Source organism: Nesoenas mayeri (assembly GCF_963082525.1).
Source record: "Nesoenas mayeri genome assembly, chromosome: 1".
NCBI classification, from domain to species: Eukaryota; Metazoa; Chordata; class Aves; order Columbiformes; family Columbidae; genus Nesoenas; species Nesoenas mayeri.
The window spans coordinates 63,553,832-63,675,727 of NC_137541.1; the positions used below are offsets into that span (position 1 = coordinate 63,553,832).

Consider the following 121,896-nt stretch of genomic DNA (forward strand, 5'->3'; position numbering starts at 1 on the left):
TTCAAGAACAGGCAGAAAAGAGTACACATCACTCATCCACAACAAATGTGAAGAATTTTAAAGAGAATTGTAGAAATATGAGGCACAAACACCTTGAATGCTGTATGAATGCTGTAGCAACTTGGCTCATCCCATTTCCAAAGCAAAAGAAGTAAACTAGAAAAGCTTTTAGCTCAGAGAAGGGCAAAACTCAAGTCAGAGGTCCAGAAAAACTCATATATGAGGAGAAACTGGATAAACTATATCTCTTTACCTAAAAAAGAAATAAGGGAGACAGAGGTTGGAGGAATATGATACAATTCCACAAAGTCACAAAGAAACTATTAGCCATTTCTCACACCCCAGCATTTAGTGACACACAACTACAGGATCTAACAGAAGGTTTGAAATAAAAGAGATATTTTTTTTCCACAGAATGTGCAACTACATTATGGAAGTCTATGCCACAAGATGCTATGATGGCAAAAGAAAGCACATGAACTAGGTAAAATAGCTGGTTACAGGCAAAAGCCTGGACAAGTACTTTAAAAACATTATTCTATATTCAGACTGTTTCTTATACTCTTTTGCTAGACATCTAGTACCTGACATTGTCATAAAGAAGATACCAGACTAAATGGGCCTTTTATTTTATGTAGTGTGGTTGTCACTATGCTCTTGCGTTTTCATATACATTAAGGGTTAAATTCTGAATAATGTCTTCACCTAGGAGTTTTGCCAAGAACACAAATTTGGGCATTTTGCCTGTTAAACACTGTGGCAGGAATTAGTTAAATCCAACTTTGTAACAGACACGGTGCTTAAAACCTTCACTGCTGTCCTCAAGGCTGCTCTCCTTGGGTGCAAGACTGTCATCAGCAGTCACTTTTCCCCTCAGTCTTTGGTCTTGAGGTATAACACTAACTGAAGAATTCACCCTCACTCTTCCACCGTATCTCCTCTTGTTACTTATCAGCAAATCTGGAAACTTTGCTCAATAATAGCGTTCAGGTTTTAGCTTGATAGAACTATCAATGGAAAAAGCCTGCATTGCATTGATCCTGAATTAACAATAGTACACCCAAGTGCAAATTACAGCTGCTTTGCTATTCTGTTTTTGTAGAAATTGTATTTTAAAAAGCTCAAATGCTGAGAATGTAGAAAGGCAAATCACACAGAGGGGAACATGAAAATTTAAGGTTGATAATATACATTGCTTTGTGGTAAGAATTTCCAGAAAGAGTCAGCTTTTTCAACCAGACTCAGATGCTATTTACTCACCTAAGTAACTATTAGGAGGTTTTCAAAGGAGTTCAGCACTCAGTGTGCTGAAATCTTTTGAAAACCTGGTCATAATAGTCACAATGGGAACTGAGATCGTTTGAAAAACCAGTCACAGCCAAGAGTGCCAGGCCAGCGAGAGCTGGATCTCAGGCAGAAAACTTGCATCATAACATCTCTTGAAATACTCAGTGGTGGCTGATGAGAAGAGATGACTATCTACTCTACCCTCCGATTGCAGCCTACACCAGATGAACAACTAATTGTGATTTTTCCACTATATTGATTTTCCAACAGGAAACTTGTTGGAAAAAAAAAAAGCTTTTCTGAGAGAAGATATAGGTTTTGAGGAATCAGTTTGATTTTCCCCCAGAACATCATTCGCATGCTCTGCAGATCTCAGGACCTCCGGGCAGCCTGTATTTCTCACCTTGTGGATCCACAGAAGCCAAACTAGTGAGCAAGAAGGAAATCTTAGAAACTGTGATTCTGTAGAATTTTGCCTATTGGGGGTTTGGAAAAGATATATCTGCGGTCATCCTAGGCCCAGCTCTCAGTAGTCTCATAAATTCCGCAGCTTTTCATGCTTTCAGTTTTCCAGTTCCTTTGTGTCTTTATGGCCCCAGGGTGTATTTTTAGTTGTCTAGGACAATTTTGGGTGCCTTGTGGTATCCCACATGGCTGCCAGGTGCTACTGCGGAAGGCCACAGCGCTCACTAGTCCCGAACATCCAAAGGCATCTAAAGAAGTACTAGATGCCTGCGTTTAGGCAGTTTAATTACTCAAAGCCTTTCTGCTCCTAAGCAAAGTTTGAGACAAGCTATGACACCAGGTGCCAGGTAGATGCTTTACCCAGCAAGCAAGGTAGAAAGAGGTGAACTTCATTGTTTTTTTTTTTCAGTAAAATTTATTCAACTAAACCTGATAATACTTACATCCTGAGTTGGAACAAAACGAAGTTATTCAAAATCAAAATATTTTCAACAAGAAAGAAAACTTTGCTTCTTGTAGATCCTTGTTAAACGCTGCAGAGGAAGTCTGTGAGATGGAGTTTTCTACCTGGTTTCTCTCAAACACAATTTCTAAGAGATATGAAGACTTATCTACCTACAATTAAAAAACAGAAAAATAAGAAGTTGCACTAGCAGAAAAGATTAAAAGTTTTCTAACCTCTCATTTACAAAGAAATAAAATTATTTTTTTTTAATTTGGGCTTTTTTTTGTTGTTTTTTGGTTTTGTTTGTTTAAATGTAATTCTTTCAAACATTCTCTTACTGTAGAATTACAATAAAATAAATTTTAAGAATTTACCATTTACCGTCTCTACACACTTCATAATACCTTTAGTCATTTTATCTCCTTTTAGTCTGCTTTCTAGTCCACACAGGCATTTATCCATTCTTATTTTTTTAATCATTGCCACTTTCATTCTCCATATCCTTCCAAATCCTTCTATATTCTTCACGAGATGGGATGATCAGAACTAGACACCACAGTCAGAAGAAGGCTGAAGAGAATTTCTGTCATTAAACTATTCAGGCCACATCTTTAATTATCTATTTGGTCTTCTAGAAAGCAGAGGTGTTTCTCTCCTGGAGGTCAAACCAGAAGCTAACACTTCATTCACCTTAGCATATTCATACTATTGACAAAGGTGAGGTTCGTGAGGTTATGTCACAGTGTTCTTCTGTAATGTTATTTCCCCGACTGATAGCTGAAGTTTTTATGCAATTTCACATCTGTGGGTTGAAATTTAAAAACAAACAAAAAAGCTGAAGATTGACTTGCATTGTGCTGCAGTGCTATTCCTTATCCCTAAATAACTATGCACATCCAGTCAACATCTATCATGTGCGTACTCTCACATTGTACAACTCATCGGGGCTGCAGGGATCTTGTGATTCTAGCTGGTCTAATGTCATTGATGATGCACAAAAAGAGGATGCTAAAGAGACTGTGAATGTGGAAGAGTCTGTCTTCACGCTGCTATAACATTGCTCATACGAAATGATATTAAAATACATTCTGCAATCACAGGGACAGAGGTATTGTGCTGGGTGAGAGTCTTGGAAGACTATGTGGCAGGACCAGGAAAATATAAATATGTAGTATCAGTGATGTATAGACAGCTCAATATAGATAAACAATGTCACTGGGGCCAAGTTGCTAACATTTCTGCTTAGAGTCTCATATCATCAGACCTTGTTTCTGCTGCTTATAACCCTGGTGGATTTGAAATAACTACATTAAACCTCCATTTACAGGTGGGTTTGTTCTGGTTTTTTTGTTGGTTTGTTGTTTTTTTTTTTAATTGTTGTTTTTTTAATATCAGTTAGTTGAATGAATCTCCAAAAGACTAAAAAAAAAAAAAAAAAAAAAAAAAAGAGAGAAAAAAAATGAAAACAAGTCAAGCACTCGAAAACTAGAAGGTTTCTCATTTTTAACCCCTACATAACCTATTTTTCCCTCTCTTCAGGTGAATACTTCATGTTACTGTTTCTAATTGTTAAACTGAACAATCCTCTTGAGAAGGGCATTTAATTTTGGACTCTTCATACCTCTAAATACTTGACTTCTCCACCAAAACTTTTGAAACTGTAGCTTTATATATATTGGAGATATCCAAAACTCATCTATGCTTGTAGATGAGGACTTTGCACAGTTCTTCACAAGTGCCTTCTGTAGAGAGCCTTGCTATGCACATGTGAGCCTTTGAAGATGTTTTTCTGCGTATGTGTGCTCAGCCTCATCTCATCACCAGTAACACTGGCTTTCCATTTTTATGCATATTTAGACTTGCCAGTGTGTTTAACACAAAGTATAGTCTTTTTACCATCCATATCCACTGTGTAACCAGAAAGAATCTTGTATGTTTATTTTGTTATAGTAAGAAAACAGCAAACTTTCTAATGAGGATTAGTCTTCAACATCGAAGGTGAGAAGCAGATTCTTTTATACAGAACCTCAGGAGAGGCTCCTGTGTATTTGAAATCACTCAAAATTTTTAGTCATAGTGTATATATGACTCAGTGGGAGTCAGGGGAAAGGGAACAGTTCGGGTTTTTTAAGATGCAGCGTATGTTTGCTGCCCTCCGGTGGTCCGATGAGGAGGGTCCGGGGTTCCGAGGCGGGAGGGTGGGGGAACTCCCGCCCTCGGCCCCCCCTCGGCGGTAGGACAGCCCCAGGACAGGGAAATCCAGATCCGAGGAAAGATTTGAGAAAAAAAAAAATGCATGCACTGAACTGAAGAGAGATGGAGGATGCAGGTGGAAAATGTGTGTTTTATTCTTGTATCAGAGCCATCCTCACCCCGGGTGCCACTTTTGGAGGCGCTGACACATGCCCATAGTGAAAGGCAGACAAGCTACAGAAGAGCAGAAAGGAGGGAAGACATAGCCAAGGCAGAAGGAAGAGCAGCTTGTCTGCCTCTCTAAGAAATGGAGTCAAAAACGCAGCCTGAGCTTCCTTACTCAAGCCCAGCTCTATTTCTCAGGGCAGTAGTTTGCAGCCTTTGCTGTCCTGCAGCCAGCTGACACACACTGGGCATTTGGCTCTTCCCAGTAATATCAGATGAAGCTGGTGAGGGGTCTGGAGCACAAGTCTGATGAGGAGCAGCTGAGGGAACTGGGGCTGTTTAGCCTGGAGAAAAGGAGGCTGAGGGGAGACCTTATCGCTGTCTGCAACTACCTGAAAGGAGGCTGTAGCATGGAGGGTGCTGGTCTCTTCTCCCAAGTAGTAAGTGATAGGACAAGAGGAAATGGCCTCAAGTTGTGCCAGGGAACGTTTAGATTGGATATTATCAAAAACTTCTTCAACAAAAGGGTTGTGAAGCACTGGAAGAGGCTGCCCAAGGAAGTGGTTGAGACACCATCCCTGGAGGTGTTTAAAAGACACAGAGATTAGATTCTTAAGAACATGGCTTAGTGGTGGACTTGGCAGTGTTAGGTTAATGCTTATACTCAATGATCTTAAAGGTCTTTTCCAAAGTAAATGATTCTATGATTCTATGTCCCTATGGGCAACTCGTTGAGCTTGGGTCATGGCTTAGGGATTACTGTGCTGCATACCCACACTGCGTTACCCATCTAGCACAACACGTAACAGGTCTCTGTAGCCTGATGTAAACAATGGCAAGTTTATATGTCATAAGGTTGAAGACAGTGAAAGATAATATTCTATTATTCTATTTGTGGAAATCATGCCATCTTGTCTTCTGCATGATTTTCTTAAACAAATTTTGAGATGGCTTTTTCTAGACAAGATAATTGGCTGAAATTAATTCACTATAGCCGTAAACACACACATTTGGATAATGTTATAAAGGCTGTATTTAAAAGAAAGAAAAAAAACACTGAGCAAATGTTGAATGTTCTACATCATTATCTGCAATTCAGTTCTATTACTAGTAAATTATTAACTATATTAAGCTAACTTTGTTTAAGTCTGACTAGTCAAAACAAAAGCATTACTATGAAAGCACACAAGCTCTACATAAGCCAAAATTACAGCGAACTCCTGCATTGTCTTGAGCAAGGAAGGAAGTCAGCAGCCAGTAACACCATGGTACTAACACAGCCTCTGCTGCTTTCCTGAGTGCAAAAGTTCCCTTACTTTGTGGTGCCAAATGTTTCCAAATATCCCCAGTCCTGACATGGCCAGCTGCTGAGATCTGAGATGTGTGTACTGCTCTCTGCTCTGCTTCTTTACCATGGGGCTGGAGACAAACGTACATTTACAGCACTAGAAATCCATGCTCCACATCTCTCTGGCCATGCCAAATCCTGGAATCTCAGGGCTTTCCTGATATTCTGGCCTCACACACTGCAACCTTAGCAGAACTGCAGAAGTACAAGACACACATAAAAACAACCCCAGTCTACTTCGTGCCTGAATGTTTACAAATGCAAAATAGGTTTGCTTGAGAATTGCCATCAAGATCCATTTGAGACACCTTCTCATCACATACAAGACCATTATTTGTTGCTGGTTTCCAATTTCCTTTGATCTTATCTTTAAGCTGAAGATTCTTACATGCTGACACTAACCAACAGGCAGATGTTAATTGAAACTACAAGTTTATTTTGGTGTATTTATCCAGCAGCTCATAACTGTGGTTCCTTTTATTCCAAATCTGTGTAATGAATATGTTTATATTTATACTCTACTAAATATGAGATTTAATGATTCTTAAGAGTATTATATCACCAAGAAGAGCCATGCTGTTCAAAAAAGCCAAGATTTTGCTGTACTTTCTGCATTTGTCATGCCAATAGCTCTCAGCCATGTGCGACCAGAGCCTATGCATGGTCTATCAAGAACTGCAATGCAGGAGATGCAGAGCAGAGACAGGGACACAAAGATGGTTTTAATATTCCTCTACATATCCAGCGCTTCCTAGTCCAGATTATTAAATTGTTCCCCTCACTCTCAAGGCATTGCCACCCAGGAGCCCTGTAGCTTCACCTCCCTGTACATCTTGGCCTGAATGTCACACAGCTGAACATGGGAAATGCTTCCCACAAATCGGGGACTTTTCAGTCCTGTATTGTGCTGAACCTACAGAACATGAGGCCCTACCCATGGCTTGAGTATGACATCCATTTTTTTAAGTGACACATTATTATAGCTTGAAAGGGTAGCAGAGGTACCTGCTACCTGCGAGCAGCCTCTGATTTTGTGGATCTTCCCTTCAGAGCATAGTGCTGATTATAAGCTCAGCCTTACAGCTCATCCACATAACACCCCCTTACACTTCGTAGTAAATAACATCGTCCAAGTTAGTGCCATGTACACTACTCTCCTCATGTCCCCCTAGCAAAGCCCTCTCTGCCATGGTCTCAGCTAGAATGCCTTTTGTTTACAATTTCACCAGGAGGAGAGGAGAGGAGAGGAGAGGAGAGAGGAGAGGAGAGGAGAGGAGAGGAGAGGAGAGGAGAGGAGGAGAGGAGAGGAGAGGAGAGGAGAGGAGAGGAGAGGAGAGGAGAGGAGAGGAGAGGAGAGGAGAGGAGAGGAGAGGAGAGGAGAGGAGAGGAGAGGAGAGGAGAGGAGAGGAGAGGAAAGCAAGAGAGGGAGAAAGAGAAGGAGAGAGGGGGAAAGGAAAGGAAAGGAAAGGAAAGGAAAGGAAAGGAAAGGAAAGGAAAGGAAAGGAAAGGAAAGGAAAGGAAAGGAAAGGAAAGGAAAGGAAAGGAAAGGAAAGGAAAGGAAAGGAAAGGAAGGAAGGAAGGAAGGAAGGAAGGAAGGAAGGAAGGAAAAGAAAGAAAGAAAGAAAGAAAGAAAGAAAGAAAGAAAGAAAGAAAGAAAGAGAAAGAAAGAAAGAAAGAAAGAAAGAAAGAAAGAAAGAAAGAAAGAAAGAAAGAAAGAAAGAAAGAAAGAAAGAGAAGAAAAGAAAAAGCTGAAGAGGCCACTATGAGGATCTAATCTATGGCTAAGACCACCCCATGACTGGCAGTCTGCATTGCCATCAGCTGTATGCATCATGAATGCATTCAGGTTTAGATCAGCTGTCTGTGCCTTCTCCCTCATTAACATTGATAAAAGCGATGGCCTCTGCCGGGCGTGCGGCATTCCTCAGCATGCCAGCTGCAGCTCTATCTTAATGCATCCTATGGGCTTGGAGAATTAATTAGTTCTGATAGTCACCGTGTTTCAAAATGATGGCTGTCATAACCCCGCAGATAAAATTACACACCCCTAAAGTTTTCCACATTGCCCATTCAGACTCTCCATAGGCCACCGTTGGCTTCCTCAGATGTATGGCACTGGAAAGATTTAACTTGCCAGACCTTTTTCTTTAAATCTCTTTGTTACGTTCCAATTAAGTCTTTGTTAATCAAAGGCAGTATTTCCCAAATATCCCCCCCGCTTCCTCGAGCCTCCTCCTAGGCAACTTGATGGTTTGTGCCCCCCTTTCTCCCACCTACAATTAGCATTCAGACATTTCTCTTGGCAGAGGCAAAGCCTCCCTCCCCCTAGGAAGCTTTCTTCTTCTGAGCACATTTTATCTTCTCCTACCCCTCTGCAAGGTGCTTTAGCCAGTTTCCAAACAAAGAGCAAAGTGACTTTCCTCAGACATGTGGAGCCTCAAACTGTATTCAGACACCCCCAGGACACTTTTCCTGCTGTGACCGGGTCTAAAACAGAAGCCACATACAGTAAAAAAACAGTAATGCATTTATTTTCTGCTGCTTACTTTCAAATTACTAAGAACATTAAATTTAGCTCAAGACTGCCCTCACCCTCAACAGTCTCTAAGACCTCACAAATGAAGCTGATTCCCTGGGAGAGGAGCTGAGCTGCAGGTAGTGTGAGACATGCCAGAAAAGAAGTACCAGTTTTATTATGCAGAGCTCATGAATGTCCAGGCTACAATGGCTGTTCTGCTTCAAAATGGTCATATTTCTTTTTTATTTCTTCCTCTAAAATGGTACTTTTGTCATATGATTTTTTCTGAAATGACTGAGCTTTGTATGAGTCTCTGAGAGCTTACCATATGCTGTTCAGGCATCTCTGGTTGAGAGCGCTTTGCATTCAGAAAGTTTAGGGGAACAATATACAATGCAGGTCCTGTATCCAATAATCAACATTTTTAAAAAAAGTTTATCAAAACTGTGTCGAGGACGGTGAGTGCTGCAGCCACCATGTCTGTATCTCCACAGCTTTTTATTCACTTTTTAGCTGACCTCATGCACCATATGCTTGGCTGTGAGAAAAAACAACTAGCTCATTGTTACACTGAAATAAGTTGCAGGCCAAACCATTGTTTTCAAAATCACCTACATAAACAAATCATCACATTTTCTCTCGTTGGTTGACCTTTTCAGCAGAGAAACAGAAGGAGAAACTTGGAGAGAAGCAGTAGGTGGATGAAGAAACCAAAAAGGCAGCTAGCTCACATCTGCTTAAAGGAGCATCCACTCCAGGAATGCAATAGCAGAGTGGAGGAGGAGGCTGTGACACCCTTGAGTGTATGACACAGCTCATGGTATTTGCGATATTACAGCACACACAATGACTCTTACTTATCGTTTTCATAGGGTTGTTTGCAACCTGAAAGTTTTCAGAGGCCTGAGGGTGGCTAACAGCTGAGACAGGGAGCATCTGAGTAACCAGGATATCCCCAGAGAGACTTGGCTGGGCTTCTCCATGTCAAACTGATCCCAGCTTTCAGGTGCATCTGTTCCCACAGTCACTGCTACTTCCACATTCCTTGTTCTCACTTCCCTCATCTGTATCAATACTATGAAAAAAAATCCAAGGAGACCAATTCAACAGACATATTTGTATCTCAATATTTGTCATCTAAGACTTCCAAAATTTTCACCTTCTTGTAGGAACCAAAGAGAACCAAGATGCCTCCATCACTTCAGCTGGACACAGAAAAAGGCAGAGCACAAAGCTAAAATTTTATATCCTGCTAAAGCCAGGAAAACGTAAGAATAGGAAATTAAAGAGCATGAAGGTCTCAGCTAAGCTGCATGAGCAGCAAGATAACAATAATGTGATAGTTTGTCACCACGACTCTTAAGGAGGACAGCCTCAGAAAAATACATGGGCTAGGTAGCCAGGACAGGATACAAATACCCCAAGGGCAGGAGCTGGAGGAGGACCAAGACAAAAATTGGCACAAACATGGCTATGTGCAGGGTACAACACTGCTGGGTGAAATCACCACTGGGGACCCCAGAGGTGTGCGGATCAATCAGCACTTTGTGACCCAGACACCAGCAGGGGAAGGGGAGCAAGGACATGGGTCCCAGCCTGCAGAATCATAGAATCAAACAATCATAGAATAGTTTGGGTTGGATGAGACCTTCAGATGTAATCTAGTCCAATCCCCCTGCAATGAGCAGGGACATCTTCAAATAGATCAGGTTGCTGGCAGTAGCCATCTCCCTGGCCAGTAGCAGGTACATTGCCATCAGCAGTGGTGCCATACTGCACAGGCTGTTTAGAGTGTTGGGGTGCCATCTTCCCACCTCCTAAATCCCCAGGGAGCCAGGTATGCCAGGTGACATATTAGCCTGTATTTCTGCTCAGCATTGGGCAGGAGCTGGCCAGGCAGAGGTATAGTTAGAGCATAGCACAGTGTGTACTCAACCCCTGGGGATGAGAACAGTCCCCATCACCAAGACAAGGAAAGGGTGGCTGAGCCCTCCAGAGCAGGGCAAGCAGTCATCGTGCTGGTTAGTGGAGAGGCCCCGCTCGGACACGAAGGGACAGGAAGGAAAGGGAAAAAGGGTTTACTTTACACAAATGCCTATACGGGAGGTAAGAGCAGATAACAAGAGAGTTGATGCATGTTTCTTTTTATCTCGATCTACAGGACAGGAAAGGGACGTGCTTGATTTACAGCTCTTTTCATCACTGGGCTGTCTGAAGTGGCAACAGGCAAGAAACCCAGCTGACCTCAGGCTGCTGCAGAATCTGTGAGCTCCTGCCATCACACACGCAGGGTCCAGGCAAATGTGTTTTGCGCAGACCCTGTCCAGATAGCCTCGCTGCCCATGCTCCAACAAGGCACAGCTGCAGAAAAGGGAGGATAAGTTTTACTTGCAAATGTGCCATGAAGAATGGGATGCAACCATGGGCTATCATCACAGGTGAGAGGAGACCCTCCAGGATTCTGCTCTTTTGGAGAAAAACCTGAGCCATTTCTTCCGCCAGGCCAGGTTATACACTGTATGCAAAACTGAAGTAGCGTGAAAGGCCTTGACCTCTAAAAAGAGAAGCAGCAACTCTCAGGGCCATATGTACCATCAGCATGTACGTCACGACCACTGGCTGCTATCTTGTCTGCATAAACAAGAAATGATTAACTTTCCTCATTGTATAGCAGAAAGGAACAGGATCTGATGAGCTTGCAGGAAACATCTTGCCCTGCCATCTCCTACCATCAATTTTTCAGCTTACAGTTAGAGCATAGAAGAACAGTAAATGAATTTGTGTATTATAAATGTATCACCACTAAGTTCTTTAAGAAAACAATGCAGAATTCAAGATAATAGGTTACAACTTCATCAAGCATCACATTTGTGGTCTAAAGGTGAATGCCATCATCTAGCAATGACTACAAATAGGAATGTGGGATTAAGCACTGTATTTTACCAGACTGTACTTCTGTGGATTCTTCAGTCAAAAGCGTACTATAGTTTTAAAATGCAACTTTGTATTAAGGCATGCTTATGGATTGCCTTAAAAAGATTGAAAATTCACATCAGGGGCACAAAGCAAAGCTTTGTGGAAGCAGTCAAACTCTTAGCTATTTAAGAAATGGGAGAAGTTGCCCTTACAAAACTGACCAGAGCAGCAGCAAAGAGCAGCACTAGAAAATAACTGAAGAACTCCAAGAAGAAAGAGAAACAATTTTGATTTAGACAACTTAAGATGTCTGTCTACGGATCCCTCCCAATCATATGCAGGCAACATAGCCAAGTTAGTGTTCCTTTGCTTTGCTCCAGGAAATCAGTCAAAATTATTTAGTAAAATATATATATATATTTTTTTTTTAAATCCCCTTTTTATTGGCTAACCAAAGCTAGAAGATGTTCTTTTGGCCTCCTATATAAAGTCAGTACTATTATATTTCTTCTAGAACCACATTCATGGGATCCATCCTTACGTTATTCGGGCTGACAAGCCAACTTCCAGAGACCCTTTGCTCTGCCTTAGGTCAGTTGAACAACTGTAACGATAACAAGCACCAGTCCCCTATCCATGCCCACCTAAAAGCAGAAAACATCTTCTGTCACAACAGTTCAGTGTCCTTGGTTTTGCACTGTCAACAGAGAGGGATAAATGCACAGAGCCCCATCAGGATATCCTGTCATTCAGTTCGGAACAGTTTATTCAGCTTTGCAGTGAAAACTTTCAGCAAAGACCCTGCATTTTGGAATTTATCCTGCCTGCAGGCAAGCTTCACATGGTGTATCCTTCACTCATTTTCCTTCAGGAAGACAAGAGTCCTGTTAAACTATTTGCCTAAGAATGCAAAAGAAATAGCAGCTCTAACAATCTCTTTACGTCAGAATTTTAGTTCTCATGTCTGGAGTGCTCTGAAGGAATAAAAAAAAATCAAATCCTTCACGATGGAAAACAATCCAGTTGTTTTATTATTTTTGGCATTTTTGGCTGCAGCGAAACTGTGTTCGACATCACAAGTCTCAGATGAGGTAAGCAGCAGCTTTCTATTTAAGTAATTATTATATGCCTGTATTACACTATAGGACTGGGGGTTGTTTTACTGTTATAAAGAGAATAGTTATCTTAGAGAAGTACCTTATAGAAAAAAAAACCACTTTAACAGTCACTGGTGTAGATGACACTGGATTATAAACTCAGAGCTCTGCAATTCTGTCCTCTGAAACAACAGAAATGCTTCTGTTTATTCCACAGGAGAATTTGGCTCAAAGGATATGCCATGAATACACTGAAAAAGTGTCTAAAAATGGCAAACCTGGCAATATACTGTAGCTGACACATTCATCAAAAGCAACAAAAGAAAACATTTAGCATTTCTGACAAGTTAGAAGCTGAAAGCAAAAAAATTTCCACAGTGAAAATTATCCATTCTACTAACCACAAGTAGGAAAAGCTATTTCAGATAGGTGGGAAAAAATCTAGGGAACTGAGCTATTGGAAGCTATTGTATGAAGTTATAAGTTGGAGATTTGTAGACTTTGGGGAAGTGGTACACTTGTCGTGTACAAATCCTATGGATCTGTGGAATATCACAAAATCTGTTTTCACCACCCTCGTAGAGAGGCAGAAAATGTTGGGTTACAAATCTGAACCAGGAGGTCAACAGTGAGACATTCACTTGTTTAAACTGTCTCACAATGGGAGGCTTTAAATTACTGTGTTCTGGAGAAAAAATACTTGTAAAATAGGAAACAAAAGGACAGGAAGAAATTGGGAGGGGTGGACAAAGCCACTCAGAGAGGTTACTTTGTTTGTTTGTTTGTTTTAAAAGGAAAAAAAATACTTTAAAGAGTACAAAGAGTACACTGGGAAATGTGTTAAACTGTTCTATCTCCAAAAAAAACCAACCACTAACAAAGTTGGTTACTATATGTTGGTTTTTAAAGACCATATTTGACATCAGATCTTTTCTCACCCTTTGTGAATTATGAACTTACTTCTGCAAACACTCAGAAAGAAGACAAAGCCAACATTAGCCAACCACTTTCCCTTCATTTTCCTAACAGCAAAAAGGGGAAATGAGGAAATGAAAGTGGAAATCATCCTACCAGTCTAAAACAAGCATTTTTTTATAGCTGATAGTAAGGAAAGTGTATAACCTCTTTTTATTTAGATTTTATATTTTCAAAATGTCTTTGAAATTTTCTTGTTCCAAAAATGAAATTTTGTGGGGTGTCATTTTGATGGCAAGTGCTGCAGTGAGATAATTTCAGCTGCTCCTACCAACAGCTTTTTCACTTCTGAATGTTAGTATCCTATAAGTGCAGCAGTTTATCCAGAGTCTTCATGGCTTAGCCCAAGCACCTGCAAGGAGCAGGCTTCAGTAGCATACTTGGTTAAAAACTCAGCAAAATCAGCCAACATTCTGAGTTTATGATTCTTTAACATTAACAGTACTGATTTGACTTGGTGGAAATTCTCAGAGGAATGAGATGTGCCCAGACTGCACATTTGTACTGTGCTGGTTCTTGCTCTGCTGCATGAGCCATCTCCCATTAAGGATGGGTTGTTAAGGTGGCTGCACTGGTGCTGAGCACCAGGGTTTTGAAAAGCCTGAAGTGTTCAAAACTTCCCTTGTGTTGGTGCCTCATAAGGTGGTTTGGGGTGAGAAGCAAGGTGCAGAGATGCTCTGGTTTGAGTTTTTGGTAGCTGCCTTGGTAATAAAGCTCAAAGCGCCAGGTCAGACCAGTGCCCACCAGCATCATGCTTTGCTGAGAGGGCAGGGAGGCTGCGCCCAGCAGGCCACTGCTCGCCACTGCTTTGCCAAGTGTCTGATAGAGCTGTATCCACATTATACCCTCATCTGGAAAATGGTCTCATTTTTATTTCAAAGACACCTGAAATGCATCTGCGCAACAGTAAGAGGTTTCACTACCCAGAGACTTGAATGTTACTCAGATTTCAACAGTATATTTATAAAGACCAAAATTTGACAACTAAATAGGTGTTGAAATGTACTTATAACTGGGTGATGAATATTAAGCTGAGTCCCTCAGAGCTCATGCAAGTTAATCTTCTTATCAGTGTCTGTGATACATCCTCACAATCTTCACTACTGAAATAAATATGCTATTGTCACAAACAGTGAAGAAAGAATAACTAACAAGGGGAGAAACCTCTGGGATGTGGGCTTCATGCAGGACTACCAGACTGTAACACACATAGAAATCCTGCCCAAGGTGCCAGTGTACCCACCCAGGCCAACTCTGAGCTTCTGCAATGAGGCTGCAACACCCCACGTGTGCCCCAGAAGGTCCAGTACTACCTGGACAGCACAGGATTGCATGTGCACATGTTTTGCTTGGGAATCCCTGGACAGAAATACTGGAAGATATCCATTGAGCAACACATGACAGCACTGCAACAGGCCCATCCTTTGGAGTGATGGCTTGGAATAGACAATATTTTCAAATGGATGATGCTGCTAGAACTGGCCCCTACATACATGCACGCACGCACACACAGTTGAGAGGTACAGTTTTTTGAGATAAACCTTAAGCATCTCCTCACATTGGCCTGGCAATGATTCAGAAGTTGCCTTAATTGACTACTTGGCTGCTTAATTAAAATCCCATTCAGAGAGTTCACTTCAATTCTATTGTGTCAGATAGGAAGCATGTCATGGTCGATATTGCTTGAGTAGGTTAAGACCACCTAAATGGGTCCATACTTAGAGCACAGTGGATAAAATATTATCTTGGAATAGAAAATGGAGCAATTTAGAGTACTTCCTCTCCAAGAATGATGATTTCATTCATTACTATATGTTGGTTTTTAAAGACCATATTTGACATCAGATCTTTTCTCACCCTTTGTGAATTATGAACTTACTTCTACAAACACTCAGAAAGAAGACAAAGCCAACATTAGATAGAGTTCAGCAAAGACTTTTTGCTTTAAAATACCTCAACTGTTTAAGTAGTAGGAAATAGGCACTATTTTTGCTATACAGTCATTTTCAAATCTATGATTTTACAACCAAAAAATACAATATCACTGCTGTAACAACACCTTAAACCTTTTCTCCCTTTTGCCACCTTCTCAAGGCATTTGTCAGATTTGCATTCTTGAAACTGGGACCTCCACAACAAGGGATACAAGCCCTTGGCAGTTGATCTGGAGGACTGTGGCCAGGTTTCCCAAGCCGGGCTGGTTCATTCTGTGGCTTTCCCTAGGTAAAAAAAGAAAGAAAGAAAGAAAAAAAGAAAAAGGAGCCTGCACTTCTCAGTGTGCTCTAGTGGGGTCAGGCCCTTAACTTCTGCCAGATTTCAATGCAAAACTAGACATCGTTCTTTTGTGTCAATTTAAAAATATCAGGTGTAGTCCTTTAGTTCGATACAGTGGTGCTGATAATATGAAACTTGCCTTTTGATACGACCAAAGACTTGAGCTGTGCTCTGTGTGCATGGAGGCACGAGCAACTTCACACCTTATGTTTAATTTTGCCATTGAATGGAGAAGGCACTTGCCAGCACTTCTTGTTCTCCATTCTTGCCTTGGGTTTGTGAAACAACTTCAGAACTAAAGGCTGATGCTTTCTTGATAGCCTGTCTGCACTTAGCATTTGTTGATACAATATTCCCAAAAAAGCTATGACACTTAGAAGCATTTATCCTGCAGTGGTTAGACATATTTTGTGCAAACAAGACTACTGCAAAGCCTTAAGATGTAGTCTATTACTTTGTTTACCTCTAGAGCTGGGAGCTCCTGCTGAACAGATAGCGCTTGTGTCTGTGAGTGAGAATAAAGACGAGTTAATTTTGTCACTTTCCAGCAATCACGCTGAGGGTGGAATTAAACCAATGCAGAGAATTTTTTCCTTCTTTTTAATTCATCTTTTCCTATTACAGATGAAGAAGCAGTGTGATCAAAAGCTGCTCCTTCGAATGAAAACTGAATGTGTACCTTGCTCTTTAAATCTCAAAACTCGGTGCCCGGCTGGTTACACCAAAATTACTAATGGGACTGGCATACCAGACTGCAGGTATCCCTTCTGTTTGTGCTTTTTACCATGAATATTGTTCTCCATGAAATACAAAATGTTCGTTCTTACTACAAATGTTCTATTAGAATTCAATTTTCTTAAGAAACATGGCTTCACTAACTCCAGAACTCAAGCTTCACTCAGAGGATTTAAGCTTAAAGTTAATGAGCAAACAATATGAGGGATATGAGGAAAATAAACATTGCTATCAATGGCCTAAAAGATTTTCTTTTGAGCAGTATCAGAAAATCACTTCCTTTTTTATTCTGCATACTTGATATTTATATATCATTCATATCATATATTATATATAAAACAGATGGGGGTGGGGAAAGGGCAGGAAAAAATATCTAAAAACAAATTTGAAGTCTTTCTTTCAGATTAGAAAAAGAAAAGCAGTATTTTAGGGAAAATGTAAATAACTATTTTAAGCTCACTTAGCATTTAAAGATCCTTGATATTAAATATTTCTTAAAATGCTATTTCAAATAAAAAATTAGAGAAAACTGCTGTGTTTAAGTTGCATAAATGAAAAAAAAACATATACTGTGCAAAAGAAACAGTCCCAAGGATCTTTATAGACATAAATGTGCAATGTATGTTTTAATGAAGAAAAAACAGATCAGTACAACTAAGCTTAAAGTGCTTTTATCTGACATCAGAAGGTTAAGAATTTCATTTTTCCCCATAGGAGACTTTTAAGTACTCTAAAGCAGCCCCAACTTCTTTTCCTCAGGTATTACCTAGAAATTAAAACACACACACTTTCTTTTCCTGGATGTCGGCACCATTGCATGAAGGAATTTGAACAACCTGAGTGCTGCCAGGGGCACTGGGGCCCAGACTGCATGGGTAAGCTCAGTTTTGTTTATTTGTTTGTTTTGACAGAGTTTGAGTCGAAGTAAAGCAGTGATTTTTCTTGTTCCCAAAACTATTTCCATGAGAAGTTTGTTCATCAGAGCTTATTACAGGAGTGGAAATAAACAGCAGTTTTCAGGTAAAACACAGAGGTTTTGGAGAAAAAAAAAAAAAAAAAGCATGTTCAAAGTTTCATTTAAAAAGAAAGAATAATAGAAAAACTCCTAAAACTCAGGGAACCCCCTTGGGTTTGAGATTTTCAAAACAAATCATTTTAGTGAATGTCTGCAAAATGACTTTTCACTTGGGAGGATCCCCACAATGGATTTTAAATTTAAAGTTTTCAAACCACAAGTTTCAGTGTTTCATTTTAGGTCAAAAATACCCTCACCTGAGCCTGAAATAATTTCCAAATCTCTTTAATTCTTTACTTTTTGATGCAAGGAGAGTCTTTTCTTTCAGCCCAAACTGAAAGAGTTTTTCCCTCCAAGTTATTTGAGCTGCCACTGAAAGCTAAACGCCTTTAGTGAAGCAGGGGCAATGAGGAGTGCCTCTCCTGCTGCCCCTTCCCCAGTAAAGACCTTTCAGCATCTTCACACAAATGCATCAAACCAGGCTGCTGAGGTGGGCATCAAGATCTGCAGAGGAACTTTTCCCGCCCAGACAGAGCATTTCCTCCTTTAGCTAATGGGGTCAAGGTCTGGTTCAATGTCTGTGAAATACTTTTCTGCACAAAACTAATTTGAAAAAAATAATGTTAACATGACCTGAACTATGATGTAGATACCAATCATTTATCTGCGAAAGCAAAATAGCCAAACTCCAACTCACAGATACTTCTATAGAAAAGACAGATGAATAGCTGAGTACATAGTGTGTGGTCCTGTCTTCTTCTGAAGATGACCATTTGTGTGGTGATTTACCACTTTTCCACCAAATGCAGCATCAGTGCCTAGTAGGAGGAAGGCAACATTACATGTGACTGTCATCCCATGCTTCAGGGTATTCTGGGAGGCCACAGAAGAGGCATTGGTGTTTGTGTTGGATACTAGGAAAAGGTTCTTCACCCAGAGGGTGGTGAAGCACTGAAACAAGCGCCCAAGGGAGGTGTCACGGCCCCAAGCCTGACAGTGTTCAAGAAGAGACTGGACAAGCCCTCAGACACATGGTGTGAATTTTGGAGTTGTCCAATGCAGGGACAGCAGTTAGACTCAATGATCCTTGTGAGTCCCTTCCAACTCAGGACATTCTGTGATTCTATGATAGAAGGGGACAGAGCTCGCTGCCCTTAAGCCAAGGCCCTGCCTGCACTGCTGCAGGCAGGAGGCTGCAGAGGTGAAGAAGCCATCTCTTCCTTTGGACAAACTTCCTGGCCCCAAAATGCAAAGGAATCAAGGTCTCAGCATTGTTTCTGCTGTAATTTGGAGGAAGAAAATAGCTCTTTGCATTATCTCAATCTCTCTAAGAACATACGATGTGCCTTGAAGTGTTTGGAGGAAAGCGGGTCCTTCCTGAGGCCAAAAAAACCCCTGAGTAGGGGTTACTCAACACTAAGCATCTGATAGTAATGACAAAATTAGGTCTTAAATAGCACTCTGACTTCCTTAAAAGATAGTGCATGCTGAAATACACAGTGTGAGTGGAAGATGTTTTGTCCCCTTCCCTCCCCATGAAGCACCCTGAGACAATGAGCTGCACGCCATCCTTCTGTAAAAGACATCAAGGAAAAAGGGAAAAGTACTGCATGGAAAAGGTCCAAGGGAAAAGAGCACAGCCTTTTAACACTGCCAGTATCATCCAGCCACAGATGTCAAAGCTGGTGGAGCTCAGATGCCCCAGATGTGTAACTGATGGGCATCAGTGGGAGCTACTCCCTACCCCAGCTCGGGCTTCCACTCTGGGCAAATATTTGGATGGCTCCAAAGAAAAGCCTGGGTACAAACTGAAAGGTGCATGGTATGAACAACTGAGTAGAAGGCGCTGTAAGAATAAAGGAAAAAGTAAAAACTGAACAAAAAGAAAAAAAAAGCCAATAATAGAGAGATAATAAGCATAATTCTATCAAATTATGTGGTCCAAAATACAGCTTTACAAGCTCTGCCCCCTGCTTCAGCCTGCAAGGTGTCAGGTGAAGAGAAGTAATCCAAGAGTCAGCATTTGAAAACATGTAGGAAGTGATGAATTAAACTCTATGAGCCAAAAAAAAAGCAGATAGACTTCAACTCTTTTTGCCTAGGTATAAAGATTTGGCCTTCAGTCTCTGACAGGTGTAGGAGCTAAGCAGAAACATCTCTTTCTTACTACTTCTCAAGAAAAACATCCTCAACAAAAGCAAAGGTCTCCCTTCTCCGCAGCACCGGGCTCGTGCCAGCATCGCTCTGGTGTCCCAGCGCTGCCTCCCGCAGCCCCGCGAGCCAAGGGAAGTGCTTTATCTGCCTGACCAAACTTCCACAGCAATGTGGCAATTTTGCTAAACTTCTGATAAACTGTCCCTTGGTAGTGGTATCAAAACAAAAGACAACAGGCAGTGAAGACAAGGGGAAGGGTAATGAATATCAACTGCAAAAAAAACCCCACAACATTTTGTCAACAATTTTAAAGCATCTTTTCTTAGAAATTATACCATAAACTCTGCGTATTTTCTATCTTTGCATATTAAGTAAAATCACAGTGCAGTTAAATTTGTTTCTATTCAGACCAAATATTAAACAGTTTGCACCAGTGTGAGTCCTAAAGATGACATTTAGCTATCACGCAGTACCCAGAAAACAAGATTTGCTTAAAACCAGTTTAAAGTATATGCATCTATTACTTTACCTCACTTCCAGTTATTCTATCTCAACTCTTAATAAATCTTTTTTATTTCAGTATGTATTAAATGAACTGCACTAAAATGTTCATCTCTAAATTTCTTGTTTTTTCTCATAAAAAGCTCACTTAGATCCAACAGACCTCACAAACTCATAATTAAGGAATACTGATGAACTGATATAAATCCAAAGCCCTTACTAAAATTAGATGTATACATATATAAGTCCATTTATTTGCTCATCACTCTACAAAATCAAATTAATTTTCATGAAAACTTCCATATCACTTAAACACTCTAAACCAGGATTAAATTACTCAGTGGGAGCATAAATCCAGTGCTACCCATCTTAGCTGACATACAACAAACTGAGACTCTTTATAAGCAATAAATCTACCGCTACGGTACAGCAGAAAACCTATGAGGAGAGTTCAACTTTGCAACATTTAAATACCACCTGCATCAGGATTATGATTCCTAATGAGAAGGGACTTAGTAAATCATTTCCACAGAGAGGCATCACAACTATAAAAGTGTATCTCTTATAGGGGGAAAAAAGTACAGAATAATCTGACTAAAAACATGCATTTCCTTCTCCTAAAAATTTGAATATTGAAAAATTTCAGTCAAAAAGTTAAATTATTTTGATTTGGAAATGCAGTTATTGTTTCTTAGCCTCTCCTGATGTCTGGGGTTTTTGATCAGACTCTGTCTCACCTGGGTTACTACTGCCTATAATCATGTTTGAGCACCAGAGGATCTGAAGAGCATAGCGCATCAATGGCACACAGTTTTACTAGTGTCCACAGCCCATTGGGCAGAAGTGGGTTATGAGATATCCAAACTTCAATTTCATAGATCATTGGAATCAAATATCACTGTCTTATGGAAGGTAGCAGGTAAAATGAAAAACTTTCCACAAAAAAGTAAATGCAATTTGTGGGGAAAATAAAAAGGCTTATTCAAACTTTAATTTAACATCAAATATGATTCTGATAGCAAATTCTCAGTCGGAGTTGTGTTAATAAATAGAAGAAGCAGTCAGGCAAACTCATATAAAAAAATATAACAGTTTAGAGTGTCTGCAGAAAGAGGTGGATCAGCAGGGACAAAATCAATATGGTACTTTAGAATGAGAAAACTATTTTTTGTACAATCTATTGATTATGGTCACTAGCTTACGTTCTAGTACTAGAGAAGGTGCTGGCCTCTACTGAAAACAAGATTTTCATGAGAAGACTTGAGCAGCTGCAAAATAGCAGCAGTGACTGGAGGTTCTTATGTGGCCCAAAACCCTGCAGCCTCCGGGCTTGTCACCCCTAATGTCCAAGGGCAACAGAAGGGTCAGAGCAAGCTGACTGATGGCTTTAACATTGTCATTTCTAGCCTGCCCAGGAGGAGCTGCGTCACCGTGCAACAGGAGAGGACGCTGCTCCCAGGGTATAAACGGGGATGGAACGTGCACCTGTCAGGTATGTCTCTTCTTTTAAATGAAAAAATACAACAATAGCATGTAAGCTCTGCTGAGAAATAATGCATGTTATGCCGTATAAATACATTAAAGAAAATATTTCAGAAATAGCAGAGATTATCTTCTTGGTGTTCATTTTTGGTTTGGTTTGCACTAATCTTCACACTATTATTTCTACAGACTCAAACATGTTTGGGTGATATTATTAAGGAACTCTTCTATCTCATCTCCCTGAAACAGGTGGTTTGAGTTCCTCATTTTTTTAAGAGCGTGTTATTACTTATGACTTTTTTCCCCTAATCGTAAAGGACTTATACTTGGGTCTAATACTCTCAGTACAATATTCCTGTGCTGAGAATGCAATGTGCAGTGCTTAATAACTCCAACAAATCTTTTCTACTTCCCCCTCTACTGGTTAATCTTTCCATTACATAAAAAGGACATCTGGGGACATGTAAAAAAGACACAGAGCGAGAAGTAGTCAGAAAATACAACTTAACTAACTGTAAGAATGATTTGGCCATTAGGCTTGATCACTGTTTTTAAGTTGACATTCAGAACATCTGATTTGAGCTGAAGTCTCACGGGCTAAAAATTTACATTTAAAATTTAAAAAAAAAGAAAGACAGGGAGAGGAAAAATAATCATTCTAGATCACAGTAGTCATTTCTGATTTGCTGACTGAACCTTCTATGTTGTTTTCTTTTGGCAGCTAAAGATACTGTTTTCAGGCTGCTAAGCATATATCTATCTATATAGATACAGGTGATAAACTTATGTTTTTATTTCCATCCTGTAATTTACAGAAAGGTTTTGGTGGGACAGCCTGTGAAAAATGTGCTGAAGATAATTTATTTGGCCCTCACTGCACATCAGGTAAGTTTGAGGTTTCTTAACTGGAGTGGTGACAGGAGGGTGAGTGAAAGCTGTATTCAGACACTATCAAATCCCAAATGGATAGAGGGTCTAAAGGTTTCCCATCAGGAGCAGCTGTCTGCTTCAGGGAACACAACGGGGAAAGTATAATAGATAGGCATTTCCTCATTCACAGTGGGGCTGGATTCAGCTCAGGACTGTACAGACAACACTCTCAGTGTAGCACAACAAAAATATCTTGATCTTATCTTAAATACCTTTGTTATAGCCAACAGTCAAATAAATTAAGGATTAGAATCATCTCCGTGCTCCTGCAGGTATGCCTCCCTGATAGACACTTACCATGTTATCCACTTTTCAACCTAAATCATGCAATAGCATTTATTTTCCCTAAATACAGAAGGTTGTTATAGTACTTAAAATATTGGGTGGGAACATACAAACGCTTAATTTGTAGTGGCTTACAGCTTTTATATATGCTTTTTAAACCCATCTACAAACTGGAGCTTCTGTATTAAGGCACAAAATACTCATGTGGTATTTAAATCAGTATACCTGACCCAAAAAAGGCCATTCTAAATCAGTCCAAAAGTCATAGCTTAGCATCTCGTATTGGAGATCCAGGTTGCATAAATCATCTGCCTTGCCTCTGAGTACAATTCTGCTTTTGCTCTCCACAATATTCTGTGCCAAGGAGCTCCATAATTTGATCAAAAGTGTGGGGGAAAAAAATTGGTTTAGTTTTCATTTTTGGCTGGTAGATCCTTGCACTGGTTGGCCATACTTCAATTAGGGGAAACAGGACATTGAGGGAGAAACCAGAGCTATGTGCAGTATTTAAAATGTGTATGGATCGCAAGTGTACACTTTCATATATTTTCCAGTTTTGCCTGTTTCTTAGTGATTTCTAGTATTTTATTTACTTTCCTGAGCCCTGCTGAGCATTAAACAAAAACATCAGAAAGCTGCCTAAAAAAAAAAATATATTAAGAAACGTCTCTTTCTTAACTGGTAATAGTTGTTTATCTGTAACTAAAAATCTTTTTGTTCCTTCAAGATCTACAAGGAGTTACTTATGAAAAGAGTCACGAATGGTCTCACTTCAAACGATCTGTATTGGCCTTTCTATGCTCACTCTATACCACTGCTGACGCAAAGGCCCTTTTTTTCCACCAGTTGTCCACTGGATGCCAGTGTTGATACACAGAAATTTAACTGAGCCAACATTTTCATGAAAATAGGGTACTTGAATGAATTCAATATTGTAAATGTAATTATTTTCTGAGCAGCTACCAGAGGACTCAACAGCATATTAATTTAAGCAATATTTTACACTTCAGTTTTCAGATATTTGAGCTTCTCCAGGTTTTCCAAGCACCTATAAATACTGTGCATTTGTGACTAACTGCTTTTCAGCAATACCTCAGGTGTTCCTGGGTTTTATATTAAGACTAGTAACATAGGTAGAATGTCACTAATTAATTAGTGTAAGTGATTTGCATGAACACAGGATATGTTTCTAAAGGGAAGAGGACACACTACATCACTGCAGCTTAAACATGAAGTCACCAATAGAAGTCTGTACATCTTAGAAGCTTTTCCAAGTGTAACTCTGAATGGCCTTTTTTAAAAATGTCATTACCATAATTGACACAGTTATAACTATAAAGCTTTTTAAGTATACGTAAGGCTTCCAAAACCACTTACAAAAGTGTCTCATAGTTTCCTGGACTCTGAATACAACATCTTGTGTTCATATTGCCACAAGGTTTATAACCAGAAATGACAGAATATAGGAACAGGACCAGAAAAAAGCCTGACCTATACAGTGATTAATTTTCCTTTTAACTAAATAAATTCTGTTTAGGAGGAAAAAAAAAAAGGTCGTTAAACTCATCTCTTCTGGAGGTGTTTGAGAGGCAAACAGAATTAAAGGAAAAATGAGCAATTTGTAACAGTTACAAAAATGGTCTCTGATACAAATTATATTCAATTTTGGCTCAAGATTGTATGTCAAATTTCACAAGTTTTATGGTATTAGCAGCTAGTAAGTTTGGTGTTCATAGTGTGTGTCCTAAAGATTTTCAGGCCCTAGGCTATTAACAACCTGCAAAAATCGGTATGTTCTTTACTGATGTATGCAAGTGTTGAGCATTGATTGTCTCATTAATGGAAGCTTATGAATTCAGAAACTCAGGTCAAAGCTTGGTTTGGCCAAAGATGTTGGCTGGAACACTATCTGCTATGGGTAACCACCAACGATGTCTTTCCAGAAACCAATATTATTCAGTAAAATCAATCCATCTCTCCATATAGTTTGCAACTGCATTCATGGAGTATGCAACAGTGGAATTACAGGGGATGGAAGTTGCGCTTGCTTGTCTGGATACAAAGGGCTCAGCTGTGATCAGCGTAAGTAGATTGCTTTGTATGTAAGGTATATTCAACAGCTCTGATACAGTTAGAACTGGTGAGGATAAACATAAAATTAGCCTTGGCTTAGTTGCTTCAGGGCAGCCAAACATGCACTGAACCTCAAATCCTGTGTGTAAGCTCCCATAAGCATCATCCCCGCTTTAATCACCAGAAAACTGATGACAGTGATGGGATCAATAGTCTCTAGATCAGGTGTACTTTGAACTATTATACTGCAAAATGCAATGCCTCCAGTCACAGCAAACAAACACAACTTAACCTCTCACCTTCTGTTCCTCAGCGATAGCTGAATGTGAGGCCTTGGTGTGCCCTGCGAACTCCAGATGCACTGCCTCAGGAGAGGATGGAAAACAACTGCAATGCACATGTCTGCCCAACTACCATGGGGATGGTACACAATGTGAACGTGAGTAATGTCCACATCCACCGAGTTCTTTGTATACAACATCATTGGTATTACAGTACAGATACTGAGTATGCTTTTGAAACAAATCCTACCATCTAACTGTTCTTTGGTTCACATCCCAAAGCAGCCTCGTGTACAAACTAGGTTCCTTCAAGATTAAACTAAGCCCTAAAATGTGCTTCGGAAGCACATAAGTTCAATTGCTAACAAGCTTCAGTCCATGCAACCAGACTAAAGCAAACAAAACCCCTGTGAAATACATAGCGTAGATACTAGGTCATCAGTGCTAACAAATCCATTCTCATCACACACCTCTACTTGCTAAAGTTCTACCTCGTAGTTTACTTCCATAAAAATCAACAACAGCAACCAAGGGCTTATATTTCTTGAATACTCATCATGTGGTGTCTCAGCTTCATCACTAAGCGTAAACTCTACAGACAAGTAAAGCTCATTTTAGCTTTCCTATTTTTCACGAAACAAAGTTAATTATATCTCAGCTAGAGGTAAAGGTCTACCTTAAAGCTGTCTTTAAGGATTCCTCAACTTGTCATGAATGTTCAAATTACCTCTATTACAAGAGTCCAGGCTTTCTTACAATCTGTCTTACAGCACCAGCTCTTCCTTCAAGACCAATTGCAATGAAAAGAATGGTTGTATCTGATACTGGAAGCACTATTTAGTAAATGTTGGCTTGGATTGGGCCACAACTACAATATTTCTTATCCTGCCCGGGAACATGTATATCTTGGAACATGTATATCTTGCTGTCATGTATAACTATGGTGTCATCCTCTCTGAATAGGCTTGAACACCATCCAAGAGCAAGACATCAGGAAGTCTCTCTTGAGGGAATGTGTTGATCTTTTAGTAGGCAGCACAGGCAAGTAAGAGACAAAGAAACTGCAGCAACCAGCAGAGAAGGATGCTAGTATTGCTACCTCTCTTAGGTTTTGTATTGATGCAGTCTGTGTGGATGTTGCTCCTTTGTCCCAGTGTCTTTAGATACTGGCGTCATCTGTGGCTTAAATCAGAGCCTTTTACATTTGATGGTGTGGGAAGCAGAGGACAAGCAGCTCCAGCACAGCTAAATACGTGAGGACAGCAGTGGCTGCACCAGACTCTGCTTGGAGGTGGAAGGTTATGGTTGATTTGAGCATGTGAATACGTGTGTACATGTGCGATTTCTCATCGGAGCACAAGAAAAGGCTTGAAAGTGTGAAGCTGAGCATTGCTAACTCTCTCAGTCTCAGATAAGGGGGGGAAAATGGAGGAGGAGAGGGGAAGGCAGTGAGCAGCACCACCTTTTATATGAGTCCAGGGCCTGCTACCTTCCAGCTACAACGTGTGCTTGACCACAGCCTTAAACAGGACACAAAGGTGTGAGAAGGCATTCTGCAAGCACTGCTGGACTATGAACAAGGACAAACAATGTCATTGCCTTGACAAAAAGGGCTCATGAAAATGACTAGTGAGCTTCCAGTCCAGTCCTGAAACTACAGCAGTGTGGAAGACTCAACCAAAGCACTTGCTGACCAGTTTTCCATATATGTGAACAGATGACATTATATTGTTTAATTACCGGAAAGAGAACAATGAAGGCCTATTGTACTGAGAAATATTTTCCAACTGATCTAACACATGCTTAAAGCTTGTCCAGACCTCATACCACCTGCCTGACCTTCTCTAGTTAAAATCCACCAGAGAACAGGAAAATAGTTGTGATATTTTAATGAGGACATTACATGTTTTAATCTGTTTAGAACTCAATTTGCCAAGTTAAGAGATCATTTCTATTCAGAAACAAACAGTTGGTTGCTATGTTAGTATAAACACATTCCTCCCTTCCATCTTCATGCTGCCACAATACTTCGGACTTGGCTGTTATGAGAAGTTTAGTCTACCAGGGCTCTGTTTGGCATGGAGGTGGTCTGGCAATTCCTCATCTTCAGCTTCAGAACTGTGGGGCAATAATTCATTTATTTCTTTTTTCACAAGCTATCAACCCATGCTCCAAAGAGGTCTGTGATCCTAATGCTGACTGCATTTACCTCGGACCAAATCAACACAAATGTACCTGCCGAGAAGGTTACAGAGGGGATGGTCAAGTCTGCTTACCCATAGACCCCTGCCAAGCAACATATGGGAACTGCCCTGCTCAGTCTACCATTTGCATATATGATGGCCCAGGAAAGGTTAGTGTTGAACAATTGCCCCAGACATTTCCTATGTCAGCTGCCTCTGAATGAATAAAACAAAACCATGAGGGTACAGGAACAGACCTCAGGGAGGCCAAGTTGTACCCCTTGCTTTGGCATAAGCCCTGCTGGTGACCAGGCATAGACCCCTTTACCTCTCCTGCTATGCATCCATGTGGCGCTTTCCCCTCATGCTTTTTCCTAGAATATTCTGGCTCAGATTTGCCTCCCCAAAATGAAGGCACTGAAATGAAGCATCTCCCGGTTAAATTTTCCCTCTCTGACTGCAGGGGGCTTGTAGGACCAGTAGGCTCCTACACAAGTACCACAGATTAATGCCTACAGTGAATTTATTTAGGAAAAAAGTAATCTGGGTCTTTGAAGTTTACCAATGAAAGGGACCATATAGACTGCATATTATTCATGCTGTTGGGCACTGACTCAGGTTTCTTTGTGTAAAATTCCTGCCAATGAGAAAACGAGACTTCAGAAGAGGATGCCTGTTTTGCCTGGACACCCTGAAGAGGCCAAAATGAGTCAGTCATCCAGGGTTGTCGTGCAGTTCGTGTTCATATAAGTGCTGATATACTTCGCTTGTTAATACTATGTGTCAGCACTCATTTTGGGAGGCAAAGCACTGTGGGAACAGAGGTAAAATATCTGAGTTACCCACACTAATTTTAAATGTTTTCTGATCACAGAAATGAATCTAAAGGGCTTTATCTGAAGCAAATGTATCTGAGAGTCAGTAGTGTTTTGGGGCAGGTAAAACACAGAAGGGAGTTGTATAAATAAAGATAAGCTTTATACTTGCATCATCTCTAGACTCTAGTTCCAGAAAGTATACTGAAATCCACAATTTGTGCATGTCTAATTTTTCTCCCTACTCTCCCATCCTTCTGATTTAGTCCCACTGTGAATGCAAGGAGCATTACACAAAATTTGTACCTGGGAAAGGATGCAGCATGACTGACATCTGCAAAACAAACAACACCTGCCATAAAAAAGCTAAATGCTCGATGATCGCGCCAGGACAGATTACGTGAGTCTTTTTGCTTATTAAAGCTTTCATCCAGTTTCTCCCTCCTCCCCCTAGTAAACAGGCTACTAAAACAAATCCAGTGGATGAGCACCTCTTGAAGTTATCATTAATGGTTTCTTTATCAAAGACAAATTACAAGATTTAATGGGGTTAGGGTCAACCAATTAGCATAGTGTTCGATTTCACCTAGTCCAATTGCTAATACCTACTAAGTTTTATTTTTATAGCACTCAAAGGTCATTTCCACACTAGTAAATAAAAAGGACCGGGACCTCTTTTCTGTTCCTGAGAGCAAGCAGCATGGTCTGGCTCACAGCTCAAGTCTCTTCTTCCAAAAGAGAGTAACTGGTTTTTGGCAGCGGTCCCTGGCACACGCCGTCTCTTCAGCTGTGCTTGGGCACTGCCTGGGAAAATGCTACTTAGTGTGGGCCAGAAACATGCCAGGCAGCATGCTAAAAATTAATCAGCATTAGTTATCCTGGGACAGCACTGGAGCCCTGGCTCTTTTTACTATACTAGTGCTAGGGAATCTGACCCCCACGCTGTGAAAACACCACCAACTTCGGCAGACTCCTCAAAGCCTTAAGACAACCATGTGGGAAACTGCAAAAGCTCTGGCAGAGTTTGTTTTCTTGTACAGAAATTTGCTACACAGGTGTTAGGAGGAAAGGCAGTTTTAACAGTAAACTTAAAGCTGTCTTAAACCGAACAATCTGGATTACATGTTTCTATAGTCCAATGGTGGCTAGTACTGGGTTTAAAAAGGTGTCCCTGAAATGTTAGTTTTCAGGACCTGAGAGTTTGAATGTGAAAGACAAGACAGGCCATCAGTTGTAATTTGGGAACAAATTATTTATACAGACAGAAAGTGATCCCTTGGGAAAGTACTCTTATTGCTAGTTCTTGCTTCATCATGAGGCTTTCTCTTACAGTGTAAGATCAACATCTCTTTCGTATAAGCTACTGTGCATTTCAAACATGTTTAGAATATCCCCTAGTTCATTTCCAGAGTGTACTATACTGTTTAGACAGCGCTTACTCTATACTTCTACTATACTTAGTATAGTAAACTACTATACTGCACAACATGAGCTGAAAATTAAAATGAAATTCCACATTACCTAAATCCAGACCTTTCTTTCCTAATTTGTCACTGTTTCACTATTGCAATTTTAAACACCTGAGGAAATTTTGAGAATTTTAGAACGGGAAAATTAAAAATTTATGACTGCAAGGGTGAAACAAGCAATCCAAATACTTTGCACATCATGAGTTCTAATGGCAAAAACAAATACAGAACAAAAGGCCGAGATTCAGACCAAAATAAAATTATTTGGCAAAAAAAAATCAAACAATAGTGTATAGTTTCCCACTAAGCAAAAACCATTTATGAAGGAGGAACTTTGCAAAGAAAAACATCGATTGGTCAGTGCAAGCACAGTAAATTATTTCTGATAAATGACAGACTATATTTTGGCTGCATCCCAGATTTCAAATGTATTTTGGAGGGCTTGTTCTGGTGGTTGGTGTTTTTTTTTTTTTTACTTCTTCTAAACCACAAAGCTGTAACAGAGGTCACAAACCTACATTGCTTCCTTTCTTTTACTTTTGGTTTTATGAAAGACACAGTTGTGCTGTTATCTTCCCCCATGTAGAGTCACTTCTACTTCCTCCAGAATCCAATGATTTGTACAGGAAAAAATCTCTTATACAAAGATGTAGAAAAGACAAACAGCTTGTGAACACAGCAACCTCCTGGAAAATCAAGATTGTCTCTCTATTCTGTTCCCATATACCTCTTTCCTCAGTGATTGTTCACACTTTCTGTGGCCTTGCTTCAGTGCAGTAATTATGTTTAACCTTGCCCAGAAGCTACAAAGCTTCAATTGGTGGAGAATTGTACTGCATATTGGGCCATAACCTCTCTGGTTTCCGAACAGAACTAGGTTTACCTCAGCTAAACTCAATTATTTTCTTTTTAATCTCACTCTTATTTTCACTCTGACTATGTCTTCAATGTAGAAATTAGTAGCTTCATAAATGAAAACTCTATGATACAAGCTTCAGGTAAAATGGAGACAGAAAGCTGAGCTCTCCTTTACTGGAGAGATACAAATTTCTTTCCCCTCCTGGATAAGCTGAAGTAGTAATAGCTCTTATCTTTTTTGGTCCTGCCTATACTGACCATGCAGCACATCATGAAACCATCAAACAGCTAAGTTTAAATGGTCTGGTGGGGTTTGTTATAAAGCTGTTCCTCTTTAGAGGCACCCAGCCCCTGCAGGTTGCACATTCAAAGCAAAACCTATAAGGCCATGTACAGGATGAGTTGCAAAACAGATCCGCCAGACAAAGTTAAGACAAAACCAATCTCATCAGTCTCACCAGCCAGCCACACAGAGCAAAGCTGAGAGAAGGGGTGAGGGGACAGACAAGTTGAAGGGTTTGGTCCCATATAACAGGTGCTAATCTGCAATTGCTAAATGCTTTCCTTCGGCAGCCAAATCCAAACCATGTTACTGGGTACCTACTCATTTATAAGCAATGCTGTCCTCAAAAAGTAAATTTCAAACTACATAGGTATTTATGCAGCTCACTGTACCCCTGGAAATTATAGCCAAGAAAATTACTGTGTTTAACCACCTGATTCTTTAGGACCATTTGCTGAAAAAGAGATGTTTATTTTGAAACCTGTGTCTGATTTGTGCAATATTTCAAGGGTGGTTTCATTTTTCTACAACTATTTCTCTGCTCCTTTGAAGCCTGTTTATTTAATTCTCAGCTCAGAAGCGAAGGGGACTATGTACACCCATACAGCAATATTTAGCCGCCTACCCCTATCAGAAGAAAGAGATCATCGCCCAAGGAGAAGCTGCTCCTGTCCTCCAGCCTTAAACCATTCATGCAGGCTCCAAAGACATATCTTCTGCCCAAGAGATCCCCTTTAAATGAAGAGGGCTCTCCATCAGAATTTAAGATGCTTTTAGACTGCATTTTTTACTCAGGACCAGAAGGAGTCAAAGCTTGAGCCTCTTGACCGAAATCTAAGCACCCCTCTGAGTCTATATACAGCCACCCAGACTGCAGGCACTGTGGGGATTTTCAAATATTGCTATCACCAAAGAAACAGCTACAGTAGAGACCACACATGGGAAATAGGAGATGATTTGGCACTACTGTGGGATGTGGGTGGCAGATGTGTGATTGTAACAACCAGCACATGCAAAAGATTAGGTCATTAGGTATATAAATAACATCTTTTAGTTGCTAGAATAACGTTCATTCTCTAATCATACCTTCAGAAAAAATATCCAGGGAGATTAATCATTGTAGATAGGACTTAAACAAATACAAAACCTGCTGGAGACTTAATTGGGAAAGGGACCATTAAAAGCCAATATTTGGCAACACATACCATATAGTTGTTTAGCCTCCTAAATATAGTTAGGTTTCTTTCTGTGCGCATTACATGTTGACAAGCACCTGCTCTAATTTTAGCACTGAACATGAGTAAATGACTGAGCTGACACCACCAGCCAGTTTCCCAGGAGCAGCCAAGCAGGAGCTTATTTTCTGAAGAGTGCACCAGAAAGAGCTAAGATTGGCAAAACCAGCAGGCATCAATGGCCCCTCACGTTGAGGCAGGCTTCAAGAGTCAGATTTTTGAGAAAGTACTAACTACCTCTCCTGCTGAACAGTCAGGCTAACACAAGGTCAAGGCACATGCAAGTTCTAGTTGCTCTTTAAAACTCACAACCATTTGTACCCACCAGCACCTATTAGCAAGCTCATGTCAGTCATGTTGACAACCAACAATTTCTTCCCCAACTCTCTTGTGACGCTGATCCCTTTTATGGCTATAAGATTCTGTTTTCATCAGGTGTTTCCTCCCTCAAAGGGCAGAAAATGTCAGTGTGACACTTGGGGTTGTTCTTCTATAAATTTCCTCCAGATTTCACCTTGACTGCAACACACTACTTCAAATGCAGCCCACCTCAAGGCATTGCCTGTCACTCTCATGGGCACCACAATCTGAGCCTGTTTTGGACATACGTAGGACTGGATCAACCATACATCAGTGACATCTCTCACAGGCTGGAGTCCCCAGGGGACAGCCAGGATGTTACAGATGGGATGCCATTTCCAGTGCAGAGACAGCAGCAACATAAAGCATACATCTGAAAAAGCATGAAATTTCATGCTTGGGCAGTTTCAGAAAAAAAGGATAAAGTTAAAAGTACAAGTATCATTTCCCACAATGGTTGCATTACTTGAAAGGGCAGGGTAACAACCAACCACTTGGCTCTGTTGAAAGGACTGACACCCCCTCCTGCCTTTTTCTAACAGTCGCATACAGTTATCTCAAGGATTAATGAGCTGCCATCACCCCTGTCACAAATAACTACCATTAACCCTGCTGAGTCCCACATAGTGAATGGGGGCTTGGTACACCTGCCTCCCCATCGTGAGGATGACACCCCAAACATTTGCACCATACCTCCCCTTGCCCACAGGCAGGCAGTCTCAGTGGTTTTCTGGGCTTCAGCAACCATAACACGTGGGGACCAGAGGTTGCACCGCAGCCAGGGGCGTCACGCAGCCCCCATTCAAAATGGCCCTGCAAGACAGACACCACTGCCTTCTGGCACAGCTGACAGAAGGACAACACATCAGGCAAGCAGCTACCAGGCTGCCCTACCCACTGACATAGTTTACAGCACACAGAAGCAAAGATTAAACTAAATTGCATTAGTTCTTCCTGAAAATGCCTTCAGAGAAGCAATAGGTAACACCAGGAGCAGGTTTAGCAAGAGCTTCGGTGACACCACAGTGCACCAGCACACAGCTAAAATGAGGATCCCTTCACAGGTGTACGTGTCAGGGGGGCTCCGTGGGGAATGGGTTTGTGTGCTACGGAAACATCATGGAACGCCTCCAGGACCTGAATGCCGAGGTGGGAGGACAGTGGCAAGGCAAGCTGACATCTGCCTTATTGCTCATGGGTAAGTGACCACATGCGACCAAGTTGATCTTAGAATTATAGAATCATTTTGGTTGGAAGAGACCCTCAGGATCATCAAGTCCAAACATAACCTAACCTAACTCTACCACTAAATCATGTCCCCAAGAACCTCATCTAAATGCCTTTTAAATACCTCCAGGGATCGTGACTCTACCACTTCCCTGAGCAGCCTGTTCCAATTCTTGACAACCTTTTCTGTGAATAATTTTTTCCTGATATCCAATCTAAACCTCCCCTGGCACAACTTGAGGCCATCTTGCTCTGCTTTCCCCCAATTCTCCCTGCTTCAGGAAGGTGCCCCTGGACCGCACACTGCTCAACACAGACTCCATCTGATCACCTAAAGCCTTTGCTCCCTGTGCCATGCCATCTGCAAGATTTTCCTAGCAGAAGTGCTAAGCACATTCCCACAATCCCTCACACATCATTTGGTATCACCAGTGGGTTTTGCCCCATAGTGGGACAAGTGTGATCATCCCACCTCCTCTCCCTCCCTGCCCTCACTGATTTGGATGACCGAGATTTGGTCTAGAATGATGCATAGAAGCCCACAAAAAACATAAGGATTCCCAGCTGGGTCCTTCCTGCCCAGTACTCAGCCATCAGCAGTGGAATTTCTTTCATTGGAAAACAGGCAAGAGGAAGAGACTGATCCCATCCATGGTGTCCTTCACCCTCAGGACACCACACAAGAGCACCTCAGCCACAGTTGGTGGGTTTCCCAGTTTCTAATAGTCCACAGAGGTGAGGTGGAGCCCCTATCAGGGCTCACAGTTTGCAGCCTTTCACAGTTACTGCAGCTACCTTATGAAGAGAAGAGCATAACCATCTTCATCATCTTCTCTTGCAATGCCACAAATGTGAGCAATGAACAAATACTGCTAGAATCAAGTTGGATCTTCAAGTAACTTTGTAAATAAGGAAAATTTCCTCCTATTTAAAATAATTGCTCAGTCCTTTTAACTGGGTGCAGCAATTAAAATAAAGCTCCTGAATTCCTGACCAGAATGGAATAAGAATATCCCATAGCTGGCCAAGAACAAAGCCTGGCAGTGAGTGACCTTCACATTCAGCACTGAAGACCAAAATCCATTATCTCATCACTGAGAGCTCAGTTGCAGTTTCTCTGTTTCTCTTTATGTCTCTGAAAAATGCCTGACATGCTTGGTGCCAGCACTTGTTAACAATAATTCAGATTTTATGTTCATTGATAAAGTTTTGGACATAAATGTGCCATTTGACTTACTAGCCAGAAGCTACAAAGACCTGTTAACTGCACAGGTTATTTTAAAATACGTTCACTCCACATTAATGTCTTTCAAAAAACAAGAATATACAGCATAATAGTCCCCGTTGTTTTGTAAAACAGTATATTCATTTTGGGGCATATTCTCTGGTATGACATACCTATAGCAACTGTAAAGATGGGTTTAGTTCTGATTTTAAACCTCTGGAAAAAGAGCTGAAAATTAGAATTATTTAATTCCTTCAGCTACAGAATCAGTGGTCTCATACTGCTATCTTGGGAATAGAAATACCATCTGGGTAGCAAATTAACTTTAATTAGCTTTCAGTGCATCAGCTTTTATTACCAGCAATGTGTTTGCTGATATTTGCAGTACCAGCAGGTTATCAGCAGCATATCCCTCACCCCAGGAAGGTGGAATTGATTCACATCATGAGGTCGTCTTCCTGTAAACTCACATCTCCAAACACTTTTCATGTCCATCACACTGGTCTACATGCCACAGAATATGGGGTGCCAGAAGCATTCTGAATGTTTTGCCTAATCCTGTGTCAAATATGCAGCAGCACCTGGATTTCACATCCCATCTGCCTCTCATCTTTCAATGACTTGGATCTTAGAATCTCAAATTAACATTTAGTAAGCACAGATATTGTTCTTTCTTAATCTTCCCAGACTACACAGATTACTTAGTTCCTTCCTCAAATGAGCTTTTCAATACGTTTAAACTGTACTTTTTTTTTTTTCCCCTCTCTCCTTATAAGAAAATGTCTATGAGTGGCCGCTGAGTACTCTGGGACCATTTACTGTGCTTGTACCAACAAACAAGGGGCTCAAAGGTACAAATGTAAGTAAACAACAGAATGTTTTAAACTGAGGGGGATTTAGCTCCTTCAGAAATCTCATCTGTGTTAAAAGAGTTTTGATGCAACGGGTTCAAAAGAACTTTTCACTCTAGTACACTTCTGGATACACTTAAATCTAGGGTCCAGAGATTGTCTTTTTACTACTTGAAAGAAAAACTAAGCAATTTCACAAGTCAGGGTAGAATGCAGGCATGTTTCAAGTAAGTTCGGGATTGTTTTACAAGGTTTTTTCCACTTAGTTGAGACAGGGTGTGCAGAAAGATCTGATTTTTCAGCAGGGAGGCCTACAGGTGACCTTTTATGTAAGGGTGATTAAAAAAACATTTTTTAGATTAAAAAACAACAACAACAACAAAAGGTTGATATGCATGTGGTCAGCATCCAGTACCTTCCCTGAAGTCAGGACAATTCTGGAGGCACATTACTGCTCACACAAAGACATGAGGGTGTAATCTGATGTGAACTGATACCAAGACAGGCCTCTGTTTGATTCAGACCCTATCACCTCACTTCAGGAGAAAACGTATCTTTTCGCAATGTAACAGCTGGAGGAAAAAAAGCATTCACCATGAGATTATTTTTAGGCGAAGCCTATGTTGAAATAAATCTCTGTTTTTCTGCTCTTCTAGATAAACGATCTTCTGAATAATAAACAGAAAGCACAGTACTTTGTGAAACTCCATGTAATTGCTGGTCAGTTGAATACCAGTACCTTGAATAATACTAATGTGATATATACTTTGACAGGCAAGTCAGGAGAGATATCAAAGGGAGAAAAGGTAAGTGGCTCTCTAGCCTCCCTCAGCAAGAATATTACTCTCTGTTCACAAAACAAGGAGTATGAAAGGCCTTTCTGCAACAAGATGTCAGGTTGCAGGTAGCTGCTGGATTACAAAAAAAACCACAGCTGTGTCCGTGAACTACAAGGAGTTCAAGTGAAACTTGAAACCTCATCAGCAAAGTTCCCACTAAAATCAGTGAAAATAAAAATAACCTTTAGAGATGCATCACTGCTGAGCGGCACAGCAGTCTAACACGGACCACTCTAAAAATGTTTGCTAAAATTAAGCCATCTTAGATCTGCAGGCACCACCAGCACAGCTGGGGTAACATTAAGAAAGCCTACGTGAAGTGAGAGGGGGCACAGGAAGGGAAAAGCCCAGAGTTTATGTGCAAAACCTGTGCCTGCTCCTCATAGAGAGGAAGCCTCAGTTGCACTGCAGATCCCACCTCCCACTGAGCATCAGCCTGGGCATCCTCTGAATGATGCAGCACGTAGAAGTCTTCAACAATAAATGAAACGCACGTGCCAAATTATCATGAAAAATATGGAGTAAAGTTCGTCACTAGCCCAGCTTATTTGATGTCAGAAAACATCAGGATAGTCTGATCCCATAGTTTAAAAGAATTGTTCTCTACAGCTGATATACTGGATCTTATAATCTAGAATTATTGCTCCTGGTTCATTAAATGTCTGTTGATGACTTCAGCCTACGTGAAGGCTGAAATCAAGTCCTTCTCGTATTTTTTAGTAGATCAGTGGCATCTGAGAAAAGAGATCTATTTTATTTCTTGGATTAATAGGTGCTCCATTTGCAACAGGAAAATATCACTGCTGTCTGAAGACTGTTAGTTTCCTGCAGGCTTCAGTACAGTGCAGAATCAGCAATATTTTGTTGTTTTAAATATACATATAATATAAGGAAATGGCTTGTAGTCCCTCAAGATTACGGGACTTGACCCTTTCACTACAATCACATTTTAAATCATTTCCTGAGAGGCTTTTATTGCTGGCACTCACCAGAGCCCTTTTAGGTACACTGCTTTCCCCACAGGGTCTGTCCCTGCTTCTCTTCTGAACTTTGCTGCCCTGGAGCAAAATAACATGGTCCTGATCCAAAGTCAAAGGAATTTTTTTCCATTTCCTTGACAGGCATGGGAAGCAACCTTTAGCCTCCTCAGATTTAAATGGCCCAGGTGCTGGCAATGGACGTGGGTGTTAGACTTTATTCAATATGCATAGTCACTCTGTTGTAATTCCATAATAAAGAGCTCACTATCCATTGCCTGGATTTTTTCAGGATAATCAATTAAGAATCAGAATCCAAGGAGGAAGGAGGAAAGGAAAACTTTTACAAGGAAATATTATCGCTTCCAATGGGATTTTGCACATTATTGACAAAGCCATGGACAATGTGGCACCAACATTTGAAAGCAGCAAAGAGGTATGCCATAAGCTCTATATGTACACAATATCTGATTTTGTTTTAAAATATTTTCATATTAATTGAATGCAAAAGAGGATGACTGACAGCAGCTAGACAAACTCTACTGAGCCACTGAGCATCAACTCAGAGAAGCAACATTCAGTGATGCACTTTACATGGCCAACAGACACTTGCTCTTCTGCCAAGCAGCTCTATGGAGGATTTAGTTGTACTCACTGCATTTAAGTTGCTCCTTGGGAAACTGGCAATCAAGATAAGTGCATTTCACTGAATTCCAGAACAATATACTAAAAGGGGAGAAGTCTGAACAGATAATAGGCAAGACTTGCTTTGAAACCAGCAATGCCCCTTCCAATAGGCTAATATTCTAAAACCTGATATTTTGGGGTGCTTTGGGGTTTTTGGTCCCCTGCTTTGCATACTTCCTTGAGATTTCACTTCTTATATGGTGTTTTTGCAAATATTTTATCTCTCTGCCCCTTCTCATTGGGAATACAGAGAACACTTCCCCCACACCTACACTGTTTGTGTGTTCTCTGACTACACAGGATCTCAGGACAATGACAAACTAACTATAAGCCAGTAATGGCACCAGGATAAGAGTGCTACCATCTCAGCCATTTCCAGACACTACAGCCACACAAACAATCAAGGATATCCAAATGTATTAAGATCTGTAATAACTGAGACTCATGCAGTAATTCAAAAAGTGTCTTACAAGAATTATTATTCATTCTATGTTCCCAACTAAAATAAATCTTACTTTCATCTTATTTCAGGAAACCATAATGTCAGTACTTGAAGATAATGGAAGATACAGCCAATTTACATCTTTAATAGGGGTAAGGATCCAGAAAAACTATTTTCAGATGTTCTTCATTATTAATACATAATTACACTACTTTTTTTTTTTTTTTTAACAAAACAGAAAACTGGCCTGGGAATGGATTTACAGCAGGACAATAGGCCTTACACAGTCTTTGTTCCAAGTAACGAGGCTTTGAGAAATATGAAAGCTGAGGCTCTGGATTACCTGCTTTCTGCAGAGGTATAGTCTTTCCACAACACAAATCCTTCTTAGATGGCAAATATATGTGTAGCTATACAGCAGATACATACATACATTGTCCAGTATTCATCTAAGATAAGCTCAAGGTTTAAACTATCTCAAAAAATTAAAGCTCAAGATAAGACCTAGAGAAGATTCAGGGATCTCCCATTGTATAAAGTAATGACAAGCCCTGACACCAGACCCTACTCCCCTACTCCTGCCTGGACAGCCATATAGCAAAGCCTCCAACCCTCTCCTGGAAGGTGTCACGCTTGGTGGGAACAGTCAAAGGCAGCAGATGCCACAAGGGCCCTGTTACGTGGGAGACACTGCTGGTGGGGTCCCAGGAGATAGATACTGGCATTCTGTCCCCTGCACACCTCCTGTCTCTCCCAACACACCCAGAAGTTGTGAAAGGCTCATGCTGAAATAAAAGTTGATACATGGGTGAGAGCATGGAGTGACAGGACACATTCCATGAGCTGAGCATCACCACTGGGCCAGAGCTTTCTGATGTACCAGGTGGTGATGCCGTTCTCATTCCCCTCTCCTCTCACAGGTCAGGTAGGTTTGTGTGACTCATTTGGGGCTAAAAATGCCTCTTCTTTGGCAGGGTTCGTGGAAGCTGCTGGAGCTGGTCCGATACCATATTGTCTCCAATACTGAGGTGAGTGCAGCTGCTTTACTGACGTGAAGTGTAAGAGCATTTTCAAACCCTTTGCTGCTCTGAAATCAGAAGCTTTTCAAGAACAACCTCCACTCAGTGATGCACAGCAAGGCTGCAAGGGACAGCTATGTCTCTGCTTTAACTAAGGGTGGTCACATAAAGGTCACTGACAGAGAACACAAACCTTTCACCACAGTGTCACTAATCAAAATAAAACCCTGCTGGAGGCATGTTATAGTGTCTGGAATCATGGTAAATATAACACTACCGTGTTACATGCAAGTAACTATTTCCATTTAAAAATAGACTTTTTGGTGATGGGGACTTATGTCAAGTGGAAAAAAAAAATACATATATATATATATATGTGCATATATATATATACAGTCATTCTGAACCTAAGACCTGCTACCTTAGCCTGCTCTGTGGAGCAAGAACCATTACCAGAGGGTACTGTTATCTTGGCAGGGATGCAGGAAGGAGTAGCAGGGCAAGTACTTGCAGCTATCAAAATCAAGATCTCTCTGAGCATATTCTGCTAAGATAAGTCTTGTGTTTATCAGAAAGAGGTGGTTTTGTCATCCTCTAAGTAAGCCTCCAGTTTTTCCCTCCTTTTTTTTGCTGGAAACAAAGAGCAGAACCCAGCAACAGCCCCACCAACTGAGGCTAGAGGAGGCTGAAGTTCATCTCCACATCAGCCCCTGCTTCGGGGCAGGAAGGATATGCTCATATCCTTAAAGAAAGGACCCGCTCACAGTGTCCAAGGCAGGGGTCACTCCCAGCACAGAGCACGATCACAGGGAGGAAAAGCATGAGATCCTCATGTCCCTTCATGGGATATCAGCAGCATCATTTCCACAGCAGTATAAGGATGCAAACAGGGCTATTTTTAGGGACAGCTGATAACTTTACTTACACTGCTTGCTATAATTAGGAGAAAAATTAGTACCCTTTTGGGCAACAAGCTCTTCGCATGCAGCAGCCAGCAAGCTCAGTCAAAATTTAATCATGCTAATGTCATTACATAAGCAGGTTAGTCAATACAAGGCTGCTCATGTACCTAGAGAAAAGATAATAAAGTCATTCGCTCACCCTAAGGAGAAAGATGGTGTCTCTTGTGAAATCCATCTGGATTTGAAAAGAATAATGATGTTACGTTCCTCTAAATCAATTTATATTTATTTCAGCTAGAGGTTGCCAGCCTCGTCTCAATAGATCACATCAGAAGCATGGTGAACCAGTTCATTTACTTTAACAAGACCAGCACTGTAAGTTACAATCAGCTTTCACCTGTGAAAAAGCTCTCTCTGATCTCTGCAATGGTTTGCATGCAGGGGGAATAAAAAAAAGGAGGAGTGGGGACATTAACAGAGGAATTTCTTGCTATAATGAGGTAGAAATTTTCAACTTGCTATTCCCACCTATTGTCAGAAATTAGTACTCCAAAGGACACAGAACAAATGAGTGGTATATAAGGACAGGCTGCAGTTTCCTTTTACATATGATTAGCTGCAGTCCAGGAATGATTCTCATTGATGCTCTGCCTAGTTTAATAAATATATATATATATATGTATTTAAAATGTTTTAAATAATTATGTTACACATTTTGATTATTTAAACACTTTTAGTGTTTAGTGCACACATAGATATTCTTCTTTTATCTTTGATATTGTAGTTTCTGATCCTTATGAACCTAGTGAACACATTTTTAAAGCTGGTGATTTGTCAGTACTTTTGAAAAACTAAACTTATCTGTTACATTAACTACCTTCCATTCTTAGCATATTTTAGCCAAATATGAACGTTCTGGAAAATTCTCGTAAAGACAGAGCAGTTGCATGATTAAATGCAGAAAGAATACTACTTCTTTTTTTTTCCTCTCCTGTGAATTTTGTTAGAGCTCAGATTCTCTCTCTCTTTTTCCCCACTTTGTCAGAGAGAGCTCCAAAGCATGCTTAGGCCCACTGAAATCAGTGCCTGAAGTCATCAGTAGTCTTCTCATTTTCGTCAGTCTTTTAGTCACTAGTTCCACAGGCTAACAGTGCAGATTAAGAGGAAAACTTTAGATACCTCTGTTGTAGACCAATGCTCAAAAAAATGTGCAACATATGCATACTCCTTGTATAAAACAAATGTAATAAAAAATAGATGGCAAATTTTAAAATGTGACTAGACATTCTTGAAATTATCAGAAATTGAGAAGCTATGAAAAATGTATTATTAATAATAGTTTATTGTTTCATAGGGACAAGTCTTGGTGAGTGGAGAAGAAATTGAAGAAACAGACATTGTTGCAAAAAATGGTCGGATTTATACTCTTGCAGGAGTCCTTATCCCACCCACAATTGTTCCAATTCTACCACATCGGTGTGATGAGACAAGAAGTCAAGTTGCAACGGTAAGAGAATCATGACAAACCAATAGCTCTTTGCTGCTCCACATAATGCACTCCAGCTTCCTCTTTACTGCTTTGTCTGATATTGCCCATAAAAAGGGGGGTACTTCTGGAAATTAAGGTATCAATGGCATACAGCGACCTGGCTAGCAGTACTGAACAAATATAAATAATCTGTAAGTAGGGAACTCGTATGAGCACATCCTATATCTCTTTAACTCATCTAGTTCTTACAGTAGCCCTTTAAAATATGTTGCCTCTCTGGTCAAACTTTTTCCTCCAGTTCCTGAACCCCATCTGTGCAGACAAGTACATGGCAAGTAGTGTCATGTTCTCAGGAAAAATATTTTGGATATTTTAATTTCTACTAAATATGCATGGAAATGAGCCATCAAGTTAAACTATTAACATCATAATTAATTTTATATTAAGATATTAGAAATACGTTATTTTCAAAAGCCACAATTTCCCCTAGCCCCGCTTTCTTCCAGTTTTCTTCAAATAAGGAATTATAAAACGATTCCATATTTCACAGGATGGATTTTGACATATGTTGTTCAGTTTGGTAACAGAGCACAGGCCTTTACACTCTGTAACATCCAGATGCTATTTCTGGTAAGAAGACCAAGTATCACAACGAGCTTTTAGTTTGCAGCAAGCGTGGCTCCAGTGAGCTATTACTGGACCATGTTCAAGCACGTATCTGGGCCAGTAACGGTTCCGGTACAGTAATGCAAAACATTTACTATCTTAACTTAAAACAGTCCAGAAGCACAGACTTGAAAGAGTTTCTCAACAGAGCTGGACAACATCAAAATTTAAAGAAGAAAACACAAGAGCTGGCAGTAAAGAACTGTTACCTCTGGCAGTAACTACAAAGTGCTGTATGTGCAATATAATCATAAACCAGACAGAGCACTGAGCTGCTATCGCCGATACAAAAAACTTTCAACACCTTATAAATTCAAATTACACTCCAGTAATTTGAATTCCCTACTAGGAACCTACCTACAATCTATGTCTGACATCGATCAATCCTAAAGCAACACTATGAAAAATTAAAGACAAAAAAAAATAGCATCTGTCACAGAAATTACTCCCCAAACTGAAGTCAGGAGCTTTTATCAGATTTAAAAGCTTCATGCATAGTTTAAAGTGTAGTTAAATATCCAAGGCTTTAGGCAGAGGACTGCTACCAAGGAGAATAGCGGAGGGAGCTGTGCCTTTGCTGTTCTTAGCTACCATTGTGCATGTTCTTCACTGTCAGAAAACAAGAGCAATGCCACCTTGTAAATACTGGTTGTAGTACCTGTGAAAAGTAACAGACCTTGTTGGAACAGACAGTTGTACATGCCTATGGGAACTATACATCCCTAAAAAGGAAAACATTATGCTAACACATACATATCCATGTAACCATACCTGGATGCTGGTAATAACCTCAGGACTCAGTGTCTTGCTTCATCTCCTCCCAGAGGTCACCACTCCCACAGGAGCCTTGGCTTCAGACACTTCACTGCAAATACATTATCTTAACCTACAGCTGAAATTGGCAGATTGGACCTTGCATGGAAATACAGACACATTTCCATGTCCCCCTCTGGCAGAAGGGAGAGGCAGGACTCATTTAGGAAAACGAAGGAGCAGGTACATATGAATGGCTGAGGTCACCCCACGTGGAGAAAGGGAGCAAACAGGTGACACTAAGTGGTGCTGAGCAGCAGAGAGAGAAGTGCCAACAGTGGGAAACACTTTCCACAACAATCAGCCAGATTGTTAAGTTCTAAAGGATCAAAGAGGCCCTCACAGGGATTTTCAGAAATGCAAAGAAAGCTAAGAGCTTAAGTCAACTTCAGCCATGACTACACAGCTTATCAAACACCTTTTATAATCCCTAAATGTATTTGCCAAAATACATCTGACCCACAGGCCTTTGAAAAACAGTAGTGACATCAGTACCTCAACTCTTTGATACCTAAATGCTTTTGTAAGTCTGGTCCTTTACTCCTTTAAGTGCTGTAAATCATAAATCCAAACCAGTATCTGATTCTTTCCTTGCAGGTCCAGTGATAAATCTGGGGAGAAAATACCATAAATCAGGTTCATGGTCACTTGTCCACTGATCATGAAACACAATGAAGTAAAGCATCAGGTGCCAGCTCTATGATTTATTCTAACTTGGTTGAAATGGAAGACATTAGCAGTCACGAGCTCTGACAGACTCCATATCCACACAATGAAAGGCTCAACCTCTCTGAAGTTATGGCATGCTGAGCCTGTCAAGAACGCACCTTTAAAACCGCCACTCGAGTTTATATCTCCTCAGTGCTGTAATTGCCAGTCTCTGTCACCACCACATGGTGATAAATTAGTCAGTGGGGAAAAGCAACCAAAAGGTAAAGAGATAAAAATAGCGATATGCTGCTGGATCATAGTGAGTACAGAATCTGCAACATGGAAGCAAAGAATATTTTTCTCTTCACTGACTATACACAAGACAAATTTCTCTTCACATTGTCTATAGAACAGCCTCAACTAATTTGTGGTCTTCCTAGGAAGAAATAACAAATTCTCATAGAAGTTAAATGTGCAGACAGGTCTAGACTCTGAGACAATTTTAGTTAATATATTATACGAGGTTGAGCAAAACATGCTAGTGCATTAGTCCCCATGTTTGTCCTCTCTTTAGGAAGCTTCCAGTTCTCTAAAAGAAGGGAGTGGGGCAAGGACAAATAAAGATAAAAAGAGGAAGTTGGAAATGAACAACCACTCAGCAAACATCAGAGTCAGGAGATATAGCCCTGGTGCTGCTCTTTGATTCTAGATTCATGCTGTAATAGTTAAAAGTCACAGAACAGATATCCTTAAAATGTACAAGGTATATCATCCATAAGTGTGCATCTCAGCAGCTGGTATAATGCCTTTCAAATTACTATCTTTATTGTTTCCATCTAGGGTGTCTGTACAAGTTGTTCATCACACGCATTGGCTCCCTGCCCACAGGATTCAAAGCCCATCGTAAGTGACATTTCCTGACAGATTCCCCAGTTGTACAAAATGCACAGAGGGAAGGGGTCCTCATATGTTGATTACTGCTCTCCTAATATAATGAGCAAAAGAACCAGATATTAATACAGGAGAGTGTGAAAAAATACAAATATAGATGGTACTTTGGTTTCTTTTCAGCAATAATTGAAGCATCAGGTAATTTCAGCATTATTTTGTTTTCTGTTGCAAGATCCCTTGTAGACTTCATAGAAGCTCTGACTCTTTTCTCCAGTAAATTAAGATCCATTTTAGATAGGCTTTGGCAGAAGAAAGAGGTGAGGAATGACAATTACTATGATTATGCTTCGAGAGTTAGTAAACAAAAAAATGGAGGGATACATTTAAAATAGACCTCACATCTGTCAAAAAATTTCCTTGTGATTAAGCATCCTCCCAGAAGTAGCTGTCTGCAGAAGCAGCTTCAGAAAAGACTGAAAATCTTCCATCTGCTTTGCATCTAAGAGATGCAAATCTGGCTGCATGTTTTTCCCTATATAGAACTCAAATCTAGCTACCACAGGAATTTTATTCCCCATGTTATAAAATTACACTGGTAGTTAGTCCTATATGCTATATTCAGTAATAAGCTATCTGTCATTATTCATTAATAATGAAAAGAAAGTTCATATTATGAAAAAGTACATAATTTAATAATTTTTAAATGCAACACTATAGCAAGGTGCTTTCTGTTCTCCAGTCAAATTATGTTGCAATATTAAGACAGTATCACAGAACTATACATTGCTTAGAAATACTAATGCTTCCATTTTGTGCACATTCCAGCCTTTCTCAAAACGGAGATGCATTATTGAAGGCTCAACCTTTCCAAAAACTGGCTGTACTAGATCCTGCAATATAACAGTAAAGGTACAGAGTTGTGGCTCCTTAAAGTGAAATGTACATAAAGGTTTTCCAAAGTGTTGTCTTTTGCATTGTGAACTTCCCTTTTGAAGCTGAGAGACAATTGGAGATGTCCGTGTAGCTTCCATACCTTTCTACAGGGGATTGAGAGGAGCTACTGTAAATCTTGGTGCAAACTACTAGGTAAATTTTTTCCAATATCTATTCTGCTACCCAAAATAACTCCACTCCATGGTGCAATGCTCACACCAGCACCTCTAGTGAGGTATTTTAGCTGCCATGCGTTGTTGACAACAACCACCTCATACTCTGTAACCTGGGAATTTTCACATAAGATTCCAAACCCAAATGCTACTATTGCCCCATAGAACATCACCTGCAAAGAATAGGACAGGTTGGTCCTCCCTTGTCCCAGGACTTTAGGCTTTACAGAATATTGTGTAACAATGAATGGGAAATGCTCCCAAGAACTGCGCTCCACTTGCTCTGCTTGGCAAGCCTAGTCCTCACAGAAGTCATTAGCCCGTGAGAAGTACTTAGACTTTTCTGACTCCTGTGGCTCCTAAGTAGGCTTCTGCACTTCATGGTCACCATTAAGTAACAAGCAGAGAAGTCCATAAACTCATAAGCTTTGAGAGCCTTTTGCTAATTCCTGTTTCCCTTGAATCACACATGTAAACGAGATTTTTTTTCTAATACACTTTCTGTGCTCTTGATAAATAAATGGATCAAGCAGCCAGTTCCCAAACAAAACAAAAGATGCAGCCAAGAAAAACATTTAGGGCTGTGTAGTGGCTAAATCCCACACTGTTGCAGAGGGGAAGGAGGAACATTAAAGCAGTATGTCTAGCTTTCACAGTGCCTCACTGGGTTAAAACAAATCTTCTAGTTCTTGATCTCAGATGCAAAGGAGGCTGCCTGCCCCTGAATTGCACTGCACTCCCGCTGAAAAAGTGTACATAATAAGATCAGATATACACGGGCATGTTCATAACTGGTGACGGGATGGAGATTTTTAACACTGACGAGCCTGATAATAACAAGGGAAGGATCCAGAGGTTTGTGCATCCCCTTCTTGGGCTGCCACATCCCTCCTGGTTTTAACAAGGCTGTTGCAGAGGTGGCTGTGGTTCAACACAAGCCTTTCAAGAGCCAGCTACAGCTACAGGCCCTTGCCAAAGGACCCAAGCACAATGGAAATTTGTCTTCTGCCTCCACACTAAGGCACTGGAAAAGAGGATATTTGCTTTATTTCATAGGAACCAAAGTGTTGCAAAGGCTTCTTTGGCCCTGACTGCAGTCCGTGTCCAGGAGGTTTCTCTAAACCCTGCTCAGGAAACGGGCAGGTAAGCAGAGCATCCAGCAGCACCCCATGGGGGGAAGGACAGGCCGTGTCCCAAAAGTCCCTGAAGCACTTCTGCAAGACAGAAATGTTAGGCTTCACACAATCTGCACCCTCCACTTATGCTGTGTGATGGCCATGAATTTAGGTTCAGTTATACAGAGGAGGGAAAATGAACCAGTCTCCTTCGAGATGTCCAAATTGCAGGTTTCTATGGTTCCAACAGAGAGAACACAGGCAAGGCTGGGTGACCCACTCTGATATTTGTACTTCGCACAGCACAGAATAATGACCCAGCTCACTATTCTCACTTTAAAATTGCAAAGGAATGTAGAACCCACAGCAACAATATACAAGCACAAGGAAAGCTTTTGCTTTGAAACACCTTTTTCATCAAAGCTGAGATTTTATGGCTGTCTATCACAGTCATACTATGGATGGGCACATGGTCCCTTCTCTGGGGGAAGGCTAAAGATTTATTTGAATTTATACATAGAAATCACCTCTCTTCCATATCACAGTGCATGGATGGCCTGGATGGCAATGGCACCTGCGTTTGTACTGAGGCATTTCAAGGTTCACACTGTCAGTTCTGCTCAGACCCTGGCAAATACGGACCTGAGTGTGACAAAAGTAAGTACAGCTGTACTTGCTCAGCATAAGACCATGGGCTATTTCTTTTGGACCCTGGTAACATTAAGGTAGGGGTTAATGGCTCTTGCTAAATAGTCTATGTGGTAGATGAGCAAGATGTCTCTAGGGTACTTTCATTCCTTATTTCAAATGGAGACATCATAAGCCCAGAGTCAGTGAAAAACTTCTTATTGACTTACTTGGGCTTTTTGTAAGATGTTATAGCTCACCTTATACTAATTTATTGTTCTTTTCCTTTCTGTTTCCCTCACTTGAGTAACTGAAAAGAAAGTCTTTGCTATTCCATTCCCACCTGGTATTGCCCACAAGAGAAGAGATTCTGCCTGCAATGACAAACACATGTAATCTAAGGACAACTAGATCTACAAAGAGATTTTGTTTAGGGCCACTTAATTACCATCCTTACTGAATAATTTCTGATCTATTGAATAGCTTATGATTCTAGCAGTCATCTTCTGTATACTAACAGATTTAATTCTTCTATGTCAAACCATACTACATTTCACAGTCTACAGAATATACAGCATAAATATAGATATATTCTCCAACTACAAAAATCACTTTTAGTCTCTTTTTGCTATGAAACAGCCTGTCATTCATGAAGCCACAGCTCACTTGAAGGTTCAGACATACATGGACAAATTCCATAAGAAAAGGTGGCATTGCCTAAGCTCTAGTCTCGCCAAAGCAGCACACATTGGCTTAACTAGTCACCACTGGCATTTCTTGGGATTGCAGAAGGCCTATCTACTATGTCCTTTGGGCACATTGCTGTGCCTCCCAGCAGCACTAAGCTGCCCAGCCCCAGAAATGTGCTAGTAGGTCTGTGCTACTGCTGTGTACTAGCTCAGCACTGTGCAATTTTTAGGATTGTGGACTCAGTATTAAAAGGCTTTATACACCACTAAAAGCATGCCAAAACTTGTGCAATGAAATAACTTTACCTTTAATAGCCTAGGACATACTCTGAAGTACTTCTGAAGTACTTCTCTGAAGTACTTTGAAATTCTTTGATGGGTAAGTGCACTGTAAAGACATAATAGATTTTAAATAGTTACGCATAAAACACACCTGAAAAGGTAAGGATATGATAAATAAACAGTAAGTCCCTCAACAAAGCGAGACTTTAAAAATACAAATTTTAGATGCTAGAAAAAAAGAAAGACCCAATTCATAAGAAACACTATGTGAGGACAGACGTCTTTTACCACTATAGAATTGCACATTGTAATTTATCTCTTGTAGAGTGCCTCTGCATTTATGGGAAATGTGACAACCGAATAGACAGTGACGGGATCTGTGTTCCTGGATCATGCAGAAGTGGATACACAGGAAAATTCTGTGATAAGCAGATTGTTCCCTGTGAGCCCTCTCTACAGCTCTGCCATGCACATGCAGACTGCCAGCTTAGCGATGGTGCAGTGAGGTAACTTGCATCTTATTAACATTAACTATGTTGCAGCTCTTTTCCATTTGCTTGATTAAAACAGTGCCTTGTAGCAGTACAGAAGCATCAGCCACTGAAATGCTGCTATGTAGCAAATAAGCATAAACATGCACCGCATTGACCTTGCGTTGCAAGATCGTAATTAGAGTTCTCAACACCCTATCCTGTACCTTATGTTTAACACTGATGAGACAGTCGCATATGGATCTGATCTTTGATCAGAAGTCTACCTTCTGACTAAAATCTACGAAGGCTTTTAGGAACCTCTTATTTCTAACCTTCCCTTACTGAATTAGGAGCTTGAGCCTTGCTGAAAAACAATGAAACTCAAGCAGTTTGGGAGTAGATAGGTCGTCCCAGTCAGCTCAAGTAAGTTTACATGCCACACCACCACAGACTTCAGCACAGACTCTCCAGTCCTGACATGACTGGTCACAAAACCCTGTTACTGCTACAGCTACCTTGCACTTGCCTCACGCTAACCTTCACATGGCAGCAAGTTTGGCTCTTGCTGCAGTGTATTCGTTATGAGTCATCACAGAAAGCAGAATGTGGGATGCTGTGTAGCTTCAGTGCTTAAGAAATTCCCTCCAATATGGGTTAATGTTGAGGGGCAGGACCCAGGGAAATGGGGGGCTCATAGTCTAGCGTGCATTTCAGGGAGAGAGCTATCTTCTCTGTCACTGAAAGAAAGAGTAACCCAAGCCCATAACTGATTTAGAGCTATTAGCTCACCTTTGCAAAGATCACATCAGTACAGAATTAATTTAACTCCCCATCTCATACACAGAGAATGGATCCCTCATTTGACTTAATTAACTCTGGCAATATTTTGGGAAGACAAGAAAAAAAAATCACGTATATATGCACTTAAGCTGTTTGCATCACGAATGCAAGGTTATCAAATTTAAGTTGCCTGTATGCAGCATGTCGCAGTGGAAAACCACCGCTTCACTTTACAGCTGTGCTATAACGTTCAATGCCTCCCTCCTCCTCTTGTCTCTATAGCTGTGTTTGCAAACCTGGCTACCAGGGAGATGGCATGACCTGCAACAAAGTTGATCCTTGTGCTGCTTTAAACCCAGGTGGCTGCAATATCAATGTAAGTACATGTTTTTCACACAGACCCTGACACCACAGAAAAGCAGGCAGCAAGGAAGGTTTGGACAGAAACATTTGCAGAAGGAAGAGTCATAATTTTCACTGCAGTTTCAAGCTCTTTCCCCGATAGTGGCATTGCTATGGCTTAGACAAGCCTTACACCTAAAACCAGATGCCTCTGCATCCCCCCAGGCTGAGTGCATTCAGATGGGCCCAGGAGAGCACACATGTGCTTGCCAGGCAGGATGGACGGGCGATGGAAGGGACTGCTCTGCCATAAACAACTGCCTGCTGCCCACCGCCGCAGGGTGCCACCAAAATGCCACCTGCATATACATTGGGCCGGGTCAGGTAAGCCTTCTCACTTTTACTGCTACCTTTGGCGCTACTCTTCACCCAGTTTGCTCTGCCAGTGCTTCCTATCCTGTTTCCTCCCCAAATTATCTTCTTCTTCCCAGCCTCAAGGCTATTTATACATGGCACTCTCTACCCAAAGCAGTTTCCTTTCAGTTCCTATCCCAGTGCTCTCTGCCTCCTGCATGGTGGTGTTCTGGCAGCAAATACATTTTAGTAAGCACATTACTAGATGTCAGGTACAAAGGTCTTCTGGAGATATTAGTCAGTGTCATTCCACTGAAGTCAATGGGGCCACGCAGAAACACAGAGATACTAATTCACCATGTCCAGAATACGTACACTATGTTAATCATTTTAATAAATTGTTGTGTTTTATTGAAATGACAGAATGACTGCAAGTGTAAGGATGGATTTCGAGGGAATGGAATTGAATGCACACCTATAAACTCATGCCTGGAACAAAATGGAAAATGCCATCATCTGGTGAGTAATTAATCATTCCCTAAACAAAGTGTTCAGATACATATCACACCTTGACTTCTGCACACACCATGGTATTTCCTTGCCATTTCAAGCCTGCAATTTCTGCTTGAGTTGGAACAAAGCTTTCCAAGGAGTGCTACAAGCACCAAAAATTCTATGTGAACCATATCAATACAGTACATGCACTGAGGACGGGCTGCAAGGGCTGCTCCCAATTCTGCCTGTACAGAAGGGCTGTCTCAAGCCTGGAGTAAATAAATGCTGCTTCTCTACCAGTAATTACAATTTGGATACAATAATCTGTTGAGACATTTACTCAAGTCACACATCTCTACACGGGCATCTATCAGCTTTATCAATAGCTGCAGGTGTTCAGCAGACCTGCAGGCTTTGCTGTGCTCGGTAGTGCCTGTGAGAACCACACTAGCCTCAGGTGGGACCCAGTGACAGAGCTCAAGCAAAGACCACGGGGAAGCAGAGGACAAATCTGCCATAGTCGGTTGAGGGACAGTGCCCAGTTTATGTGGGGATCAAATAAGAGAAGGTGAAGGAAGGGTTTAGATTCCTAGACCTAGTGCATGTTGGGCAGGTAACTTAGGGGCTGCTGATGGAGGTTGTCCTATAAGAGAGAGAGGAGGTTCATGGAATATGATACGAAGATCCTTTGTGAAGGCTATGTCTGTATATGATTTTGTATCAGGAAAAGTGTTTACAGGCCATCCTTGCTCTTAAGCAGTCTCCTCAGTATTTGACAAATTTTCTCTCTTTCTTGTTCAAAGGCAACTTGTCAGTTTGAATCTTCTCGTGGCTGGGAGTGCGTGTGCCCAAAGGGCTATGAAGGAGATGGTAAAATATGTTATGGAAATGCTGCAGATGTAAGTAAGACTGTCATCATCTCTGAGCACAGAACTTACTGCACAGCTCTTTTGCTGGATCTTAACCAGAGAGATAGCAAAGCCATTATAAACAGTCAGAAAAATATTATGCCCACCAGTGCTATCTGCAGTCAGTGTTTCTGCTGGAGACTCTTGCCTGATACAGAAATTATATGTTGTGTTTAAAAATATAGTTGGGAAAGAGGCCTAAGGGATACAAGCATACTTCTTTAAGACAAATTGAACAACGCCAGCCCCAGAGGCCTAAAGTGCAGAAGCACTCACCTCCCAAGTGGGAGCAATGAGCACCCTGAAGTTCTGCCTTGAGGTCTGTCTCAATGGAAACACTCCATTTATCATGGTAAAACAAACCATGCTGACTAGCAGGCAAACAAAACCAAAACAAGTAAATTGGTGAAATAGATATGCATTTAACAGCACAGGAAAAATGAAAGTGTCAGCAGTCTCAGCCATTAGCAATAATCTTAGCATGCCTCTTAGCACTGTCTGCCATCCCTGCTCATACAATATCTATCTCTGTTTGAAGTAGTGTGGCAGAATAAATGATCTCCGTGTGCAGGATGATATATAAGATGCTGTATAAATACCAACCAAAATAACATATCTTCTTTCAATTAATTTTGCATGGAGTTAAGAAAATGTTTAGGTTTACATTCCCAGAAAAGTAACACTTAGCCTGAGGTCAGGACAAGTTACCCACCAAGGTCAGGCACACCTTATACACCTAAGCAATAGATGGCCTGATTTTCAAAAGAGTTGGTAACTCACTATTCCCAGAATGTATCAGTACTAGAAAAACACAAACATCCTCCCTTTTCACACATATTGAAAACCTCACGCTCCTCTATGTCGCATCAGACAGGTCAGACACGCTGAGTTACAGCACAGGCTACAGTAAGGGTACTTTGATAAAGCTAATTACTGATTACGTAATTATTGCTCTCTTTTTTTTTCCTTTCTAATCAGGAGTTATCAGCTCTGTCAGAAGCAGCTGCATTTAACCAATGGGTTAATGTAAGTACACTTCATGGCTGATTTTTTAGGTTTGTTGAAGTTTGCAGAAATGCATGGCCCTTTTAGCCTTTAGAAACTGGAACTTCACAGCAATATTCCTATCACACAGCAGAGGCCCAAGCTCTGGAGAAGCATTAGTCTCCCTCTCCCACCAGTGATGGCAGGGCTGGTTATCTGGTTCCCTATCTCTGCCTGAAAACCAAATTCTGATCCCAAATTCAGGCAAGTGAGGAAGCTCCACAGGCAGAAGAGCAAGTTACAAGCCCATTCTCTGAGGCAGGGGGCTACATAAGCCAGGAATTGCTCTGTACATAACTGTTGGAGCGAAATAAGGACTCAGCAAAACAAGTCGATTCAATGTGAATCACGCTAAAGCCATTTATTACAGAAACAAGTCTCCTTATATATATAACTATATTCTAATCATGCGTCCACGCTTCAAGCATGGATTCGCTAAATGAGTATCATGGGCTGTCCGTGCGCTGGAGTCTCACTGATGATAAGTCCAATGATTCACACCACGCCAGGACCCCGGTGATTGTGGAACGCCCCTCTTTCTCACAGCAGATTCTGTTCTCAGCTTCTCGAGGCCTTGAGATTCCTTTGAGCCTGACTAATTCAGCAACAGATCTTTATCTATCAAAACTCCTCCACACATAACCACACTGCAGTCCAGATGACCAGCAGCAGTGTGCAAGCAGAGCCTGAATATGTTCCCAAGTCATTCCTTCCAGCTTCCCTCATGCAATAAAACTACAAGTCAGTAGAGACGGAAGGCAATGCCTTACCATTCCCATTTTCAATGAGCCCTGTGCCAGGAAAACACAGCCGTACAGCTGGTCAATGCTGCTACTGCAGCAAGCAAGGAGGGAAAAACCATCAGTCTGTGCAGGCTTGACTGAGGTGCAGGAAACTAAGGAAGATATTAGATTGTTCACCTTCAGATAAGGGAAGAAACACCAACTTACATTAAAAGAAAAAATGTTATAGGTCAATTTTCACTGTCTACTTCTTATTTTCACATGCTATCAACTATTACTAGGGCAGCAGTAACATTAGAGGTGCTACCCCACTGCGGCTGACACTGCATGAACAAAGATCAAAACCAGTTTCCACCACAAAGAGCTTAAAACCTAAATATAATAAGTGTGTAGCAAGTACATAGCAAACAGAAAGGAACAGGTGTATATTAACGAATAGCATCAGAAGCAGAAGTCACAGCACATTAGCTGCTTTCACACTTTTCAAAGTTATATGGCTCAGGGTTAATTAAATAACACAAGTGCAACAGTGATCTCAGGGAACCGCCTAAAAGAGAGGACAGCATGACTAATTTAAATCAGTTCTCTGCCTGGCCCTGGGCTCAGGCTGCAGGGCTGGACACTGTAAAGACCAACTAATGAAGTTAAAGAAATAAGCACAATAGGAAAGGCTGTTCACCTGCCAATGTGCACTTCAGATAATGAAGTCAGGGGGGTAGGGGAAATCAGAGAGCAGATTCTGTATAATCTGTTGAAACAGGGATGTGGAAATTTCTGCTACACTTCAGAGAAATGATATCCCTGGTAGCTACAAATATGGGCAAAATAGGGAGGTCTATCCATCTGTGGGGTTTTTAACTTCATACTTGAGCAGGAATGTGATGTTTACCGCTTTTCATAACCAAATATTTTTCTTGCTGGTCAGGAAGGATGAGAAAAGGAAGTCTGTTGCTATTTCTATATTTAAATATTTGGAAGGTGACAGTGATGATGGCTAGAAAGAAAGATGATCTTAACAGAGACAAGATTCCCAGCTATTTAAGGGAGTTAATTCCCTTCTTGCTTTAAAACCCAGTATGGGTATCAAAGGACTATCCAAAACAAGCCAGCTTCCAGGCAGCATACCAGCTTCAAATAGGTACAACGCAAGCTCATATTGTTCCCTCAAGGTTTGCAGTATCAAAAGTGACAAGTTGTGGAGCCTGTGAAAAGTCTGGAGAACCACATTCAAATCTTTAGCTCTCCTTTTTCTAGCCCACTCTGCACCACTCCCCCCCCTCCTCCCCCCACCCCCCCTAAAAAAAAATCACACAACTGAAAAAAAACTCTCCCGTGGAGGCTCTCTCCATCCTTAAGGCAGATAAACATATGGAAGATTAATTAGTCCATGCATACTACAGCGCCCACATCCCCCATCTAAAATTAGAGCTGTCAGCAGCAAGCCCCATTGCAGTGCTAGTGGGCACCAATATCCCTGGGGCATCTTGAAAAATCCCAGCCAGGTTAAATAGTGCCATTCCAAATGGGAACATTTTGTCATGTGGCTTTCTTATGTCATGGTTCATAATCCTTCTGTCTGTTAAATAGTATGGAGTGCTCTGGAAGACCAGGTTACTTGAAGTTATCAGTAACCAGGAGTATTTATCACCATGGGTTTTTTTAACATTCAAGTGCGTAAAATAGAATCCATGAGACAGACTAACTTCTGTGGGAGGCAACTTACGTGTTTTGTAATAAAAAACAATTCTGACCCAAACAGGGGAGTTCTGCCCTTTAAATGATGGCAATCTATTCTGTAAAAACTTGACACTCATTTACAATTTTTGTACAGCTCTAAGTACTTTTGTTCAAGTCATTGCTCAGTATAATAGTTTTTCCTCTCCAGACCAGTCAAAAAGTACGTCACATACTTCACCTTGTTAAAAAGTCACCAGCTGCTATTTATAGATTGTCCTCAGGATGAATTATTTTAGCGCTCTTTACTTTCATGCAGGAGGCCGAGATAAACTCAGTGTTGTCCACCACCTCAAACTTAACTGTCCTCGTGCCTTCTCTTCAAGCAATTGAAAACATGGATGAAGATGAGAAAGCCTTTTGGATGTCAAAGACTAACATCCCAACTCTACTGAAGTACGTTAAAGGTTTTGGGTTTGGAGGCTTTTTAAGGGAATTGCTTTCCATTCCAAACAAGGCTTTGGTTTGAAGCCTTTAAAGCAAGACAGCTCTTAAATTTTTAAGGGAGGAACATAGGCTTGCCCTTCTAATTACAGTGGTATAAATCTCTGTAGCAATTCCACTGAAAACAAAGACTTTACTTGTATTATGTGAGAAACATTTAAAGGCCAAACGAATCCCAGGACACAGCTGAACTAGGTATTGTACAAACAATTCCTACTTTAAACCACAGTTTTAGACGCATTAAGAATATTTATCTGGGGAAAAAAATAGAAAATAGAAAACCTTCAAATCCAGTTAATTTCCTTTAGGTATCATGTATTGACAGGAGTTTACAGCTTTGCTGATTTCCAGAATTTATCATCCTCTGACATGCTGCCAACATCTCTACAGAGCAACTTCCTACACTTGTCTAAAGAAAATGGGGTAAGATGACCTGCAAACGACTGTGGCATCATACACCAAACCCTGGCCATCACTGCCACTGACTTTCCTGTATTACAAAACCACACAAACATTATATATCTATATTTTTAAAAAAAAAAAAAAGACTGTGTCACAAAATTAAAGGAATAGATCAATAATATGGAGTCCTCTGGGAGAAACATTAACTTGGTTTTCTCCACCACTTTACCTAGCTGAAATTTGTCCACAGTATTATTTATTCCTAATGTCTCGGTAGTTGCTGCAAACACTGAACAGTCTCATGGCCAAGCGGAAGCGCAATCCCTGTCTGGAGCAGCTGGTGTGAACTAATTTAAGACAAAGAGCATCAAGGAAACCAAATAACTTATTTTAGGGAACTGAGGAGGTAGGAGGAAGTAGTGATACTGTGCACGTGTCCGCATGTGCAACTTGATAGTTCCAAACCACGCAAAGGTATTCTTAATGGTAAATAACTACAACTGACAGCCCTTCCCCCTCAGCCTTTTTATTTAGCACTCCCTGTTCCGAGGAGTATTTTCTGGAAATACATATGGAACATTTAACCACTTCTTCCCTATTAAGGGAGAGAAAAGTTCCCCAAACCTCCATGCCCCAAGGAAAAAAAATTATGAATGGGGATCCTTCAAACCTGTGCAGACACAGGAGTGTGCAAATTGGCACAGGAGCTCACCCTGCCATTGGATGGGGGTGAGCTCACCTACCCCTGAGCAACCACCCCAGTGCAAGCGACCCCATGGCTTTGCCAGTCCATGAGTGGGGAATAGCACAGACTCCCAACGTCACCTCTCCTACACATGGTTCCATGAGCATAACCCAGCCCCCAGTGCCAACCAGTGTGAAGGGAGCTGTGGTGGATCCCCAGGAAAACATTTGGGAAGGTCTGGAAATCCACAGCATGAACCACTGGGAAAATACCACCACTGCAATGCAAAATCAAACCCTCTCTCCTCTCCCTCTTTCAGAACCTCACCCTCGAGGGTGCTCACATCGTGGCTGGCGACATCGCATCCACAAACGGAGTCATACATGTTATTGATAAGGTATATGGCTGCATAGGGAGGATTTGCTTCTCTGCATCACGAGCAGTGGAAAATAATTAACAGCTATTGGAAAAAAATATTTGCACAGAGCAGCATTTTGTCCTGCATCTGATCCTTGCAGTTGCAACCACAGCACATGCACATGCACTCATGTGGGATATCTGCTCCCTTTTCAGGTTCTAACCCCCCTCCGCAGCACCGTCATGCCAAGGCTGCTGGCGCGCCTGGAACAAATGCCTGATTACTCCATTTTCAGGGGCTACATTATTGTAAGCTTTCACATCCTTTCAAGAATAGAAGCCATTGTCGGATTTCTTTGCATTTGGAGTAGTACAGCACTATCCGTGGTCATTCTGATTTGTTTTCATGTGTTTCACAACAGCAATACAGCCTGGCAAATGAAATAGAAGCTGCAAACACATACACAGTCTTCGCCCCAAATAACGATGCCATAGAAAATTACCTAAGGGATAAAAAGCCTGCTACGCTGGTACGTATTACTCAGAAGACTTTTCTTGACAGCTCTGTATCTCATCTCAATTTCAAGTGGGTGGATTGAGAGGACACAAATAGGAAGAGGGATTTATTTTCCAGAAACCCAGTAAGGTTAGTTTTGTTTTTAACACCAGATGAGGTGAAGAGGGATGGATCCATCTATATTTTCCTGCCTTGCTGGGAGAGCTCAGCTGTTTGTTCTGGGTTTTGTCCTTCTCTAGATTAAAACCATGCTGATAATATCCAAGGCATTCATCAGTAGACCTAGGTGAACAAGTCCAGTCCCCTGTCATCACTGGCAATCCCATCATTAATAATTCCACAAAATATTCTCATTCTTTCTTAAAACTATCCAGATGCTTGCCCTACTGCTGCAGGAACACTATTGCCCAGCAACTTTCTACAGACCGTTTCTAATCCCAGTTTACAAGCACCATTGTGCAGTCCCAGGGATCAGAAAAAATTCTGAAACTTTCCTGCCGAGAAAAATTTCCTCGGGCAAACCCCATTGCTGCTGCTCCCCACTCCCAGGAGCTCCCCATTAGGTTCATGCCTGACCTGGCCACCAGCTCCTCACACCAGTGCAGATGTGTCCATCCCACCTCCTCTGCTGACCTCAGTTTTTGTGCCCAAAGCTAGCTTATTTTGACAGCTCACCTCTGGCCAGTTTATACTCCTTTATTCTTATGCCAGTAATATGCTTTAGCTGAAACAACTTTCTCTCTTTGATGTTTACATGCTGACATATTTATAAGGCCAAATAACCTCTCAATCCTGTCAGTCTCCTCTCAAGATAAACTATGAGTTTGCTGCATCATCCCAGAGCCTTTCTTGTCATTTGCTGCAGTTTGAAACAACTTTATTGAATGCACATACCAAGAACCACACCTTGCAGAGGAAGCTTTGCCCATGACTTGCTCAATGACATTAATACTTCCCTTCACCTTCCATAAATATTTACCCTGTTGCACTCTGTCCCTTCTTTCGTGGTCTACATTTACAGCCAAGAAGCTGATGTGCACAGGGTTCAAATGACTCATGCCAAAACATTTACCACCAGCCAGCAGACCCACAGCAAAAGGCCCACTTGCAGCCTGACCGGAAGAATTCACACATGATCTAGCTTCATCTGCTCAAATTACTTTTGAACCTGTTTTAGTTGTTTCATGACATGACATCATCATTTCTGCATAACTGTAAGAAGCATTTGTAACAGACTTGGAGATACACAAGGAACATCAGTCCCATTGGACTTGGGTCATGCACACAGAAATCCTTTTCATTTGTACTACTTACCAATATTTCTTCTGCTTTTCTTCCATCCTCCCAACCTTGCCTGGTGTGGAAATCTGACAAAGAAAATCAGAAAACAGCTGTAAGGTTAACCCTGCCTAAATCTTAATCTCTTCATGAAACACCTTGGGAGAACTCTGCCACAGAGGAAAGAGCTCAGCACAGGGAAGAGACCCCATACCTTGGCCTTGATGAAGCAAGGTCTTTTTCTCACTCTGCTGGTGATTAAAGACAGAAATGAAGATGGATGAGAGTTAACTTTTCTTCCAAAGCATCTAAGCCAGGAGAATTAAATAGGGTTGGACACTGGTGGAGATTGGCTCTATCTTAATCCCCAATTTCTTGCCTGCAAATATTTCTTTGCCAAATCCGTGGAAATAAAAAAAATAACACGTCCCACCCTAAGAGAAGTAAAGACCACTGTTTCACTCTGAACAAAGCCAGGCAACATCACAGATCATAGAACCTGGGGTTGCTTCATGTTTTCACACACTTTTGAAGGAGCAGAAGAGTGAGGAGCAGTATGAACATTCAGAACAAAGGGGACAGTGTGCAACAAGGTTTCACACAAGCACCTTTTATTGCCAAGATACAGAAGCTGCAGCAGCACTATCTGTTGGCTAGGCAGGTCCCAAACCCTCCAAATGCCCCAGCTTCTCTCACGTCTACAAATTTCTTTACAAACACATCCTACTTCTGCTTCCTCCTCCAAGTCAGGGAGAGCTCTGGGAGTTCCCTCTTTGGAACAAGTTGCAGAAGCCTTGGGAAGCCCTCAAAAGTTTTTGATGTGCAGAGAAAAATTTCACCACATCACTGAAAAATGAAGACACTCTAGCAATGAGGCACAGAAAACCTTCCAATTAACAGGTGTGGCTCTAATACTGAAGATGAACGTAAAGTTTAAAAAAAAAAATAAAAATAATGCTATAAATTAGTGTAAATCATCATCTACAGGTGACTTAGGGATTTGCAAAGGAAGAAAGAATGGGTATGGAGAAGGTTATAAAAACACTCATGAATATGCAACTTTTGATGTCAAATGAACTCATAAAGTTGAGAGTCCTAAAAAGTCATATGAGTGACTTTTCCCTGAATTTGTCAGCCAGACCTGTACACAGAAAGAGACACTACCAGGCTCAAGAAAACCTTGATCCCACTAGTTCAATAGCCTTTCATCCCCCATGGTCAATAAAAGTTTCATCCTAACAGGAATGCAGACTCTTCCCAGTAGGAAATAAGAAATAACCTGCTGGCTGGAAAAGCTTCTCCTCAAATTCAGGCAATCTATGATTGGCTTATACCCTTTGGGAAAATCTATCCCTCATAGGTTTTCATGGTTTGTTACACAACTCTGAATTTACTCATGTGTTTACAGGATGAAAACCAAATCCGCTATCACATTGTGCTGGATGAGAAGCTCCTGAAGAACAATCTGCACAATGGCATGCACAGGGAGACCATGCTGGGGTTCTCCTACCAGGTTGGGTTCTTCCTCCACAATGACCAGGTACTGCTGTCTGCATTTGCTTGGAGAAACAGGTTTCCTGCTTTTTATGTACCCAGCTTCACCTTTAAATTAACATGCAGTCAAAAGGGGCTGTGTACCCCCATTAGCTTCTGGGACACAATAGCACAAAAGTTGTCAGTCAAATGCAATACTCCCTCACAGACCTGCTTAATTCAAAGTCACCCTTGAAGGGATCTTTGATTGCATTTCAGTTGTGCTGTTCACATTTAGCAAGAGCTATTAGAAACCTGTCTTCAATTATAATACAATAATTCTATTTTCTGTGAATTTACTTTTAGTCCTAAGAGCCTGGAGCACTGGGCAACAAATACGAATTGCCTTTCAACACCACTCATTTTAAAAATCAGGCATAGCAAAATTAAGCAGCACACTCAATTCTGTGGCACAGCCATGAAGGAAACTTGGTTATCCTCTGTCTCAGAGCTCCTTCTGGGCGCAGGCAAGGGAGGACAGAACAGTTCTCACCAAAGCAGTTTCAGCCCTGCTGTTTGCTCTGCCCAAGGCAAAGCCTTGGAAAAGCATCTTCTCATGGCGCTGATGCTGGTGAGGGCACAATGGGAGTGTAGGGTAGCAGTGAGATGATGAAAGCCATCCTTGAAGGAGCAGCTGCTGAGAGGGCTTCCCTGAAGCCCCTAATCCCCTACATACAGCAAACCCAGCTCTTGTCTTTATGCTCCTTCTTCAAATCCTTTACCTTTACACCCCACAGTGGAAAAAGATGATCTGCCAAATCTTATTGCTAAGAAACTTCAACATTTTCTAAGTCATCTAATGTCCTTCAGCCCAGTGAAGCTCTAAAATGTAGCAACTGGAATGTGAGGAAGTGCTTAAAGTTAATTATGCTCATTAGTTTTCCTGAAGTGAGACTTCTACATTGAACCTTCTTTCACCTGCTACTACTCTAGTTACCAGATAGCTACCAAACAGCTCTGCTGCTTCCTAGCTGATTGCATTTCTTTTGCAGCTATTTGTAAATGATGCTCCTATAAGCTATACAAATGTTGCAACAGACAAAGGAATTATTCATGGATTGGGAAAGGTCCTGGAAGTCCAGAAGAACAGATGTGACATCAATGATACCATAATCACTGTAAGTGGTTCTGTTCGTATAGGTGCTTAAAGACCCATCAGGGAGATCTATAGACAAACACAGCTCAAATATACAGGAAATGTGACAGTATATTTCCCATTAAGGAATGCTCGCATTTTCCACAATGGATATTCCTACCAGAGTTTTAGCATCTATTAAGACAGCTTTGATCCTGCAATCAGTGTACTGACATCCTGGTAAAATATAATCAGAGTAGCACTGGAACAAGCAATTCCTGAGCTTTAATTTTCAGAAATTCAGATGGGGAATCATCGTTTTAGAAGAGCAAAGAGAAATAGCCCAAAGAGCTTTCCTTCTCCTACCCATTGGGAGAAGGCTTCCCATGGGCTGTCCCTACAGAACTGCTGGTAAGGATGTTCTTTCTCACTGAGCAGTGCAACTACCTTCACCACATTTACCAAGAGAGTTACCCTAACTGTGCTGAGGGCTAGGTTTAGAAATACAGCTGGAAATTAAGCATTTTCTATTAAACAACCTGTCTTCAGCTCTACAGTCTGTTAACTACCTCCCATTTGTGTTGCTTAAGGAAAAGTGCAGAATTTGTTCACAGCCATCAAGTTGTCCCCCAGGAACAATAGAAATAGTAAGTATTTTATCATTAATACTGTATTTTTTTTAATCAAAACCACATGTAGGTGCATTCAGTCCTGGTTTTAATATAATTGCTTCAGTTTCAGCAAAAGTTGGAATTACTTCAGCCTGATACATATATTGCTTGCAGTCAATAGACTTGATCCACCCTGAGAGCAAGGCAGCAGAGTCAAGGGTAGCTTGAAGATAAAATTATCTTTAAAGACCAGTTTCTAATATGCTCTGGAACAACTGAAGTCTCTTCAAACTGCAAAGGTTACCTCTACCATGCAGAACTGAGGAAGTTAAACATTGTCTGCAGTATGCTTGCTACAGGAGGAATTACAGAAGCAGCTTTGAGCCCTTCAAATCAGAGTTGTACATAAGGTCAAACTCAACCTGTCCCCAGCAATACTCGTGAACAATATGTGAGTTACGATCGCAAGGAGACTTGGAGACTATAGAGAATTTGGATGCCCAGGGCCAACGAATAAGAACTACAGATATTTAGCGGGTCCCTGTCAACCACAATATGACCTAGAGTTTCTTAGCATCTAAATTTATCTGGAAAAGCCTCTCTGTTGGGATTATATAAGCATAATTTCTTCTTCTTTAGAAAAAAAAAAAAATAATAATAATAATTATGCCAGTAATAGGATTCCAAAGCAGATCAAGTCCCATCCACCCCATTTAAGTAATTGCCTGCAAAACCTAACCAAAGTACTCATGTGTAAAACTCAAAAACATTAACATTTGCCTTGCAATGAACAGCTGGATGGATGCTTATCTCAGTCTCCTAACAAGCGTACAATGAGACCAGCAAGTCTTCTTCAGCAAACAGTCTTTCCCAACTATGTTCAGACTTGGATGATAAAGTTTCAACGGCTGTTTTTGCAGAACTTGGGCACTCAGTTTTCCAAGAAGAATTAGGAAGAATATGAAATATGTCCAAAAAAATGTTTGTTAGACCACAGGAAAATAATTCTGCTCAATTCTAAGCAAAGGCAGTATTAGATACATCTATAAAATGCCACAGGGCACTGGGTTAAATTGATCATTATGTTCGCTAGAAAGGAAATAATTTACCTAATGCATTTTTATTTGTAAAAGGATTTCCTTCATTTTCATTGTGAATGTGTGAGTCAATGTACAGCATGCATAAAGTTAATGTCCATTTTTTAAAACATTTGAAAGTAGCTGATCAATATTACTCAGAGGTGCAGCTGTTTCTCCAATTTTTGTTCAGGCAGGGATGAAGAAATACTGTGTCCTCTCAGAAAACAATATGAGAATGTACACCATCCAGATCGGGTGCCAGCCAAAGTGTGCTAAAACTATCATTGTGAGTACACCATTTCTGTTGCAGTAGAAGCCTGGAACCCCCATCCCTGAACTTCACACCCTTTGTAATCCCGCTAAACACACACAGCATGTCAAGGCAGTCCTTGAGAATATATTAATATTTATTGGCCTTTATTCTGCATGCAGCAGAGACAAGGAGGCTCAGGGGAGACCTTATCACTCTCTACCTAAAAGGAGGTTGTACCGAGTTGGGTGTTCGTCTCTTCTCCCAAGTAACAAGCAATAGGATGAGACGAAATAGCCTCAAGTTGTGCCAGGGGAGGTTTAGATTGGATTTTAGGAAAAAATTCTTAATGGAAAGGATTGTCAAGCATTGGAACAGGCTGCCCAGTGAAATGGTTGAGCCACCATCCCTGGAGGTGTTTAAAAGAAATGTAGATGATTTTCTTAGGGACATGGTTTAGTGCCAGTGCTAGGTTAACGTTTGGACTCGATGATCTTGAGGGTCTCTTCCAACCAAAATGATTCTATAATTGGAAGGTTAAAGGCTGCTGACAGCTGCAGCATAGGAAGGACTGTGAGCCAAGGTGGTGCAGAGGAAGCACGGGTTTGGGAAAGGTAACCCCATGCTTGTCCCAGGCAACCCCACCCCTCTTTCCCTGGGGCAGTGGAGGGCCTGTGGCTCCTGCCAAGGATTTGGCATGGCAGCGTGAGCACTGGCACAGTAAGGAGCATGGTCAGAGACTGGCAGAGCTGAAGCGCTGCTAAGAATCCAGACCTCCAATTCACCTCCACTCAGCAGCAGTCCCAACAGATCATACCCAGCAGCCATCTCCTTACTACCATACTTTCCACTCTGACCCTGACCCTCAGCACGGCATTTCTGGGTTTCCAGACGAGGGAGTGCTGTGCGGGTTTCTTCGGGCAGCAGTGCCAGCCCTGCCCGGGGAGAGTGGGGAACGCCTGCTTCGGGAACGGCGTCTGCCTGGACGGCATCAACGGCACAGGCACCTGCTTGTGCGGAGAGGGGTTTGTCGGTACAGCCTGCGAAAGCTGCTTGGAAGGCAAATACGGCCGGAACTGTGATCAAGGTACTGAGCATTCCCTCAACACACAGGCACATATGTTAGTCTTGTCAGATGTCAAAAATCTTCCCCTTAGACCCTTAGATCTTCTAACCATGGCCATTCTCGATCCTGGAATGGTGTATCACTTTCAAGGTAATAAGCCAGTCTTAAAAATCTCATCAACCCTTTTTCTGTCCCAGGCTGCCCAGGGAAGTGGTTGAGTCACCATCCCTGGAGGTGTTTAAAAGATGCATAGATGAGGTTCTTAGGGGCATGGTTTATTGGCAGTGTTAGGTTAAGGTTGGACTTGATGATCCTGAGGGTCTCTTCCAACCAAAATGATTCTATGATTCTCTCTACTCCCTTGTTTGGAGACAGTGCTTCCTACTCTGGCATGCTACAGGCTTAGAACAGCATCCAGTGAGAATAATCCTCTTCAGTACTGCTTTTTCACCAGTGCTTTCTCATTAAGATGCAGTTTCAGTCCCTGCATTTAGGAATAGAGGCAAGATAAATATCTTTTTAATTTAGATTTATTCTTTCGCTATAAGCCAATGGGCACATGCCAAAGCGTTTCTTGAAATAGTCTAGAGCAGAATGTTCCATCAGTAAGATTGTGGTCTATCCCTTCTGCCTGCCCTTCCCCTCGCTTTGCTGTGGACACAGCTACCCTGCCCAGGGGTTTCCTCCCATCTCTCCCCACAGCCTGCACCTGTGTCCATGGGAAATGCAGCAGCGGGATTGATGGCGACGGTTCCTGTGAATGTGACGTTGGCTGGAGAGGGGTGACATGTGAGACCAGTGAGTGTCCCCTCCTTTTTTTTCTGGAGTGAGAAGTGAGCATTTCAGGAAATGCCAGTGCACTACCCAGCAGCTTCCACATGCACTGAAATATGGGTGACACTCCTGTGCCATGCCAATTAATTACTATATTAACAGAGATCCATCTGAGATACTGCCTTTGAGATTTAAATGCCCAACTTAACTAATTCTCTACCTGTGTCACCCTGTATCTGTCCCAAAAGAATATCACATTTGTTAAGGCTATATATTTTGCAAAGCAGTTAACTAGCGTATTTTGATCCTCAGATCAAAAGCCCCTCAAGTGCTTCAATAAGTTAATTTAGCTATACAACACTCAATGGCAAATTATGTGCTTGATAATGCAATAAAAAATTAATTAGCAGATAAAAATCCGTTTGTGCTGGTTTAATACAGGTCCTATATTGAATAAAATTATGTTTTAGTTAGACATAATTAAAATGTATTTAACTATTTCAGAACTCTAACAGTATAAAATAAAACATATTAATATAAGAATATTAATAATAGCATTAAATATCTGGTTTAAATTTGCTTGGGGAAAAAAGAGATAATGAAAAGAACTGTAGAGCTAAAAGGTTGCTATAGTTGCTATATCTGAACAACTTTCAGTTCCTTTAGAAAACCTACACTGACATAGTTAAGCTAATAACACACAAACTTCAGAGTGATAACAGATAAATGACAGCAGGCAAAATGTTCTTTTGGTGATATGTTAACATGCCTTTTCCCCACAACTGAATTTAAGTGGTAGCCACTTATCTATACAGATGGAGTCTCTATACAAACCGAGACAGTAGTTGTCTGGTGCAGAACTCGTAACAGACTCCAGCTCTGCATTGTGGGAGCAAAAGACTGGACAATTATAAGGATGTTGACCTAAAACATTCTAAACTCTGCTTCTTTTTTTTTTTCCCTCTTGTAGAAATCACAGATGACGCATGTAACTCTTCATGCCATACCAGTGCTAAGTATGTATGGAATCCACTTATTTGGAGGAGAGGGGAGAAAAAGGGGATCTCTTGCAAGGCAAAAAGCTGTCTTGCTCTTTATGAAGATTTCTCAGCAGCATAGATAACACTCATGTTTTCCACTATAGAGACAGGAGGTGATGTTAATGTTATATACTCAGTAATTAGGCCAAAAAGTCCAAATGTGCATGTTAAAAGAAGAAACAAATGAGATTTTATGGGGAGGAAAAAAAACAAAACACCTGTGAGACATCCTACCATGCAGCATACAAAGAGCCTGCAGCACTAAAGAGAACAAGAGAGCAGGGCAAGTCTGATCACAAATGTGGGTTTCTTAGATTGGCTTTATCTGTCCCTCTTATTTCCCCCCATCCACCATGACATACATAACTGAGAAATGCCATTGGCACTAGGGACTTCAAAGAGAGTTGCATTGGACAAGAAACAGCTTTCCTCTTAATATCAAAATATTAAAAATAAAAATAAAAATAAAGCTCTCAGCAGTCTAGCACCAATACTGAGACACTAACCAGTTTTAAAAGGAGCAAGTCACCCCATTGAGCCATTTACTGAAGCTCACCCACACCCCATCATTCACCTAACATCAAGATTTCCATAACCTGAGGCACTTAAAGAACAAGGAAACATGGCTGGAAAGTCACATCATTTTCAGCCACAGCTCCTCTATAGGAACAGAGAAACCAGAGGGTCAAACCTCTTTTTTCCCAGATGTAGTTCCTTCTCGCCCCATGCACATTTGTGAACTACACTTCACAACAGGGCTATTTTACCAGGGTTTGCGGGTTTTTTTGGCAATATTCCACTCTCAGATTTGCTCAGTGGGATCCCCCACCTACTGGCATCAAGACTGTGTTGTTTTCTCCAGGGAAAGCAGACAGTTCTTCTGTTGAGCTTCATCCATCTACTGACATACCCCTGTAGGTACACGGACAGGCACAGCAGAAGTGGGTGGGAAGGAAGCGATTGTGCTGGCTGCATCCTGATGATGCCCTGGGTCACAGCAGGGAGCAATCCCTGCATTATATAGAGCTCATGGAACAGTAAACCCACATTTGTATATAGTACACCAAACTTGGAAAAAACAAACAAACAAACAAACAAAACCCAGAGGACTTGGATGCCTGGCTCCTACCCTTGCATGTCAGTTCTGCCTCATCCCTCAATAAGTTGTGTGCACACAAACAAAACCTGATGAAGTTTTTGGGTGAGCAGGCATAAAACTTCTGGAGTTCAGCATGAGAAAATAAGACACTTGGCAGCCAAGGCTTGCAATACTTAAAATAATACATCCAAAATATGTTTGTAAATCATCCAAAATGCAACCAACTACATTCATTTTTATGTTTGTAACTACATCATACCATATGGTTGAATGCCTTGCTATTTCTGTGCAGCATTACTTTTGGAACAATGCATAGAAACAAGGGCTGTACACAAAACCTACTTTTTTCTTTCTTTTTCTTTATTTTAATGTCATTTCCCTCCTTTTAATTCTTTAGCTGCCTTCTCCTATCAAATGGCACTGCCTATTGCAAGTGTGCAGCTGGATTCGAGGGGAATGGGACATTCTGCACAGGCAAGTGGACTTTTTTCTTCACTTTAAAAAAGAAGAAGAAGAAAGGAAAACACCAAAACAAAACACGCTCGAAGTAGTCTGTGGTCACGGTAGAGCTGGTCAGAGATGAGCACTTCCCTATACACCAGTTAAAAAACACGAATTGCTGCCAGTTCCCTCCAAAGGAATAAGAGCCCAACAGGTGCAGATTCACAACAAACAAAGGGCTCAAAATCTCCAGGTTGTGGGGCATTGTGCTAAGGGAGACCAGAGAAAAGGGAACGTGCCGTGCACAACCCAGGCTCCATTGTTTGCAGAGCAGTGAAACCTGGATTATGACTTTTACTCCTTTTCCCCGCAAAGCCCAGCGAAGAGAGGCCAATTCAGGGTACAATAGCACTTCCAGCTTTTGGAAGCTGTATAGCCCTACCATTTCCTCAGCCTTCTCAAGTTTCACAGATTTCTGGGGTGGTAAAATCAACCTATTTAGACCAGAGAGATCTGAGACTGCCTCTGAAAGGGGCAATAGCAGTTTATCCGCAATGTCCCTCCAAGAGCCTGGGATATCCAGACTTACAAAATAGACCGCTTCCGGCTACAGTGACCGTAATTAATTTTACAGTTGTTTTACTTAATCTTTAACTGACTAAATTATTAATTCTCTTGGGAACAGAAGTATATTTGTCTACTTACAATGGCTGGCAGGGTCCTAATCCAAGATTTTAGCACTCTGCTTTCATTTTCTCTTCTGGCACAAATCAAACAAATCCATTTTAATCTGCTGGTGGGAAATTCCTCATGTGCAGGAAGAGGTGGGTGACACAGGTCACACATAGTGGCTCTGTGCTCACCCTTATTCCCCTATACAGTATTCCTAGGCAAAACCAGTTACAGGACAAGTCATCTGCCTAGTCTGGCTGTTACAGCTGCTGAAATAGCAGTTTAGGGTCATTTGAGGCACAAACTAGAGAAATGTTTGGGCTGATTTGATTCACACTGAGGATCAGAAAAGGCTTCTTCCTTCGTCTTGGGATAACCCAAGCAAGCTCAATTTGCCAGCTACTCACTCATCCAGGGTTGGAGAAACAGCACAAGTATCCACCTGAGTAACAACCAGGACTTTTTGTCACAGGAGGGCTGGGTGGTATTACACTCTAGTCCTCCTGCAAAAGAAGGCATTTGACCTTTGTGCAGAACAAAAACAAGCTAAGGGAAAGCTTCAAATGGCCATTTAATCTAGAGAAGAATGTGAAAGTCCCCTTTCTGGTGCATGGCTGGAATGGGCAGAAATGGAAGATGGAAAGTTAGTGAAAGTCAGTCCTGGATGAATTCTTATCTTCCAGACTAGAAGTATCTTCTCAGCTTTCCCTCTTGTAATCAATAAGATGTGTTAAATGTCTGGCACTAATGAAAATCCATGGCCTCTTCAATCAGAAAGATCCTGTATTTAGAAAATATTAGCAAATCCTTTTAAAACATAGATACATCTTAACCTGAAAAGCCATTTAAGCACACTGGTTTAATCTGGGTTGTTGTCACTGTTCAGCTATTGATGCTTGCAAGACCAGCAATGGTGGCTGTTCTGCCAAAGCAGAGTGCAGAAGAACAACACCTGGCAATAGAGCATGCATCTGCAATGCGGGGTACACTGGAGATGGAATAGTCTGCATTGGTAAGCATTTGCAATATCTCATGTGTCACAAGAAGGAAAACTACAGGAGTGAGTTTTTCTGTAAATGGCAGATCCTCCTCCTACTGCAACCCAGAACTGCAGTTTCCTGATACTATAGACCCTGATGCCAAAAGCATCTCTACATGCCATATGGTTGATCCTGCTTGGCCAACCACAAAACTACAGCAGTGTTGTGTGACATCAAAGCTTATTAAAAAAATCTGCCTCTCAACAAGAATAGCCCCTTCTTCAGCAGCCTGATTCACCCACACTCCTCTGACTGTTGCAAACTTAATGACTTTCAGACACTGTTGTACCATAACTTCCCAGGTGTGGTCTTAGAAATGCTGACAGCAGGGCTTTAGCCTTCACCAAGACAAATGCAAGACCTAGACCGAGTTATTAAGTAGTTAAAGGGAATGAGTTTCATTGAGTCACAGTTGTCACAAATCTGCATTTCTAGTATGCTTTACTTAAAACTCTCCCTTCCTGGGTTTTCAGAAATCACTCTTTTTTTACTATACCTTTTCTATTTTATAAAGAAATCAACCCTTGTCTGGAAAACAATGGTGGATGTGATAGAAATGCAGAATGCACGCAGACTGGACCCAATCAAGTGAGTACTTTGTCAGTGCAGAAAAATAAGACTGGCCAACTGTTTACAATTGGGTAAAGAAAGATTTCCCCATGTAAAGTTTATTTCTCAATTGAAAAGTGGATTTCATAACAAAAATTCTGCAAAGCCTATGTCTCCCTCAAAAAGGTATTTGAGAGAGAGTGTGGACTAACATGAAAAAAACAAACTCAGTAAAAGAAATCCAAAACTGCAGAGGAAAGCAGTGCTTTGTTGTTTGAAGCAGTTGTTTTTCTCCTTTGGGAGGTTTTGATGTGAACAACCTGTCAGTTTGAAAGTACTGCCTGATGTTTCTTTTATTGTTACAGAAACTGTCCATGGAAAAAAATCCATTTCAGACTAGCCCTTGTCCCAGCATAGCTCAAGCGTATTCACAAGGAACCAAAACGGGTTGAATCATTGTTCTCATGCAGGGGTTACAGCATACCAGCATCCACTCAACTCCTCTGCTGTTCTGAGTCTTCCATGCAGAAGTACCACATACTCCACAAAGATAAAGTAGTGTAAGAGGACAAAAGGGGAAAGGAGAAAGAAATTGGCCTGGGCAATCAAGTGACACAGATTAGTGTTTCTATTTTCATAACATTTTCAGAAGAAGTCGAACACCCTGGTTGCATCGCTTCTTATCATCCCCCTATAGCTTCATATTGGCTATTGGCAGGAATGTAATCCTCCAGCAAGGACTGCACAACAGTATTTCTTCAGGAGCAATGCAGGAAACAGCAACCAGGAGTCCCATGGCACCTCCTGCCTTCCAGTTGTTCCAGAGACAGGAGAGGCAACAGCCCCTTAAGCCCTTTTTTGCCTGTACCGAGCAATTAACTCTTTGCCTTGACCGCCATTTGCAAGTCAGTAAATTTCTGATGGGACCACAGAGGCATTTATCTCCTTCCCCATCCCTCTAGACAAGACAGGTGGTAGCTATTTTCTTCCATACATGGTAGCTGCAACATGATTATTTATACTTCCTTGCTCACAAGAATATAATTAATATCAGAGCGATAATAACCTCCACTGAAAAATCCCATTGCAGCAGAGTCAAACTTACAGGACAGAAATGCATCTGCTTTCTGTAGGGCTTTCAGTCATCCAGATACGTAAGACACTGCTATTACACTGCCTACCAGTTTTACTTCTGCTGGAGAAGTCTCCTTGAATTTTTGATCTCCTGCATATTAAATGTGAATTCTAAATTGAGAACCATTAAGCAGTGAATTGGAAAGAGTTCTTTGCAGCCATGTCAATTTTTCATCGTTGTGAGAAATGCAAGCACAAAACAGAGTAATTGTGATGTGCCAAAAGCAATACTGTTGCATGGGAAGCTGGTAGTAACATCAGGACACAATTCCAAGTTTGTTTTGAAGATATTTTTCACCATTTTAAAAAAAGTCAGGGGAAGGGAAGAAAAGAGAAGAGCAGGCAATACTAATCTATACAAATAAAATGAGGGAAACAAATTAGGGGTTTAGACTGTTTTGCCAGCAAGATGACTTTGCACAGGTGTCAGAGGGGTCATTGTGAATTACCAGGACAGCAGAGGAGAGATGAGAGATGGAGAGGCAGGGAAAGGGTGGATAGAGCCCCTTGAAAATTGTTATTCCCCAGTCTCAGTTTATGGTTGCTCATGCTGGCTAAGAAGCTGCTGCAGGAGAGATGATGTACTTTCAGTTTAATAAATTGCACACCATATCACCATGAAGTAATCAGTCAAAAAAGTAAATGAAATATAAGTATGCTGGAAAAAAAAAAAATCAAATACCTTTCCATGTATGCATGTTTTCTGATTTTGCTTTGTAGGCAGTATGTAATTGTTTGAAGGGATACTCTGGAGATGGTAAAAGATGCACATATATCAGCCTGTGTTCACAAGTAAGTATCCATTAAAGAGAGTAATTAAGGTCTTTTTATAATCATTACACTTTTAGGTTTTGCATGTATTCAAAACTTAAGTCAGATACACCAGAATCCGCTTACATTAACTTGGCTAATTTTTAAAAGTGCTTGGTTCAGAATATGCTTTAGTGCTGCTGCTATTTTATAAACTAACTTTGCAATAAGGGCTTTTCCTGGACCACAGCTGGGACATAACACAAATGAGGGCCCCGACATCACTGAGTCTTAAAAAAACACATCAGATCTAGAGAAACAGTCTATAGTAGTAAAATGTAAGTCGTAGCTTCTCAGCAAGTTTATTGTCATTGCTACAGTTCATGTAATAGTGTATCAAGCCCTCACATTGCCACATCATTACCAATGAAATCTGTGATGGGGCAAAGAGGTGCTCAAGGGCCTGGGGGCCCTGAAACAGCTGTTTTCCATGGAGGTCTCAACCTGGAGGCTCAACTGAGGCAGAGCTTCTGTGGGGCAAGTCAAAAAGCAAAGCCCTGTAGCCCACATGTGCATGCTGCATCCCAAATGCATCCCTGAGGATGCAAGATACAGGATAGCGACACTGCAAGCTGCAACAGAGGCAGCTTAGTGAATGGTGAAACAGAGGTGGTGAGATGGTGGATGGGAGAATGGAAACCACTCTGGATGGGGTGGTTAAAAGAGAAAAACAAACAAACAAACAAACAAACAAACAAAAGAAAAACATGATCCGCACCAACCACTTCCCTTCTTGCCATCTACAACATGCAATGATGCAATGCAGGGCTTCCCATGGCACTCCGCATTCTATCTCTCACCTATCACTGAGGGCTGAGAATCAGCCACATTTGTTCTGCACAAGCTGGCTCACACACTGCAAACCATGTATTTGCAAGCAACGTGGTTTTCTGCGCCAGCCTCATTGCTCTGCTTCTTGGCAAGCTGCAGCAGGGACACTCTCCTGTGCACATTAATCCTTTGTGCTCCAAGTACAGTGACAATAACTCTCACCCTCCCAGCCTGGCCAGTCAGCAGACTTTATCTAACCTTGAAAGGTTGCAGAGATGAAAGAGCAAGTGTAAAAACAAAAGCTGGAGGAAGGGCAGCTTGAAGTTATGAGCCACTGCTTCTTATGATTTTGTATGCTTTTGATTTTTCCTATGCCTTGTTCCAGCAACTTTGCTTCTACTTGTTTAATTACACCAGGCTAATTATACATTTGAAAAAAAAAATAGTCTTGAGAAGCATCACTGTCAGATCAGAGACTAATTTGGCTTCACTACAACCAAAACTCTGTGCAGCAAAGCTTCATGGCAAGCTATAATAAACCCAAGATTGCCAACAGTCCACCTAAAGCTAGCCGAAAATATAGCAAGTGCACCCAAACCCATTATTTATAGTTAGGGCTCACTGCAGGGCCCAAGTCCCAAAGGAGCTTCTGATGTCACTCGTGGCCCATAGGAAAGGATCCCTGAGATGATCAGCAGCAGAAAAGTCTCCATGAAACAGGCACAAAGAAAGAAAGCAAGATGACTTCTCAGTTTTTCCTGATTTACTCTGAAGTCCAGGATAGAAACATACTTGAAAACTGAGGTGCTAACTGGGGAGCACATACTTGTGACAAGGCAGAGCTCTGAACCCCAGAACACTGCTCCTGGATGAGGAACATCTCTCCTTAGCACAAGGAGCTTCTTGGAGGCAGGTGGCCAAGTGAGGTGCATCTGCTGCTCCAAGCCTAAGGTTGCACTGGTGGTACCTGGGGGTAGACAGGAGATGTTTTGGAGGAGAGCACATGTGGCAGGCCTGAACCATCAGACAGACAAAGAAAAATAGACAGTCCTGTGATAATTTTCCTCAAGAAATGCAGGTTCCTGGCAACATGAAAGCAAACTACATCTGGAAATAGTTCCTGTCAGTGTAAGCCAGTGCTGCTTTGGCAGAGCAGACAAGGCTTATCCCTAAGGTCCAGAGTGAAACTTGCATGGAAATCTTTTGGAACCTTACAGCACCATGAACTGAAGATATAAGGAGGGAATCAAAACTACATCTTCTGTGTAAACAGAGAGATATTTCTTCTGAACCTAAAATGCTCTTTATTGTTTGCAAAAAAGTATATACCATCAAAAGTTACAGTAAGATCTGTTTTCAAAAAACTGGTAGGATTAAGTCTTTCTAAGCTATATATGTCAAAAGAAAAAAAAAAAAGTGGTGAACTAGAATTATTTTGCACACCTGGCAATGAAGGAATTATTTTTTTTAAATTTTGATCTTACAAGAATAATGGAGGCTGCAGTGAATTTGCCATCTGTAATGACACCGAGCTGACAGAAAGGACCTGCACCTGCAAACCTAACTACATTGGTGATGGATTTAAGTGCCGTGGCAGTATCTTCCAGGTAAAGTGCTGCATGTTTGCTGTCCCTTGTTTTTCTTTGGATAGTTATTTAATACAATCATTCTCTCTTGAAATATGCCATTTTTTTTCTTGGACAAAATGGTAAACCTGCCCTAGAATTTGAAATTGTCCCAATCCAAGAAAGCAGTAACAGGATGCTGCAAGATAACTTTACCTGCAAAAAAAAAAACAAAACAAAACAAAACAAAAAAAACCCCACCAAACCAAACACACACCACACTCGACAACTGATGGACAATTTTTATGACTGCAGTACTAGGGAGTTAATACTAGTATTTTTATTTAGAGCAAAGTAAGAGCAGAATAGGAGCAGCAATACAGAGAGCATTTATTCCAAACAAGAAGTTCTCTTTCTTGTCTGAGTGACTGAGTGATGTGTTTGTTTGCACTCTATGGATGTCACCTCACATTTTCAGCACTGTTACAAAGCCTTATTCTTGATTGCAGGAACTTCCCAGGAACTCCAACACATCTAGGTTTTACTACCTCTTAGAGGTAAGAAAAGGGTGAGTGGGTTGTTTTGTGGATGTTTTTCCCCCTCAGGGGTGTAAGGGGGGGAAGCAGGCAAAAATCTGGCATGTACCAACATCCTTCAACTTAATGGGTACTGGATTTGGATCACCAGTCACAGAATCATAGAACATCCTGAGTTGGAAGGGATCCACAAGGATCATAGAGTCCAACTCCCGTCCCTGCACAGGACAACCCCACAGTTCACATCATGTGTCTGAGGGCTTGTCCAGTCTCTTCTTGAACACGGTCAGGCTTGGGGCCGTGACACCTCCCTGGGGAGCCTGTTCCAGTGCTCCAGCACCCTCTGGGTGAAGAACCTTTCCTAATGTGCAACCTAAACCTCCCCTGGTACATTTTCCTGCCATTCCCTCGGGTTCTGTCATTGGTTGCTAAAGAGAAGAGATCAGCACCTACCCCTCCTCCTCCCCTTGTGAGGAAGCTATAGCTGCCATGAGGTCTCCCCTCAGTCTCCTCCAGGCTGAACAAACCCAGTGACTTTAGCCCCTCCTCATATGGCTTCCTCTCCAAACCCTTCACCAACTTCATAATTCTCTTCTGTACACTCTCCAGTAGCTTTATATCTTTTTTATCCTGTGTTGCCCAGACCTGCACCCCATGCTCCAGGTGAGGCCGCACCAGTGCAGAGCAGAGCGGGACAATCACCTCCCTGCCCAGCTGGCAATGCTGTGCTGGATGCACCCAGGACATGAGTGGCCCTCTTGGCTGACAGGGCACTGTTGGCTCATGTTCAACTTGCCGTCCACCAGAACCTCCAGATACCTCTCCACAGAGCTGCCAGTCACTAATATTGGAGATGCTCTAATTTAAACTAACTGCCATTAAAATCTCTAGAGTATTAATGATCAAGACCAAGATCCCAGGGAAATGTAGGGCCTTCAGACTAGACCTAAAACTGAAGCCTTCACTCCTTCACAGTCTGAGATCTGCAAGGACATCTCTCGTGTCTGATTTGAGTCAATATCCCTCCTGTACTACCCCTGCTGCATTTCCAAACTGCAATGCAATTTTCAGTTGCCTCTCTGAAACATCATAGGGTGCTGTGTGTGTTGCTGGATGGCCAGTGTGCACCGCCAATTCTTACTGCTTTTCGGAGATCGGCAGTGGTAATTCTCTGTTTACCCTGAGCTTCAGGGCAGCACAAATCTGTATACTGGACTGCTAGTCCAAAGACTTGTATTTTAGCTCCGATTCTGCTCCTGTGATAGGTAGATGGCCTCCTCTCACTTTAGCAGACCTCTCTTCTTATTTTGGTTTGTCAATGGTCATTGCAAAGCACATGCAATACCTCACATTCTCTTGTACCTCTAGCAATAATTAATCTATTCCCAGTTATGAGCAACCACATATCAGCTAAATGCATATACAAACACATGCCTATTATCCAGTCTTGCTTTTCTCAGGAGGAAAGGGTTTATTCATCCTTCCTCACCAAGGAGGGAATAGCCCTTTCCACCCTCCCTACTCTTCATGTTTGTTGCAACCTTTATCTCTTCTTCTACTGTTCAGTGTTGTAGAGGAAATGGAGACTTGGCTAGAAGCTGAAAGAGCAGAGAGAAAAATCTTCCATTTTATACCTATGGGCAGAGGTGACAGACAGGTCTGGGAAGGAAAGTCCACACAGTACAAGAGAGTTTCTCTCACCCTTGCATTGCAGGGAAGGGAACCCAACACATGGCAGCAAGGGGGCTGGGGGCACTATGCGCATTAACAACTCATTACTGCTTTGTCCTCTTATACTTGGCAGGCCTCATCTGTCAGAGATATTGCAGGCCCTGGCCCTTTCACTCTGTTTGTACCTCGCACAGACATACTAAACAGTGACCCACGAGTAAGTAAAAAGGCCAGAAGTTTTTGGCAAGCTGACCATGAGTTTTTGGATTCAGTTGCCTTGCTCAACCACTTCTTAAATCCTCCACTTTCTGCTGCAGGTCAAGGACTGGACTGCCAAAGGAGTGATGCCTCAAATCCTCCGGTACCATATGGTGGGTTGTGCCAGTCTGTTGTACAATGACCTGACAACAATCACCAACATCACCTCTCTCCATGGGGACCCAATACACATCAGCTACTCTCAGGTAACAGAGTTTGAAGAGACAGGGGACAATAACAAAAGTCTGTGCTCATTCAGCTTTTTTAAAAAAACTGAATGGTTCCCTTTCCTCATCTGATGCACAAAAATAAATAAATAGCATTAAAAGAAGATTGCCATTCAGGTGAAGCATTCTGTACTTATCTGCTATGTGAAGAGTGGAGTTGTACAACCCTTGCTTTGATGCAAGTTGTTTTGTCCTCAGACTCTGGGTTTATGACCGAGATGAGAGTTTGAAAAAGAAAAGGGCAATTTATTAAAACTGAAGCTACTGTTTGTTACAAAGAAAGAATGGTCTGGGCTCACCATGTCAAATAAATTTGGCATCACCCTCCCATGAGGTTCCACAGAAAAAATGTTTTTGTTGCCTTTCCAGAACTCAGTAGTTTTGAACAACAAAGCTGAAATTATACTCCATGATGCTGTTGGCACAAATGGCGTGATCCATGTCATAAACCAAATTCTGGTCCCACCACATATGCAGGATTTCCCCCCTAAGAAGGTATGTGCAGTTCATTGCCATTCTCAACCCACAGGCTTTTCCACTAAAAAGACCTTATACAAACATTGTTTGACACTGCTGAATAAATTAAATGTTATATTTAAAATTAATTCAGGGATTGCAGTTGTAGAAAAACAGTATAAAAGGATTTTTCCACAGACATTTTACAGTGGACTTGATTTCATAATAAGAAGTGACTTATGGGGAAAGCAAGCTAATATCTGCTTTTTAAATACCCATATAATGTATTTATGAGATAAATTACTAAAATTCCTTTCTTTGTAGGAAAGCCTGAAAATGGTTGCAGCCAAACATGGATACATCCTGTTCAGCAGTTTGCTAGAGGTAAGGACACAAGAGACAGGAGCCATTAGACAAAGGTTTTAAACACTTTTTTTAAAGACAAAAGCACAGACATGGCACATGGCATCACTAGCAGGATGGTGTTCAATGGAGCCAAAGGGCTCAAAACACAGTACAAGACAACCCTGGTCACCGTGTGATCCCTCTCCCACAGAGCAGTGAGGATGTCAATTATACCCACAGCCACATTGTCCCTCCTCACTCAGCTCTGTCCTCCCATATGTACCAAATTATGTGACCAAGGTTTGACCCAGGTATGAATTTTTGAGCCTAAAGTTGAGCCGTCAGCCCCATTTTCAGTGGGCAGCCCTGAGTGATGAGGCACTTCTCAGAAGTCAGTCATGTAACTCAACTTGGGCAGCTCCACTCAGCCATCTGTTTTTTAAAGTCATGGTGTTTGCAGGTTGGTGACCAGGCAGCCCACAGGCCACTGTGCCCAGTTTTACCAGAGATCCACCCCATAGGTTCAATGTCATTTTAGACGGAGCATTAACCTTCCATCTCAATTTTTGGCATGTTGCAGAAAAACAACCTGCTTGGCCTGATCTACGACCCTATTCACAAACCCGTCACACTCTTCTGGCCCACAGATGCAGCTATCCGTGGGCTGCCACAGGAGCAGCAGGACTTCCTCTTCAAAAAGTCCAACACTGACAAACTGGTGCAGTACCTCAAATTCCACATTGTCCGTGATGCTGCGGTAAGCCCTTTACTTTTAGGAGTACTGCCAAGGCCAGGACATGCAACCCCAGACACATGCATCTCCCCTGTTTCCTTCCCAGGTGTTAGCCTACCAGCTCCCCAGCTCTGCCTCGCTGAAGACCCTGCAGGGCTCCAACCTCAGCGTTAGCTGCGGAGATAACGGGGAGATTGTAAGTGTTCACACCGCCAGCACACTTAACCCTTCCCCCTCCTTCAGGACCCACTGTGCTTGTGTGTAGTCCCCAGAGAGGGTCAGAGGCACCAAAACTTGATTGGTCTTCACCAGTCCATAACAACCATTACAAAACCAGGGCAGCCAACCCATCAGATTCAGCAAACTACATGATTTGCAGGACTCCTTGGAGCTGTCATTTTCTCTGTTGTAAGATACTGTTTGTTCAAAACAGTTCTCAATTACCTCAAAACTGAAATACCATCACATTTTACTACAATGAAATACACAACGGAAAATCACTAAGGTGAACCTGGCTTTGGCAAAAGCGCCATGAACATAGCATCTGCATGCACACTCTGATTTGTAAGGACCTACGAGCTAAGATTGGAGGCATGTATGCATCCTGTTATGCCAGAATGGCACATTTTTCTTTGCAAATATGTCAGATCATACTTGGCAAGCATCTGCCCCCGAAAACATGACTAAGCCTAAACATGCATAGGTAAACCTGTGAACATCTCGCTTGTTTAATCTGTCCCCTTCAGGAAAGGAAAAAGGTCTACCCATCTGAGAGGTTATAGCATTCAGCTACAGGAAGAGAAGTCCCCAAATTGGTTTCAAGCCCCTGCAGCTGTCAGTGTTACCTACAGGATAGTTCAACACACCAAGAACTTTCCTACAAGGGGAGGATGATTGCCAGCTCCCATTGGAGCCCTGGATTCAGCCAGGCTCCAGGGAAGACTGGCTCATGACTTGTTACGCTCCCCTCTCCTTATCCCATCTCTCAGGGTGCCCTTTTCCTGAATGACAGACAGTGCAAGATCGTGCAGCGGCAACTGGAATTTGATGCAGGCATCGCCTACGGCATCAACTGCCTTCTGACGGACCCCAGCCTAGGGGGACGCTGTGACAGCTTCTTCACTGTGGATTTCATGGTCAGTTCTCTTTTTTGGTCTCCCATCCTAGCAAAGACACAGACCAAGGGCCAAACCCTGTCCTCGCAGAGACCAGGGCAACACTCGTGGCAGCTTTGACACTGCTGAGATTAAGTCCCACCGCTTCAGGATGGCTTCATCTGCTGCACTGGTTAGAGCTTGGGTTAAGAAGTGCAGTACGAAGCCTGAAAGATACACAACAGAAATCCTACATCCACACTAAGTAACACACAGGCCAAGTGGTTTCAGTTAAGACCTGTTTAGTGAGCTCTTCCCTGTTTTCAGTAAGAACAGTACCTTAAAAATGCGAGCATAAATTTGAGCATGGACAGATCTCCCTATCATACTTTTAAATTAATACAAATTCACACTATGAACTTGGTCATTCAGACTGCTTTTACAAAGTTCCCAAATACAAAGAAACGGCGTTGCTGTCACAGCTGCACAGGCTGCTAAGGGCACAAGATTGGGAGCTGCATAGTCTGTTAGCCAGGCTCTTGGTCTCTCACATTTCTTGCTTTCCCAGAAATATCCTTTAATACACCTGAACAAGCATTGTTAGTGAGGAGGACATTTCCTCCATTAACTTTGATGGGTCCCACAAACAGGAGGTTTGGAACCCATTTCAAAATAGTTTCAAAATCATTTTATTTGAATGTATGAAAAAGTTACCTAGAAGTAAAAAACAAACAGACCAACCAACCAAAAAAAAAAAATAAATAAAAGGGCCAGTCTTAAAAAAAGCTAATTGGAATTTATATTTTTATGATGATGATAAAACCAACACTTGTGTGTAACCCATCTGGTCAGGTTACCTTTTGTTTCATGTTGTTATTAAATTAAATTAAATAGATATAATTTGCTCAAATCTGATCAGTGCTTTCCAAGAAGTAACCATTTACCTCTACTCCCAATTAGACATCCAGATCTGATGCAGAGCACATCAGTATTTATTTGAAAAATATTCACCATCTCTTCCCTATTTGTTTAAATCCAGAGCAAAGTTTCTTCTTCAGAATTTATATTCTGGTATCAAAACTATTTTCTTGCATTTCATGGCACTAAATTAATGCAACTATTTTGTTGTCATTCTCCTCTCCTTCCAGAGTTTTTAATAATCTGTTTCAAGTGTAATAAGCCTAGACTCTACTCATATTTGCTGTTCTCATAAAAGACTTTTTGTCCATGTCAAACAGCCGTCTGTTGCCATTATTTTAATACAGGTTTTTCTTTTCTAATTTTTACAACAGGGACATTGTGTTAGCTGTTTCAGTAATTCTAAATGCCCTCCAGGGACAAAACCAAAGGTAATGCGTTAAAATTTTGCATTTAAGCAATATTAACCTGCTCTTCTATGTGCTTCACACAAGGAAACTAGAATAAGTTGCTTTGAAAAAATAAAAAGAGAACCCTCAGCAGTGAAACCATGCTGTCCAGTGATGCCATAAACCATCAGGGACAAACCTGTCACTGGGCAAACACCCAGACACTTGTGGTGGGGGACGTTTGTCAGTCTCACACAGTATCAAGTGTAGCAAGTGCTTTGGTTGACTTTGGAGCAGCCCCTCCATTCTCATCAATGGTGCTCAGCAAGTGGGGAATCAAAGAGAAGGCAGGCGCATCACACTTCACACATTGCATTTTGATGCAATGTGCATCAGAAACTGCTATTTAAAGAGGAAATAAACCAAACCACCACATAGCACTCATCTTGCTGTGTTTTTCCCCCTCTCTGCGCTGGCACATGTGATGCCCAGGAAGAAATCCAGTGGTGCACGTACAAGTACTATGGGCTACGGAGGGACGGCTGCCAAAGGAACTGCTCCATGGTCATCCACATGGCGAAGTGCTGCAAGGGCTACTTTGGACCAGACTGCCAAGGTAGGACACACACCTCCGCTGGTCTGTGGCCTCCCCAAACACAGCTATGCAGTACCCAGCTGGCTGAACTGCAAGAGCTGGGATAGGGGGCATGAGGAGAGACCAGCTGCAAGATGGGGAAACTGTTGCAAGAGCTAAAGTACGCAGAAAGTATTACTGCTTTTCCACTCCAAATAATCTCTTTTTCACGTTTACAGCAAGTTTGAAACGCCATGCTAGTGGCAAACTAAATGAATGCTATAGGTCAGGGGTGTCAAATTCATTTTCACTGGGAGCCACATCAGCCTGGCAGTTGCCTTCAAAGGGTTGAATGTAATTTTAGGATTGTATTAATGTAACGAATCCTACATTTATACAGTCCTAAAATTACATTTGGTCCTTTGAAGGCAGCCTCAAGGCTGGTGTGGCCCCTGGTGAAAATGAGTTTGACACCTCTGCTACAGAAAGTAAAGACTGCCCTGCTATAACCAAGCCCAGCGAGTCTTAATTGGTCACCAGCTGAAAGTGCTTTCAACACAAAAAAGGACATCAGGTTCATGACAGTGATACCAGGACACACCAGAGACACAACATACAATTCCTCAGCCATGTGCAAGTGCAGACATCAGTGGAGTAAGCTCAGATATTGTAGCTTTGAACAGGTGTGAGGCAGTTTGGGAAGCTTTGTCTGCAGCTGCTTGTTAGCAGGCGCTAAGGAAAGGTGTGCTCCTTCACCTGCCAGCCCCACGGGGAACAGTATCAATGCTCTCACAAGGGCACAGGGGGTCGGGATCTGGGTTAGGATCTCTGCTGGCAGACAGGTCCAGGGACACATAGCCCTGCCAGCACAGTGGCTGGATTTCAGAGACACATGAGGATCCCAAGAAAATTTGTCCAGCCCAGCTGCCTTTTGTGCTCACCCCAGCAGCACAGAGACCACATGGATGTGCACAAGCAAGGCTGGATTTGGGCAGGGGCTGAGCAGTGCCATTCACTGATGGATCTGAATGAGCAAGCACCCAGGCAACAGCACCCAGACCCAGGGCTGGGAGAGTCCACAACACCTTTCTGACAGGAGTTGTAGAAGTGCTTCAAGGAATTTGGAGCATGAAGCTTGCAAGCGTCACAGGTGCTTTTACACGCCCCAACAAAGATGCATTTACAAGCCTTTCCCAGTTCAAGGATTTTTACAAAACAATAAATAACAGTGACAATGAATAAACACACACTTGAGCTAAACAGCCACTTTTTCTTTCTTTTCTTAAACCTTTCAGCTTGCCCTGGGGGCCCAGAGACCCCATGCAACAACCACGGCTCCTGTGACGATGGGTACAGTGGGACAGGGGAGTGCCGCTGCCACAGCGGCTTCAATGGGACTTCGTGCGAGCTCTGCTTGCCGGGCAGATATGGCTCCAGCTGCAGGCGTAAGTTGAAGTTTCCTTTCCTTGCTGTTGCCCACATCACACCTAAACTATTTTGTCAGTGATAGGTTAAGTAAACCAAGAAAGGCTTCCCCTTTTCAATACCAACATTTTTCTCCAAACACCTCCTCACACAGAGGGGTAGCACAAGGTCTCAGAAGGGAAGAGGAGAAGGCAAGGGAGCAGATGCTTCCTTAGCTTTCTCTGCAAGGCTCCTCCTGTTCTCGTATGGCACACAGGTAACAGAGGACGGAGACAGAACTTCATCAACAAGTGTTTTCAACTACATCACAGCCTCCTACCTCATCCCCATCAAGGGAAAGACAGCACTTTAGCAATGTGATTCCTAAAGGATGGCAGGAGACCAAGGCCACACACTACTTTTGCAGAAAAGAAAAAAAAGGACACCAAGATGAAGATAGTTTGTGAAGAGGGTCAGCAGCCAAGAAACTTCTCACATAATCCATTTCATTGTGGCTTTAAATGTAAACTAGGTGGAACCAGGATCAATATCACCCTTGAAACTTAAAATACTTTCCCAACATAAAGCCTTCAGATGGGAAGCTACAACATTAACCCTTCCATCCTAACTGTGTCCACCTGTAGTGCTCATGAGGCATATACAGAGGGGTTTATAAGCTAGGTATCTTAGGGGTGGAGGCAAGACACTAGCTCTGGATACCAGTGCTCAAGGGTATGCTTACCTGCAATTTATCAGTTTATAGCACAACACGGCATAAACTGTGTGAGCTGGTAGTCTGACCAGATTGTGCTAACGGAAAGAATGTTTTATAGCCTCTTTAATATATATTTATGTCAGCCAAAAATTAGATAACCAGACAATAAAACTGCTTTTCAGCATGACCAGGTCTTCACAGAATTAGTTTCACAAGTCCTGCATCATTTTCCTCTTTAAACAGCAATATTTCAGGAAAAGGGGAAAAACAAGACAGGATGCTATTTCATTACATTATACAACAGAGAGCCACCAATAATTCTGTAAGAAGGACTCTGCATGTAAGTTATTGCAAGGTCCAAAGAATGGGGAAAAAAAATCACCTATAGATCAAATCACTCCATCATGCTTCAGTTTGCAGGGCAGAAGCAGTAACATCCCATGTATAAAAGGAACAAAAGGAATTCAGAAGCTTTTAGTCATAAAAATACCAAATTAAAAAAAAAAAAAAAAAGCTAATCTGCCCACATTTTACAGCAAAGGTCACTAATCTCATATTTGGCTTCCTTACTCAGACTTTTTCCCCAAGCAGCAACCAAGCACATTCTCTCTCCATGCACCTCACTTCTCTCTGGCTAAAAGGCTTCCCCACAACTAGAGCTGCCGCACATTAGAACAGGATGGTGCTGGATCTTCAGCTCAACCATTAACTTCTTCCCACCACAGTTCTTTGTGAAGTTTACCACTATACCACAATGCAGATCAATATACATTTTCATTTTCAGAGAAACAGTGAATGAATGCCAGTTATTAAACCATAGGTTCATAGGATAATTCAGGTTGGAAGGGACCTCAGGAGGTCTGTACTCCAACCCCCTGCTCAAAGCAGGGTCAGCTTTGAGCTCAAACCAAGACACTCAGGATGTCTCCTGTTGGGCTTGCAAGCCTCCAAGGGTCGAAACTGCCCATCCACTCTGAGCAGTCTGGCCCACTGCTGGACTGGCCTTGTGGTGAAAAACCATGAGGTTAAATTTATCTAAATAATTGCTAAATAATACTGTATCTAAACTGACAGTCTAGGTAATGTTTCTCTAGGGAAAGATTTTCCCCTTTCCCAAAGGCAGCTCTGTAAGTGATCCCTCTCCATTCTTTTTGCAGCCTGTGAATGCAAGACCAACGGGCAGTGTGATGAAGGATATTCAGGAACAGGACGATGTTTCTGTGAAACGGGATGGACTGGCCGGCTGTGTGAAACCAAGCTAGGTCTCTGCCTCCTCCCAGCAGGCTCCATTGGGTGGAGCCATGGGCTGATGGCACTTACAATCAATAGAGGGTTTGCATAGAGAAGAGAAAGAAAGGGTTAATAATGCCAGAAGCCCTCACTGGAGGCTAAGGGACTCTGCTCTGAACTTTAAACATCTCCCTTCACCTCCCTGTCTCCTTTGTGAACCGGGAATATAAGTGTTTATCTCCCCTCTGGAGGGACTTCGGGCTCCGTGAGGAAAGATATCACCCTAGAGCTAAGTAGTCAAAAATCAATTCTTACGGGTTTTCCAGTTACCAAGACTAGTATAAGGGCTTTTCTTTCTGCATGAAACAAAGGCATCGTAAGATAAATACCATCTTCACCCCAGCCGTTCTGCCTTCCCCACAGCTCTGCAGCCGGTATGCTCCCCAAGCTGCTCCCCCAACGCCGTCTGCACAGAGAACAACACCTGTCAGTGCAAGCCCTTCTACAACGGGGATGGGATCACCTGCACAGGTGAGCTCCCTCTGGCACGGCCTGCTACAAGAAAGCATGTTGTCCCCTCTTGCACATACGCTCGCATGCAGTTACTATCTAGTATGAGATGTTGGCTACCAAACATAAAAACTGCCACACTGCAGCAAGTGAAACAAATGTAGAATATATACAGATCAGTGCTTTCCGAAGCAGGTGGTTGGCTTCAACAGGCTTTACTGAGCAGAACTATGAACAAGAAGTGTGCTTCAGTCAGGTTTTAGAGACAAAAGAGTTTTCAACAGGGTTTCCCTTACAGGATTTTCTTTGATGACCTCAGGTAAGGCAGTTCCCCAGTAACATCACTGCAGAAATAGTCATTCTTTCTCAGCCAGGTGTCTTGTGTCCTCCAAAGTCACCTTGGCCAGAAGTCTGCAGGCTGATGCTGTGTCTCTTAAATTAAGGACACCCTGTCAAGAGCTTCAGAGCCCTAAAGGATAGCCTTTGCACAAGTTCAGGAATGCCTCAGAAAACTCATCAGGATGGTTTTTTCCCCAAACAAAGTGTTCTAGTATTTTCAGTGTACCTTAAAAGTCTGGAGATGGTCTATCTTTGTGAAGAACATCCTTTACTCACCTGTTTTCTCCCATGCAGCTGCAGACCTCTGCAAACAAAGCAACGGCGGGTGCCACAAGGCAGCAGACTGCACACAGCTGGGAGTGAAAGTCTTCTGCAGTTGCCAGAAAGGATATAAAGGCGATGGCTTTATGTGCCTTCCAATAAATCCTTGCGCCGACGGGTTCAATGGAGGCTGCCACGAGCATGCCATTTGCACTGTCATAGGACCTGTAAGTTGAATGATTTCCGTCACCAGCAGGGAATTCTGAGGCATTTCTGCCTGGTGCCAGCAGAAATCCTTCCTCTGGCTGGATCCCACTCTCTAGCTCTCACAGTCCCTGTTTTCCAAAACAACCTTTACATAGCTCCAGCCTGCTTTCCCCATCAGTTTGGTATCCTGTCAGCTGAGGGCTGAGGAACAGTTTGAAATCTTTCCTCCGGGGAAAGGGGTACTACAACATGGGGTATCTTGCATGTGTAATTTTTCTTTCCCCTTCTCAGCTCTCCCCAACTGGATATCCCTATTTGCAATAGGAATTTGTTGGATTGAAACTGAATGTATTTTGGTAGCTAAACCTAGGGACAGTTGGGAGAACAGTGTCATTTGTTGGTTGGCTGGACCCAGCTTTAAAAGCTCTGCAGCCACATTGTACAAATTCCTTGGCCCACACGGTCAAAGTTGTTGAGGAAAACATGTGCAGTGATTTGATCCAGCACTTGTCCTTGTGCTGTCAGTGGCACTGTCCATTGCATATTGGTGGCTTGTCTGATATATCTTCCAGAAGCTATCTAGAAAAGCCTTGCTGCTAATCCATTCCAGCTGCCAGCCATCGCAATTCCTGGATGTCGCCAACTACTGCTTGGTTTATAGTTCTTAATGTATTATTATCAGTGGGATACTAAATTCTTTTCATGCTTCCATGCCCTATCATTTAAATATCATTTTGATACGCTTGCCATCCATATTTGTTAATTATGTGTCATATAATTCTCCTATGCATGTTATTAGTTTTGTGAATGGAATTATGTTTTAGTATTGATTCAGCGAAGAACCCAAGCCTGTGTAAATGTTTTGCTTAGAAGAACAAACATCAGCCTCAGAATTTGTGGTCTGTTGAATCACAGTTGTTGGTAGCAACTTTCCTGTTTGTCCATTCCTGTCTATATCAAGTAAAATTTTTCCAGCAGTCAGCTAAGTACTTGTTTTCGCCTTTTTTCGCCAGGACAAACGCAAGTGCGAATGTAAAAATAACTACATCGGTGATGGGCTGAACTGCTCAGTGATGCAGCTTCCTCTCAACCGCTGCTTGCAGGACAACGGGCAGTGCCACCCTGACGCTGACTGTGCCGATCTCCACTTCCAAGGTGAGGAGGGCACACTGTGAACGCCACGGGACTGGGACATGACTGTTCCTGTGCTACTGCACTGAAGCCAGTGACCAGGATCGTTGTGTCCCCTTGAAACAATGAGATGACGAAAGTTAGAACATGTTGCTTAAATACTTTGCAATACTGGATTTCTGAAGGAATAGGTGAGGGCATCCAGGTAGGAACGTTACCCCTAAGGGAACCATCTGTCCTAATTGCATTTCACAAAATTCACAGGTATTGTACAGCACAGTTGACTCTGTGGCCAGACATGGAAACCCCCTCAGAAAGAGCTGGTCCTTCTCTCTCTTTGCAGATACCACAGTTGGGGTTTTCCACTTACGGTCCCCACAAGGGCAGTACAAAATGACTTATGAGAAGGCAAAGGAGGCCTGTGCCAATGAGTCAGCCACCGTCGCTACGTATAACCAGCTGCTGTACGCACAGAAGGTGAGGTAGCATCACTGCTGGAGGAGATCCTCAGAGCGGACCTAGCCACAGCATAAATGGACAGGAAGGAACAAGGGGATGGCTCCATGCTAATAAGCTTCATTTTCCCTCCTTTCCTTCCCCCATGCCCTAAGGTACATTTGGCTGGGAGCAGTTTCCAGACTGTTTATTGGTTTCACACCCGCTCATACAGCACTGTGACCAGTTGCCAAGTTTTTGTTTTCAGTTATACTGGGGTGGGATGGTGAAGTCAAATTTACAGTGTTTTCATGGGGGTTTTAATTAATAGCACTCCTTAAAGAAATATACCCTTCAGAATTATGCTTATATTATTTTTTTTAATATAAGGCTCCAGGAATCCTTTCCCCAAACACTGTAAACTTAGCAGAGCCAATTCCATTTTCTTTTCCTTGAGTGTGTTACAAACACATGGCTGACATCAGTGGGATGAGCATCACACCTTGGGCTCATAAAACTTGTTTTAGAAGGGTGGGCAAGACTGCCTCTGTCTTTCCGTGTCCGTCCCATCTGCGGAAGGAAGACAGACAGTCACCATTTAGAGACACCTTTAGCAAAATGTGAGGCTGGACTACAGCCAGCAAGTAAACCTCCTTCTGCTTCCTGAGGACATTCAGGTTACAGCCTGAGCTGCACATCCCCTGCACCCTATAGTCTAAATATTTCTCTCAAAGCAGCAAAGTCAGCAGTGGGGCTGGCTCCGGCACTTCTGGGGAGTTATTTTCTGTGTTAAGCTGGTTTGTGAGCCTTTCCCACACTGACAAAAGGTGGGCTGGTACACAAAGGGATTGCATGTCCCCCCCTTGTGGCTTTCACACCCACCTCTGATCCTGTCTAGCTTTGGGCTTGGGGCAGGTTTTCCCAGGAAAGGCTCCCTTGGCCCATATGGGGAGCCACTCAGTCTCAGAGAGGCCCCATCTCCGCAGTCCCTTGGCCCAGAGCTCAGCTCATTGCAGGGTGTCAGACAGATGGACAGACAGAGCCCTCTCAGAAAGACAGCTAGTGGATGGAGTGCTGCCTGGGTGTCCAGGGAGGGACAATCCCTTTCATCCCCAGCACCCCAGCCCCATCACCCAGCTCTCCCCCCAGTGTGTTTTCCCTTATGGCTGTGCCGGCTGCAGGCGAGGTACCACCTGTGTGCTGCCGGCTGGCTGGATGGCGAAAGAGTGGGCTACCCAACTGCCTTCTCCTCCCCAAACTGTGGCGCTGGGCATGTCGGCATTGTGGACTATGGGAAAAGAGTCAACTTGAGTGAAACCTGGGATGTCTTCTGCTACAGAGAGAAAGGTAAGAGGGTCCTTTGTTTCATCCCTCTGCACAGAGATGGAACCCGGTTTTCAGTTCCTTTGGTCAGCAGCAAGTCACCAGATAACGTTGCAAGAGATTCTGCTTCTTTTTAACTTAAAAAAAAAAAAATCTGTTGCTTGAAAATTGTTTTTCAGGCACAGGGCAGCCTAAAATCTTCTAGCAAAGATGCTACGCTGCTATCTGTGTTTGTACCTTCCAGAGGTGAACTGCACCTGCAAGCCTGGCTATGTGGGGGATGGCCTCTCCTGCAGCGGGAACTTGCTGCAAGTGCTGACGTCCTTCCCAACGCTGACCAACTTCTTGTCGGTAGGGCCCACAGCCAAAACGCTGCTCGGTGGGGTAAGGGGAGAGAGGCAGGGTCTGCCAGCAGCTTGTACCTCGGTGTTTGCTTTCCTAGCAGGTAACAACACCACACCAGCAAAAGCAAGGTGGAGCAGTCTAAATCTGCACTATCTAAATCAGAACTTAGGTTTTGGCATTTTTTTAATTACTTGTTTCAATGAGGTTTTGGGTTTCTAAAACTCACTTGGTAATTAAATGTTACTGCAGCTTTAGCTTAAGGAGGATTCTCTGCACAACTGCCTCTGGCTTTCTAAGCATCACAAGTAACTGTGCTTTGTAATTTTATTGAATTCCTACTGGGGAAAGGCCAGACATAAAAAGGGTCCTTTTCTTGCTGCTCCTCAGAAAAGCATTATGTGTCTATGCCCCATAGACACCAAGGGCCCAACTCCTGCAAGTCACTTTAAGACATGCTCATCAAATCAGCAGCTAAAACTTCGTTTTGAATACAAACTTCTTTTTGTAATATCACTCTAGAGCTGCTTCATAGCTAGTAACAGAAAGCTTCTATGTCGTTATTTACGTGGTCTCATCTTTTCAGCTCCCCGCACAGGAGCGCACAATTGGTCTTTAGTAAAGCTGGATTTTGTTTCTGCCTAGGACATCATGGCTTACTCCAACAACTCTAGGAAGGGGAGAGAGTTCCTGCGGTACCTCACGGATCTGTCAGTGCACGCCACTCTCTTTGCTCCAAATGATAGCGGGTTAAGGGAAAATGAGGTCAGTGCTTTTTCCTCTTTTCCTTCCTCATTTCAATAACATTTTTAAACAGCCATTATAGCTGTATCCCTGTGAAACGTAGCTTAAAAAACAATAATCTCAGTATGACATTTCTGTGTAACCCCACATACTTTAAACTGCGCTTCTGAAAGAGATGAGTTCATCCTTTCCATTTTTCTTCCACAGTTAAGAGTGCAAGGCCATCGAGCATTCAAGTCAATACAGAGACTTTTCCATCAGGGATTTTAGTTACAGGAGTCTGCCTGGGATGAAGTCTGTTCTGGCTTATTAACATTGAACACAGTTATTTGAAGAAAGCAATGCACAGCTTTGATATTTCCTACAAATACATTAAAGGCATCTGTTCCTAGCTTCATTTCCATGCTTATCCCTTTTTACTTTCCTTTCTTCAGTCGAACATTGTCTCAAACAATTCACATGGGTTTCTGCCCTGGCTTGCATCTTCAAGCTGTTGGGAATCTCTCTGAGGCTCATCATTTCAGGTCTTCATACAAAAGAGTAAAATCCTTTGTCTTGCCAGAATCAAGGTACTGCCTGCTGCAGGCAGCCATCAGAGGCCAGCAGGGACAGACGATCCCACTGTTCACATCCAGATTTCCCAACAGCTCTACCCGACGTTGCACTTGCTGCAGCATTAGCAGCAAAGAGGGGAAAAAGGTCAGAGGCACTTAGCCTGCTGGTAAATCTAGAGGATTAATGAGATCAGTTAATGTTCCTTGTATTTTGCTATTGTTTGCAGACACTTTCCGGACGAGACATTGAGTATCATTTATCTAATGCCAGTATAATGTTTTATGAGGACTTGACCAATGGCACCACCCTTCTAACTCGCCTTGGGGAAAAACTCCTCATTACAAATACCAGGGGCCAGGAACATCAAGCCCCCACCACTGAACAGGTACCTTTTAAATAAATCTCACATCTTTGTGCTTTTTCCCTTCCTTATACTATACCCTGTAATCAGGTAACACACTGATCCAGAAAGCAATTCAGTAAGGTTATAGTGGGCAGCAATGAGAAGCTGCCTTCAGAAGGCTCTTTCCTGCCCACAGACTGCAGGATAGCAGCTGGCAAACTGCAGATCTACAAGTTTGCAAGTGGCCAGGCTGTTCAGATGGCCTGCAGGAACAGCAGGATGGGGATAGGGTCTTGGTTCAATCCTTCTCTTAGCCTGGCGGGATTATGAGAGATGGCAGTGTGATAGGAGCAGAGATGAGAGCAGCAGCTTATCATCAGAGAAAGGTGTTGGTATTTGCAAAGTTAACTTCAAAGGTAACTTTCTGGGAGAGAGGAGACCCCAGCACAGCTTTGGCTCAGAGCAAAAGTGGAAACAACATGAGTTGACATTTTGAATTGCTCTTTTGGTGGAGTTCTTTTAAACGCAAAATTTTATATCCCTTTTGAAATGGAAAGTATCCTCTGACATTTTAGGGGATTGCATCTTTTGAAAACACACTCAACTACTCATTTTATCTTAAGAAAATACTTGCTGCCCAAGCATTTCAAATAACATCTGTGACAGCAGCCCCTTGAGACCAAGCATGAGAAATATCATGCATGTGATTTGTATTTTCAAAACCGCTCTATACTGCAAACTCAGTAATCACATTAATAAAGTATACCTTCATGAGAGATTGCGTACAGCAGCACAAGGCTTTCCTGTACCGCTCATTAGCATGCAGGAGCTCTTTTGGCTCACTTTCATCTGCTATTTGAATTACAACAGATTCACCTTAAAAAAAATTATCCTCCTTTCTTCAAAAGCTACCAAGGGGAGACTCAGAGCCCATTAACACATATCTTACTCCTGTACTTCAGAAGCTGGCTGGAAATTTGTAGCTTTTCTTACTCCCCGGAGGACCAGATCAGGCCCCTGGTTCCCTTGGCCACAGTGATGCTCTGTGGCGTGCCAGGATGGGAAGAAGAGGCAGCGGCTGCTTTCTGAACATGTTCCAGGTGACCGAGCACCCACCTGTCCCAGCACACAGGGGCAGAGCCCAGGAGCTTTCCCCGGGACCCTGGCAGGGCAGTGCAGGGTTGAAGGAGAGGGAGGAGGACATGGTGTGACTCCTACACCACTCTGCGGTGCCACCACAGCTGAGCCTCTTCCTCCCTGGGCACAGAAAGTCACCATGTGCTCTCGCAGCAGCAGCGTACCACTTTGTGCCAGGGCAAGAGCAGCTCCCAGCTCTGCTCACCAAGGAGAAGCCATTTTGCTAAGATGAAATTCAAAGCAGTTTGCAATAGCCCAGACATCTATGAACCCTCCTCCCCAAAACACAGACACAGGCTGGAGAGACTCAGGATGAGCCCAAAGCAGTCAAGGACTCCCATTTTCAGCAGAATTTACAGAAGTGTTGAGGTGGCAACAACTGATCCTATCCCTCTCCCATCCTGATATGTTGCCATGTGGGGCCACCTTCCTGCTCACAGATGCTAGGCCACCAAATAAACTGGGGTCAATGACTCCCCATCACTGCTGACCCAGCTCTCTCAAACCAGTAAGCTCGGAGCAAGCGGCATACTCAGCACGGGAAGGAGCTGTAAGGGAGGTAGGCTGCAGGCTGCCTGGCACTCAGGAGTAACAGCACTCCTGGGCACAAACATTACAACCACCCTTATTAAAAAAAAAAGAAAAAAGACAAAGAAATTCCTGAGGACAATATGCAGGTAATGATGATGGCTACTTCATGCACAGGATTGCCATGACCAGCCTCAGGCCAGCCCAGGCTGATGGCCAGGGAGGCAGCAGTGTAAACATTTTTCTCTGTGTGTCAGCAACTGAGGCGGGGAAATAATCTCGAGGATTTAGTCCCGAAGCGAGAAGGGTCAAAGCTCAGCTCTGATTGCTCTTTCTCCTGGCAGAGTGAGATCAGATATGTGGACAGAAGTGCTATTGTTGAGTGGGATATAATCGCTTCCAACGGCATAATCCATGTCATTTCAGAGCCTTTAAAGGCTCCACCAGCACCTGTAAGTACCGAGTGATATTTTTTTCGGGTGGTGAGAGGTGGCTGTGGCTTAGATCAACCCATTGTTCACACTCATATATTCCCAGTTTCCCTTCCATATATGCAGTTCCTATTTAAAAGGTTAGTTTGAAAGAAAATTAGAAGTTGAGAACAAGGTACCAGTGAAGATTGTTCAACATGTTTCTGTCTGAACAATTTCTTTCCACATTTATTTTCTATAAATAAAATAAAAGCTCTATTTTATAATGGAGCTCATTTTTATAATGGAGGTTTTATAAAACTCAATTCCAGTTCTTTCAGAAAGGTCTTTTAAACTTCTAAGGAAAATTTTTAATCTTGGCTTTGCATTCATTCCTATCCAAATCAAGGTGTCCTGGAGACAGATTTTTTTTGTCTGCACAAATCCAGGCAATAGTCCTAGTTATCCAATTATCTATCCCATTAGAAAGATGAAAGCAAACAGTGCATGGCAAAATAGCACAGTTAGAAAAGGGTGCCATCCGTTCCGTGGAAGCAGTTGCACTGCTTCACGCTAGAACAAAAATGGGACAGGGCCCAGCAGCAGGGAGGCAGGAACATTGTTCTGTTTATTTCCCACCAGCAAAGTTAGTGCTTTGTATGAAAGGGAGTCAAAACATTTTGTTCACCTGCAATGCAACTGGGAAGTTTCACAAAAGTGATCCCTGCTGCCCCTGGGGGAGGTGCACAGGGAACACCTTTCTTTCCAGTACAAAATGTTTTCTGTAACAAAGTGTTCAGATGTGCAGTGTTAGCGCTCTGCAGCTCTGTTCCACGCAGGGTACTTACCCTGTGACAGCCCAACACAGGCTCAAGATGACCTTGCAAGACCCACCACTTATCTAATCTGAAGAACTCTTCTGTCAGGGTAACTCTGATCCTTTTCTTCCTGCACTGAAGGGGCCTCACATTTACAGCCCATCCATTCGGGAAGTGGCTAACCAGCTGCCTCCTCGATCCACAAAATTAATCCTATTGATATCCTTCATTTTGTTCTGAGCAACCATTTCTCCTTCACAAATCCTCCCTCATGCTCCTAGAAGCTCAGTAATATGCCTGCACAATCACAGTTCACAAAAATCCATTGCAGCCTACAATCCTCAGAAGTAGGAAATGACACGCTTGGGTAAAAGCATAAATTACTGCTTGAAAATGATTCAAAATAATAGGCAGTTTCTGTCAGCCTACAGCAGCATGATATTACAGTCTTTATAATACCTTTCACATCCTAGAGGGCAACCAAATGTCTTCTAATGTTTAGCTGTCCAGCTGCACCATGTAAATGCCTTTGTTTTCTAAAAAAAGTAAGTGAAGTGAGCATATCTGTTAAGACAACAATGTGATTGGTTTTGCCAGTTTAAGTTTAATAATTAGGTTTCTAGTTAGGAGACCACAGAGCTAAGACATCACATGGAAAAGCAACCTTTACAGCATACGAATATTTTACCCAACTCCAGATCCCTCCTCACCTGCTCGATTGCCAGCAAGACCACCCTGCTTTGCGGAGATTGCAGCCTGAGTGCCTACATGCTTTGTGATCCTTCAAACTTATTGTGCCCCCTAAACTGTTGGCCACATTCGTGGTTATCAGTCTAGCAGGCTACAGAGCTGCAGAAGGCAAAGTGTAGTGGCATTTCTCCCATTTAGATTAAATCCAGATCACGTGTGAATTTTATTCCTTCACCTCCATATTTATTAAAATATTTATAAAATATACAGTTACTTGGATTGGCACTTTACCTGCTTGACTGAATAATGATTTCAGGTTAAGGGCATTGCATGTTTTGGGGCAAAATTACCTACAGAAGGCAGGTGTTGGGCCATTGGCAGATCCCAGCCTTGCACACCCTCCACACAGGCTGGCAGTCCCTCTGACCAGCAAGGAGAGGAGCCTCATCTCAGACACAGTTTGGTTTTAGGCCTGGTAAGAGGGGCTCAGAGGATGGGGTACATGGCTGCCCATAGCTGGCAATAACCAACACCTCCCCAGAGCACAAAAAGCTTCTGTATGATTCTGTGAATAGGCTTGAACTCAAACAGAACTCTCTAGGACTGTAGCACAGGTTTCCGAAGCTGCTTAAGGGAATTTGGTACCCATTTCTCCTCCTCAAGCCAGTGAGCTTTCAGCCTCATCATAGCCTCTGTAGATACTCTGACTAGAAAAGATTGCTTACGCATGCTCTGTAACTTCAAAACTGTGAATGAGGTGAAGCTGTACTAGAGCTGACGTCCGGTACCCGCAAAAAAATCTAGCTGGTAATTACTATCAAAAGGCGATATTTAACTGTCTCCAGGGAACATGTATCAGGAAACATAAGCACAAAAGCAGTTCAGGACTAGGGCACATCTCAAAGGGACACTGTGTGTGCTCAGGTGCTGGAAAGTGACCAGTGCCCATCTGTAACTCACTCACATTCTCTCTTGCTTCCAGGCTCCTCTCCATGCCAGTACCGGGACAGGAATATTCTTTGGCATCTGCCTGGTTGCTGGAATTGTGGCTTTTATCGGATATTTTTACCTCAGGTTCAGGAAGAGAAACATGGGCTTCCAGCACTTCAAGGTAAGATGACAGACAGGAAGGCAAAGCACTACCCCAGACCCACGTCCAAATTCTCTTTGCATTTTATTAAGCTAGAAACATTCCCGATCACTTCCCACTGGAACCACTCAGACTAAGACATGAAGAAAGTGGGGAGGGCTCACACACTTTGTCTTGGGCATAAGCTTACACTTGCTCCCCCAGACCTCTCCCCCTAAGGTGCCCAATGGAGTCCTGCTCTCACAGAGGCTTCCAACACCAAGGACTGGCCAAAAGCTTATTTAACTGCTCAGCACCCATTCCAAAATCTTTGCCTCACCAGACCACCTACCCTTAGGGAAGCAGGTCATTACAACCAGTGAAAGGGCACCTGTTCTCTTCCCCCTCGCTGCTAATAGTTTTACTGTTCTGGAGGTTGAAATGTTTGATAGGAAAAAGGCCAGGTTCAAAAGTCAAGCAAATTGAAATGATTGTCAGCATTGAAACATGTATATTTTTTATACTGATTGCACTGCCATGCTTGCTTTCTGTTAACTCACTCTGCTAGCCCTGCATAGTACCATGAGAATGTGAAACCAGCCAGCAACCCCCAAAGTACTCATAGATGAGGGATGACCAAAAAAGTGTTACAAAATACAAAAGAATCAATCAAAAAGCAAGTCTACCTAGAAGTAACCAGAAATCCCTTCCTATTCTAGACCTTGCCTAATGTGGTACATCTTCTAGAATCAAAAAACAGGAGCCATGAGCCAGGGGAAACACTTGTATTTTTATACAGTTACAAAGAGAGCCCTCAGGAGCAACCAGGTACCTCTTAGCCCAGGCACAAGGCCAAGGCCATGATTCATCTCTTCATCTTTGCTGAGGCTTAAAAATAATAACAGAGAGAAAAAAGATACCAGCGTTAAGTGACCTGAGATAATGCAACAACCCAGAACACCATTCATACCCAGAGACACTGATGTAGATGATAAAGCCAGTTCAGTCACAACACGGCATCAGTTGGTAGAGAAGCTTAAGTGCCTCCTCGCTTAATGCACCGGTAGGAGATTAATTTTAAGCATGTTTGTGTGATTTTGTGTAGTCAAAGGATGATACTGATGTAACACCACTGGACAAGTCACAGCCTTCGAATATCACCAACCCCTCTTATGAAAGTTCTTCTGCACTGACTCCACCAGAACCTACTTATGATCTTTTCTCAGTAAGTGTTCATTTTGTTTGGAATTAAGACTCAATTAAAATCATGGTAAGAGGGAACAGCTTTATGAAAAGAAAATGTCTAGTTGGGAAAAAAAGAAAAATCAATCTGGTGAAACAATATTCAAGTTCCTGGCTTTCCTGTCTTAGCACTGCTAGAAACAGTGTCTGTGGCCTACAGCTGTTGTTTCAAGACTACCTTCAAAGAGAACTGAATTAAATTGGACTTCAAATGCTGATAGATACCAGTGATGTGTCTATACACACTTAAAAGGCCATCCAATTTTGTCTTCTCTTTGCTGTGAATGCAGCCAAGTGCCATGCCAGCACTCTGCAAAGAATCTGAAATGCAATGGCAAGGGGGCTGGGAAACACAAGAAGGAAAGATTGAGTAAAGCCAGCACATATGATTAGCCTCAATGGTCTAATTCAGCAAGACCCTCATGGACATGCAGGGTCCAAAATCAAATAAATCTTTTTGCATCCAATAAAAAGACTTGTTAGGTACAAAAATGTCAAGTGCAAACTCTGCCTTCTGTATGTACAAATTTGCCAAAAAGTGACTTTCATTTCCTAACACAACATTCAAGTCTTTTTTTTTTCTATTTTATAGGATTCAGATGACCAGCAGCTTGTCATAAGTGGTCCTCACGATCAGAATTAAAGACTGAATTTGGCATCAATCAATTATAAAGCACATTTCTATTTACACTTATTGTGAAAATAAACAGCACCTACATGTTTCAGGGAATAAAATCTTGTTACAAATTTTAAAAGAGCTTTGTTTAAGGTGCAGTCTGTACAGTCCACAGAGTTACCCAACTCAGAAGCAGTGGGTGTATATGAGCAATATCAATTGAGAGTGCCAAATGCAAAACTGAGCCTCAAGTAACCTACATAGAAGCAAAGGAACACTTCTGTCTGAAAAGTATGACTTTCACTAGCCTGCTATTTAACTGCTTTTATTCTTCTGCAGAGACTTTGAAATGGATTCAAACACACAGCCAACTTGGCAAATATCCCCAATTTGCTACTACTCCAGCTCTACACTTTCATTTTTGCTCAGTTACATCTAGAACTGGCAAGTGTGAAACAGAACGCGTGGCAAACTAGTATTTTTTAAACTTAAAGGAATTTTTGCTAGTACACTTTCTTGTAAGAATTCCAGCAGCAGGAAACGCATCCAGCCTGTCCACCCTGCCCAGCTCCTTTAGCTTTTCTGTCTTTCCTCCAACTTGACTGTGGTTTGTTTACATCTCATCTCATTGTACAAATGGAAATAGTAATTGTAGCAGGTTTAACAAGACATATAGGTGATATATGAGGGTATCTAAACAGTAACCAAATTTTTCTTGAGCCGTTTTTGTGAAAAGTGGATAATGAACATACCCTTGCCACGTCATGTCCACATTCCATTTTTAAGGTCTGAGAGAAGAAGCTACGCACTTGTTCACATCTGTTACTTTTACCAAGCACGTCAGCATTACCTTTCAACTGACGCACAGAAATAACACCATACTATTAGAAGCAAATCAAACTTGAGTTCAATTGCTTTCATTTCCCCCCCTCAAAACATTAACACCATAGCAAACTGTGAGAACGCTATAGAAACCACAAAACAGCAATAAAAGGAAGATTTTTCTCACTTGCAGCAGTAACGTTCCCCTGTGATGTTGTCAAGGTTTGGCTTGCTTTTACTTAGAAGATATTTTTAAAGTTAGAACATAAACATGCCTAAACACACATATTTAGGGGAGTTTTCCCCACAGAGTTTTGCAGTTAATACAACTCACATTCTGTCCTTTTCCCCAGTAACCCAAAATACTAAGTGTTGTAGGGACCAAAATATAAATTCCAAGCATTTATTTTTGTAGTAATCATGAAATATTTTTATCACAAATAAAGTTTCCACAGTTCATTAAAGTCTTTTACTGACAGACTCTTCAGAGTCTTCGATAGAACAGGAAGAACATTTCTTTTCTGGTGTTCAAATGAACTATACTCCTGAATGAATATAAAGAGACACTGCCCTTTCAACATGCTCATAAATCTCTTTGAAGTTAGTAACATAACAATTTAAAATAAGTACTGCAGAGAGCACTGAGGTGTACAGCACAAGTTCTCTGAAATAATTACAAAAATGCAATATGTTTTTAAAAGTTAATAAATAACATTCTACCACTGAAAAATAAATAATACACTTTAAAATGCTCACTAAAATATATATATAGCTGGGTTGTTTTAAAGGAACATAATCCTCCCATAATGATTTTTTTCATGCAATGTTGTTTATTTCAATAAGCCATGCAATATAAACAAGATTTTACTTCAGCTGGCTGTTGTAACGTAGCTTTATACAGAAGTTGGATTTGTAAGTTAAGAGAAAGAGGAGAGGAGGAAATCATCTCGAAACAAAATGTGGATCATGGGGATAACATCCAACCCAATTAACACAGGAAAACTGAGCAAACAAACTGACTCCTAACCAGCTTTAAAAGAAGAAACATCACAGAGGTATAACCAACAAAACATTATCAAATTCAATAATGCAAAACTGAATAACACAATTCTATTATTTGCTGGTAAGATAATGAATGTACAGTGGTTTGGGGTTTATTGGTTTTAACAGTGTATTGAAATCTCTGGAGCATAAGAGGTGCTACACACGTGTAACACCAAGCCTGGGTCTCGCTGAGCATTAGGATAAAGAACTGAAGGCAACTCGGGGTTATTTCCATCCCCACGTTTCATTATCAAGTTATGCTAAGTATTTCTTGCACAGCCCCACCAACAAGTCTCCTGACAAAGCCCAACTAACTTCTGCAAAACTTCATCTTTTTCTTCCAGCAAAACAGCAGGACTGTCAGATGAACTGGTTTCAAGTATATGCATCTGTTTAAATACACGCACACACCTCAGGAGTGCTGCACGTCGTTTGAAACAGGAGCATAAGAAAACCATAAACATAAAATCTATACCCCCCTCTGAGGACTTCAGACTGATTTCAAGCATACAGGAAAACTGCTTAAGAAATTGTGCAGGCTAGATTAAAATACATTCTTTACTTTGCAAACATTCTCTTAAAAATATGAAATATTCTGCATATGAAATTCCATATAGGTACTTGCATATAATATAGACAGGTTAAGAAAAAAAAGAGAGAGAAAACTTTTGGTCACCAAAAGTTTGTTTACCTGACAAACAAGTAGGAAGCAACTGGTATCCCAAAACAAAGTAAAGAATACCAAATGCTATATATTTTGTTAATTATATGCTTTTAAAAACAGAACCTTTAATAACTAAAATTTGAAAAGCATTAATCATATTATGCCTTCTAAAATGGCTGGGGTGGGAAGCACCAGTTAAAAAAAGGTTTCCTTTGGATGCAGAGAAAGGAAAGCATCCTTATTTAAAAACAACTATATAGCAGTTCTATAAAGTGCCTGTTTGAGAAAACACATTAACAGATGTTTTCCTTGTGCAAAAAAAAAAAAAAATATATATATATATATATATATATACTTTTTTCTGCTCAAATCTTTGGAACATATATCCTACCCAGAGTTTGTGTTCATGCATTACCTCCAATTTCACTTACTCAATAAAACTTCAAATCTGCACCATCAAAATTATTTTGCTTGATGCAAACTGTCCAACACCCCCAATTCAGCTTTGAGGGCTTGAGCTAAAAAAAAAAGTCATCAGAAGACTCTGGTTTTCATTTTCTCATTTCTTAAGTTTTCTTTCAACTCATTTGCTTATTGTGCGTGTTTACTTTTGACTGTAAAAGTCCATTACCAAAGGCTGTGTTCCCAGGGGACAGCAAAATCACGCTGCATGCCACTGTAAGACACTTAAAATTTTAAAAAGCAGCATTTAGGATCAATCTAAAGCCTGAAAGAGATCTGGCTCCACTTTGAAATGCAAAATTCAAGACCTTTTGAAATGGCTTTAATATCAGAGAGTCGATAGTTAAAGTGTTTTGGAATTCATAAAGAAAGGTGCCTAAAAGTTAAAAAAAAAGGAAATCCGAAGCAGCCCAGGTTACTGTTACTTTCAGTTTTAGGCTCAGGTCCACCTGCAGCAAAGCACAGATGTTACGAGCACAGAAACGGCACAGAAGGAAGAAAAATCCCCTTGGTCTGAGCCCACAGGTGCTGGAACCACTGCAGTGCAGCAGAGCCACACCAGCCCCTCGGCGGGCAGGTCAGGTACAGGTAAGGCTCCGGCAGCAAGGAGAGTTCAAATGCATCACACCATCCCTCTCACTCTCACCATAACCTGGCTGCTGCCTATCACTGAATTACTAATACTGGGTTTAAGCTTTTCGGTGCCAAGATCCATTAGAGGCTCCAGCTGGAATTCTGAGCACGGTCAGAACAGAGAGTACAGTCATTTCTTTGTAAAGCATGAGGCTGCAGATTGAAATGTCCAATGAATAAACAAACAAAATCAACCACCCCAGAACACCACCAGTCTTTCCCCTCAAATCTGCCCTCCCTCCCAGCCCAGTCCTATTTTGGCAGTCCATCATCTCTTCTGTGCGTGAGAGGAGCTTTCACATCTCCAAGCAGGAGAGTAGAAAATAGGTACAACACTTATGAGAACAAGTAAGAATTACATCTAAATCAAGATAACAGATTTAAATGACTTAAATAAAATGCATGTACATTCAAAAAAAAAAAAATATATATATAGATATATTTGACCATTTTAGAGAGAAGCCACCAAGTGTTTATTTGATCTGAACTGTCTCTTGTAGGAAAGGTATTCTGAATGTACCAGTGCACAGCTGGTCTGACCAGCCAGGAAGTTCGTGCTGCAAAGGAGTCCTTCTTGGATAAAACGTGTAATCAGGCTCATAGTTCAAGAGACAACTCAAGGATGCCATGTAGATATCCGCAAATCTAGAGAGACGTCTTAGGAAGTAGGTTGGATTCTCATCAGTTCTGAATAAGCTTCCAAACTGTGCATTGAAGAAATTCCTGTTCATCTCCCTGTCCCCCAAATAAAAGAAATCAAAGAGAATGAAGTAAATGTACCTGCGCATATCCTTTTACCTGCTAGCATCCAGAACCTGAAGCAAGCAGTTCCTATAATCTATCTTATTCATTACTCTCTTCCCATTGTACTTCAAAACACTTAAATGTACCACACAAGAAATCTTTGCACCTCTTGCACACATGTAGTCCAGATCTAGCAATCACAGTAGTAAACAGAAGAGCTTCGCACTTCTCCCATTAAAGCCAGTGGCAAGTTGCTTCTGACTTCAGAAACATGAGATCTCAAGTTTTCCTCTCCAGAGACTGTGAAAGACTTTTGCCTTCATCTAAATCCTAATGATACACACTTGTCCCAAAAATAAAAAACTTTAAATTAAAAAAAAATTGCCTTAATGTACCAGAAAGCTTAAATGTATCTTGGAATCAACTTATGTTATTAGTCACTGCCAAGTATCATTCCCCCTTCATTCATTTCCACATTTCTGGGGAAGGCTGCTGGAGGTACAGCTGCTGGCCTTGCCAACTTCACACTGCACACACCCTCCAGTTATAGACTGCTCCTTACTGAAAGTAGATTTTTAGGAGTTTTAGCCCTATTATCTGTCTTTGCGATGAGTCCACTTCTAAATCCAGCCTAGTGCACAGCCCAGTTTCCACATATTCTAAAATGTATTGTACGTAATCTGAATAAATCATCTAAAAAAAAAGTGACCTAAGTCTTGATACAGAAACACATTTTTAAATCATGCAGAAATAAGGCCGTGTGATCAATAGCAATGGTGACAGCTGAACATAGAGGGACAGGAGAACAGAGATGAGAAGGAAAAGTATTTGATATCTGGATGTTACCTTTTCATGCAGAAACCAGTATGTGTTTCAAAGAAGGGAAACAGAAAGGGTTCATATGCACAAAACGTCAAAAGGGAGAAGAGCTGCACTAGAGACAGGTAGAATATTGCTTTATACAGATAATATTAGGAGGTCTGTAACCACCAGGAAATAGTGGAGAGAAATTCTGAAGGAATATGTGGAAGACATCACATAGAACACTCGGCTACCATAAGGCATATTGCAAATTCTTCATCACCAGTGTCTTACCTCAATTCCTTTCTTTCCTTCTTCCATTCTTCTAAAATCATTTGTGAATCTGGATCACGGTGAACCTGGAATGTAAAGTATAGATGACAGGTAACTAAGGATGCCCTCATAAATGAGCCTTTCCATTAATAAACCCTTATCAGCTAACAGGACAAGGGCAATTCTTCAGAGATCAATATATACGGCAGGAAGCCATCCAGGCTGATCAGTGGAGGAAGGGGACAAGATTGAGACAACTCTTATTAACTAGCCACACAAATAATTGCATTTATCTGCAGTCAAAATAATGAACTTCAATGAGACAGGACGCACTTGCAACGTCAGTATCCAGCATTTAGAAACTTGGCTGGATCCCTTCTGCTATACAGAGCCGATTACACACACACACATAGAACAAACCTGCATGTGTTCCAGTAATCCCGTCAAGGTTTGCAGCCAGGTCATGGTTCGAATGTACTTCTCTGTGTTCATTATTTTAATCTCTGATCGTAACTCTGGAATAATTGCACCAGTGCGCCAGCCATGCTTCAGGGTCAAATCCTATTTATCAAGAAGAATTACTAAATACAAGTATTAGTCTTAAAAAGAACTACTTAAAAGAACTGAAGAATTTGGCCATTGTTTATCCCAAAGGGGCACTAATTTAATTGCTTCTTATGTACAAGCAGAAATATAAAACCATGGGACTTAACTGTGCCAACAGGCAATGGATTTTAGTTTCAGAGTAAGCTTCAAATCCTACGTTTTTAAAGAGACAGAAAGAACACATAAGCACTTGCAAATAAGCAGTAATTCCTTAGGTTTAAAACAAACGGTAGGAAAACCCTCTTGTAGATGAGACCTTTGCTGCTGTCAGAAGTATCTGGAAGAAACTGTATGTTGGGTTTGTGGTATTAATATTTGGTCATACATCTAGCTGACAGAAGGGTCCTATTAGGATCCCCAGCTATTCAAACTCCTCCAGAAATCTTGTTTTATTTTAAAATCTCAAAAGAAAGTGCGTTATATTGAATAATTGGGGAGGAAGAGAGGAAAGCTTTATCTTTTATCCTATTTTGTGAAAGTAAACTACTTACTGCCAAGTCACTGTAAATGTGATCACCAAAGTAGAGAACCTTAGAGCCCCTCCAGCCAGTAAGCTTCAGAAATTCATACAAATTACCCTGCACAAACAATGACATGTACGTTGTAGTGGCACACAACTTGCACCTTCACAGGCATAAAAAAGAAATATAGTACACCCCTAAAAATATTTTCAGACCTAGAACCTTGTCCTCAGCTTATATATTATGAATCCTAAATTTTACAGGCAATTTCAGTAACGCTATCACTTCAAGAGCCAAGTGAACTGCAGACCTACAATACAAACATTCAATTTGTACCATTTCAGTCATTAAAATAACTCTCTTAAAAACATACCTACTTTTCAGAAGCCTTTATGATATCTAAAGAAGCTTGAGATTCTAGCAAATAGGTATTAAATTTGAACTGAAAGACTTAATTGAAAGCATACCTGTTTGTAAATCTGACCTTTCTGCAGCTTGTGAATTTTGTCCCAAAGCAACACTCCCCTTTCATTCACCTTTCGAAATGGTCTAGAATAGAATTACATATAATTGTTACATTGCTGTAGAGATTCTGTCACTTTTTAGGAGCAAATTAAGATTTTAATATTAAAAATATTCCTCTTTCAAAAGGAAAACATGATCTCTAGCATCTGAACATTTTGTAGCAGACAGAAAAAGCAAAGCACCAAAACTTCAGCTTTAGCCAGTGAAATGCAATGTATATATGCAGTACATCTATAATGTTTATAATATAATTTGAGAATAACTGTTGAGAACTCAGGCAGGGATCCCAGACAGAAGAGAAGTAACAGCGTGAATTGTCTGCCATTAAGAAGAAGAGAACACAAAAGAAGTGAAGATGTGTAAAAACACTTGCCCAATACCTCACTGGAACAGGCTGCCCAGGAAATGTTTGAGTCACCATGCCCGGAGGTGTTCAAAAGACACGTAGAGGAGGTTCTTAGAGAGACATTTAGCAGCGGACTTGGCAGTGTTATGTTAACGGTTCAACTCAATGATCTTAAAGGTCTTTTCCAATCTAAATGATTCTATGATTTTGTAAAACTGAACAACTGAAGAAGGAGGTAGAGGACTGGAGGCAAGACAAACAGCAAAACTCTTTTTTAAATTAAATGGAAAAAAGAGAAAAAAAAGATCCCACTTCCCTCTATCTCACTTTCAAATCAAAAGGACACATAAAGGAATAGGTCTTTTTCAAGTGTAAGAGTAGTGCATACACATTACAAATGTGTTTACCTAATTGAACAACTAGTCCAAATAGTCCAGCCTGTCAGGCAGTCTGCCCTTTAAATATCATGTGTGACTAAAGAGAAAAACAGAAGCAATGAAAGACATTTCCAGATAGGGGGCTGATCCTGAAAGGCACCAAAATTTCTCAGGTTTATTAAGAAATACACTTCACCAGTTTACAAGTCAAGATGTTAAAAATAGCTTCTGTGACCCTAACTCAGTCCAGTAGACCTATAATAGCTACTGGAACTTTCTCAGGTAAAAAATGGTAAATATTTGGACTTTGTAATGAGTGTTGCCACATTCTGCAATGATCTTAAACAGGATTTCACGAAATATTCTTTCATTTTACATTGCATCCAACTTAAAACATTTCGTAACATGCTCTACAGCCTTATATGGAATAAGCTGCTTAAATCATTCTTTACTGACTAAATACCCACCTTCGCTTATCATTGAAAAAGTTTGGTTTATCAGCCTGTACAATGACCACATCAAAGAGATCCCTCCAGTCCTTGCCGACTATGAACTTCATCCCCTTGTCCCTAAAAAGGGCAGAAGAATATTAACAGTGAAGTGTAACAGAAGTGAAGTAATCTGTGCAATATAATGAATTACACTCAACAACCTCATCCTCTCCATCCTTTTAAAAATGTGTAGTTGAACAGCAAACAATTGTTCACTTACACAAAGCTGCTGGGACTGTTTGTGATGAGAAACATCTTCTTGCCATGATCAGCCAGCTTTGCTAACACAGCACGAGTTTGTTCGGCATAGCAGATGTATTTTTCTGTGAGGATTGGGGAATATACAATATTAACTGAAAAAGCTTTCACAAGAATTTTCTCTGTATTCAACCTAAGGTTCAGAACATGCGGTTATACTTAAGAAAGAAACCTTAGACAAATTGAAATAACTCCTTCAAGCTTTAAAATTTAGAATTTCTAATCTTAAATACAAAAGCCAGAAAGATCATTATACTAGCAATGAAAGAAATCTTTGACAGGTTATCTCATTAGTACTTACCAATATCTGCTTCGATTGCTCTGTACATTATTCCTTTGATGTGGACATCCCTGATAGAATCCTGTCAGGAAAGCAACAGAGAACTAAAGAACTTAAAAATGTTTTAAGTATAAAACCCATGCTCACCACATAGCAGTAGTAATTTGTTTTTAGAACAATTCCTTTCTCCAAATTACACTTTGAACTTTACAGAAATGCCATGTGACATTCATTATGTATGTCTCCACTAGACAAAGGGTAAGCCTGTCCTCCAAGAAAATTCATGTATTTGGGAAGTACAAAACTGTATAGCACAGGGGCTGTTTGACAAAATAATTGTGAAAGGCTGCTCAGAAGAGTGATGCGGGGTGAAAGCCATATGCAGCAGCAGAGTCATCACAGATTTCCAGTGACCTGTGGAGCAGAACACATTCCTCTCCTTTCATAAAAAAAAAAGTTTGACGTCACATAGATTTTAGATTATGATCACCCCCAAATCCCCTGAAATTTATGAACAGATGAAAGAAGCTAAATGCTTAAGCAAAGTACCCTTAAGGAGTTCTGAAGGCATTTGGCAGCTCTCCTGAGCCAGCTCTGCACCAGATCGCTTTGTTTAGGATAGTGGTACTGCCATTTTGGTACTTACATGGGTTATGTCCTAAAAAGCCTCAAAAAATGGCACTACAGGGCTTCCAAAATGTTGGTAAGGTTGAGCAGTACATAAGTTTCGACAAACGCTTCAAAAGAAATCACAAAAACTAGCCTTCTGACTCTATGTAACCACAGGCAGAAAGGAAAATTACTCTGTAGGTCAAAAGTTTCTTAAAATCTGTCTGATCTACTTGGGAAAATGAGAAAGTCAACATTTAGGTGCTTGACATGCTGAACAACTACACGAGTTTAAATACTTGTCAACAAGGGACCAGGAAAAGGCTTTAGATGGAAAGCTTGCGCGGAGAAATACCAACATCTTGAGCATGACCTCTTCTGTTCTTAAATAACAATGACATAATTATCTCCTCTGCAGGATACACCATGAGGAATCAAGAGGGTCAAATTACTCTAGCCATTATTACTAGATTATTTGGAGATGGAAGAGGGGATAACAGGCAAAATAGATACACCAAAAGCAAGAGACAGCAAATGATCATATACTAGTGAAGACACAGAGGCAGTACAACCGAAAGCTCCAAACTGGAATTCCCTATAGCCTCTTACAATTCCTGCTAGTGAGAAAATAATACCTCTGATAACAATCAAAATAAGAATTCAAGCTTTATCAATGTACAGGAGCTGCTTCACTTCCCTGTTATCCAGCCCTCAAACCTACAAAAAGAGTAGCAGCCCTAGAACATCAGATTTAAAACAATTTTCACATTACTCTGTGTTTCTTTTCCAAGGTCTACCTTCATTTTACTTACAGTTTTATGGTTGTATAGTAATAATTAGATTATACAAAACCTCAAGTTGAGGTATTTGACTGGAGCTGATACAACAGGCTGAAGCTTCCTGAAGTGCTCACAGACAAGATGCACAGATATGGACGTTTACCTAAATCTTCAAAGCTAGTACCTTGACATCTTTGTACAGATGAACAGGCTCATAGTCAATGTTGTTTTTCAGAAAATATTCATTCACACAAGAAAGGAGTGTCATTTCTGGCAAGGAAAATATATCCATGAATTGCTTCATTGTATTTCCTTGTGAGCTCTATAGGGGCGGGAAGAAAAAAGACGGGAAAAAAGGGTCAGGCATTTCTCAGATTAGAATACTTTCATTCATTCAGTATAAACACTTCAGCTTCGCTGCCAATATTCAGCTTTTGCCATCACTATTCACATTGTGTTAGATTCTTTTTGAACTAACAAACTTTCAATAAAATAACTCCAACAAAGGTTATTTGCTTTATTTTATGAATTAATATTGAGTCGTTACTCTTAAGAGCAGTATTTTAATTAATAAACACAGTGCTCAGCTAAAAGTCAAGAGGAGGACCTAGAGGCCTTCACTGGAAGCCTGCACTTCGATAAATAAGGAGTAGTGGGTATTGTGATAGGGGGTAGAGGTTTTGGTTTAGTTTTGGTTTGGTTTTTTTTTTTAAACAAGTGGCATGCTGATTATAACTATAAAACAATTTACCTCCTTGAAAAGAGATAATAAAAAGTTGTAAAAATCTACAACTCATACAGAAACAGCAGAAAAGATTTCTACTCTGCAAAAGCTGTAACTTCAGTTAAGTTCCACATAAACAGAGAATCTCATTATACAAGATCAAATACAAACCAAATACTTCTCATGAAGAAGAGGGGTAAAGCAACCAGACATCTTTGCTCAAACCAGAACACTGGTCAAGATCACAGAAACACAGAATGATTGAGGTTGGAAGGGACCTCCAGAGGTCATCTTGTCCAACCCTCCTGCTCAAGTAGGGTCATCTCGAGCCGGTTGCCCAGGTCCATGTCCAGATGGCTTCTGAACATCTCCAAGGATGGAGATTCCACAATCTCCTTAGGCAATCAAGCTGTGCTAGTGCTTACTCTCCCTCACAGTAAGGAAAGTGTTTCCTGATGTTCAGAAGAAACCTCCTGTGTTTCTGATTGTGCCCACGGTCTCTTGTCCTGTCACTGTCCTTTCCAAGATTAATGCAAGCATAGACCTGCAGAGACCAGGGCATCCCACAGGGAATACCAGGCCGATATCCAGAACCACTGCAGAGACTAGATTTGGGAATTCTAAGTTCAGTTCCTTAAAATAAGAACAAGTTTGAGAACAACAAAATGCTACACAGGGCCTTTCATGTCAACACAGAATTAACACCCATAAGTAAAAAAGGTAAAATAAACTCGGTTTTTACTAAAAAGACAGCACTGTTCTATATTTGAGAAAGAATAAGGAACCTACCAGCCAGAAGATCGACTTCCCCTACAAAGTCAAATCCAAAACTTAAAAGCTTTGTCTTTTATCATTAGTCTTTTGTCAAATCCTCTTGCCATAACTCTGCCAGCCCATATGCAAGAAAAGCCTCCATATATTAACTTGCTGATATATCTGCTAAGCCATTAGACCACCGGGAAGAAGTACATAGCTGGGGTAAAGCACCAGATATGGTTCACTTCTCAGTCTTTATCAGATTTGCTGTGCAACACTGAGCAAGTCACTTGATTTTTGTATGTTCTGCTCCTCTATCTGTATGACCAGGCAAGGGAACACTGAAAGAAGAAACTACAGCGAGTGAGAGAAAAGATTTTTATCACTTTAGAAGGTAAACTTCATATCTAGCACTGCAAGTCAGTCATGTATCAAGAAAATATAACTCCTATAAAGAATAAAATGCAAACACTGCAAACCCAACACCCCTCCTGCACAGTAGTTTGTGGTTTTACCTTTCCATAAAAGTCACTCATTTGTTCTAAAGGGACATGAGAACCATCATACATTGCAATGACTTCTTCATCTGGGACAACACTGAGGCCTCTGGAAAACAACATAAGCTTTAGTTCAGAAATCAGATTAAAATTTTCAAGTAATTACCAAATGAAAGTCTGACAGACTAACACTTAGATCTGCAGCTTATTAAAATACTAACAATACCATAGGAACACTTTCATCTGTTAGTTTAAAAAGCATCTTTCCTTACAGAATAAGTAACATTTTAACAGATTCACACACACAGAACACATTCCAATTTTAAGTCTTTTCAACCTTCTTACGGGAAAAGAGCTAATTAGTCTCCACTGAAACTATGCCTCAAGGGTTTGTAAGAAGTAGAGTTTCTAGTTTCCTTAACACAAAGTAGTTCTTCATTCTGCCTTTGTTTCATACAGCACTGATGATGTGATAGTGTTTAAACTAGATTATTCTGCAGTGTGACCTTGAAGATTCAAGGGAAAGAAAAACACACTCAACTTTAACTAAATAAGAATTTACTTTAAATTGTATCAACAACTCTGTTTCCCAAAATTTAAGATTATTTGAAGGGTTGTTGACAAGTCATTAAACAAAAGGGAAGAAGTAGACATCTCTCCCCGAAGTTTCTTTATCAACTCTTAAAATATTAAAGGCTTTGGTTTGTTTTGTTTTTGAGTGTTTACAGCATCAAGCATCCTGCACCAAGGTATCTAATACACTCCAGGCATGGAAACATCCTCACCAGAGGACACAGAAGCACTGAGGTTTTGCTTAAGACTAAAGAACACAAATGAAAAACAGATCATCTAGTCCCTTTTTTCCAAGTCCACTCATGTTCTTTTGCAACCTTTTAAGACAAATAGTTGACTTCAGAGCCTCCCTTTCTTGGTCTTACCCAAAGTGCCGCGAGGCATTAAAAATAAATTAACTAGTAAGTGTAGAACCTTCAGTGTTTAGCATCCACACCAGCTCTGCAGTAGAAGGGCACGATACATGAACTTCCCTAGGGCTGCTATGGTAGGAGAGTCCCAAGTTAACTCGCTCTTTTATTGCATTTCTCAACGCTACATTGACTCGTGCATAGCTATGTGCTATTGCTGGTAGGACTCCGGCATTGAAATCAGTATTGTGCACTTACGAGGGAGATAATAATTTGGTTTTGTAACAGAGTTCAGTGTCACCCACCCCACAGCAAAAAACACAAGAAAAACAACCAAGCTGTTAAGTGTATACCAGGTAATATGATCAAAATTGAAAAGGACTGACTCCTCTTCTAGTCTGCAGATAGCTATGCCAAGTGGTACTTGAATACTGTTAAAGAAAACACTTGTGGGTCAGGAGCTACCTATGCACAAATCAATAGAGGACAATAGACATACATGAAATCCACAGAACAGACACAGCTATGCAGGCAAAGCCATAGATTCGTTTTACCAGAAAACCCAGTCTTAACACAGTTCACAGCCCAGCTGTGCAACTACAAAGTTTATTTTATTCCACTGACAGCACAGTCGGTACTAAAAGCATCACACTTCACCTACAGCACAGCTCCCACTGCTGCTCTTGGAGACACGCAAAGTTAGAGGAATACCAGGATTGCTTACACCTCCCTGCAAATGAGGCTGTACACTTAGGCAAGTCACAGTATCACAGTATGTTTGGGATTGGAAGGGACCTCAAAAGATGATCTAGTCCAATTCCCCTGCTGGAGCAGGAACGCCCTGCTGCTTTCAGCAGTATAACTGACCTACACATGTATAGAACACATAGAAGGTTAAAACTAAGAACTATAGATATGCAGCAACTGACAGTAAAGCTCAGTGTTGCTACAGAAGAGAAAGGTAATCTTATTTAAACAAAATTAAGAGAAAGTATTGAGTGAAATGGTATCTTTCACTCTCTCCCTTACACATGCTCACAAGTACCATGATGTGTGGCCTAACAGTCTGTCCATTATCACTTTGGGTGACGCAGAGAATGCCAGACAACAGCTCTTCAACAAATCTCAACGCCTCTCTAGTTTTCTTGACCAGTCATCATTTGCTAGATTTGAATGTGCCTTTTGTATTAGGAGTTGACAGCAGCTGTGATCTTCTGCCTCTTTATTTTGTCCCACTCCAAATCATAACACAACACTGCTGAGGGACTCACCACCCATTTGTGCCCTCATCTAGGTCACTATACAGTTCCAGTCATGCCACTGTTCTTCCTGACAACTTCTCTCAAAGCCTTTAACTCCTTTTTTGCAACCTCCACCCCTATACAGGTGTCTGGAGAAACAGCATGTAGATGTGCTAATATCTTGGTGACCAAGTGATCCAGGCACCACCAGCACATGCCAGCCTTTTGTCTCTTCTATCAACATTTCTTCCAGGGCTCTCACACGATTCCTTTCATACCTCATTCATACCAATCTTAACACTTCTACTACATAGGTCTACAGGTAAATGTACTTTTTATTACTTCACTCAGTCTCTAGTCTAGCAAACTAGCACTTTTCACAGTGAACAATGTGAAAATGTGACAGCGTTTTTAAATTAACCTTAAAACTAGCAACCTTAATAAAGAGTTCTCCAGTTCCCTCCTAGACCTGCATAAATGATTCCTTTGAAACCACAGGATTGGGTTTTGTCAGTTGAAACATACAATAATTATTCTACATCCACATGTGTAAAACACAAATAAATGGTATAAAGTTTCACTCAGACTCTGAAGATACATACAAAACACATTGTTTTGGCAGCTTTAGGCAGCTACTATGTTGACAGTCTGAGCCTAATGCTGGATCAGTGTGACTTTCTTTCCTCTCTCCCAGAGGGCATCTCACACTAAGTAATAAATGAACAAATCAACAGCTATGGCTGAATCATCTACCCATCTGCCTGACTGGCAAACAAAAAGAAGTAATGAGCACATTATAATCATTTCATACTACCAGTCCCCCATAGTAAATCACATCAAGGTTGCGTTATCTTTTGGCCCCAAAAGAAAACTTTTTGTTCAATGCAGTTAAGAAAGGTGCTCAGACTTGTTCTTTAATTTAACATCTGGTTACTAAGTGTGGTGTTCACGTCAGTCAAAAGTGTCCTGCTCCATTACAGCAAACCGAGCCATACTAGAAATTCTGCTGTCAAAGATCACATACCGTATGTGTATATCATGTAATGAAGCACAGCACCGAGATCGCTAATTCTACATCGAAACAGTAAACTCAGAAAGTGCCAGGCAGTGTGGACAGAACGCAGCTGTGCTCCATTCTGCAAGTATGATGTGGCTGATGCATCCAAACTTAAAAGCCCTGTGCAAACACAGCAAGACCTCTCAAGTGTCTCTACAACCTCACCAAAGTCATGCTAACAGGCACTCCAACGATTACTTACATAGAAAGCAACAGCGGAGAAGTCATCAGCGTATTTTTAGATGTCTTTCAGCACAATTTAACAGCCGGAAACAATGTGAGTCAGCACTATGTGACCAACCAGCCTGCCAGCTCCCCCAGCTCTGAACCGGGCAATCAGCTGGACTGTATCAGCCAGTAAACGTGGTACACACAGAGGTGCAAAGAAACTCCCTTCCAGTTAGACTGCAACGTTCATTCACATCTGTGCTTTTCAGGGCACTGCTCCTGATATGAACCCAAGATGTAGGCTAATAAATGCAACTCAGAGAGTACACGTTTTTATTATAAATAGGAAATAATTTTACCCACCTGTAAACTGTTCCCAGCTGAATATAATGAAAAGCGTCAATCTTCATTAATAACGCCTGCAAGGGGAAAAAGAAATAGCTGTTTTTATCATGTCGACTATTCGATGTAAAAGTATAAAAATCGAAGAAATTTTGTCTATGACCTTTCTGTCTCAAGAATGCCTGAGTACCTTCAATTCAACTTCCTTCATAGCTTCCAAAATACTTTTATCAATGGCTTTTACCGAGGGTTTGCCAAATCATCATGGAAATATTATCGAGTGATCTGAGCTAACTCATGAAGAAAGAACTTTTCCTACTAGCAGATGCCTGCTTAGGTTTATTCTGTCTTCCTCTCCCCATCCAGCATGAGCACAAAACACCCAAACCATTTTATACTTAGGAGCTATTACAAATTAAAAAAAAAAAAGTATGTAACAACACCCTTCCACATCAAAACAGAGTGAAAAGTTGGAAGACTTAAAAGCCCTATTCATTTTCTTTCGCCAACGTTCTCAGCACTACATAACGCATTACAAAGCTATTTATACATACCCGGTGCACATCATAATGAAGTCCTCTGATTGCAAAATTGGGATCATAATCATATTTTCTTATTTCTGCAGGGTACTAAGAAAAGACAGCAATGATTTTATTTTAAATCCATAACAAAAACAAATAAAAATGTTTCTGCATAATTTTAAAAGCCTATGTTTTCTATGCTTCTCATTTTTACCAGTCATTAGGAGGCTTTTTGAAAGGTTGGTGAGATTTGCTGGAGCACAGGTACAGTGCAAGACAAGTCAAACATTTTTCCTAAATCCAAGGTCAATGTTTTAAATCTAAGTTGGACAGCCAGGTACTCTGTAGTGATCACCTTTGATCTTACTCAAAAAGTTATTTTAATATATGCACCATTGATAACAAACTAAATTTTATTACCTTCATAAAATTTAATACCTGAGTTACCTTGCATTGTGAAGTTTCTCCATGAAACAGACTACATTAATACAGTTTCCAACTTAAGCTTCCAGCTAGAAACCCAAGAACGTGGACTGATTTACAGAAACACCTGAGCCTTACTGCTTACTTTTATTGAAGTAAAAAGCAATATATCATCATCAATATTAACAGAAGCACAATTCAAATTTTTTTGCTATTTTCAAGAAATGAAAAAAGCACAGCCATCTCTTTTTACTCCCTCTGTGCAGTACATACTCCTGATCACAGATTGTCATGTTTGAGATGTAAACAGCATTTGTAACACCTCGTTGATTAGAGATGTGCAGGAATTGAACGTCTGTGTCATTCTTTCCTCGGCTTCTTTATAGACAGCATAGGTAGCTCACACCATCTATCAGGGTTTTCCAACATTTTTCAGTACAGGCCCATATTCAGTCAACTGTAATTTAATCCTGCTTCAAACACAGGTTAGCCATGAAAAAATATGCCAGCTGTGTGCCTTCGGCTAAGGGGTTTGTTCATTTGTTTCAAAATGCTTCCGTCATTTCTGACAAGGCTTGAGAAAACTATCACGTCTTTGATTAAAAAACTGAAAGGTAATCCTACATTTCCCTCCTACAGACTACAGCGGTCTTAAAACCTGACAAATGCATCCCAGGCACATTCTCCACCTTCTCTACAACAGTCTCCATACATATATGGCTAATTTACAAGCCTTTGGAGAAAAGAAAATAAAAATAAAAAATAATATACAGCTTAAACAGAGGCTTTAGCTACTTTTACAAAAAATAAATAAGTCACAATTTCTCCACAGAGTTTTTATCTATGCTATCTTGCTCTGCAACTGCTATAGATTGTGCTTGTACTGAGCACAGGCATCTACAGTTAAATAAAACAGTCCTTTCTCCTAACTTCTGCACTAACATCCCTACTACCACTTCCAGAAAACATGGGGGAGGCTTCTGATCTGAATGAAGAACGGCATCAAAAGCCTACAGACAGGTTGGGAAAATGTATAGATTTGGCCAGAGAACAAAAAGGAGAAAAGGAGACACAGGAAAACATCAGGGGAGGATACAGAATGTGATCAATTAAAACCTACAATGTACTGCACATGCCTCAAAGCACCCATATCAATCCTGAACCAGGAAATTTATTTCTGACTTTTTCAAATCTCTGCATACTTGACCTTCCTACTTTAATTCATTCTACTAGAAGGTTGTCTTTTTGATTGCATGCCAGTACGTACAATAAAAAGATTAAGCCTACCTTGGCACACAAATCAAAGCTTCCTTACAAGCTAAAAAAAGAAAAATAAGATAAAAATTGCACAGTTTGCTTACCCCACTCTTGGTTGGGATACATACAGGTGGACTGAAAGAGTAGTCCAGATAAGGTGGTACAAGAGCCATGCATTAGGAAAGAAATAAACCTAAAAGCAAGAGTTTACATTCTAGACCTACTGTCACCTCCAAGATTAGCATTAAATTGATGTTTATTCTCTTGGACACACTTCAAAATTCCTCACTTCCTACACCACATTTTGCAATTTCTGATGAATTACCTTACACTGTCATGACCAAAATTGGCCATCTTTTAGGTTGACTGTGACAGTCATAATGGGCAATAATATCTAGAACTTTTTTTCTAATGTTAAAGGCAAGAAAAACATTAACAGCATAAGCAGCTATAGAGATAGCACTAATAAAAGCTCTTGTCCCTCAATAAATTCCAACAGGAGATAATATATTTCAATAAGCTGTGTCAAAAAGTAATTACAGCTTCATTTATAGAACTCAAGAGCTTTTAATCAAGACAAACTGGCAAGTTATTACTACCTGAATTAATTCAAATATTAAAGACAGACCAGCATTTGAATTTTTTCTACAAGAATTAATCCTGACTCCTACAGTAACATTGGTTTTTGCAAGAACCGCATAGCCTTAATAAAGTGTATTTACACATCCTACAGAAATTGCTACCAAGACATGCCAAAATCTCAGGGAGATCAAGTTGTGTACGCTTGTAGCGCCCATGAAGTTTTGTTTATTCCTCCAGGGATATTTATAGATGTTTATATATAACTCCTAACCTTTAGATTCAAACATGAAAGTAGAGTCACACAACCAATTCAGACTTAGGTTGTATAAAATACGCAAGGAGTTTTATTAATCAAGTTACTCTGTGGACTTTTTGCCTTTTATTTTTCTGTAAGTCCTACAGTTCATTAACTTTGACTCTTTCAGTCTGCATTTTCTTCACCCTTTCTCCCTGCAACACCTTCAGTTTCCCAAGCCACTCGTGTGTCCCCTGCTCCCTGACACACACTCACTTCACCCATCCCCAAACTACACAGCAACCAGCCCCAAGCTGCTCAGATGTCCCTGGTCACTGACACAAACAAGCTGCTCGGTGAGGCAACAGGGCTCTGCTGAGCTGAGCACTGACTTGGGTTTCTGTAGCATCCAGCCTTCGATTAGAGCTGCACACGCCGCCCCTTCAGCCGACTCAGCCGAAACACCAGGGGCACACAGAGATCCTCACAAGCACACAGCACAGTCAGAGACCTCCTGAGGACTCAGGTTAAAAATACTTCATATGGCAATGAAGCACTGCACTCACAGCAACGCATTCGACAGAACAATGGTAACTTTTAAGCTTGTCTTCTATTAAGGTGACTCCAATAATTGACAATCAGGTTGCGGAGGGGGGGGACCAAAACAAGCCACCACCACCACCAAATAAGGAATAGAGTTTTATTTGGTTTAACAATTGTCGGATTGTGCTCTGCTCAAAACTGCAGCTGGGAATAAACCAGGACTTCTGTTGTTCATATGCAGCTGTTGTACAAAATGTGCTACCAGGGAGCCAAGCTAGGACTGAGGCGTGAAAAGATGAGCCATACCCTTTCTCGGTTAGGAATTATTTATTATTGTTATTCCATTAATTTTACTTACCCGATGCTCATTAATGAGAAGATCTCGAGCAGCATTGAAGATCAGCGTGTGCAGATGTTTAGAATAAAAGACCAGTGTGTAGTCGTAATCAAAACCATAGATTTCAATGTCTGACAGGCTCATTTCATTGTTTGAAAAAATAGCATCCGGATTCAGCATGTTACTCATAAGTGAAGGAACCAACTCTGGGAATAGGGGAGAAAACAAAAGAAAGTTATACCAGTCTTGTAGTGTTATTTAAATAAATACATAAAAATCTATTAGCAATTTCTAAATATAGATAAACCACGATGGAAGCTATCCTTAAAATTCTGCTATTGAAAATGTTGTTCCTAACTTGTCTTGGTGACTCGCAGTTTTAAATCAAAGCACACTTTTCTCTGTACAGTTAGAATAAGACAGAAGATGCATTGTGGCATCTTGCTCAGAGAACCCCAGATTCTATATTATTTTTTGCTAACTCTATTAACACATTTTGTTGTTGCTTTTGAAAATGAAGTTTGGAGTTGGGGGGGATATTATTATTATTATTATTACTATCATCACTTTGTCTTCTCCCATTATTTGGTCCAGCTTCTGCCCCAGAAGCAGAACTTACATTGTTTGAATTTGACATGGCTTTAATTTCTTTTTCTTCACCATTTCATGGTTATCACATTACTCAATTTCAACTCAAATAAGTTAACTTTATGTGATTGTCATACTTTCCAAACAACAGTTGCATACACATCACTATGCTTATTAACTTTCTAACAAATCAGGGAACCAAAAATATTCTGCTTATTCTCTACATGCATGTACCTAGTGCATGTAAATCACCTCCATTTTTAAGAGTATATGTCTCTTGATATTTGTTTGAAAAGTATACTGAGAAGTTAAGACCACTTACATTGAGCCAAAACATATTAACATTAAGCAATTTTAGGACTAACAACAACATCAGTATTAAGGATGTTTGTATTTGTTGTTTAGAAAATATGGAATAGCAACATTGGGAGGCCAAATGCTACCCTCCTGGAAGCATAAAACATTTGCATGTTTTCCACCCTTTTCGTCTCATATACCTATCTTTATAACCCAGCCTTCCTTACTAGTGGAAAAAAGGTGCAGCTTTCATCTTAAATTTGTGCTTGGAAAGGTGAGTTTAAAGAGAATGTGCTTTGTTTGGTTACTTTCTACATATAAGTCGAGAAGGAATTGGTCAAGCTTATCTCAACATATTCAGCTCTGAGGGCAGATACACTGTGTGCTCCACCACGGGAGGGAACCATCTCAACAAGGCAGGTAGGCACTGGAGACTCCAGATCTGTTAGCAAGATAGTGTTCCATTTTGAAAACTATGACCAACTCATAGAAAGGGAAATAACATTTCTTTTGTAAAAGCAGTTGCTGCACAGTTGACAAGCAGATACAATAAGAAACTTACAGAGATGCCAAATAACAGATGGTAATCTGAAGACATTCAACTTTATCAGATGCAGATACCCAGAAGAGCAGTTTCACCAAGTTTAATTCCAAGCTTCAAATTAAGCCCAGCATCTCTTTCACCAGAAAAAGATCCCAGGAGTTCCCCACACTTAAGCTGACATCAAAAGCTATATCCTTCATTTCAGGGGATTTAGCAAAGTAACCCGCAACCAAAACATTAGCTCCTCCTATCTCCAGTCACTGCTAATAGGAGGGTAAATACTTTTATTCTATGAAAAAGGACATGAATCCTTTCATTAACTGAAGTGGTAACCATAGTTGTGAGTGAACTCCCAAAATCATGTTACAACACCCGTTTTCGTATTATACTTAAAATATTTTTTCAAACATCAATTGTGGAGCCTGGTGAGTCACCGTTTTTTTTTTTTTTAAATAAAGATATTTATATAACTATTTATAGATACAGAGATAAAGATATTTCAGATTTTAAAAAAGCTTGACTAGCGCCTGCCTGAAAACAGACAGTATAAACATTTCATAGCCATTAGACATTCTGGCTGGCAGACAGCATCCTAAGTGCTATAAAACCTTAGGTCGAAAATCAGGACCGCTTTGTCATCTCAACACTGTAACCAAGTGAAATGCACACACTTGAAGCCATTGGGTGACTTAGGCTGTAATAAAATATTCTGAATTATTCTAAAAGCACTTGCCTCATCTTTTGCCAACCCACACCCACTAACTGACTTATTTTCTCCCAACGTTACCCTACTCTAACCTCAGCTCTCATGTATTATTTGGGTGTGGTTTAGAATAAGAAAAAAGTTAATTCCAAAAACAGGAAAAGAAAAAAGATTCAAGATAAAATGCATTTACTCTCTTCTTCCTATCCCTTACCCACCCTCCAAAGTCCACAGCATTCTTCCGAGATTTCTAACACAGCTTCCTATTTCACTTATGAAATACCACCACTATTCGATGTTTGCAAATGCTATGTTTGCAACCAGCACAGTGAAGCACCAGTTTGCACTCCAGACTCTTCAGTGCAGGATAAGACCATGGTTGTTTTTTTTTCTTTAAAGGGCAAAACATGCAAGACTAAAGCATTATCCATGATCACTACAGGACAAGCTTTCCCACTTGATGTTGCGGAACACAGGCTGTCTCTTTCGGCCCTCTAAAAAGATCACATATTCAAGCACCTTGGTAGTACTCTTCCCATCAGAGCAAGGGCAGAAGTAAGCAAGCTTCAAGCATTTGGCCCTAATCTTTTTGCCTTGCTGAAGAACTGGGTTTCCCAGAGTTATGCACATATCCTTAGCACTTCACCCTGGCTTCAAAGCCTCACAGGATTTTTATGGAGCCTTATGCAAAATGAAGTTATCTAAAACTCCTCGGCATTTTAAGTTTTTGGAAAAGGAGCCTATTGCAGAAAGCTCCTCAAACAGATGTCCAACTTCCTGATTCTCTTTTTACATCTGCTTTTCTCCACAGATCTCCAACACCAGCCGCTGCCTGGTCCCAAGCTGGGTGGTGGGACCGGCTTCTTCCCAGAGGCACCTCCCCGGTGGGTCGGGCGGGCAGTGACCTCAAGCGCTCACCCCCTCTCTAGAGCAGGGGAAGGAAAAGCGGCACCCGCCCCTTCGTGTCCACCGGGTGTCCGGCCCTCAGGACCTACCCAGGGTCTTACTCGCGCTCCCAGTTTAGCACTGGAGCCCACCAGAAGGGAGGGCGCTTTGACACCACAGCCGCGCTGACTCCAGGAGCGCACACCGGGCGCTGCGGGACGGACCCACGCGGGGAAACCTCCCGGGTGGAGGCGCGCAGGGACCCGCACGGCCCCTCCACCCGCGCCTCTCCCACCCCCAGCCCCTCCGGCTGCCGCAGCGGCTCCCGCTCCGCCAACCGCTCCCTCCTCTGCCAACCGCCAACGGGCGCTCCGCCGCTGTCAGCCCGGCGCACCGCGACCTGCGGCGGGAGCAGGGCGGGCACGGCGGCGGAGCCGTGCCGGTGCCGCTGCCGCCTGCGGGCCCTGGGGCACCGCTCACCCTTGGTGACTCTCTTGGCCTCCTTGTAGCGCGACCACAGGTAGCTCTTCATATCGGGCGGCGGCTGCCGCCGCTGCTGCGGGGCCACAGTGCAGTAGGGAGCGGCCCCGGCGGCGGGTAGGGCCCCGCACCGCCGGCCGGCCGCCCGCCCCGCCGCCAGCAGGGACCGCGCCGCCGCTGCCATGCTCCGCTCAGCCGCGCCGCTCCGCTGCCGGCTGAAGTCACTTCCTCGAGCTCCGCCCCGGGGCCGCGCCGAGGCGGGGGGCGGCACCCGGGCCGCCGGTGGCAGGTAACGGCGTCCCGCCTGCGGGCGGAGCGGCTGGCCCGGCGCCGCCAGTTGGAGCGGAGCGCTGGCCGCCAGTACGCCCCGTCGCTCTCTCGGCTCGTCTCCACAGCGCAGAGGCTTTGGCTTCCTGAAGGGCTGAGCCCGGCAGACATGTCCCCGGGCTGAGCTAACACAGGG

General features: G+C 41.5%; 2 protein-coding genes across 2 annotated transcripts; one reads left to right on the plus strand and one right to left on the minus strand.

Annotated features, from left to right (window-relative positions):
* Positions 1–12,344: 12,344 nt before the first annotated feature.
* Positions 12,345–98,348, plus strand: STAB2 (stabilin 2; the record flags this gene model as incomplete). The annotated part of the gene is made up of 69 exons (XM_080358598.1): positions 12,345–12,428; positions 16,308–16,441; positions 17,178–17,293; positions 21,495–21,580; positions 22,386–22,455; positions 24,772–24,867; positions 25,172–25,297; positions 27,296–27,492; positions 28,404–28,537; positions 33,407–33,540; positions 35,571–35,653; positions 36,302–36,451; positions 37,754–37,897; positions 38,680–38,742; positions 38,829–38,948; positions 39,565–39,618; positions 40,806–40,886; positions 41,866–42,018; positions 44,971–45,033; positions 45,847–45,930; positions 47,184–47,270; positions 47,788–47,899; positions 49,166–49,346; positions 50,376–50,469; positions 50,661–50,819; positions 51,213–51,308; positions 52,088–52,183; positions 53,171–53,218; positions 55,973–56,109; positions 56,466–56,580; positions 57,564–57,641; positions 57,818–57,910; positions 58,024–58,131; positions 60,805–60,936; positions 61,922–62,047; positions 62,595–62,651; positions 63,885–63,980; positions 64,836–65,031; positions 65,713–65,808; positions 66,755–66,800; positions 68,321–68,397; positions 69,923–70,048; positions 70,591–70,664; positions 72,480–72,551; positions 74,828–74,947; positions 75,415–75,462; positions 77,246–77,329; positions 77,430–77,576; positions 77,967–78,092; positions 78,378–78,437; positions 78,979–79,155; positions 79,238–79,327; positions 80,121–80,267; positions 81,518–81,574; positions 82,025–82,148; positions 83,402–83,551; positions 85,383–85,487; positions 85,879–85,986; positions 86,599–86,792; positions 87,786–87,927; positions 88,247–88,380; positions 89,520–89,685; positions 89,906–90,012; positions 90,649–90,768; positions 91,529–91,687; positions 93,655–93,762; positions 96,211–96,339; positions 97,403–97,522; positions 98,132–98,348. The coding sequence occupies 69 exons, from the start codon at positions 12,345–12,347 to the stop codon at positions 98,180–98,182; spliced, it is 7,647 nt and encodes a 2,548-aa protein (XP_080214724.1). The 3' UTR covers positions 98,183–98,348.
* Positions 98,349–102,253: 3,905 nt separating this feature from the next.
* Positions 102,254–121,617, minus strand: NT5DC3 (5'-nucleotidase domain containing 3; the record flags this gene model as incomplete). The annotated part of the gene is made up of 14 exons (XM_080348713.1): positions 102,254–102,515; positions 103,620–103,684; positions 104,019–104,159; positions 104,696–104,782; positions 105,133–105,214; positions 106,381–106,482; positions 106,625–106,727; positions 106,964–107,024; positions 108,515–108,652; positions 110,326–110,416; positions 114,060–114,115; positions 114,593–114,667; positions 117,958–118,142; positions 121,434–121,617. 14 exons carry the CDS (start codon positions 121,615–121,617, stop codon positions 102,254–102,256), a joined length of 1,632 nt encoding a protein of 543 aa, XP_080204839.1.
* Between the last annotated feature and the right edge of the window lie 279 nt (positions 121,618–121,896).